Raw genomic sequence first — 140,596 nt, forward strand, 5'->3', positions numbered from 1 at the left:
AATAAAATAGAGCGAGGTGGGGCTTCCCGGGCCATCCAGTGGTTAAGACTCTGTGCTTTCAGTGCCGCGCGCGGGGGTGGGGGGGGGTGGGGGGGGTGGGGGGGTGGGCACTGGTTCCATTCCTGGTCAGGGAACTAAGATCCTACATAGGGGCCAGAAAATAATAAAAACAGCAAGGTCGGGGGCCCTGGGAGGAGGGTTGCTGAGAATGTAGATACTCCTATCAATGGTTTTGAGCTACCTGGTGGAGTCACAGAGCAGAAAACTGGAAGGAGGTGGGCAGGTTCACATGACTGCGTGGTGCTTCTGCCATGGAGATTCAGAGGCATAAGTCACCTTGAAAGACAGACAACAGTAATACTTAGTGAACAAGTAGGAGGTGATGAGTTTTTGAGTGTCACCTTTGTTTTTTATTGGGCTTCCCTTGTGGCTCAGCTGGTAAAGAATCCACCTGCAACTCGGCAGACCTGGGTTCAGTCCCTGGGTTTGGAAGATCCCCTGGAGAAGGGAAAGGCTACCCACTCCAGTATTCTGGCCTGGGGTTGCAAAGAGTTGGACACGACTGAGCAACTTTCACTTCTGTTTTTGTATGATTTGTTAAGTGTTAAACCTCTGTGTTTTAATGTTCTAAACTGGCTGGGTTTAATCTCTGGTTGTCAAAAATCTTGACAATTTAACAGTTAGCTCTTTTTTTTCCCTTTATTTGGCTGTACCAGGTCTTAGTTGGGGTATGCAGGATCTTTGTTGCTGTATGTGGGATCTAGTTTCCTGAGCAGGGATCAAACTTGGGCACCCTGTATTGGGAGTGCAGAGTCTTAGCCACTGGGTCACCAGAAAAGTCCCCGGTGCACTTAGAAAGGGATACAGGGACTAGAGCTCTCTTTCTTTCTCTCTCCTCTACATGAGGACACTGTGAGAAGGTGTCTACAAGCCAGGAAGAGAGTCTTTACCAGAAACCTAATCAGGCAGGCATCCTAACCTTCAACTTCTAGCCGCCAAAACTGTAAGAAATACATGTTCGTTGTTTAAGCCACTGTGTTGGTTAATTGTATGTGTCGATTGTTTGTGTGTGTGGCTTTTTTTTTTTTATTTTTTGGCAGCACTACACAGCATTCAGAACTTCCCCAGCCAGGGACTGAACCCATGACCCACTGCAGTGGAAGTTAACCACTGGACCACCAGGGAAGTCTGTACATGTCAACTTGACTAGCCTAAGAGATGCCTAGGAAGCAGGTAAAATATTATTTCTGGGTGTGTTTGTGAGGGTGTTTCTGGAAGAGATTAGTTAGCATTTGATTCATCCAATCCAAGGAGGGCAGGAATAGAACAAGGAAGTTGAGGAAGGGTTAATTCTCTTTCTTCTTGAGCTGGGACATCCATATTTCCTGCCCTCGGACATCAGAGCTCCTGGGTTTCAGGGCTTCGGACTCAGTCTGAGATACACCAACAGCTTTGCTTGTTCTCCAGCTTACAGATGGAAGATCACAGAACTTCTCAGACTCCACAGCCACACAAGTTCAGGGGCTATATTAGTCATGAATCTCCAGAGAAACTGGAGAAGGAAAGTTCCCAGGGGCCCTGCAGGGCCCTCCCCAAATACAAAGCCCCTTTATGTCCCCTGCCTCTTGTCTGTAGAAAAGCTGAAGTCTCCTGGGCCTCCCTGAGTCACAAAAGAGCAGGCTCAGGCAGTCACAGAGTAGGACACTAGAGGCACAGTCTCAGTGTCCAATGAAAGAATGAGATTAACACTATTGCTCATAATAATCTATATCTTTGTGGGTATTAGAATAATTATAGCTTGCTCTGCCCACATATGTAAGCAGGCAACTAAAACTGTCAGCAAATATATGCTACAGATCCATGTCAACATATTCCTCTCGGAAAACAGCGCTCTACGTCAGCACAGAGAAATTACAGGAGATGGACCTCTGCCCCTAATCTCACAGAAGTGGAATGATGTCTGACAAGTGGGGATTTGTAAGCATCTTATTTGCCTCTTTCCTGTTTATCTATTTCTGTTCCCCTTAAACCTTAATCATAAAAATGAGATCACTGGGTAGCATTCCTGACTTTTCCTTTACAGAATGTATACAATGCCCTTGCCTAACCTGTTGATTCCTTTCCTGGATTAAAAGGTGTTAAGAATGAAGGATTGGGATTCCCTAGTGGTCCAGTGGTTAAGACTCTTAGCCCAAAATGGAGGAAGCATGGGTTCGATCCCTGGTTGGGGAACTAAAATCTCACATGCTGTGTGTCCAATAAATAAAACAATTTAAAAAAAAAGAATGAAGGATTAAAGAATGACTGGCTCTCTACTCCCAGCTTCCCCATAGCAAATCTGCAGGCGGACCACGCAGTCAAGACAGCATCCAAAGAAATATCAAGAGGGACTTCCCTGGTGGTGCAGTGGTTAAGACTCCACACTGCCAATACAAAAGGTGCTGGTTCAATCCCCAGCCTGGAAACTAAGATCTCAGACCCAGGCAGTGGGGCCAAAGGGTTTCGAAAAAAAAGACTAGATTTTTTTTTAATTAAAAAAAAAGGAAGATCAGGAGAAGTCAGTGGTCTGTACACAGTGGAAAAAGGCTGCAGAATCTTAGCTCCTTCCATAATGATTAACTGAGACTCCCCTCTTTTTCTCTTTAAAAATTGTCACGGCTGAGCAGAATCTGCAGAGTTAGGCTCTAGACATAAGTTAACCTTCTTCCCAAACTGCTGGCTTTTCTCAATAAACCATCTTTCCTTTCTACTGACACTTGCCACTAGATTATTGGCTTTTGAGCGGTCAGCAGCCAAATCCTGAGTTTGGTAATGTAATGTGTGTGTGTGTGTTTAGATATGAATATGGATATCATATATACATAGCCTACTGGGTTCTGTTTCTCTGGAAAAGTGAAAGTCACTCAGTCGTGTCCAACTCTCTACAACTGGTAGACTGCAGCCCACCAGGCCCCTCTGTCCATGGAATTCTCCAGGCAAGAATACTGGAGTGGGCTGCCATTTCCTTCTCCAGTTTCTCTGGAGATGACTAACTAATATAGCTCCCCAGCCTGTGGTATTTATTACAACACCCTGAATTGATCAAAACATAGTATTTCACTAAGATTCAGGGATCAGAATGCCAATGGTGCCAGGGAGGACACCCACGAAGCCTTAGGTCAAGGAATCATCCAGGAAGACCTGAAGTCTCAGCTGAGACCTGAAGAAGGCCCACGGGATAGCCAAGTGAAGAAGGTACGGAACAGAAGCAGAGGGAACAGCACACACAAAAGTCGGGAGGTGCTGAGAACAGCATGCATTTCTTGAACATTCCTGGACATGGCAACTTCCTTTTTCCCATTATCCTCAATAATCCTGGGGCAGGCAGCAGCAAAATGGAAGTCAGACAGTGCTGGAGGTAAGGGTCTGTCTCTGAGTGTAGGGTTCGGTCTTCACAGGGGTGTCCAAGTGCGCAGTCATCCGGGACCCCTCACTCAGAAGGGCCTGACGCTTTATTTAATGCCCTGCTGTCTTTGTTGGGGAAAATTTTAATCACTTTTGGACAAGGGGCTCTATATTTTCCATTTGCATTGGGCCTTGCAAATTATCACCGAGTCAATGCACATGAGTTTGAGCAAACTCCAGGAGACAGTGAGGGACAGAGAAGCTGCTGGCGTGCTGCAGTCCATGGGGTCTCAAAGAGTTGGACACGATTGAGCGACTCAACAACAACAACACTGAGGATGCTGAGGGGTGAATGAAGGAAAACTAAATTTTTAATAGGGTATTAATGAGTAAGTAAATAAATATATACGTGTGTGAATGAACGAACAAATGAATGAGAACTGAACAAGCGCGCAGGACACGGACCCTTAGGGCCACCTGTACTTTCCGCTCTCCAAATGTTCCCACTCCGAATCACTTTCTTGCCTTTCCTGAGCGCCCCCTGCCAGTGAGAGGTTTAGCCCCGCGAAGCCCAAATCGGACCACTCGCCTGGCTTCGCCTTCGTTCTCTCTTCTGGTTGGCTCCAAGTCGCTCGCCCTGCCTTTTATGGAATGCAGTCCTCTGTCTGGCATCAGCGTTTCCTGTCCGCTCAAGCACTGACAGCCACAGGAAGTACGTAGCCAAACTTCCCTGGGTCCCACAAGCCATTGCGATAGCATTGGATGACGGGAGTCGTAGTCCTCGAGCAGCCAATTTCCGTCACAATTGGCTGGGATTAGAACTGCTATTCCCACCATGCATCGTGCTCCCACTTCGCCGAGGCTAGCCCGCGGCATTCTGGGAGTTGTAGTTTTACCACCTTACAGTTCTTCTTCTGTCCTACGGACTGTGCCCGCTCAGAGAACTACATTTCCCTGCACATTTCCATACTCCAACGGAAACAGGCCGGAGCAGCCATTTTGTTCCGCCCCAGAAGCACCTAAAATGGCGGTGGGGGAGACGGTGAAGGTTGCCGCCTGCCCCTCGGGGCGCTAGTCCGCCGTCCCCCGGCCCCCTCGTCCCCCGGCGGCCGGTCCATGGCCAGGCGGAGGCCCAGATCATGGACCTCCACACCGCCGTGTACAATGCTGCCCGCGACGGCAAGCTGCAGCTCCTTCAGAAGCTGCTCAGCGGCCGGAGCCGGGAGGAGCTGGAAGAGCTGACGGGCGAGGTGGCCAGCGGGGGTACGCCGCTGCTCATCGCCGCCCGTTACGGCCACCTGGACGTAGTCGAGTACCTGGTGGACCGGTGCGGCGCGAGTGTGGAGGCGGGCGGCTCGGTGCACTTCGATGGCGAGATCATCGAGGGCGCGCCGCCGCTGTGGGCCGCCTCGGCCGCCGGCCACCTGGACGTGGTGCGGAGCCTGCTGCGCCGCGGGGCCTCGGTGAACCGCACCACGCGTACCAACTCGACGCCCCTGCGCGCCGCCTGCTTCGACGGGCACCTGGAGGTGGTTCGCTATTTGGTGGGCGAGCACCAGGCGGACCTGGAGGTGGCCAACCGGCACGGCCACACGTGCCTCATGATCTCCTGTTACAAGGGCCACCGCGAGATCGCCCGCTACCTGCTGGAGCAGGGCGCCCAGGTGAACCGGCGCAGCGCCAAGGGCAACACAGCCCTGCACGACTGCGCCGAGTCTGGCAGCCTGGAGATTCTGCAGCTGCTGCTCGGCTGCAACGCCCGCATGGAGCGTGATGGCTACGGCATGACACCGTTGCTGGCGGCCAGCGTGACGGGCCACACCAACATCGTGGAGTACCTCATCCAGGAGCAGCCTGCTGGGGACGAGCAGGTGCAGCCCGGCCTGGCCAGGGCGCAGCCCCAGGGCGCCCGCTCGTCCCCCGAGGAACCCCCGAGCGGTGAATCGTACGAGAGCTGTTGCCCCACCAGCAGGGAAGCCGCCGTGGAAGCCTTGGAGCTGCTGGGAGCCACCTACGTGGATAAGAAGAGGGATCTGCTCGGGGCCCTGAAACACTGGAGACGGGCCATGGAGCTGCGGCACCAGGGGGGCGAGTATTTGCCCAAACCGGAGCCCCCGCAACTGGTCCTGGCCTATGACTACTCGAGGGAGGTGAACACCACCGAGGAACTGGAGGCGCTCATCACAGACCCGGATGAGATGCGGATGCAGGCCCTGCTGATCCGAGAGCGCATCCTGGGTCCTTCCCACCCGGACACATCCTATTACATCCGCTACCGGGGCGCAGTGTACGCCGACTCCGGCAACTTCGAGCGCTGCATCCGCCTATGGAAGTACGCCCTGGACATGCAGCAAAACAACCTGGAGCCTCTGAGTCCCATGACGGCCAGCAGTTTCCTGTCCTTCGCTGAACTCTTCTCCTATGTGCTCCAGGACCGCTCAGCCAAGGGCAGCCTAGGCACGCCCATCGGCTTCGCAGACCTCATGGGGGTGCTGTGCAAAGGGGTGCGGGAAGTGGAGCGAGCCCTGCAGCTGCCCAAGGAGCCCGGGGACTCAGCGCAGTTTACCAAGGCCCTGGCCATCATCCTCCACCTTCTCTACCTGCTGGAGAAGGTGGAGTGCACGCCCGACCAGGAGCACCTGAAACACCAGACAGTCTACCGGCTGCTCAAGTGCGCCCCCCGCGGCAAGAACGGCTTCACCCCTCTGCACATGGCCGTGGACGCAGAGACCACCAACGTGGGCCGCTACCCGGTGGGCAGGTTCCCCTCCTTGCAGGTGGTCAAGGTGCTGCTGGACTGCGGGGCCGACCCAGACAGCCGGGACTTCGACAACAACACCCCACTGCATATCGCAGCGCAGAACAACTGCCCGGGCATCATGAACGCCCTGATTGAGGCGGGGGCCCACATGGACGCCACCAACGCCTTCAAGAAGACGGCCTATGAGCTGCTGGACGAGAAGCTGCTGGCCAAGAGCACCATCCAGCCCTTCAACTACGTGACCCTGCAGTGCCTTGCTGCCCGCGCCCTGGACAAGAACAAGATCCCTTACAAGGGCTTCATCCCTGAGGAGCTGGAGGCCTTCATCGAGCTGCACTGACTGCATAGACCACAGTGGGAGAGGCGAACCCTAGGAGGGCGGGGCCTGCGCCGGTCCCGCCCCCTCCCTGGGAGCACTTCGGGTGGCTAGAAACCTGGGAGAGCGACAAAGGGGAGGGGCTCTCCCGCCTCCATGGCCCCCTCCCCTTCGCAGGGAGTGGGATAGGAGTGAGCAAGCTGTCGGTGCTAGAAGCCTTCAGGGTGACGCGCTCGGAGAATGGACTTTATTGCAGGAGCATGCGCACCCATCCTTGGCCGGGAGAAAACGTTCAACCTCCCACACGCCCCGTTTGCCTGGGTTAAGGAGAGTCTTGCCTTCTGACTCAGAGGCAGATGAGTTGAAACCATTGCCTTCCTCCCCCACCTAGAAACGCAAGAAGAAGCTGAGAGTTGGTCCGGCCTCCAGATAGACCTAGACCCCCCCCTCCAGTGCAGGGTTAGGATGGCGGGCCCCGAGGGGAAACTGGGAGACCTGCCTTTTCTAGCACATTCTCACCTACTCCCTCCACCCTGCGGTGGGTAAGGGTCTCCACCCGGGGAGGGGCGGCCTGCCCTTTGCGTAGTTTTCGTGGTTTGGTGTTCTGTTTATTTACTAAGCGGGCAGGTTACAGGTGTGATGCAGGAGTCCTGAAGTTTTGCTGCCATGTACTTTTTTTTTCTTTTTCTAAAATTTTTGGTTTGTCAGACTCGCTAAGTTAATTTCATGCAGCAAGGGTTTTGTCGTGCCCGAGGCGGCCGGGCCGGCAGAGGTGAGCTTTATTATGTTAAAGAAGGGAGGTGCCAGCCCCACGTTTCCGTCCCCAAGGTGACAGTATCTTTTTGATAGTTCACTCTTAGCCTTTTTGGGGGGCCAGGCTGCTTCTCGCCCAGCAAAACCTAGCATGGTTGGTTTGGGCTTTGGTTTTCACAATTTATGAGTTAAAACCGCAGGCCGCCTCCACGTCACAAGTCACGCCCGAGGGCACAGGTGCGTGGCCAGCATCCTGAGTGGCTGTGTCCAGTTTTTAGCTGCTCGGAGACCTGGATGCAGGTGACCCTGAGGCAACGCCAGGTACACTGTTGACCCATTGTGTCAGCTAGATAGTGGGTGTCGAGATGGGTTGCCGATTAAGGTGGAAGGAAATCTCGACCTCCCATAACTGGGGGCTCCTGGGAAGGGGAATTGTTAGTCCTCCTGCCAGAGAACCCTCCCCAGTGGGATTCTCAGGGCCTATCCGCCATGGCCCTTGCCGCCAACAGGAGAGTGTTCTTGGCCTGTTGGGAGAGCGGAAGGGGAGTGGAGCCGGTGCCCCTCCTGCAGCCTTGTGACGGGGCAGCTACACTGATGGAAGCCTTCCGCAGGCACAGTGGGTCCCCGGATGCCCCGCCCCCACCGAGGGAACCAGGTCTCTTTGGATTTGCAGTGTTAGTTAGGACGTTCTTTATTTCCAAGACCAGGTTTTGCCTTCCATCAAGGCGGGAACCGCCCTCACTGTCCCTCCTAAAGCCCGGAATAAAGAGAGGAGGCAGTGTCAACTGCAAGTGCGGTGCTGTTATTCAACCTTGTGTTAAATGGACGACTCGGGGGGCGGCTGGGAGGGAGTGCTGAGTGGGTGGGGGAGGAGGCTCTGCCGGCTGTGGAAGGCCCAGGTAAGGGAGCTCGGCTCCCATCCCAGTTTATATCCTGGCACTTAGTGTCAGAGTAAGTCAGGAAAATGTATTACTGCAGAAAAACATAAAACCACTGACTTAGTCATCAGCTCTGCTGTGCAGCAAGGTTGCCTCAGAGGACAGCATGGCATGATTTGACCTTCGGAAGGTCTAAGGGAACAGGAACGCCCCCAACTCAGCCCTGCTTTCCTGAGACACTGTGATGAAGCCTATGAACCCTCTGGCCCAAGAGGTCTGTGCATGAACTTGGGTTTCCCAGAGGAAAGTCCCACCCTTTTGTCCTGCCATGTTGTTAAATTCTGATTTTCTCTGCACTGACACGGTCGGTCAACTCCTCACCCACAGCACTGTCCTGGGAGTCTGAGACGTTGACTGTTTCCCCAGGGCCTGCCTTGCACCAGGCCGGGTTCAAGCCCCCGTAAGGAGAGGATTGACCCGGCCATACCTGAGGCAGGCATCTCCCCACACCCTGACCTCCCGAGACAATAGGGAGACTGTGCCTTGGGGCTGTCTCACTTCCAGTGGCGAATTGGGTTGGAGGGTTCTCCAACTCCTGGTTTCACGGAGACCCAATGACCCTTACCAGCCCACACCCACTCAGCAGCCATGTGAATATATGGTGGTCGCCCTGGAGGAGTGGGTTTCGAGTCAGCAGGTGCTCTCAGCAGCCTCCCAGGAGACACATGCACTGGCAGCATTTACTGAACCCCAACTGGATGGGAGGCCCCATCCTGTGTGTGACAGGACTCACCAAAAAGGGAACCCCATGTGGGCCAAATGATTGCTTGCTTTAAAAGCTCACACCTGAGAATTGTGACTTAAGCCCAAGACTCCAGAGAAAGCCATAGTAAAACTCATGCAGATTTCCAGTGCAGGTTGACCCAGCAGCTCAGAACTTAGGAATGACGCGGTTCCTCCAGGTCCTAACATGGCAGCCAGCAGAAGGCCACGTGACAGCCAACACTGATGTTCACTGGGACTGGACAAGTCACAGCAGCCCAGGAATGGGTCATGCTGACAGTCAATTATTGTTTAGCCACCAAGTCGTGTCCAACTCTTTTCCGATCCCCTGGACTGTAGTCCACCAGGCTCCTCAGGAACATATGAGTGGGTTGCCATTTCCTTCTCCAGGGGATCTTCCAGATCCAGCAATCAAATCTGCATTTCCTGCATTGGCAGGTGGTTTTTTACCACTGAGGCACCTGGGAAGCCTGGGTAATTTATGTGCAAGTTATCAGTGACGAGACAAGCTCAGAGAGGCCAAGTGGTCTGCCCCAGGTCACACAGTCAGGATGGTGACCCACCTTGCTGGTAGATGCAGCAGACCAAGGCTCGGAGGGAGGAGGGTTTGCCTGAGCTCACTGGGGGCAAGGCTGAGACCCAAGGTTGAGGGCATCAGAAAGTGTGCAGCCCACCCCAGCAGGGGGAGCCTCTGCCCCTCTCAGTGTCACCCCTACCCCACTTCTGGCCTCCACACAACAGGAGTCAGCCTGAAGTTCTGCTCGCTGCTGACTCGTCTGTTTAGTTAATGCCTGCCTCAGATCTTAGGGAACCCTGGGAGTGTCTGTGCTGGTCCCCACTGAGTGACCCCTGTGGTGAGTGAAAGAACCAATGCCTCTTGCCTCTGGAAATTCCAGTTCCCCTCTAACAACTGGGGAGCAGCCCCTGATGGCTCTGCCACACACGGAACCCGCCGCCCCCACGGGATTCCAGGACTGTCATCTGAGCAGTGTTTACAGGGAGCAGAGCGTCCCAGCCCGAGGTTAAAGATAGCACAGCTCAGGGGCTCACATCACAGGCCCAAAAGGAGATGACGGGCCAGCCCCCAGGACGGTGGCACTGGGCTGGCACTGCAGGGTGCTGACCCTGTGTCTCTGCAGAAAGGCTGGGGGGTGCGGAGTCCTTCGGGAGATTGAGTTAGGACTGGGTAAAGGCGGGGGTGGGGGGATCCACCCAGTGGTTGCCACAACAAGTGTTAAGCAAGACCCAGCCCAGATGCAGGCAGCACCATCTGTCCTGGGGGCAGGGGGTATCGGGAAGGGAATGTTCCCTCCTCTGGCCTGAGCATCTGTGTTTCTAGTAGGTTGCAAAAGAGACGGTGACCCTCCACAGTGGACAGGACATTTGAGATCCTCCAGTGCAGCCATCTCCCCCTGACCCGAGTCCTGATGTCTTCTGTTAAAAGCCTGCCAAGCAATGTTCTTGATCGAATGTCACCTCCTCCATGAAGCCCTCCCAGATCATTAATAATGTGGCCCCAGACAACCTCTACCCCATCCTCCTGTGTACTTGCCTCTTAATCCTTAAAACATTAACCCTGTCACCTTTTTCTTTGTTTCCTTGTTTATTCATCATATCCCTTCCTTAGAATGTCACCTACTCAAGTTCATCCCATGCTGGTGTCCATAGCAGCCAGAAGAGGGCCTAACTTAGTAGTACATTAAGCATTTGTTGAATGAATAAATGAGCTCTCACAGAGCTCTGTGTGGCTGGATCAGAGTGAGTGAGGAGATTGGACTTCCTTGGTGGTCCAGTGTTTAATACTCTGAGCTTCCACTGCAAGGGATGCGGATCCAATCTCTTATTGGGGAACTAAGATCCCACAAGCTGTGCGGTGTGGCCAAGAAAAAAAGGTGGGCGGTGCAGGAGGAGCTGCTGGACACAGGCAGATGATGTAGAGCCTTAAGGCCCTAAAGAACAGGGTAATATTTACCCTCAGGGCTGTGGGGAACCAAAGCAGAATTTCACACCAAGAAGAGACATGGCCAGATTTAAGCCTTGCGATCACTGGCTGCAGCTGGAAGAAGAGAATGGAGGGAGGCAGCGGGATGGACAGAAATGAACATATCTCAGATCTCTGGAGGAGGGCTGGCAGGACTCGATGAACTGGTTTGGGGAAGGAGAAGAGTCTGAAGTGACTCCTGAGTTTGTTGGCCAGAACCAATAGGTGGATGGATGGTGGGCCTCTTTAATGGGTCAGGGACAGATGGAGCAGAGTTGCTGACTCAGGGTGACTCCAGGGCCCAGTGGGAGCTCCACTGTAGCTGCCTTGTTCACTACTGTTGAGTCAGTACCTAGGAAAACACCTGGCAGGTACTGCGAGCTCAGTCACTATGTGTTGACTGATGAAAGGCTTTTAGCCCCGGGGAAGGCATGTGAATGAGCTGGCCGGTCGGCAACTGACCCGGCTTCAGTCAAAGAAGAAATCACCAAGAAAACTAGAGAATTCTTTGAGCATTTTGTTGTCGTTGTTGAGTTGCTCAGTCGTGTCTGACTCTCTTGTGACCCCATGGACTATAGCCTGCTAGACTCCTCATACAGCACAACATATGCTAATATGTGCAGCGCAGCTAAAGCAGTGCTTAGAGGGCAATGTGTAGCTTTAAGTGCTTGCGCTAGAAGACATGAAAAACAGAATCTGCAAACTATGACTGTGGGCCAAATCCAGCCTCATTTTCACAAATCAAGTGTTACTGGCACAGCCACATTCCTGTGCTCACACCTTCCCTGTGGCCACTCTCATGCTGCAGTGGCAGAACTGAGAAGTTATGCCAGAGACCCATCTGGCCCCAAAAGCCTAAAATATTTACTTAATATTGATAATATTAATAGAATGTTTAGCCCTTTATAGACAAAGCATGCCAATGCCTGATCTAAAATCTCACCTTACAAAGCTAGAAAATTCAGTGCCAACCAAATCCAAAAAATAAAGAGTGGAAATCAACAAAATAGAAATGGGCAAATGATAGAGTGAAAACCAATGAAAGCAAAGCTGATTCTATAGAAAGTTTAATAAAATGGAATGAAACACAGACACTTCCCTGGTGGTCCAGTGGTTAAGACCCTGCTTGTAATGCAGGGGATGTGGGTTCAATCCCTGGTCAGGGAGCTAAGATCTTACATACCTTGAGGTCAAAAACACAAAACATAAAGCAGAAACAATATTGTAACAAATAAAGACTTTAAAAAGTGGCCCACATCAAAAAATATTGAATGAAACAGATGGGCTGGTGGAGTGGGGTTCTAGATTCTGCCCTGGGGTTACCACCTTGCAATCAATCCTCCGATATAGTCCAGCTTCCTCACTCAGAATGAACATGTTCACTGGGCAGTGTGGTGTGGTGCTTTAGGACACAGGCCGCATTACCTTGGGAAAGGCATTTCCTTTCCCTGAGCCTCAGTTTCCTCATCTGTGAAATGGGGTTGGGGGTAGCAGCTGCCTACCAGTATTGCAGTGCAGTGGGTTCAGTCACCCAGCTGTGTCCAACTCTTTGCAACACCGTGGATTGTAGCCCACCAGTCTCTTCTGTCCATGGAAATATCCAGGCAACAATACTGGAGTGGGCATGAATTAAATGAGTTTATCCAAGAAACCCTGGCACACAGTCAGTGCTCAGCAAAGCTGTCATAGTGATAGGTACCTACTGTCTGCACACTCATTTATACGTAACAATACACAGATGACCTGTAAAAAAGTTTAAGTAGTTATACATTTATTTGAATGTGTTTTGGGGAACAAAGTATGGCTAGGCCCTCTATTTCCAATATGTGAATTCATAGATGTTAATACTGAAAAGTTCAAAGTAAAGACGAGTTCATATTTTTTTACAATCTTTTTCTGAGACAAAACCTTACCATTTAATTAATTTACTTAAAAAGTCTTAAGATGACTCTTTTAAGGGTTTTGGATGGTGTTTTTTTTGCTTTTTTTAAATGTATATATATATATTTTTATTTTTGGCTGCACCACGAGGCATGTGGGATCTTAGTTTCCCCACCAAGGATCAATCCCACCTCCCCTGCATTGGAAGTATGGAGGCTTAACCACTGGACCAACAGGGAAGTCCCAAGTTTTATTACGGTAAATGTACAGTTAGTGGCTTTAGTATAATCTTAAGGATGCCACCATCACCCCTATCTAATTGCAGGAAGAAAAAAAAGTTGCTTTTTAAATCTGTTTAAAGAAAAATATTAAACGACTCAAGGAATAGAAATTCAGTAAGAGGGCAGATGGCCAGCAGCAATGCTGGGGACCGTAGACAGGTAAGCAAAGTCTCCGAATCCCCAGGAGGCTTTCAGAGGGCATGACGGCCCAGACTGACAGGAGGGGCCTCTAAGAACCACCAGGGATGGGAATGTGTACAGCACCCGCTGAGGGGTCTGGGGGAACCCCAGGGAGCCTCGGGGAAAAATAAGAGATGGGGCCAGGGCCCTCTGAGAGGTCAGGCCATTCCTTTTCTCAAGAAGAGGACCATTAAAAAAAAAAAAAAATTCCTTTGGAAACTGGAAACCCTGGGCGCCTTCCAGGGCTATAAAAAGGCGGTGTGTCCACTGACCAGGTTAAAAATAAAAGATCCCCACCCAGGGGCATTTGGGGTTGGGAGGAGACACTGTGCAGGCAAGGCAGGGTAGGTCTTGCTGTGTGGCCTAAGGCAGGTGTCTGCCCTCTCTGGCCTCTGGCCCCCAGGAGCATTAGACTGAATGATTTCCAAACGTCCAGTGAATGGGCATATTTATACAGCTGCTGATCTTATTTACAGAGGTTGTTAACAGGGAGAGAGGCCTTTGGCATGGCCTGGAAGCTGGCACTCTCTGGCGGTTCTGACTCCCTCCCTACCTGGTTTCTCTTAGGAAGAAGCCCTTTCTCAGCCCCAAGGGAGGAGGAGAGGCAGAAGCTGTTGTTCAAGGGTGCCCCCTAGTGTCAGTGAATGGTCATCGCAGCATCTTGTTAATCACTAAGTCCTGTCTGACTCTTTGCGACCCCATGGACTGCAGCGTGCCAGGGTTCCCTATCCTTCCCTACCTCCTGGAGCTTGCTCAAACTCATGTCCATTGAGTCAGTGACTCTGGATCCCCACAAATAAGGGAAGCATCCTGTTCTCCCCTCTGCCCCCACACCGCTGGACACGTTCTGTACCAGGTTGGACCACACTGGCTCTGCCCTACCCTTCCCAAGCCCTATGCTCCTTCCTACCACATGGCCTTATGCTGGGCTGTGCCCCTAGAACACCCTTCCTCCCTGGAATGAGCCCCTTCAGGAAGCCTCCCACAGCTACTCATCCCTGTTTCCCCCTCCACCATGTCCCATCACACCCAGGACCATCTGGGTTGTAACCACTTAGTCTAATATCTATCTCCCCCACAGATGTGTGAGCAGAAACAGGGTCTGCTTTAATCAACAGTGTGTCTGAAACAGTCCCTGGCATGCAGTAGGTGCCAATACACACTGTTCAGTAAATGAATGAATGGAACACTCACTGGCAGGCAAGAAGGGAACATGGTATCAAGAGTTTCTTTTGCACAGCAAGGAAAACCATAAACAAAAGGTAAAGAAGATTTGCAGATGATGCAACTGACAAGGGCTTAATTTCCAAAACATAAAAACAGTTATACAACTCAGTAAAAAAAAACAGACAACCCAATCCAAAAATGGGCAGAAGACCTAAACAGACCTTTCTCCAAGGAAGACATACAGATGGACAATAGGTATGTTAAAAGATGGTCAGCATCGTTGATCATAAGAGAAATGAAGATCAAAAACTAACATAAGGTACCACCTCACGCTGGTCAGAATGGCCATCATTAAAAATGCTCTCCAAATGCTGGAGAGGAGATGAAGAGAAGAGAACCCTCTTATGCCTTTGGTGGGGATGTAAATTGGTGCAGCCACTATGGAGAACAATATGGAGGTTCCTTAAAAAAAAAAAAAAGAACCACCTGCAGATCCATTAGTGGGTGTATATATGAAGAAAGCTCTAATTTGAAAAGACACATGCACCCATATGTTCATATCAGCACTATTTACAATAGCCATGACACAGAAGCAATCTGAGTAGCCATCAACAGATAAATCGAAAAAGAAGAAGTAGTACATGTATACAATGGGGTTCTGCTCAGCCATAAAAAAGAATGAAATAGTGCCATTTGCAGCAACATGGATGGGCCTAGAGAGGATCCTATTAAGTGAAATAAACCAAAGATAAATGTTGTATCATTTCTGTATGGATTCTAAAATATAAGTGAACTTACCTACAAAACAGAAACAGACACACAGACATAGAAAACAAATGTTGATTACCAAACGGGAAAGGGGATGGGGAGGAATGAAGCAGGAGTTGGGATTAGCAGGTTCCAACTACTGTATATAAAATAGATAAACAACAAAGATCTACCGCAGAGCACGGGGGACTATACTCAGTATTCTGTATTAAACCATAGCAGAAAACAATATGAAATGCATACATATGAATAACTGACTCACCTTGCTGGAGACCAGAAAAAGAGATTGTTTTAAAGATAAAAACAGACTTAAGCAGTAATTCAAATTCAGGCAGACCTCAGAGGCACTGTTAAGTTTGGGTCCAGACCATGGCAATAAATTGAATATCATAATAAACCAAGTCACACAATTTTTGAGGTCTCCCAGTGCGTGTGTGTGTGTGTGTGTGTGTGTGCATGAGCATGCTCAGTCATCCAGTCGTGTCCGACTCTGCAACCCCATGGACTGTAGCCATGGACTGCTCTGTCCACGGTATTTCCCAGGCAAGAATACTGGAGTGGGTTGCCATTCCCTTCTCCAGTTCCCAGTGTATATAAGTTATATTTACAGTAAGACTGTATTCTATTAAATGTGCAGGACTTCCCTGGTGATCCATAGTGGTGAAGAATCTCCCTGCCAATGGAGACACAAGTTCTATCCCTGGTCTGGGAAGATCCCACAGATACCTCAGAAGCAACTAAGCCCGTGCGCCACAACTATTGAACTTGTGCTCTAGAGCCCGGGATCTGCAACTACTGAGCTCACCGGCTGCAATTACTGAAGCCCGAGTGCCCTAGAGCCTGTGCTCTGCAACAAGAGAAGACACCGCCATGAGACCTGCGTGCTGCAACAAAGAGTAATCCCTGCTCACCACAGTGAAGACCCAGCACAGCCAAAAAGAAACATAAATAAATAAAAATAAAGGTGTGCAGCAGTTCTCTCATTTAGCATAGCTGCCTTCCTGAATGATCTGAACCAGATTTTCTGGAGGACTTGCCGCAGCTACTATGCCAGCACTCACTCCTTCCCCTTGCGCTGTTCTGTTACGAAGACTGCCTCTTTCCTTCAACCTCATGAACCCACGTCTGCCGGCCTCACGCTTTTCTCCTGTAGTCTCCTCACCTCTCTCGGCAGTCACAGAACTGAAGAGGGCTAGGGCCGGGGTCTGGAGGAGGCTTTGGCTTACAGGAATGAATGCTGTGGCTGGTTTGATCTCCTATCCCGACCACAAAAACTTTCTCCCTATCAGCAGCGAGGCTATTTCATTCTGTTTATCATTCGTGCACTCACTGGAGTAGCACTTGATTTCCTTCAAAGCCTTTTCCTTTCTTTGCATTCACAACTTGGCTAATTGTTTGCAGCAAGAGGCCCAGTGGTCGGCCGCTCTCTGCTTCTGACATGCCTTCCTTATGAAGCTTCATCATTTCTAGCTTCTGATTTACAGAGATGTGTGATTCTTCCTTTCCCGAGAACATGTAGAGGCCATTGTGGGGTTGTTAACTGACCTAATTTCAATATTCTTGTGTCTCAGGGGATAAGGGGGCCCAAGGAGATGGGGAGAGAGGGGGACACAGCTAGCGGGTGGGGCAATCAGAACACACACACACAGTGGGGACATCCCTGGCAGTCCAGTGATTAAGACTTTGCCTTCCAATGCAGGGACTGTAGGTTTGATCCTTGGTCAGGCAGTCTAAAAAATAAAACATAAGACAGAAGTGATATTGTAATAAATTCAATAAAGACTTAAAAAATGATCCACATCAAAAAAATATTTTTTTAAAAAACACATATATATATTAAGTTCACAGTCTTATATGGCATCCCCAAACAGTTACAATAGTCAAAGAGCACTGATCACAGCTCATTGTGACAAATACAATCAAGATGAAAAAGTCTGAAATTTTGTGTGAATTACCAAAACGTGACACCGAGACATAAAGGGAGCAGAGGCTGTTGGGAAAATGGTGCTGATAGACTTGCTTGTGGCAGAGTTACCAAAGACCTTCAATTTGCTAAAAAAAAAAAAAAAATGCAATATTTGTGGAGGGCAATAAAGTGAAACAGGATACAACAAGGTATGTGTGTTCACTTATTGACAGCCTACTGTGTGCCAGGGACAGTGAAGTCAGACAAGCGTGTCCTCCGAAAGAAGACCAATAACAATGTGTGTGATGACTTCTATTTGTCCCAAAGTGCTAAGAGTTATGGAACAAGAAGGCAGAGTCAGGGGGGTTGGTGGGTGCCACTGAAAATGAATTTTAAATGGGGGGACCTCATAGAAGCCTCTATTGAGAGAGTGACATTTGAGCAAAGATCTGGAGGAGGTGAGAGAAGGAGCTACGGCAGAGTGTGAAGGCAGGACACTGGGCAGTGAGCAGAGCATATGCAAAGGCCCTGGGGCAGGACTGTGCCTAGTGTGTTAGAGGAACCGCAAGGATGTCTGTACGGCTGGAGTCAAGTGGGTGAGGGGGAGAGAGGGAGGAGCGGAGGGCATGGAGGAAATGCACAGATCGTGTGGGTAGGACTTGGATGTTTACCCCCAGGGAGGTGAGACCCTGGAAGGCCAAGGGCAGAGGAGGGGCAGGGCCTGCCCTCTTGTGGATGCTGCAGGGAGGACAGACTGTGGCAGTGAGCCTGGGAGTCTAGGGACCAGGATGCAGGTGACGGCGCTGGTCCAAGTGGGAGCAGAAGCGGGAGAGAAGTGGGTGGGCTCTGGACAGTTTTTTGAAAGCAGAAGCAGAAACCTTGGCTGACAGGTCAGTTGAGGGTGCCTGCCATCTTCTAGCTAAGCAACTCCCAGGACAGAGCTTCCATCCACAAAGAAGGGACATGGGGGGAACAGGTTAGGGAGGCTGGTCAGACACAGCGTGGCCATGCTGAGTGTGAGACGCCCCCACCATGAACCCCCAGTGCCTGGAGACGTCGAGGCGCCTGGAGCCTGGAGCTCAGGGGAGGTCCGAGCTGGAGACGGGCTGAGTGTATAGATGAGGCCATTGAGGAGGGGAGAGAGCCCAGGGGGTCCAGGAGAGTGGGGAGGGATGGCGTGGGGCGTGAAGTGGTGAGAGAATACGGGCCCTGAAGCCATGTGAGGACGGAGGTCTTGGAGGCCAACAGGCACGTCGACACTTCAGACAAGGGGAGGACAGCAGAGAAGTGATCCCTGGACTCAGCATCTCAGTACAAATGACCTAGACCAGGGCGGTTTCTGCAGCCTTGGGAGGAAGGAGGGGTGATTCTGGAGCAAGCACTTCAGGAAAGACCCCACCCTGGCCCCTCTCAGGGCTGAGCCCCCTTTCTAGAAGGCACTCTATTTGTATGGTCAGAAGAGTGGGGGAGGAAGTGGCTACACAGCCTCCAGAAACTTCCTCCTTCTGACTCCACTAGACTTTCATTTTCCCGAGGAAGGGCCTGTCTGGCCCGGTTATGGGTCAGGGTAACCAGCATCACGACCTCTGGCAAAGGCCCAGGACAGAGCCAGACCTGAGCAGGAAGTAGATGCTTCTAGAAGAAACAAGACACCAGTTGCCTCATCACGGGCCATCTGCAGACCTCCATACCAGCACCCTGGTGAACAATGCTGCCCAGGCATGTGTTTGTTCATTACCTCACCTGAAGCGAGAGCCTGGACACTCCATGGCCATCACTGGGTAGCGATGGTGCAACCAGAAAATAAAAAATAAAAGCATGATTTCTCATGTTTTTGTTCCACCCTGCAATGAATTGCCTGATCAACCCCTAGGCACCCCACTGCTCTAGCAATCTAGCTTCCAAGAGTGTTTCTCATACTGGTTATGAAGGGGCTTTGAGGGGAAGAATACTATGCAGCCATGAAAAAGAAAGAGACCATTCAAACAGTGCTAGCCCGTGCTCCTGATAATAGGGGTGGCCTAAGAATGCATGTTTGTGCTCTGCTGAGTGAAAGAAGTCAGACGCCAAAGACCACATACTGTGTGATACGACAGACAGAAAGCAGATTCATGGTTGCCAGGGGCTAAGGCAGGGGCTGCCAAGTGACTGCTATTGGGGATGTGGCTTCTTTAAGGAGTGATGAGAACATTCTGGAACTGGTGATGACTTTGCAATATTATTGATTATACTAAAAACCACTGAAGTGTACACTAAAAAATAACATAATTCTCATAGGAAAACAATTCAAGCTTTAGATTTTTGAAAAGGGAAAAAAAATTCAAAACACTTCCCCCTTTGTTTTTTTTTGGGGGGGGGTTTGCTGTATTGGGTCTTTGCTCCTGCAAAAGAGCTTTTTCTAGTTATGGCTAGCAGAGCCTACTCTCTAGTCACAGCGCTCAGGTTTCTGAGTGCAGTGACCTCTTGTTTCCAAGCACAGGCTCTAGAGCACTTGGGCTCAGTAGGTGTGGTTCTACAGCATATGGAATCTTCCCGAAGCAGAGATCAAACCAGTGTCTTCTGCATTGCAAGGCAGATTCTTAACTACTGGACCACCAGGGAAGCCCCTCCTCTGTTTTTCCTTCAAGGCTGTTTGGTCTAGAGGAAGCACCGGCTGTCTCTAGCAAACACCCCCAGGTCCATGGACCCATGTGAGGCAGGCTGGTCTCTGAGCTGGAGGTGGCCACCAGGGGGTGCTGGGGCAGCAGGAATTGTGGCCTCCTGTGAAGTTGACCTTCCCTACAGGGTCTCCCCTCCAGGCCTTTGCCAGTGCTGTGCCCACCCCCAGGGACACTTTTGCCCACCAATGGTTCATTCTGACGTAAGCCTCTAGTGTCAGCTGACTTCCTCCTTCCAGAAGGTCCTCTTAATTCCCCCAGGCTGGTCAAGGATCCCCTTTGAGTCCCCTACATTTTATCACAGTCCTGACCACCCTGTAACTCTGTCTCTGAAACTGCTCCATGACCCCTGGAAGGACAGAACAGAGATGTCTCCAGTCATCTAAGGGAGTGACCACTCAGTCATCCCTATGTCCAAGGGCCTGCACATTGTAGGAGCTCAAAAAATGTTGACTGGCTAAATGGATGGAAGAATCCACATCTTCTCCACTTACTGCCCAGTAAGCTCCATGGGGGCAGGGACCAGGTCTGTGACCACAGCGCTCAGCAGGGTCTGCCCACAGTAGGGGCTCACTAACTGTCTAAAGGATTCACTTTACTGAACAGTTATTGTGTGCCACGGTCTGTGCTGGGTTCTGAAAATGCTGTAGTGACCAAGACAGATCAGTCCCAAGCTCCCCCAGGGTAGACAGGCTGTAGTGGAGAAGGCAGAAATTAGCAAGTAATGAAGTGAACGGGAATATTTCAAAGAATTTTTAAAAATCAAGGCCATAAATTCACAAACTGCTAAAATCCAGTAGAGAGATACCCGGCTCCTTATCCTGCCCCAAAAGACTGCTTGTGAGCCGTATGATCTTAGATAAATGACACCACCCCTCCTGACCTCAGTTTCCTCATCTGTAAACTGGGAACACTGTTTCTAGCTCCCATGGCCATTGAGAGAATGAAGTGAGTCCAGGCATGCAAGCTTGGTCACTCAATCGTGTCCAATTCTTTGCCACCCCATGGACCTAGCCTGCCAGGTTCCTCTGTCCATGGAATTTTCCAGGTAAGAATGCTGGAGCAGGTTGCCATTTCCTCCTCTAGGGGATCTTCCCGACCCAGATATCAAACTCACGTCTCTTGAATTGGCAGGCGGGTTCTATACCACTGGGCCACCTGGGATGCCATCCACTACCTGAAGCCCTCAGCTCAGGGCTTTCAAAATGATCATCTTTTAAATACATTGGATTGATGCAGTGATGTGCCTATCAGAGTTCCAGACCGAAGCTTGCCCCGTCCATGGCACAGGTGAGAAAGATGCGGCCCAGAAAAGGGCTGTGACTTGTGACTCACAACCTTTCAGGGACGAAATAAAAGCTCACGTTCTGAATGTGCCCACTTCTCCTCCCTCTTCTGCCTCCACCGGGGTCTAGGCCCCAGCCTCACTGGCCTGGGCTCAGCTTCTGCCTCGCTCCCCAGCCTGCCCTCCCTGAAGCAGCCATCAGAGGGCGCATGTGAGCACCTGAGTCAGACTCCGCCCCTCTTTTGCTCATAGCCCTCCAGGGCTCGCAACTCCCTGAGAGCAAAAACCTAAGTCCTCCTGCAGCCCACAAAGCCCCGCACGACCTGCCTGTCCCCTCTCTCCCGGACCTCCTCCGTCTCTCCCCCTCACCGACTCTGTCTGTCTGCTGTTCCTGTAACAGTATGTGCGGTCCTGCCCCAGGGTCTTTGCACAGCCTGTTTCCTCTGCCCAGAAGATCACTTTCCTTTCCAAGTTCTTTCCATGATGACCAGCTCCTTTTCTCCCTCTAGATATTGGCTGTAATGCAGCCTCCTCAGAGAAGCCCTTCCTGGCTATCTGGGCCAAAGTCCTTCCTCATGAGGAACTACCATTAGGGGCCCTGTTTAGTTCCCCTGAAGTCTCCTCACTTTGTGAAACTACCTCACTTCCTCATTAGAAGACTCATTCACTGCTCCCTCCCCTCCACCTCCGCCTGCAATTGAAAATAGAGTAGGGGACAGTTCACATCTGTCTTTGCCCCGGCTGCACCCCAATATCTGGGACGATTCTGGCACACAGCAGGAGCTCAATAAATATTGGTCAACTGAAAAAATGACAAGTGTCTGATGAATTGTGGCAGATCCTAGCCTCAGTCATCAGAAGCTTTCTGTTTGGAACTTCCCTGGCAGCCCAGTGGTTGAGACTGGAGGGCCCAGGTTCGGTCATTGGTCAGGGATCTAAGATCCTGTAAGACATGCTGCAGGGTCAAAGAGAAGAGGAAAAAAAAGGAAACCATCTGTTCCCTTGACCCCACCCCAACCAAGAATCTAATCTTTCCAGATTTTACTTCCCTGGGGGAAGGCCAGTCCAGGAGCAGATCCTCAACAAAATCTGAGTCAGTTACTAAAATAGCAAATGGTGCGTGACAGCCTGGATGACTCACACCAGGCCCACCCTTTGGGGTGGCTGGTGGAAGACAAGACATGCTAAGTCAGTGTTCAAATCATGCTGCTGAGCCAGAGAAGTCCTACACACCTGACCCACATACACCCTTCCTGGGCTGGTCTTCATTTCCTCCCTTAGAAATCCGACTATGGCATTGCAGTCTCCCCATTTACAATCGGTGTGGCTTTGGGGCCAGAATTCACCTCTCTCAGCCTCGGTTTTCCCCATCTGCAAAATGGGACCAGTAAAAGAATCTTTTACCCTGGAGGGGGGTCAATTTTTTTTTTTTTTCTGCACTGCAGAGCATGTGGGATCTTATTTCCCTGACCAGGGATGGAAACCACATCCCCTGCAGTGGACATCAGAGTCTTAACTACTGGACCACCAGGAAAGTCCCAGGGAGGTCATTTTTGAGGATTAAAATGTTTATATATGTAAAGCCTCCAGAATGGATAAATGATAAGTACTCAACAAATGTTAATTCTATTCTTATTCTCAAAAGAGAATGCTGCTGCTGCTGCTAAGTCACTTCAGTCGTGTCCGACTCTGCGTGACCCCATAGACGGAAGCCCACCAGGCCTCTCCATCCCTGGGATTCTCCAGGCAAGAACACTGGAGTGGGTTGCCATTTCCTTCTCCAATGTGTGAAAGTGAAAAGTGAAAGTGAAGTCGCTCAGTCGTGTCCAACCCTTAGCGACCCCACGGACTGCAGCCTACCAGGCTCCTCCATCCATGGGATTTTCTAGGCAATAGTACTGGAGTGGCTTGCCATTGCCTTCTCCGCAAAAGAGAATAAGAGACCCTTAAAAAGATTAATCCCCTTCATACCAGACAAGAAGTTAACGAGCACTTACACTGTCCCTGGTATTCCAGTGCAATCACCCGCGATCTGCTGATGACCTTGGAACAATGGCCTCATAAACCCATTTCACAGATGAGAAAACAGAGACTCAAGAGAGGTGAAGGCACTTGTTCAAGAATACACAGTGTGATCTGAGCCCAGCCTTCAAGGTGAGAGCATCAATGCAGACCCCCTCTTCCCCTAAAAAGGGCTGCAATAGAAACAGCTAAATGTACTCTCAATGTGTTTTCTCTCCACCTTCTCTAGAATTAGAACCAACAATTTTGGCAAAGCACATGGCCCATGAGAAGGTTATATTTCCCAGCTTCCCTTGCAGGTGGGGATGGTCCACACAACTATATCCTGACCAATGAAGTGAAACCAAATTTTCAGCTCCAGTGCCTTTTATGGTAATAGTAGCCACGTATTCTTTGTTTTGCTTTTGGCCACACAGCATGGCATGTGGGATCTCAGTTTGCTAACAAGGTATGGAACCCGTGCCCCCTGCATTGGAAGCAGAGAGTCTTAACCACTGGACCACCAGGGAAGTCCCACTAACCACGTTTTTATCTTGACAAATGGCAAGGGGAAGGCCTTCCTGAGTACAATGGTGCTATCAAAGCATTCAATAAATATTTATTACAATTGAAACACCATACCCATACCCCCAGCTCATTCCCCATCACCACCATCTAGAGAGAGGGGAAGAGAGAGAATTGTAAACTCACATCCAGTTCTGGCCACCTCCAGGGCCAGAAAGTCACGGGGCCCATTTTGCCCTATTTCCTGAGATGGGAGTTCTCCCCAGCAGTGTCCTGAAAGTAGCAAACAGCCCCGTGTTCCACTGCCCCCTAGAGATGGGGGTGGGTGGGTGGTCAAAGCCGAGGTCATCAGGTCCAGTCACTAGGTCATTCCGTTTCCCGCGACTTGTCCTCGGGTGCCTGGGTCCCTCTCTGATTCCACATGTGGTTGTTGACCCCCAGCTGCACCATCTGTGCATGGTGTATGATGAGGGGCTGGAGCCCAGGGCTCTGAGGGTGCGCAGGTGGTGCCTGTGGGAAGTCCGGGGGCTGTGGGAAGTCCGGCGGGGGTTGCGGGAAGGCCGGCGGGGGTTGCTGGAAGGCCGGTGGGGGATGCGGAAAGGTTGGCGGGGGTTGCGGGAAGGTCAGCGGGGGTTGCGGGAAGATCGGTGGGGGCGTGCCCCCCAGCCAAGGAGGTAGGGGTGGCGGCTGATGACCCGGCAGGGTGGGAAAGGGTGATGGTGGGGTTCCCAGGGACCCCTGTCCCCCAAAGGGCAGCTGAGTCCCAAATGGCATGTAGTTCGCCAAAGCGACCTGGAGCTTCTCCACCTGCGTCTGGTAGGCCAGGTAGCTATGGACGTAAGCCGAGTACGCCACGCCCCACGCTGCTGCGTGCTGCCGCTCACTTTCCAGCTGTTGGCTCTGCTCCCGTAGTGCCCTGGCATCCTGTTCCTTCCTCCACTTGGCCTTGCGGGCCCGCAGCGTCTGAGGCTTGAAGGTGTTGGTCACCTTCCTGGCGAAGATCTTGGAGTGCTCGTCCAGCCACACCAGACCGGTAAGCAGGCTAGACGTGCTGGGGCTAAGCTGGGCCAGGGAACTCTCCCGGGGCAGAAAGGGGATCACGCAGTCCTGCCATCCGTGGCGTGTGAGGCTGCTCATCAGAGACTGGTTCGTCTGATGCTGGCTCAGGCGGCAGTCGAAGTTGGAGGTGAGCAGCAGGATGATGAAGGCCGAGTGGTCCAGGGCGTCCTGCAGGCAGTGCAGCTCACCACGCCCGGGCACCTGGAAATCCTCGCAGAACGTGGCCCCGTCGCTCACGCCCAGCGCCTCCAGCCTCTCACGCACGCGGAGTGCGATGTGCTCGTCTGCACTCGCGTGGAGCACCACAAAATTATAGAATTTCTGCTCGGACGACTCCAGCTCCGGAGGAGGGGGCTCTGGGTTCCAGACGGTCGGGTGAGCCTTAGGAGGGGTCGGGTGAGTCTTAGGAGGGGTCGGGTGAGCCTTAGGAGGGGTCGGGTGAGCCTTAGGAGGGGTCGACGGAGAAGGAAAGGGAGAGGTCGATGGGGAATGAAAGGACGGGGATGTTTGGGGCACGGAAGGAGTCGGTGGGCGTGGCTGAGCCGACAGGTAAGCGGTGTCTTCCACTGAAAGTTGGACTGGCGTCTGATCTGTGTCCAGGCAGGCGTTTTCGGAAGGCGAGGGGAGGGATTTCGGGGCTGCTGGCACATCCGTACACTCCACCGGATAGTGGGCGCTGACTTCCGGAACTTCCGGTGGGTCGTGCGGGCTGGCTGGGCAGGCATCGGTGGTCACCTCGGGAAGCCCGAGGCCTGGGCTGCTCGGCCGCAACGGGGAGCCGGCAGCCTCCACCGATGAGGGCCAGCTCATCTCCTCGGGTTCCTGGCAACCCAAAGGGGCAGGCTCGGGCACCACGCTGGCTTGGGGATGGTCACACAACTTGCTGGCCCTGTAGGAGCTATGGTGCCTGCTGAGGAGGGCCATGGTGGGCGATTGACTGATTTCCAAGTTGCTGGCCAGGGAGGCCGGGCTACCAGTGGATCTCAGGGAACACGCTCTGCTCCAGCCCGAAAGATGCTCTATGGGCCGCGGGTCGCTGCACGTCCGGGAAGGTGACGCCGAGGACGGTGGAAGGCAGCCCAGATCGGAACGCAGTGTTTGGACTCCTCCCAGATCCCCAAGGACGTCCCACCCGCACCGGTTCCGGGCCTCTTCCTGGAGCTCCCCCAGCTGGAGGTCGTCCCTGGAGCTGAAAGCGCAGAGGGCTGCCCGGTAGGCCTCTTCCCGCATAGGCGCAGGACACAGTTTCTCCTCGGCGAGAAGGTGGTACACCCTGGCAACGGCCCAGGACACATCTGGAGGCTCCTCTGGAGCCTCGGTGCTGTCCACACCAAACCACTGGCGGGCCACCAGTTGGGCCACTGCATCCGCCTTCAGCGCCTCCAGGGAGATCCTGGCCTCGGTCTCCTGGCCCAACTTCAGGAGCACCATGGCGTGCAGGAGGTACGCCCCACGGCAGCCGGGCCTCAGGGTCTTCAGTTTGTGCTTAAGATACAAGAGCTTGTCGTGACCTGCCGCGCCTAGAATGTCAAAGGCGCCAGAGAGCGAAGGGCCGGAGCAGGCCATGGGCTCAGGTGGGCGTGGCCTCCAGCGGCTGCGGGAGAAACACTGGATGATGAAGTCATGTTCCGCACGCCGCCCCGCTGCGCTGCTGGCCCGGTGTCTCCACCCTGCTCACCAGTACCTGGACCCCTGGGGGCTGTAGAGCAGACCTGTGAAGCAGAAAGACAGGCTTATCACCAGAAAGGGGGCTCTGAGAGGCAGTCCAGATGTCACCCCCCCAATGCCGCCAAAACCCAGCAGACCCGGACTGCCCTGGTGGTCCAGTGGTTCAGAATCTGCCCTGCAATGCAGGGGATGTGGATTTGATCCCTGATCGGGGAACTAAGATTCCACGTGCAGCCGAATTACTGAGCCCAGGCTCTGAAGCCCAAGTGCCACAATTGGAAAGTCAGCAGGCAAGAATACTGGAGTGGGTAGCCATTCCCAGGAAGATCCTCTGGAGAAGGAAATGGCTACCCACTCCAGTATCTTTGCCTGGAGAATCCCACAGACAGAGGAGCCTGGTGGGCTACAGTCCATGAGGTCGAAAAGGGTCAGACATGACTGAGCAACTAATATATTTTCCATTCACAGAGGAAAAAGGTAAGCCAGAGAAGTGAAGTCATTTGCCCCAAGTCACAGCCAGTGAGAGATCTGGGGTTTGTTTGTTTAGTTGCTTGTTTGATTTATTGCCACATGGCATAGGAGATTTTAGTTCCCCAGCCAGGGATGGAATCTGCACCCCCTAGAGTGAAAGCACGGAGTCTTAACCATTGGACTGCCAGGGAAATCCCAGAGCTGGGATTTGAACCCCAGCTGTCTGGTTCCAGAGGCTGGGGCTAATGTGCTTATTAGGGTGCTAATAAGCCCACTTATGGGAGTGTTTCAGGGAGCTGAGTAGCGTTAACATATGGAAAGTTCTGAGTCCCATGAATGGAAGCCAGCAGGCACTCAATACGTGTCACTCAGGAAGTCAGTCTCCTAGGTGACCCCAGTGACCCCACACCCTGGTATTCAGTCATGGGTGGTCCTTCCAATGTGGTCCTAGAGTTCTGTGAGTTTGATAGAATACGGCAGAAGTGATGAGGCCTTACTTGTGACATCAGGTTATGAAAGACACTGGCTTTGGATTTCCCTGGCAGCCCGGTGGTTAAGATTCTGCGTTTCCATTGCAGGGGGTATGAGTTTGATCCCTAGTTGGGGAACTAAGATCGCACATGCCATGTGGTACAGCCAAAATAAATAAAATTTTAAAAGATAAAAGACACTGGCTTCCTTCTTAGTCATTCTCTCTGTCATTCTGTCAGGGGTGATATAAAAAAACCACGATATAAAGGGCCCACCTGGGGAGGAACTGAGGCTTCTCACCACCAGCCACTAAACCACCACCACCACCAAACAGTGGTACAGAGAGAAAAGTAAATTGTGACTAAACCACCGCCACCACCAGCCACATGGGGGTGCCAATCTCAGAATCCAGCCCCATTGAGTCTTCAGATGATGCAGCCAGGAAGACAGCCTGACTGCAAGTTCATCAGAGACCTAAAGACAGAACCATCCAGCTCATCTGACCCCCAGATTCCTAATATTCAGAAACTGTGAGATAATAAATGTTTGTGTTTTGAGGCCACGAAGTTCTGGGGTAATTTGTTATGTAGCAATAGCTAACTGATACATGTTTCATTATTACTATGAAGTTAATCATGACCAAGGGACAGGTCTATGGCTAACACTGCTGCCAAGCCTTTGGAGGCTCTTTCCTCTTCTCTCCATTTCTTGAAAAATGCCAAGTTGGTTCCCACCACAGGCTCTTTGCACACACCATTCCCTCTGCTTGGAGCACTGAGACCTTTGCCTGGGTGACCCAAATCTCATCCTCAGCCCCCAGGTACAATGACACCACCTCAGGGAGCCCTCCGTGACCACCCTGGCTCTCTATCCCAGTCTGTCTTCTCCATGTCCCCCCACAACAGAACTGGCCACTGGGTGACCTTTTCCCATGTGTTAAACCTTTTACATTTTCTGCCTGCCTCCCAACCACCAGCTTTCCTGATAACTCAGTTGGTAAAGAATCTGCCTGCAATGCAGGAGACCCCAGTTCAATTCCTGGATCGGGAATATCCGCTGCAGAAGGGATAGGCTACCCACTCCAGTATTCTTGGGCTTCCCTATGGCTCAGCTGGTAAAGAATCTACCTGCAATGCAGGAGACCTGGGTTCGATCCCTGGGTTGGGAAGCTCTCTGGGAGAAAGGCACGGCAACCCACTCCAGTATTCTTGTCTGTAGAATCCCCATGGATAGAGAAGCCTGATGGGCTACAGTCCATGGGGTCGCAAAATGTCAGACACGACTGAGTGACTAAGAACAGCATAGCACAGCACAGCCAGTGCAGGAGACACATGTTCAATCTTTGGTCCGGGAAGATCCCACGTGCCTCAGAGCAGTTAAGCCCTTGGGCTGCAACTGCTGAAGCCTGAGTGCCTAGAGCCTGTGCTCCGCAACAAGAGAAGCCACCTCAGTGAATAACCCTGGCACTGCAACTGCAGAGTAGCCCCCGCTTGGCACAACTAGAGGATGCCCCCGTACAGCAACAAAGACCCAGTGCAGCCAAAAATAAATTAAAAAAGAAAACAGGCAAAGAGGGGCTTTCCTCACGGTCCAATGGTTAGGACTCAGTGCTTCCACTTGCAGGGGGGCCTGAGTTTGATCCCTGGTCAGGGAACTAAGGGCTTCCCAGCTGGCACTAGTGATAGAGAACCCGCCTGCAATGCAGGAGACGCAGGAGACTTGGGTTTGATCCCTGAGTCAGGAAGATCCCCTGGAGGAGGGCATAGCAACCCACTCCAGTATTCTTGCCTGGAGAATCCCATGGACAGAGGAGCCTGGCGGGCTACAGTCCATGGGGGTCACAAAGGGTCAGACACAATGGAAGCAACTTAGCACAGCACAGCACAGCAGCCCAGGGAACTAAGATCCCGTAAGCCATGTGGTGTGGCCAAAAAAAAAAAAAAAAAAAGGCAGGCACAGAGAGAAGGTTTCTCCCAAGTGCACAGAACAAGACAGCATGAAATGGGTCCCAACCCCCCAAATTTAAGTCCTCAGGTGCTCAAGGTGTATCACGTTCAGACCTGTAAAAATGCGCAGCCTCACTCCCAGTCCAGGGGGCTAAGAACACTTTCTTTGCCCCTCAACTATGCCTACTGCCTGTTCCATCCTCGTGCCCATGGTGAGACGCCCCCAAGAGCCAAAACCAGTGTATCTCCACCATGGACAACTCTATCCCCCTAGGGGACACTTGGCAACATCAAGGGGACAGTTCTGGTTGTCACAACTGCATCGAAGGAGGCTCCTGGCATTGGGTGGGTGGGTGCCAGGGACGCAGCTCAATATTCCACAGTGCCCAGGGTGACCCCGCTGTCCCCGAGAGAATGACATGGCCCTAGATGCTGCTAAGCCCTGACGTGGAGGAACCCTGGTCTGGATCAAGAGCTGATTCATCCACCAACCCCCTTGACTGACAAATCACACACGTCACTGTATAAATGACTCAGGATTTTTTTTGTTTTTTTGCAAATTCATTTTGAGCAAATGTCACAGGGCCCAGGACAAAGGTCAATGATTCCAGGAAAGCCAGGCACAGAGCAGAGAGAGCCAGAGGGTGGAGGGCTGAGGGAGACATGACTGAGCAGAGTGGGCAGAGAGGAGCAGTGGCCAAGAAGGGGCAGAGGGTGAGGCAGTGCTGGGGAAACCCTCGAGGAGGTGAGCAGCTGTCTGGTTGTTTTAGAAAATTAAAGTGGCCTGACATGTTGAAATGCTTATGGGGATGGAGAAATAACAGAGACCCCCAAAAATGGAGCTGAATTCTTAGTGGGGGGATAAGTGGTCAACAGAGACATGAGTGAAATTCACAGCACATCACATTTACACTGTATAAATGCCACAGAGAAACAAGGAGGGGAGGAGGGCCATGGACTCCAAGAATTAAGGGGTGGGTGTGCAGTCTGTTCTAATATTTATTTGGCTGCACCAGGTCTTAGCTGTGGTACACAGGGTCTTTAGCTGTGGCAGGTGGGATCTACTTCCCCGACCTGGGACCCCTGCCCTGGGAACACAGAGTCTTAGAGACTGGAGCGCAAGGGAAGTCCCACGGGCAGTTTTAAACAACATGGTTTAGGAAGGTCTTGATGAGAAGAGAGATTTCAGCAGGACACAGACATTGGGAGAAAGTCACCCATTGAACATCTGAGGGAAGAGAGATTCAGGCAGAGGGAATAACCTGTGCAAAGGCCCTGGGGCTGGACTGTGTCTGGGGTGTTGGAGGAGCATCGAGGAGGCCTGTGGAGCTGGAGCAGAGTGAGCGAGGAGATAGGGAGGAGGGGAGGGCAGGGAGGGGATGGGCAGGTCCTGCAGGGTCTTGTGGGCCTGGGGGTGTTGGGGAGAGGGCACTTGGGCTTTAACTCGAAAACCTAGAACCACCTCAACCTGTCTAAATGCGGTGGCCTTGCCTCATGCGTATTGCCAAGAAGGCAAATGGGCTTAGCAGGACCACATTCGCTAACATTTCAAGACAAGCCAGAAATGCAGATTTTCAGGAATCTGCTCAGTTGTGCCAAGTTAGCAATCGATTCAGATATTTTTAAGAGACCTGGTGAGCTTAAAAAAAAAAAGCAAGCCACTGTGCCATCCACAGAGTAAAAACTTTAAACATATTTATTGCAAGTAATAAAGGAAGTCTGTAATGAGGAGGAAAGTATACATACATCCGTTCCGTTCTGTCGCTCAGTCGTGTCCGACTCTATGCGACCCCATGGACTGTAGCCTACCAGGCTTCTCCGTCCATGGGATTCTCCAGGCAAGAATACTGGAGTGGGTTACCGTTTCCTTCTCCAGGGGATCTTCCCGACCCAGGGGTCGAACCCGGGTCTCCCGCATTGGAGGCAGACGCTTTAACCTCTGAGCCACCAGGGAAGCCCACATACATAACATTCATTTATTCATTCAAGAGGTAATTTTCCAGCATTTTCCATGTATTGGACACAACTGATCATATCAGGACAGAAAGAATAAAAAAGGAATACTCTTCCCTCTTGGAGCTGACAATCCAGTCCAATTTATAAATTACATATAAAATACTATTATTATATATAATATATGACAAAACCAAAGCAACAAAACCACTTCTGTCCACTAGACTGAAGGGCAACATTTCAGTGCTTTGTTTGTCAATAGTAAAGGGATTTCCCTGGTGCTCCAGTGGCTAAGACTCCAAGCTCTCAATACAGGGGCCCAGGTTCAATCCCTGGTCAGGGAACTAGATCCCACATGCAGCAACTAAGACCCAGCACAACCAAATAAATAATATATAAAGAAATATGTTTTTAAAAAGTAAAAGTCATAACTGTAAAAAGGAGAACAAGTATTGCTTATGTGTTTCCTTGTTTTCTGAATTATTTTTCCATGAAGACTAAATATGAGCCATATATTACTGCAAAGAGTTCCTTTTTTCTTTTCATAAATGTTTTTACTTCTGCCAAAAGCAAATATATGGCAACAAAGTAGGTATATGTATATAAAAAAATGCATGCTCAGTTGTGTCCAAATCTTTGTGACCCCATGGACTGTAGCCCGCCAGGCTCCTCTGTCCATGGGATTTTCCAGGCAAGAATACTGGAGTGGGTTGCCATTTCCTTCTTCAGGGGATCTTCCCGATCCAAGGATCAAACCTGGGCCTTCTGCATTGGCAGACAGATTCTTTACGACTGAGCTACCTGGGAAGTCATATATACAAATAATATACAAACAAGTGTATTTATGTTTTTGGCCACACTGCACCACATGTGGGATCTTAGTTTCCCCAGGCATCAAACCTGCACCCCTGCAGTGGAAGCACAGAGTCTTAACCATTGGACCGCAAGGGAAGTCCAAACCTAGTATATTATATTTCTTAATTGCCACACTGTCCTTCCTGCTGTCCTTCAAACTTGCCAGACACGGTCCTATCTCAGGGCCTTTGCACTGGCTGCCCCTCTGCTTGGAACACTGCTTCCCCTGTGTATCCCCACAGCTCACTGCCTCTCCTCCGTCAGATTTTTGGTCAAGCCTGCCCCGATGACACTGTGTACAACTGCCCAGGACAGGAGTCCGAAAGCCCAGCCCACAGGCTGTTTTAGTGGCGCTGTCCTGGAACACAAGCTGGCTCACTCATTGACTGGGGGCCCAGGGCTGCTTTCAGCTGAGTAGCTGCCATAGAGACCATGTAGCCCCTACAGACGACAACAGATACTCTCGTCCCTTCCAGAAAAAGTGTGCCAACACCTGGGCTGCAAAAGAAGTATAAGAATTTTCTTTTTCCATTCCATGGAGGGGCAAACGTAGATTGTACAGTTAGGGATGGGCAGAACAGTGCTATGACATTAGTGTTTCTAATCCTAAAGCCAAAATGCCTGTCACTGGAGCCCATATGAGCTTCCCAGGTGGTGCTACTGATAAAGAACCTGCCTGTCAACACAGGAGGCATAAGAGACGCGGGTTCATTCCCTGGGTCAGAAAGATCTCCTGCAGAAGGAAATGACAACCCACTCTAGTATTCTCGCCTGGAGAATCCTATGGACAGAGGGGCCTGGTGGGCTACAGTCCATAGGATCGAAAAGAGCTGAATATGACTGAAACACACACCAGCCCATATGATTATTATGGAGCATAACTGGTTGCTTTTTGTTTGTTTGTTTTAGCCTTGCCATGCAGCATTCAGAATCTTAGTTCCCTGACCAAGTACTGAATCCTTGCTCCCTGCACTGGAAGCACAGCGTCTTAACCACCGGACAGCCAGGGTTGTCATTAGCTGAATTGGGTCCCCCTCCCCAAGTTCAGTGCTCTTGCCTGGAGAATCCCAGGGACAGGGGAGCCTGGTGGGCTGCCGTCTATGGGGTCACACACAGTCGGACACGACTGAAGTGACTTAGCAGCAGCAGCAGCAGCAGCCCCAAGTTTAGATGTTAAAACTCTATCCCCTAGGACCTCAGGATGTTAGGACAGTGGAGACGGGATCTTTACAGAGGTAATCAAGTTAAAATGAGGTCACTAGGGTGGGGCCCTAATCCATTAAGTGTGTGTGTGTGTGTGTGTGCGCTCAGTCGCTAAGTCGTGTCCTACTCTTCGCAACCCCATGGACTGTAGCCTACCAGGCTCCTCTGTCCATGGGATTCTCCAGGCAAGAGTACTGGAGAGGGTTGCTGTTTCCTTCCCACTCAGGAATCAAACCTAGGTCTCCTGCATCTCTTGCATTGCAGGTAGATTCTTTACCACTGAGCCACTTGGGAAGCCCAATCCGATAAGACTGGTGTCCTTATAAAACAGGATTAGGACACAGACACCCCAGACAGAGGATCTCTTGAGGACATGGAGAGAGAAGACAGCCATTTGCAAGCCAAGGAGAGAGGCCTCAGAGGGAACCAGCCCTGCCTACACCTTCATCTTGGATTTCCAGCTTCCAGACCATGAGAGTATAAAGTTCTGGTGTTTAAGCCCCACAACTGAGGGGCTTTGTTATGGCAGTCCCAGCTCTGTGTGACTATTGCGCATTGGAAATGTGGCTACAAGTTTCTGGGGAGAAAGTAAATATTACATTTTATTCAATTTTAACAGGCAAATTTGGCCTTGGAGTACAAAATGAAGCAGGGCGAAGGCTAATAGAGTTCTGCCAAGAAAACGCACTGGTCATAGCAAACACCCTCTTCCAACAACACAAGAGAAGACTCTACACATGGACATCACCAGATGGTCAACACCGACATCAGATTGATTATATTCTTTGCAGCCAAAGATGGAGAAGCTCTATACAGTCAGCAAAAACAAGACCAGGAGCTGACTGTGGCTCAGATCATGAACTCCTTATTGCCAAATTCAGACTGAAATTGAAGAAAGTGGAGAAAACAACTAGACCATTCAGGTATGACATAAATCAAATTCCTTATGACTATATAGTGGAAGTGAGAAATAGATTTAAGGGACTAGATCTGATAGACAGAGTGCCTGATGAACTACGGATGGAGGTTTGTCACATTGTACAGGAGACAGGGATCAAGACCATCCCCAAGAAAAAGAAATGCAAAAAAGCAAAATGGCTGTCTGGGGAGGCCTTACAAATAGCTGTGAAAAGGGGAGAAGCGAAAAGCAAAGGAGAAAAGGAAAGATATAAGCATCTGAATGCAGAGTTCCAAAGAATAGCAAAGAGAGATAAGAAAGCCTTCCTCAGCGATCAATGCAAAGAAATAGAGGAAAACAACAGAATGGGAAAGACTAGAGATCTCTTCAAGAAAATTAGAGATACCAAGGGAACATTTCATGCAAAGATGGGCTCAATAAAGGACAGAAATAGTAGGGACCTAACAGAAGCAGAAGATATTAAGAAGAGGTGGCAAGGATACACAGAAGAACTGTACAAAAAAGATCTTCACGACCCAGATAATCACGATGGTATGATCACTCACCTAGAGCTAGACATCCTGGAATGTGAAGTCGAGTGGGACTTAGGAAGCATCACTATGAACAAAGCTAGTGGAGGTGATGGAATTCCAGTTGAGCTATTTCAAACACCGAAAGATGACGCTGTAAAAGTGCTGCACTCAATATGCCAGTAAATTTGGAAAACTCAGCAGTGTCCACAGGACTGGAAAAGGTCAGTTTTCATTCCAATCCCAAAGAAAGGCAATGCCAAAGAATGCTCAAACTACCACACAATTGCACTCATCTCACACACCAGTAAAGTAATGCTTAAAATTCTCCAAGCCAGGCTTCAGCAATACATGAACCGTGAACTTCCAGATGTTCAAGCTGGTTTTAGAAAAGGCAGAGGAACCAGAGATCAAATTGCCAACATCTGCTGGATCATCAAAAAAGCAAGAGAGTTCCAGAAAAACATCTATGTCTGCTTTATTGACTATGCCAAAGCCTTTGACTGTGTGGATCACAAGAAACTGTGGAACATTCTGAAAGAGATGGGAATACCAGACCACCTGACCTGCCTCTTGAGAAACCTGTATGCAGGTCAGGAAGCAACAGTTAGAACTGGACATGGAACAACAGACTGGTTCCAAATAGGAAAAGGAGTACATCAAGGCTGTATATTGTCACTCTGTTTATTTAACTTATATGCAGAGTACATCATGAGAAACGCTGGACTGGAAGAAGCACAGGCTGGAATCAAGATTGCCAGGAGAAATATCAATAACCTCAGATATGCAGATGACACCACCCTTATGGCAGAAAGTGAAGAGGAACTCAAAAGCCTCTTGATGAAAGTGAAAGAGGAGAGTGAAAAAGTTGGCTTAAAGCTCAACATTCAGAAAACTAAGATCATGGCATTCGGTCCCATCACTTCATTGCAAATAGATGGGGAAACAGTGGAAACAATGGCTGACTTTATTTTTCTGGGCTCCAAAATCACTGCAGATGGTGATTGCAGCCATGAAATTAAAAGACGCCTACTCCTTGGAAAGAAAGTTATGACCAACCTAGACAGCATATTAAAAAGCAGAGACATTACTTTGCCAACCAAGACCTGTCTAGTCAAGGCTATGGTTTTTCCAGTGGTCATGTATGGATGTGAGAGTTGGACTATAAAGAAAGCTGAGCATGGAAGAATTGATGCTTTTGAACTGTGGTGTTAGAGAAGACTGCTGAGAGTCCCTTGGACTGCAAGGAGATACAACCAGTACATCCTAAAGGATATCAGTCCTTGGAAGGACTGATGTTGAAGCTGAAACTCATCCAACCAGTACATCCTAAAGGATATCAGTCCTTGGAAGGACTGATGTTGAAGCTGAAACTCCAATACTTTGGCCACCTGATGCAAAGAGCTGACTCATTAGAAAAGACCCTGATTCTGGGAAGGATTGAGGGCAGGAGGAGAAGGGGATGACAGAGGATAAGATGGTTGGATGGCATCACCGACTTGATGGACATGAGTTTGGGTGGACTCCGGGAGTTGGTGATGGACAGGGAGGCCTGGCATGCTGTGGTTCACGGGGTCGCAAAGAGTCAGACACGACTGAGCAACTGAACTGAACTCAAAATAGAAAAGTTGGTTGAGAAGGAAATGGCAACCCACTCCAGTGCTCTTGCCTGGAAAATCCCATGGACAGGGGAGCCTGGTAGACTACAGCCCACGGGGTTGCAAAGAGTCGGACACGACTGAGCTACTTTACTTTACTTTATATTTCCTCTTTCTACATGTAACTATTTTCTTTCTCTCAATCTAAAATAATGTATTTTATTATTCCACTAAATAATGGATGGTATTTATAATCCTCACTGATTTCTGAAGTAAAATATATTGCTACAAAAAAACAAAAAAGAAAAGTTGGGCAGTGTGAAAAAAGAAAAAATTTCACCCCACTAAACCCAACTTTGTTTCAGTAGGCTCGGATTTCACTTAAACTGCATACATATATATATAAAATAGAGTTTGACTCGAGATCTGAAAAAATACATACCAGATCTTGAAGAGTGAGTTCAAGAATGGGATTTCCCTGGTGGTCCAGTGGTCAAGACTCTGTGCTCCCAATGCAGGGGGCCCGGGTTTGATCCCTGGTGAGGGAACTACTGTCCTAAGACCCAGTGCAGCCAAATAAATAAATAATAAATATTGGCGGGGGGGGAAGAATTAGTATGAGAAAAGGGATGTAAGGAGCACAGGTGGACTGGAACCCAGGCTGCCTGAATCTAAACCCATTAACCCTGTGGTCTCCAAAGTATATCACCAGAGATTGCAGCGTCCATGGACTTGGTTACATGGCCTGAGAAACAGATTTATCTAGTTATAATTAAAATAGTCTGTGACATGAGCTCATGGCCAGAGTAGTTCTGGAGGAAAGTGGAAGACAGACAACTTGCTATAATGCAGGCACGAGTTAGCAGTAAGAAAAGGGCAAAATGTATACTTTCTCCTACCTCTGATGTGAGCTCACCATCATCAACAAAATGGGATCCAAAAGGACAACAAGCTTACTTTCAGATGGGACCACAAGTCAGCCAAAACTTATGGAAATATCAAAATTACTTGAAGTTCTGACCCTTGGATCAACTTTCTTTCCACCTCTCAGTGGCTCCTAGAAACAGCTGTGTATGTAGTAACTTAAAAAGAAAAAAATCACAGGGGACTCTACTCTGTCATGACATATACGGGGACAGAAACTTGAAAAAAAAAGAGTGGCTATATGTATATGCAGAATTGAATCACTTTCCGGGACACCTGAAACTAACACAACATTGTAAATCAACTATACTCCAATAGAAATTAATTTTAAAAAAGATAAAAAAAATCAGACAGATGTTGACACGCACCCTCCAATTTTTAACTGATAAAGGGCAACAGCTGAGAGAGTGTGAAGGATGGGACACGAGAGGGGCTGGACATTAAGTTCTATTTCATGCAGTGTTCACTCCGAAAATTCAAGTTCAATACTTAGGATCTGTGTCCTATTCTGAATTCAGGTTCTACGTCTATCAAATGTCAAAAGGAGGGACTTCCCTGGTGGTCCACTGGTTAAGACTTCACCTTCCAATGACGGGTGTGCAGGTTCGATCCTCGGCTGGGGAGCTAAGATCTCACATAACCTCATGGCCAAAGACCAAGATGTGAAACAGAAGCCATGTTGTAACACATTCAATAGACTTTTAAAATGGTCCACATTAAAAAAAAAACTCAAAACATGCTAAAAAGGAAAAATGAAACTTACCAACTCCCAACTACACCAGCAACAGTGTGAGAAGTCACTCTGAAACAGCCAACACTCTGCCAACATTAAACAGAGGAGATTGTGTGTGAAACTCAGATGTTTTGGTTTCTCTTGGAATTCGGACGGTCAGCGAGAACCTGCCAGCTGCGCTGGTCTGGGAGCCAAAGGCTGTCCCCTTTTACAGATCACCCATCTGAAGTGAGTCACCTCCAGGGCAACAGAGAGCAGTCAGAGAAAGCACGCCCTTGGGGTTCAGATCTCAGCTGTACTGCCTCCAGGCTATGGCCTTGGACTGGCCATTTACACGCCGGTGCCTCAGTCTCCTCCTCTGCGGATTGGGTACAAAGATAAAGCCCTTCCTACGAGGGCTGCCGTAGGTCTAATGAGTTAATCCATGTAGAGATGGTATAGACCAATGCCTGGCACATCCTGACGGCTCCACGAGCCTTCAAGTGCATGACGACTGCCCCACCCTGGCCCCCCGCCCCAGCTGAGGCACCGAGCTAGAGGCTCAGGGCTGGGTTTGTGCAAAAGCACACAGCACAGCCAGACTGAGAACCAGCCAGGCACGACCACTTCTGCTTGCCCTCCTGGCAAATTGCCTAAAATCACACCCTCTTTCTTCTCCATCTCCCTGTCTGCCAGCCTAAGCCCAGACTCAGTGCCCCCTCCCTAGACACTGTCTCCCCCAGCATGTTCCCCATCCATTCAATATGCCCTGCCCAGTGGTCACCCCAGCCTTCAGGAAACCTGGCTTTAATTCTGCCCTACTTTCCACGGCCTCCAGAGTAAAGTCCACTTCATACCTGATAGTGGGCACCTGGGCGGTGGGAGAGCCGCCACAAGAGTGGGGAACCTGGCTCTGCCACCTGCCAGCTTTTAGGAGCCTGTTTTTCAGCCTCAGTTTCCTTGTGTGTAAAACCAGCAGGAAAGGTGCCCTTGTCATGTGTGAGATTTTAGAGTAACAATATAATAAAGCATTCCTTGGTGGTCCAGTGGTTGGGGCTATGCACTCCCAATGCAGGGAGCCCAGCTTCAATCCCTAGTCAGGGAACTAGGTTCCACACACTGCAACTAAGATGTTTGCTTGCTGCAACTAAAGATCCTGCGTGCTGCAACCAAGACCCAAGATCCCAGCTGCCTCAACTAAGACCTGGTACAGTCAAATAAATAAATATTTTTTTAAAGAAAGAAAGTTTTCAAAAAAAGTTCCAAAGAGATATGGAAGTTAAAACATAACCAGACTATCTCTGGAAAACGTGTAGGAGACTCAAGGGGCATTTATTCAGTAAGTGTTTCTTCAGCACCTGCTATATGCTGGGCATTCTGCAAAGCAAAAGCCAACCCTGTGAGTTAAGACTACTTCAAAAACTGCCTGTTTGCCAGGGGTAAAGGGAGGCACAGAGGCTGAGTGACTTGCCCAGGATCACACAGGTAGAAAGTAAAGAGGCAGGAATTTAAACCAGACAGCCTGGCTACAGGGTCCTTGCCTTTATTCATTGCAGGCGATAGTTGCTAAGTCCTATCCAACTCTCTGCGACCCCATGGACTAGGTAGCTCACCAGACTCCTCTGTCCATGGGATTCTCCAGGCAAGAATACTGGAGTGGGTTGCCATTCCCTTCTCCAGGGGAACTTCCAGATCCAGGGATCAAACCCGTGTCTCCTGCACTGCAGGCAGATGCTTTACCATCTGAGCCATCAGAATAAAGCCCCCTTTATTGACTAAGCACCTGTTATGTACAGTCTCCTTCCCACGCCTGGATCTGAGGAATTATCAAGGCTGTCCACTAAAGAAGGAATCAGATACCTGTCCTCCGCACTTTGCACACAACGGGTCACAGTTTCTGCCCACTGTGGTTCCATGAGGACATTATTTGGCCCTTACTGTGTGCCCAACGTACTGAACAATGTCTACTGGCACACAGCAGGTGCTCCATAAATGTTTGTTGGAGGATGAATGAATGGCCCTAATTCGGAGGAGGACACAGAAGCCCGGGCAGACTCTGGAGCCTGGGGCTTCCACCAATCTTCCCCCAAACTCTAGAACCCACACCTCAGCCTGCCCAGGTCACAGGGGGTGCCCCTCCCGCAAACCGCTGCTCAGCCACAAGGAGAGGGAAGGAGTGCAGGTGCCAAGAAGAAGGTCTGGGGCCAGCCAGGCCCTGAGTGGTGCCAGCAGACACAACTGAGCCGACCTGGCTCCAATCCTGGGCCAGTACCAACGAACCCCGTACCCCACAGGAAGGTCTAGGGAATGAGGAGCTGATCATTCCCGGAGACCCATCTGAATGGGATGGAACCCATCTGATGGATGAGACCCACTGAAAGAAGTGCGCTGCGCCGTGGGAAGGGGTCCCCGAAGCCCCTGGAAAAAGTGGGGATTCAGTGCCCTGGAGGAGAGGGCAGTGGGAGTGGCGATCACGGGGCAGGAGGAACCCGGGCTGGAGAAGATAAAACGAGGAGAAGGAAAGGGGTATTGGGAAGGAAACGGAGCCTGCTGGGGAGGACTCCGGGTGTTGAGGAAGAGTAGGGGGGATAAGGACTTGGGCCAGGGAGGGGACCTGCAGCTTTGCGGCGGGGGACCTGAACGTGCATCGCAAGGACGTCCAAAGCTCCCAGGGAGGGCAGGTGGCCTTGACCCGTGGCGAGGGTTGCGGGGTGCCAGGCCCCCTGCCCCTGCAGGCTTGCGGGGGTCTCGGGTGACCCCAGGCCCTCGCCCCTTCCTCACCTACCTGGGGTCGCGGGGGCGACCGGCCGCACGGCTCGCGTCCTCGGGGCGGAGGTTGGTGGCCGGACGGCCTGGTGGCGGTGCCCGCGGATGGCAGAGAGCGGAGGGCGCGCCTGTAGCCCCGGGCGCGCGGCCTCCGCCCGCCCCTTCCGCGTCCGGCAAGGAGGGAGGAACCGGGTGAGATCACGCTTTCCCAGCGGGACCGGGAAAGTCCCCGAGGCGCCCCAGCGACGTCCTCGCTGCCTCCCCGGCTGCCACGCAGACCGTGTTTGGGGACCTCTGGGGGGCCCGGGCGCGGGAGGCCACCACGGGGCTCCACAGGGACAAAAACCCTGTCCACGGGGACCCATAGTCTAGTGAGAAAGAACCACAATTTAGTGCATCTCAATGGGTAATTAATGTTTTCCAGGAAATGAACAAAAGGGATGGGATAATTGGGGGCAGGGGTGAGGGTGGGAATCATGGCCACCCTGGAGGGGTTTGGGGACGCTTTTGTGGTTGGAAGAGGGGCAGACAGCGTGATGGCATATATATATATATATTTTTGGCCAAGTCACCCAGCAGGATCTTGGTACCCTCAGCAGGGCTTGAACCTGGGCCCTCCTCAATGAAAGGGCAGAGTCGGAACCAGAGGACCGCCAGAGAATTTGCAAGAGGGCATATCTTGAAGCCGCAAACGTGATGTTTTAAAATTCACCGGGAGCAGAACTAACTAAAGCCTGTAACCAAAAACAAACAAACAAAAGTAATAATTATATATATATATATATATATATAATTAAATTCACAGGGGTCCTAAACTTTTGGAAGGTCCTAGACCCCACTCCAGTACGCTTGCCTGGAAAATCCCATGGACGGAGGAGACTGGTAGGCTGCAGTCCATGGGGTCGCACAGAGTCGGACACGACTGAAGTAACTTAGCAGCAGCAGCAGCAGACCCAGGGCTTACATATGTATCTGGCACAGTTAAACCACAGTGCTCAGAGCCCATAGTGCTCAGAGACACCCGTGAAAATGTTTTAATTTCTTCTAAAATCAGAAAGAAAAAGCAAAGAATATAATCTACCTTAGATTACATGTGTCTTTAAACCAACATAGTTGTAAAATGTAATTTTATTTTTAATGAAGAAAGTGCCTACAAAAGCCATAAATAATACCTTCTACTGGGCCCCTTTGTCACCTGTAATCTCTTATCAAAATACCATTTGTTAGAAAAAACAAACTTCTGGTTACCCAGAGGAAAAGCAGTGTGGGTGAGGTTAATCAGGAATTTAGGATTAATAGGTTCATGAGTGCTAAGTCGCTTCAGTTGTGTCGGATTGTGCGACCCTGTGGACTGTAGCCTGCCAACTATAGCCTACCAGGTTCTTCTGTCCATGGGATTCTCCAGGCAGAAATACTGGAGTGGGTTGCTGTGCCCTCCTCGAGGGGATCTTCCCAACCAGCTAATATGGTTTTACTGTAGAGCACAGGGAATTATGTTCAATATCCTGTAATAACCTATAATGGAAGAGAATCTGAAAAATATATGTATTTTTTTCAATTTGCCATACACCTGAAGCTAACACAGCATTGTAAATCAACTATACTTCAATTTGAGTCCCTTGGACAGCAAGGAGATCAAACCAGTCAATCCTAAAGGAAATCAACCCTGAATACTCATTGGAGGGACTGATGCTAAAGCTGAAGCTCCAATACTTTGGCCACCTGATGCAAAGAGTCGACTCATTGGAAAAGACCCTGATGCTGGGAAAGACTGAGGGCAGGAGGAGAAGGGGGCAGCAGAGGATGGGATGGTTAAATAGCATCACTAACTCAATGGACATAAGTCTGAGCAAACTCCAGGAGATAGTGAAGGACAGGGAAGCCTGGTGTGCCGCAATCCATGGGGTCTCAAAGAGTCAAACACAACTTAGTGACTGAGCAGTAACACTTTGATTTTAAAAGTACCATTTGTTAGATTCATCAAACCCAATACAGGAGGTTACAACAAAGTCCATTATGTTGAAATATATTTTTTTATTTTTTCTATTTTCTATTTTTTTATTTTTTCTATTTTATATGAAGTATAAAAGTATACAGTGAAAGCAGTGTCAGACTTTATTCTTTTTGGGCTCCAAAATCACTGCAGATGCTGATTGCAGCCATGAAATTAAAAGACGCTTACTCCTTGGAAGGAAAGTTATGACCAACCTAGATAGCATATTAAAAAGCAGAGACATTGCTTTGCCAACCAAGGTCCGTCTAGTCAAGGCTATGGTTTTTCCCATGGTCATGTATGGATGTGAGAGTTGGACTGTGAAGAAAGCTGATCACCGAAGAATTGATACTTTTGAACTGTGGTGCTGGAGAAGACTCTTGAGAGTCCCTTGGACTGCAAGGAGAACCAACCAGTCCATTCTAAAGGAGATCAATCCTGGGTGTTCATTGGAAGGACTGACGCTAAAACTGAAACTACAATACTTTGGCCACCTCATGCGACAAGTTGACTCACTTGAAAAGACTCTGATGCTGGAAGGGATTGGGGGCGGGAGGAGATGGGGACGACAGAGAATGAGATGGCTGGATGGCATCGCCAACTCGATGAACATGAGTTTGAGTGAACTCTGGGAGCTGGTGATGGACAGGGAGACCTGGCATGCTGTGATTCATGGGGTTGCAAAGAGTCGGACACGACTGAGCGACTGAACTGAACTGAACTAAACTGAATAGTCAATTAACAATGTTATGATAATTTCAGGTGGACAGCAAAGGGACTCAGCCATATATATGAAATATATTTATTAAAATACTTTTAAAAAATACAGCTTAGTGATTCATCCTTGAATGAATGGATAAACAAAATGGAGTCTACCCACACAATGAGGTATTATTCAACCTTAAAAAGGAAGGAAATTCTGACACAGGCTGCAATGATGTGAATGAACCTTGAGATATTGTGCTCAGTGAGATCAACTAGAGAGGGAAGGATGAATATTGTGTGATTCCACTCAGGGTCCCTAGGGGGGTCAGATTCATAGAAACAGAAAGTAGGTGGTAGGTGCCACCCGCTGGGAGATGGGGAGTCGGTGTTTCGTGGGGACAGAGTTTCAGTTTGGGAAGATGAGAAAGTCCAGAAGATAGATGGTGGGGATGGTTTCACAACAAAGTGAAAGTACTTAATGTCACTGAGCTCTGCACCTTACAATGGTTAAAAGGTGGTACTTCCCTGGTGGTCCAGTGGTTAAGACTCCTCACTTCCACTGGAGGAGGTGTGGCTTTGATCCGTGGTCTAGGAACTAAGATCCCACATGTCACATGGTGCCGCCAAGACAAAAAAAAACCAAAGGGAAAAGAAAAAATGCTAAAAGGTAAGTTTCACCACAATAAAAACTTGCTTTCAAACACTTGCAAGACAAAAACTTCAAAAAGACTTCAAAATAGAGCTACACCCAAGCAAACAAACAGAACTTGGGGTTCCACTTCTGTGTGTATCACTACATTAACAAGATCTCATCCCTCCAGTGATTTCTCAATAGTAACAAGGGTCAACCGTATTTTGAGCCACCTGGGCCAATGCGACCTGATACGAAAATGTCTGTGGTTTTCTACTTGAGACAAAGCCACAAGAACTTCATTCATAATTGAGGAAATGGTAAATACCAGTTAGAGTCAGTGAGAATAAAGATATGAGGGTTTCCCCGCTCATTGGTACATTGGACACCCTGAATTTTATCATTAGTTCTCCCAAGCAGTGCATGGATTCCAGGCCAAAGTTGACTGAAAGGTTCTTGGGAGAGAGATGAAATGTAAATTATCTAGATACTAAGTCCCATTCCGTCGGCCTGCCCCACCCCCCCCACCACAATGCCTCACTCATTCCTAGTCTCCTGAGAGGGAGAAATGTTTTGAACCCATACTGTGATAGGCATGTCTAGTCTCTGGGGACATCTTGGGGTGGGGGTGGCGGAAGAAGTGGTCCATGCCCTTGGGGCCTCCCGAGCTGGACGGGGAGAAGGCATCCAAGCCGTCTTCCCACACCTCTCCCCACACCCGCACACCCACTTCTTGGAGCATCCCTTATGTGGCTGCTCCAAAACCAAACACACCTTGGTGGTCGTCTGATCCGGGTCTTAAAACAACCGTTCCTGGTTGGCTTATTGTTGTCGTTCAGCCACTCAGTCGTCTTCAGCTCACTTTGGTCTGGCTTTGCTGTTTATCCAAATTGGCCAGAAGTCAGCAAAGTTTTTCCTGTGAAGGACCAGAGAGTAAAATACTGTGCGTCTTATGGACCACAGTGTCTTTATTACAACTATCTGATGCTGCCCTTCCTTGTTACCCCAAAGCAATCACAGATGATATGTCAATAAATGAGTGTGGCTGTGTGCCAATAAAACTTTATAAAACCAGGCAGTGGGTTGGACAGTGATAGTAGTTTGCTGACCCTGGACATCAATGGTGTCAATGTTTAGCTTTATTCTGGGTGACTATGGGCTTCCCAGGTGGAGCTAGTTTAAAGAACCCACCTACCAAAGTGGGAGAGGCAGGAGACTTGGATTCGATTCCCAGGTCGGGAAGATACCCTGGAGTAGGAAATGACAACCCACTCCAGTATTCTTGCCTGGAGAATCTACTGGACAGAGGAGCCCGGCAGATTATGGTCCATAGAGTTGCAAAGAGTCGGACACAACTGAAGCTACTTAGCACACAGGCACTGGTGACTATGTCTCCAACATTTTTCTAAGCCAGTATATGTAACCTAAACTTTTTTATTTTCACCAAACCATGCAGCTTGGGGAAACCTAGCTCCCTGATCAGGGATCAAAACCATTCCCCCTCCAGTAGAAGCACGGAGACCTAACCACTGGACCACAAGGGAAGTCTCCAAACTTGGTTCTTTTAAAGTGTGCTGTGGTCTCATTAAGCATTGCTATATCACAGTTTGTTGAGTTCCCTGTCGTTTTTCAGGGGCTTCCCAGGTGGCTCCGTGGTAAAGATTCTGCCTGCCAATGCAGGAAATGCGGGTTTCATCCTTGGGTAGGGAAGTTCCCGGGAGAAGGAAATGGCAACCCAGTATCTAGTCTAGTATCCTTGCCTGGAGAATCTCATGGACAGAGGAGCCTGGGGGGCTCCAGTCCATGGCGGTCGCAAAGACTCAGACACGACTGAGCACAGCAGCAGCAGCTGTTATTGGACAAACTGGTTGCTGCCAATATCCCCCCCAAACAGGCATGGACACCTTATACGTTAGTGGTTATGAACACAGAGCGGGGAGGTGGAGGGGGAGTCTGAGTGAGTGCTGGGTTCAAATCCTTATTCTGATACTTACCAGCTATGAGATGGGACCACGGGCAAGTCCTCTGAGCCATGCCTCAGTTTCCTTCCCTTGTAATATAGCCACGGTAACAGCACCTGCTTCATGGGATTGATGAAAGGACTAGGTGATGGGGCTTCCCGGAGGGTCCAATGGTTCCATGCTTCCACCACAAGGGGGCATAGGTTTGATCTCTGGTCAGGGCCAAAAGAGTTGAGCCATTTCAAATGCTAAAAGATGATGCTGTGAAAGTGCTGCACTCAATATGCCAGCAAATTTGGAAAACTCAGCAGTGGCCACAGGACTGGAAAAGGTCTGTTTTCATTCCAATCCCAAAGAAAGGCAATGCCAAAGAATGCTCAAACTACCGCACAATTGCACTCATCTCACACACTAGTAAAGTAATGCTTAAAATTCTCCAAGGCTTCAACAATACGTGAACTTCCAGATGGTCAAGCTGGTTTTAGAAAAGGCAGAGGAACCAGAGATCAAATTGCCAACATCGCTGGATCATCTAAAAAGCAAGAGAGTTCCAGAAAAACATCTATTTCTGCTTTATTGACTATGCCAAAGTGTTCAGCTGTGCGGATCACAACAAACTGTGGAAAATTCTGAAAGAGATGGGAATACCAGACCACCTGACCTGCCTCTTGAGAAATCTGTACGCAGGTCAGGAAGCAACAGTTAGAACTGGACATGGAACAACAGATTTATTCCAAATTGGAAAAGGAGTACATCACCCTGCTTATTTAACTTATATGCAAAGTACATCTTGAGAAACGCTGGGCTGGATGAAGCACAAACTGGAATAAAGATTGCCAGGAGAAATATCAATAATCTGAGATATGCAGATGATACCACCCTTATGGCAGAAAGTGAAGAGGAACTAAAAAGCCTCTTGGTGAAAGTGAAAGAGGAGAGTGAAAAAGTTGGCTTAAAGCTCAACATTCAGAAAACTAAGATCATGGCATCCAGTCCCATCACTTCATGGCAAGTAGATGGGGAAACAGTGGAAACAGTGGCTGATTTTATTTTGGGGGGCTCCAAAATCACTGCAGATGGTGACTGCAGCCATGAAATTAAAAGACGCTTGCTCCCTGGAAGAAAAGCTATGACCGACCTAGACAGCATATTAAAAAGCAGAGACATTACTTTGCCAACAAAGGTCTGTCTAGTCAAGGCTATGGTTTTTCCAGTAGTCATGTATGGATGTGAGAGTTGGACTATAAAACTGAGCGCCAAAGAATTGATGCTTTTGAACTCTTGGAGAAGACTTATCTTATCCCTTGGACTGCAAGGAGATACAACCAGTCAGTCCTGAAGGAAATTAACCCTGAATATTCATTGGAAGGACTGATGTTGAAGCTGAAACTCCAATACTTTGGCCACCTAATGCGGAAACCTGACTCATTTGAAAAGACCCTGAAGGCGGAAGGAGAAGGGGACGACAAAGGATGAGAGTTTTGGATGGCATCACTGACTCAATGGACATGGGTTTGGGTAAACTCTGGGAGTTGGTGATGGACAGGGAAGCCTGGCAGTGCTGCAGTCCATGGGGTCGCAAAGAGTCAGACACAACTGAACTGGAGCCAAAAAAAAAAAAAAAAGGACTAGGTGACTTCATTGAAAGAGTTTCTAAGAGTTTCTAGGGTAAGTACAAAGAACAGGAACTTCTGGATCTTTTCAGACATGGAGAAGAAACACTCTCACTCTTACTAAACACTGCCAGAGATATTTTTTGTCCAAAAGAGTATCCCCGTTTGCACTCCCCCCGGAAGTGAACTGAAGGGCTTACTTCCCACATCTCCACCACCATGCCACTTTCTCTTTCTTAATTTGTACTGACGTGTAATTCACAAGCACTGAAGTCTATAAAGCTTAAAGGGACAGCTCAGTGGGTTTTTGGGCATGTACACACTTTCTGCAAAGAAGGCGATGGATGGCACCCCACTCCAGTACTCTTGCCTGGAAAATCCCATGGATGGAGGAGCCTGGTAGGCTGCAGTCCATGGGGTCGCTAAGAGTCGGACACGACTGAGCAACTTCACTTTCACTTTTCACTTTCATGCATTGGAGAAGGAAATGGCAACCCACTCCAGTGTTCTTGCCTGGAGACTCCCAGGGACGGAGGAGTCTGGTGGGCTTCCGTCTATGGGGTCACACAGAGTTGGACACGACTGCGGTGATTTAGCAGCAGCAGCAGTAGTACACACTTTCTGACCCAGAGATCAAATCTTCATTTGCAGTCAGATTCTTTACCATCTGAGCCACCAGGGAAGCCCTTCATATTTCACACACTCCCTGTAACCAACTTCCTTACCGAGAGGTGATTCCAACTGCTACAAGTCTCTGAGGGCCCCTTCTTTTTCCCTACCCACAGGACAACCACCAGGCTTGTTTCTCTCATCATAGCTTCAGTTTTGATCTTGGAACTTCATCAAAAGAGAACCCATGTGTGGGTGTGTTTGCATCTGCCTTCTTTCTCTCAGCAGCATGCCTGTGAGTTTCAACCACGTCCTTGTGAATATCAGTAATTCATCCTTGTTCCCATCTTTACGTAATGGGAGAAACAGTAAGATGGAACAGGAAGAGGGCCAGTATGGTGGTCTCAAGCAAGTTGGCAAGCTATTCCTGTAAAGGGTTAGATGGTAAGTCTTTTCAGCCTTGCAGGATACAGGTCTCCGCTGTGTAATTTTGCTTTAAAAATGTACAGATTCTTAGCTTGTGAGTCATGGGAACAGACAAATTCTTTGGATAGTATTGGCCCTCAGGCTGGTTTGCAGACTTTTACTCGGAATCATTTTACCACAGTGCCTGACACACAGCAAGTATTCATTTCTAAGAGTCGACAGGCCAATTTTCCATGGCATCTAATTTTGAATTTTTTCTGTGTTCTTTTTCTTACTACTACTCCAAAATGTTTAATCTTTTTTTTATTTTTGAAAAATAATTAACATACAATATGGCATTAAACTTAGGCGTACAACATCATGACTTGATGTATGTGTATACTGGGCTTCCCTGGTGGCTCAGATGGTAGAGAATCTGCCTGCAATGCCAGAGACCCAGGTTTGATCCCTGGGTCAGGAAGATCCCCTGGAGAAGAAAATGGCTACCCACTTCATTATTCTTGCCTGGAGAATTCCATGGACAGAGGAGCCTGGTGGGCTACAGTTCACGGGGTCACAAAGAGTTGGACAAGACTGAGTGGCTAACACACACAATATATTAACAATATATTGTGAAAGGACCACAATATGTCTAGGTAACATCTATCACCTCACATAGTTAAACATTTTTCTTTTCTTATGATGAGAACTTTAAGACCTACTCTCAGCAACTTTCAAATACACAATGCAATACTGTTTTGTTAATGTAACTTTACTTATTTTGGGCTGCACTGGGTCTCTGTTGCTGCTCAGGCTTTTCTCTATTTGTGGTGAGCAGGGGCTACCCTCTAGTTGCAGAGTGCGGGCTTCTCATTGCAGTAGCTTCTCTTGTTGCAGAGCATGGGCTCTAGGGTGTCTGGGCTTCAGCAGTTGCAGCACGTGGGCCTAGAGCTCAAGGGCTCCAGAGCACAGGCTCAGTAGTTGTGGCACATGGGCTTAGTTGCTCCCCGGCACGTGGGATCTTCCTGGATCAGGGATCAAACCCATGTCTCCTGTATTGGCAGGCAGATTCTTTACCACTGAGCCACCAGGGAAGCCCCTGATATAGATCATTTTTAAAAGTCTTCATTGAATTTGTTACAACATTGCTTCTGTTTTATGTTTTGGGTTTTTTTGGCCACAAGGCACGTGGGATCTTAGCTCCTTAACCAGGGATCGAACCTGCACCTCCTGCATTGCAAGATGAAGGTCTTAAACACTGGACCACCAGGGAGGTCCTGACCTTAGGATCTTTAAGTACACCACTCCACAGAATCTTTGCACGAAACTGCACTGAGCTGGTTATCAATGAAACTGAGGGCTAGAGAGGCAAAAGACCCTACCCATGGTCACACAGCAGGGACCAAGGAGCTGGCCAGTGGACCCCCATCCCATAACCAAGCTGCAGTCCAGCACAGCCAGGCCAGCACAGGACACTGAGCCCTTGAGAGCATGTCATAAATAGAATGAGCACAAAGTCCTGCCGTCACCAACATGGTTGACGGGAGGCGGACCCTTCCCCACTGTGCGCTCCATCTGTAAAGCTCAATTCCAGGGACTTCCCTGGCAGTCCAGTAGTCAAGACTTCCCAATGCACTTCCTCCCAATGCAGGGTGCCTGAGTTCAACCCCCGGCAGGGGAACTAAGATCCCACATGCCACTTGGCACAGCCTAAAAAAATAATTTAAATGAAATAAAGCATAAGACCAAAAAGGTTTGTATGTGAAGTGTACGGAATGGCCCTGGGCCAAAGTGGGTGGAGAATTTGGTTGCTGTTTTCTGGTAAGCAAACATTAGCACAGCAGTGGGAACACGGCCAGTCCCAGAAATGGACAGAAATTTTGGAAACCCCAAACTGGCAACCTTGAATTCCTCAAAGCCAGGATAAGTTCCCCGAGTTTGCTGTAATAAATGGCCACAAACACTGAGGCTGGAAACCGCCCACGTTATCATCTGACAGTTGTAGAGGTCAGAAATCTGGAGTCTTTTTTATAATTTATATGTATATATATGTATGTGTGTGTTAGTTGCTCAGTCATGTCTGACTCTTTATGACCCCAGGGACTGTAGTCTGCCAGGCTCCTCTGTCCATGAGATTCTCCAGGCAAGAACACTGGAGTGGGTTGCCATTCCATTCTCCGGGGGATCTTCCAGACCTAGGGATCAAACCCGTGTCCCCTGCATTGGCAGGTGGATTCTTTACCACCTGAGCCACCAGGGAAGCCTGCTAATAATGGTGTCATTCTCTAAAAACATACTGATACGTCTCCAGTCAATAACGTTCAGGTGAACATTATTAATATGTCTGGTCAGTAATGTCTTAATTGAATCCCATTTGTAAAGTCTCCTTTGCCATGTGAGAAATCAGGTCATCAGCATCTTTCGGGGGTCACACAGTTCCCCTACACGCCTGGGAAGGCCCAGTACAGGAAAAGTGGTAGGCTTCTCCCTTCCGCTGGCTGCCTGGGACATGACCATGGGGGCAAGACTCTGGCAGGTGAGTAGCGGGGAGATGAAAGACCCCCACAGCCCAAGAAGGCCATACAGAGACTCCAGAGTTGTTCAGCTGCTGAAAAATAAAACACACACACACATACACATATATACGAGGCCTATACTTTGCAGGTAAAATTTATTAAGGCAACACTGAAGCCTCCCGCACCCAGGGCTTGCTGGGAAGGCCTGAGCCCCCTCCTGCTCCAGACTGAGTGTCAGCTGCCCTGCCCCCACCTCACCTCTAAGAGGCCCACCTCCCAGAAGTCCAAGTCCACTAGCTTAAGGCTGATATCCAGGGGCCTCAATGTAGAAAAAGGGTGTGGGATGTAGAACTATATTCCTGGTTTTTAAGGAAGAAAAAAAAATTGGAACCTTCTAGAAAAAAACATTTTTTTTTTCCTGGAAATCTTGTCCTAATGACGGATGTGACGCTCAGGACACGCTTCCTCCAAGCATGGAGAGGATGAGTGATGGGTCAGATTTGAGGACCTCGGCTTCCTGAGGTGCGTTCCCAGTGAGGGTTCCCCTGTCACTCACCGGCCCCTCGGAGAAGGCCGGGGCCCTCTGAGCCCTCCTCCAGCCTCTCCTATTTCTTCTTTTCTGGGGCTTTCTCGACAATTCCAGGAGCGAAGGGGCCCACCAGCCATGTGATGGGTGTGTTCTGGGCCACATACTCCACCAAGTGGTCCAGGGCCTCTCGGGCCCTGGTCACCTGCTCACGGCTCCGTGTCAGGACGCTGCTGGACAGATCCTGGAAGGAGTGGATGCCAGAGAAGGTGGCTTGGAGGTCCTCTACCTGCTGGCGAGCCTGTAGCGCCTGGTCCTTGATGTTGGCAGGCAGACCCTGGAGGCTGGAGCCCAGCGAGGCACAGGTGGTCTGGAGCTGCTGGGTGATGTCACGGAACATGGAGAGTGTCTGGGACTCGACCTGCTGAGAAGGGGCAGGGTGGGGGCGTGACATCAAGACCCTTTGTTTGGGGGGTAACAGGACTCAAGGGGCTTCCCAGGTGGCTCAGCGGTAAACAATCCACCTGCCAATGCAGGAGATGTGGGTTCGATCCCTGGTTCAGGAAGATCCCCTGGAGAAGGAAATGTCAACCCACTCCAGTATTCTTGCTTGAGAGAATCCCATGGACAGAGGAGCCTGGAAGGCTACAGTCCGAGGGTGGCAAAGAGACACGACTTTTGACACGACTGAACAACAGCAACAGGACCCAAAGGCCAGGAGAGAGGAAATGGGGGTACTCCAGCCACCTTGGGGAAAGCCTCTCCCCAGGGCACGGTGGCTCAGAATGCCAGCGCTGTGAGTTTCAAACCGAGCCAGATAATGGCCGGTCAAATTGAAAAACAGGCACAGATATATTTTCAAAGAAGATATGCGAACCGATAAGCACATGAAAAGGTGCTCAACCTCATTAGACAACAGGGAAGTGTGGCTCAAACCCACGATGAGACACCTCACCCACACTAAGATGATTTGGGTCAAAAAAGACGGATATGGGGGCTTCCCTGGTGGTCCAGTGGTTAAGAATCTGCCTGCCAAAGCAGGGGACACCAGTTCGATCCCCGGTCTGGGAAGGTTCCCACATGCCTCGGGGCAACCAAGCCTGTGCACCCCAGAGCCTGTGCTCTCCAACAAAAGAAGCCACCGCAGAAAGAAGCCCATGAACCAAAACAAAGAGTAGCTCCCACTTGCTGCAACTAGGGAAAGTCCGTGCAACAACAAACACCTAGCACAGCCAAAACCAAAAAAAAGTTTAAAAAAGAGACATATATGGGACTTCCCTGGTGGTCCAGTGGTTAAAACTCCATGCTCCCAATGCATGGGGTCCGTGTTCCATTCCTGCTCAGGGAACTAGATCCTCAGTGTTGCAACTCAAGATCCTGAGTGGCACAATTAAGGCCTGGAACAGCCAAATAAATTTGAAAAAAAAAAAGACTGAACAGGCACTGGCAAGGATGGGAAGAAACTGGAGCACTCAGATATTGGAGCGCGGCAGTCACTTTGGGAGATGGTCTGACAGTTCCTCAAAATGGCAAACTGTAAGCCTAAGTAAGCACTTGACTCAGCAATTCCACCCCCTAGACTTCCGCCCAAGAGAAGAGAAAACGCACGTCTGTGCCAAGACTGGTACACAAATGCTCAAAGGGGTGTTATCCACAGCCGCCGAAAGCGGAAACAACCCAAATGCCCATCTGCTGGCAAACGGGGACACAAAATGTGATTCATTCACACACCGTGACGTTATTCTGCCACATAAAGGGGTGAAGCCCTGACACTTGCTGCCACGTGGATGGACCTTAAGGACATGATGCTCAGTGAGAGAAGCCAGACACAGATGGCCACATGCTGTATGATTCCATTGATATGAAATATCCATAGAGACAAAGTACATCTGCGGTTTCTAGGGCATGGAGGAACATAGAAACGGGCTGTTATGATACTGGGGAGGCAGTCTCCTTTTGGGGTGATGGGAGTGCTCTGAATTATTAACACAGTTGATAGTCACACAACCCATGAATATACTAAAAACCACTAAATTGTATACTTTAAATGGGTCAGTTGTACAGTAGGCAAATTATATCTCAAAACTTCTTTATTTAATTTTGGTCTCACCGTACAGCATGTGGGATCTTAGTTCCCTGAATCAGGGATTGAACCAGGGCCACGGTAGTGAAAGTCCTGAGTCCTTAACACACTGGACCACCAGAGAATTCCCTCAAAACTTTTTTAAATTACAAGATACTGAATTTTATACCTCAATAAATTTGTTTTTGAAAAAGTGTTTTTCTTTTTTAAATGAGAAGGTCTGGAAGAACTTTTGAGGCAGAAGTTGTAAGCAGTGGGGGAGACCATGGTTGAGATAAGAGTCCTTGAAAATTCCTGAGTCTGGGGAGGAAATCAAAGCAGGCAGGGTCCCTAGACTGCCCTGAGCCCAGTCAGCTGAGAACTCTGGCTTTGAACCTGGCCAGCAGGTGCTGCCAGGATCAATATCTATTTTCTGTTCAGCAGTTGAGGTGTTGGGAGAGATGGTTTTAAGTGGTTAGGGTCTGAATGCGCAAGAGTTTTACAGAAATACTCACAATATCTTTAGAAATATCATTTTTTTTAACACTATGTGCCTTATGTGTCAACGTGTGTGTGTATGTAAAATAACTCACATACCAGGAAACTCATGCTTTGAAGTGAAAGATTCAGTGATTTTTATATATATACTACATTCACAAGGTAGTGCAATCAGCCCTTCTATCTAATTTCAGAACATTCCATCACCCCAAAAGAAACTCCAAAAAATAAAAGGGGAATTCCTTGGCGGTCCAATGGTTACGACTCTGAGCTCTCACTGCCAGGGGCACAGGTTTGATCCCTAGTCAGGGAACTAAGATCTCATAAGCCTCCTGGCTTAACCAAAAAAAAAAAAAAAAACACACAGAAAGAAAAAGAAACTCCCTCCCCACTTACCCCTCTCCCAGCTTCCAACAACCACGCATCCGCTCTCTGTGTCAAGAGATCGGCCTGCTCTGGACGTTTCCCGTCAATGAAATCCCACTCCATGTGTGCTTCTCTCACTGAGCATCGTGTTCTCAGGGTCCACCCACATGGTAGCGAGTGTCAGGCTTCCCTCCTTTTCACAGCTGAGCGATGCGCCCATGTGTGGAAGGACCACATTTTGTGATGCGTCATCTGCTGATGGACACCTGGGCTGTTCCCGGTTGTGGCTGTTGTGACTCAAATACTGCAGTAAACAAGTATGTTCATGTCACCTTCATAACCCTGCACATGGTCCTGCACCCCATTCACAGATGGGGAAATTGAGGCCCAACGAGGTTAGGCTGAGAACCTACAGTTCTAGGATATTAAGAGTCCCTAATGCAGCGAGGCTATGGTTCAGAATGAGGCACAAGAATTGTTTAGGCAGCAACTCAGTGAAAGCTGGGATGAGTGACAAGCACGGGTGACAAAAGTCAGGGCTTGTTCAAGAGACCAGCGCTTGCAATGGACTGGAGGGGCCAGAGCACGTTAGTGAGACGCTGTCATGAGGAGCCTGGCCGGTGAATATGAAGGATGTGATGGGACACTGTGATGGGGGAGAGGAGTCAGTCACTCGGTCGTGTCTGACTCTGTGACCCTATGGACTGTAGTTGGCCAAGCTCCTCTGTTCATGGGATTTTCCAGGCAAAAACACTGGAGTGGATTGCCATTTCCTCCTCCTCGGGATATTCCAGACCCAGGGATTGAACTGGCGTCTCCTGTATCTCCTGCATTGGCAGGCAGATTCTTTTATCACTGAGTCACCTGGGAAGCCCGAGGAGTCAGGACTCAAGAAAATGGAGCATGGCTTAGAATCAAGTGCCCTGTGGTTCAGAAGCAATACGCGCACCCAAGAGTAGAAATCCAGGCAGGCATCCTGGAGGAGTTGTCATCAGGTCCTGAAGGCAGTTAATGGGAGGAGAGGCTGGGGAAAGCGTGTGGAGAGGGGAGCCAGGGCCCCAAGCACCCAGTGCCACCCCTGGTAGGTACCTCTGGCTTGGCCGCGTCCTCCTCTGGGCCCTGCAGCCGCTTCTGGTTCCAGCCAAGCCACATCTGGTGTAGTTTCTCCTGACCCTCCATCAGTTTCTGATCGACGCCCTGCTTGACGGTTTCCATCTGGGACAGAGAGAGAGAGATGGTGACTGCCTCAGGGTTTGAATGAAGCTGGGAGAGCCCCTGGGGATCCACAGGAATGCTGGAAGAGTCAGGAATCCACAGGGAGCCCAGGGGGTTGGAGCCCTGAACCCTAGGATCTTAAGCTGTGATTGCATTTGAAGACAGGTCTTCAAAGAAGTGATTAAGCTAAAATGAGATCATTAGGGTGGACCTAAAAGTTGCTTGCTCCTTGAAAGAAAGGCTATGACAAACCTAAACAGCATATTAAAAAAGCAGAGACATCACTTTGCCAACAAAGGTCTATATAGTCAAAGTGAGAGTTGGACCATAAAAAAGGCTGAGTGCTGAAGAACTGATGCCTTCGAAATGTGTTGCAGAAGACTCTTGAGAGTCCCTTGGACTGCAAGGAGATCAAACCAGTCAATCTTAAATCAACCGTGAATATTCATTGGAAGGACTGATGCTGAAACTCCAATACTCTGGCCACCTGATGTGAAGAGCCAACTCAATGGAAAAGACCTTGACGCTGGGAAAGGTTGAGGTCACAGAGGATGAGATGGTTGCATGGCATCACCGACTCAATGGACATGAATCTGAGCAAACTCCAGGAGATACTGAAGGACAGGGAAGCCTGGTGTGCTATAGTCCATGGGGTTACAAAGAGTCGGACATGATTCAGCAACTGAACAACAACGTTTTTTTATGACTGGTGTCCTTAATTAAAAAGGGACTATTAGGTGGACTTCCCTGGTGGCCCAGTGATTAAGACTGTGAGGTTCCATTGCAGCAGGCACAGGTTCCATTCCTGGCTGCGGAGGGAACTAAGATTCTGCATGACACACAGCATGGCCAAAAAGAAAATAAATGAATGAATGAATGTTTTTTTAAAGGGGGATGTTAGGACACAGTCGCATGGAGGGATGACCAGGTGAGGACACAGAGAGAGGACAGCATCTACACACCAAAGAAAGACGCCTCTGAAAGAACCAACCCTACTGACATCTTGATCTTGAACTCTCAGCCCCTAGAACTGCGAAGCAATAAATGTCTGTTGTTTAAGCTGCCCAGTTCAGGGTACTTGGTTACAGCAGCCCCAGCAAACTCAACCAGGACTGCAACCACATGAGCAAGCCCAAGCAGATATGCAGAATGGGAAGGAATAAGCCACCAGGCTTGGGGCGGGCTCACTGTGCATATGCTGCTTGCCACTGCCCTCACCACTGAACCCTCACCATGGACCTCACCAGGATAAGCGTCTGTGACAGCTGGTGCAGGGCCTCCTGCGCCCTCTGCCTGGTGTTTTGCAGTTTGCCCAGAGAGTGTTCGTAGGCCCGCTGGCGCAGCCTCTCCGACAGGGAGCCCAGACGCACGAAGTAGCTCTGCTCCTGGCGCTGCTGGGCCACCGAGGCGATATCGAAGCCCTCAAGGGACGTGGCGAGGTGGGCTGCGGTGGGGAGGCAGGAGAAGCATAGTGAAGGCAGAGTTTATGTCCTGGTCTGCAAGTGTAAAAGGATCTCCCTGCCTTGACTTTTTCCTCATCTGTGAAATGGGTAGGATGGGGGGCCAAATATCCTGGGATTAAGAGGCCTTAGACTAATGTGAGAGTCTGAAAACTATGACCCTTGGACCGTACCTGCCTTGCCTCCAGTTTTATATGATCCAACCCGTGAATACAATTGTGCGTGTTCTTTACACACTGTCTACAGCGGCTTTCAAACTATAGTGACAGAGTATGTGGCCTCTTAGCCTGCAGAGATTAAAATATTGTCTGGGAATTCCTGGTTGGTCCAGTGGCTAAGACTCTGCGCCCAGTACAGGGGGCCTGGATTCGATCCCTGGTCAGGGAACTAGATCCCACATGTTGCAACCAAGAGTTTGCATGCCTCAACTAAAGATTTCATGTGCTACAACTAAGACCCCGTACAACCAAATAAATAAATAAACATTTTAAAAATATATATTCATTATCTGATCCTTTGCAAAAAAAGTTGGCCAATCCTGCCTGTGTAGGTCCTAGCATAGATTAATAGTGGTCAATCTTTCGCCGTGTTCTAGCTGCTCTGCATGCATTCCGTTTTGTCTTTTTTTTTCTGGCCACGCTGTGTGGCAACAGGGAATCTTGGTTCCCCGACCAGGAATCAAACCTGTGCCCCCTACATTGGGAGCCCGAATTATTAACTCCTGGACCACCAGGCAAGTCCCTCACATGGATTCTTGTTAAATCTTAACAGCTCTAATAGGGAAGCGCTGTCATCCCATTTTTACAGATGGGGAAACTGGGGCTCAGAGAGTCACTGACTTGCCGAAAGTCACACAGCTGGGGCCCCACAAGTCAAGATCTGATGCCAGGCCCCATGTTCTTAACCATGATACTTGACTCTCCACGAGGAGAAGTCTGAGCCTCTGATACTCTCCATGAGGAGAAATCTGAGCCACAAGAGAACCATCTTCACAGTAGTGAAGAAGTTAGGACTGTGTAGTCCAGAACATACTCGTAAGGTTACAAGGTAACAGGATGGAAACCCACCTGTCTTGATAGTCTGAGCCTATCTTATTCTGCTCCCTGTAGACTTTAATATAGTAGCTCTTAAAGTTTGAGTTTTGTTAAGTAACCCTATCTGGATTTGAAATGCCCTATAGCAGGGTCTGCAAATACAGCCCCTGGGCTGAATGCCACCTACTTCTGTCAACAAAATTTTATTGACATGCAGTCATACCCATTCATTTACTTACTGACTACGCTTCTGTGCTACAATGGCAGAGTTGCACAGTTGGAACAGAGGCTATATGGCCCCAAAAAGCCCAAATTATTTACCACCTGGCCTGTCAAGAAAATATGGTCCCCTGAAAAAATGTTATATTTAAAAAAACAAAAAAAGGAACCCCCCCTGGTGGTCCAGTGGTTAAGACTCCAAGCTCCCAATGCAGGGAGCCCAGGTTCAATCCCTGGTCAGGGAACTAGATCCCACATGCCATACTGAGAGTTCACCTGCCACAAATAAAGATGCTGCCTGCCACGACAAAAACTGAAGATTTGTTCTGCATTCTGCAACTAAGGCCCAGAGCAGCCAAATAAAACAAATAAACAATTTTTTAAAAATAAATAAAAGGAGAAACTAAATGAGAAAGGTAACTAACAAGGACCTACTCTACAGCAAAGGGAGCGAGACTCAATATCCTGTAATATATTCTTTTCCTCTAATGGAAAAGACTCTAAAAAAGAATATATTCATATATGCATGCAAAATGGAATCACTTTGCTATATCCCTGAAACTACCACAACATTGTAAATCAACTATATGTCAATAAAATTTTTTTAGACTTCAAAAAAAGGATTGGACAACGTATAAAACAAACAAATAACTGAACAAAAATACTAAACACCCGGGATATTTAAAAGCAACAAAAACAAAAGTTGGCATCTTGGGAAAAACAAACCTGCCCCATGCTCCTGACCAAAGGCGAGTCTGCAAAGACTAAATCCAAACCAACAACATTCTGAACCCAGGCTACTGGTCAGAACTTCTCCATGGCCCTCTGGGAACCCTGGAGCTCTGCCCTCGGGAGTGAGAGTAGCTTTGTTATTTAGGCCAAGGTTGTCTGGCAACTGACTCATCGGAAAAGACCAATAAGAAATGACTCATTGGAAAAGACCCGATGTGGGGAAAGACTGAGAGCAGGCGAAGGGGACGACAGAGGATGAGATGGTTGGATGGCATCACCGACTTGATGGACATGAGTTTGGGCAAACTCTGGGAGTTGGTGACAGACAGGGAAGCCTGGCGTGCTGCAGGCCACGGGGTCATAGAGGGTCAGACACGACTGAGCAACTGAGCTGAACTGTCTGGCAGAGTCCAGGCATGTGGGAGCAAGCTGGCAGGGCCCCTGGAGGGAGCACGTGCCCTTGGCAAAGCGGAGACCCAGGAGATGGGGGGAGCAGGGCTGTTCTGGCAGAAGCCCATGAGTAGTATCCAGCTATAACATGGCACCTTAACTCACAGACTCCCCAGCACCTTAAGCACCGCTCTGCACAGTGATTTCATCCTTAGCTGCTGTTGTTTATTCACTAAGTCCTGTCTGACTCCTTGTGATCCCCTGGACTGTAGCCCGCCAGGTTCCTTTGTCCATGGGATTTCCCAGGCCAGATTAGTGGAGCTGGTTGCCATTCCGTCCTCCAAGGGATCTTCCCCACCCACAGATCCAATCCACGTCTCCTGAATTGGCAGGCGAATTCTTTACCACTGAGCCACCAGGGAAGCTGTTCATCCTTAGCGGATGGACACAAAAGAAAGCACAGAAAATCAAAGCTGGTCAGATAGATCTGTTCTCTGAAGTGGCTCCCAGGCCTGGCTCACAACCTGCCTCCCTGCAAACTCTGCATCTTCTCCTGCCTTCTGCTGACCAAGACTCACAGCTGCATCTTACTGCGTCTGAGCACTAGGAGGGGCCGGCAGGCACTGAACTTGGTGTGCAAGATGGAAGACATCAGCCAGATCCCTTCCTTCAAGAGATGCAGAGTAAAGTTTTGAAAACTCAAAGGCCAAGTGACATGCGACCCTCAACCCAGGAGCTGCATGGCCTGAGATCATTGGTCCTGCCCGCCCTGGATGGAGCGTGGTGTCTGGGTACACGTGGCCCTCGGGGACCCTTGTTGCCATGGGCACTGGTGTGCGCAACACTGGAATGGCTGGAAGTTCCCGGCATGGTGTGCAAAGGATGGCTGTGCCTTGAACGCAGGGCCAAGGCCAACTCCACGAGCGATAGGTGTATGAAACCATGAGTAGGACTGGCCACTTTGTCTCAACTCTTTCACCCCTGGTTTATTCCTGCCACCATCTGGCCCAGCCCCATTACAGCTCACCTAGACCAGCAGGGTCACCTGAACCTGTCTCCGCTGCTTCCCACCCACCCCAGTGTCTTTCCCAGAGAAGCCACCAGAGGACGCCTGTGAACACTGAGTCAGGCCCCGCCCACTCCGCTCACAGTCGTCCAGGGTTCCCATCTCCCTAGGGGTAAAAGACCAAGTCCTCCCTTGGCTCACAAGGCCCTTCACAATCTGCTCCCATACCCCCGCTGCCCTTCCCTCTTCCCTCTCTCTCCCAGGCTCACTCTGCTCCAGCCACACACGCCTCCTCCCTGCTCCTCCCACACACATCAGGCACCACCCTGTCCCCTGGTCTCTCTGCTCAGACATCAGCACAGCTTCATATACCTCAGGGCAAGGTCACCTCCTCAGAAACATCTCCTTTACTCTAATTTCTGTACCCTTTAGGTTCCATGAGGGCAGAACTTTGTTCACTGACATATCCCTAGAACCTGGAAGCAAGCAGGTTTGGCATATACCGGTGCGCACGGTTTGAACAAACAAATAGATGCCTGGGTATGGGTGGAATGATAGAGAAGAGTTTCAGTCATTTTATTCATGGACTTGAGCACCTGCTGGGCACCAGACAAGGGATACAGCTTCTGCTTTGAGGGACTGATGACTACAGAAAAATCAGAGTCAAGTCGGGGGAGGTTTCAGGACACAATATGAACAAAGAATGGTGTGATTTTAGAGGTCTTGTGGGGGGGGTGTGGCATGTGAGCACAAAGCTGGAGGTGGAAGGGAACGAGCCATCTAGATGTCATGTAAGGGTTCCTGGTAGAAGAAAAGGCCAGTCCAAAGGCCCCAGTGTGGGAACATGGTCAAGGATGGGCGAGGGGGCCAGTGAGGCTGGAGCAGAATGAATGAGGGCAGGTGGGTAAGTACAAGGGAGCTTCCAGGAGGACTGAGGCTGTCACCCACAGGGACATGGGAGCCCTGGAGGGCTGCAGGGAGAGGAGGGGCCTGATTTGAGTGCTCACGGGCGCCCTCTGGAGGCTGCTTCAGGGAGGACAGATACCAGGCACCAGGGCAGAGGAACCAAGCTGACTGAGGTGGGCTAAGACAGATGGGGAGAGGTGGCAGGGACCAGATGACAGCCTGTGAGGGACAGACTCCAGGTGGCTAAGAGGGACCCATATCAGATGGTCTGGGGAGGGGTCCCAGAGTCAAGGCCTGCACTCACCGAGCTCAGCGTCCGTCATGGGCAGGTGGTTGTCCACCCACTCCTCCGACTTGCCCAGCACGGTGTCCACCCCGCTCAGCACCATCTGGCCCACACGGGAGCCCACAACTGAGTGGACACCACTGGTCACCATGGACTTGGTCAAGTCTACGCCGCTCTGCACAGCACCCCGGGTGACGTCCACTGCCTCGGTGACTCGGGAGGCCACAGTGTCCTTGGCACTGGACACTGTGCTGGACACAGCCTGTCGGGCCCCTGACACCTTGGACGACACAAGCTCCTTGGTGTCTGCCAGGACCTACAAGAAGGGCCAGCATCAGCATCTCCATTCTCCCTTCGTACCTGGGTGCCCCCACCCTTGCACCCCAGCTTCTAGAAGGGGTGGGCTGAAGGGAGAAGCTTCAGCTCCCGGGTGACCCTGAGGGTGAAAGCAGTTAAGATCACATGTTCTGGGGCTGGATGGCCCAGTTAGAGTCCTTGGCTTGATATATCCTAGCTGTGTATCCTCAAGCAAATCACTTGACCTCTCTGGACCTCCACTTCATCCCATGGTGTTATGGGCTGAAGGGTACTGAAGCCCCCAGGACTTCAGAATGGGACTGTATTTAATGATGAGAACTTTAAAGCAGTAATTAAGGTAAAATGAGGCCATTATAGCGGATCCTAATCTACATGCCTTGGGGCCAGAAAATCAAAATATTAAACAGAAGTAAGACTAACAAATTCAATAAAAACTTTAAAGACAGTTCACATCAAAAAATCCAAAGAAAGTAAATTAAAAAATAAAATTTAAAATAATTAAAATTAGTAACTGAGTTCCTCAGTCATACTGGCCACCTTCTAAGGGCCCAACACCCACATATGATTGTTGGTTTCCATACTGGATGGTGCAGAGAAAGAACATGTGCAGAGAAAGTTCAGAGACTGGGGAGCCTGGTCCACAGAGAAGGAAAGGCATGTGCAAAGGTCCTGAGGCAGCTCTGAGATGGGTGTGTTCACTGTCTCTGCTTTCTCCTGCCTTCCCAAGATGAAAGTTCCATGAAGGCAAGGACTCTGTATCCATCACCCTGTCCTGTACATGTGGGCACTGATGTGACTGAGTTGGAGGATGGACGCCAGCGCCGACAGAATGGAGCAAGTGAGGTGGGCATAGAGGGTTGGCAGGCAGTGGAGCCAGATCAGGTGGGACCACCAGAAACACTCTGGCTTTTGCTCCGGGCAAGGTGGAAGACCCGAGGGGGCTTTGGGCATACCTGGCTGGTGTTCAGAATGTTCCTCCAGCTGCCCAGTGGGGATGGGGTGGGAGAATAAATGCAGTCACATTTGTCTGCTACGGTTAGGCTGAGACCACAGACCCCCCTACCCAGGTAGGCCCCAATCTTAGCGGAGCATCCTTCCCACCCCGCCCCTCACGGAGGGGGTTAGTCACCTTCTCCGGCGGCTGCTGCAGGATGGGCAGATTCTCCTCCAGTTTGTCCAGCCCCCTGTGGGCGTATTCAGTGGCCGAGGTGACTGCAGGGTGGGGGTGGGGACGACAGCCAGCTGATGGTTACTGCGCATGTGCATCCCTCAGGGGCTCTGGGAGGGTCCAGACACCGCCCCGCCTCCCCCACCCAGAAGTAGGCCGCAGTGGACGGTCCACCGGCTCCCGTGCTTCACTCACGTTGGGGTTCCAGCTTGGACAGGATGGGCTGGGCCCCGCTGACCGCGGCAGCCGTGAGGGTCTTCACCCCCTTCTCGGCCGCGTCGCAGACAGTCTTGACGTGGGGGTGGCTCTCCTTGGTGGACGTGTAGGCGGCGGACACCATGTTGCAGGTAGAGCTGATGAGGGGCATGCCGGCCACGCGGCCCACCACGCTGGGCTACGGGCAGGGAGGCTCAGGCCCTGGACGTGGCTCGCCTCCCCCTCCCTCTGCACTCACTCTGTTGGTTGCACAAGCCAGAAACTCCCTGGTTCCGCCAGGCGCTTCCTCTGTCTTGGCACGGCAGCCCACTTGTTTGAACATGACCTCGACACCCACAGTGTGCCAGGCAGTGACAAGACATGAGAACCCCACTGTCCTGGAGCACGGGTCTAAAACTGACCTCAGTAAACTATGCCCCCCACCCCACACCCAGGGCCAGCCCACTACCTGCTTTTTCTCTGTTTTTTTTTTTTCCTAACAGCATTATTGAAATCTAGTTCATACTTCATAGAATTCCACCATTCTGAAATGCAGGATTCAGAGGGTTTTAGTGTGTTCACAAGGTTGTGTAACCTGTCTAATTTCAGAACTTATTGATCGCTCTCAAAAGAAACCTGTTGTCATTGATGGTCACATCCTTGCCTACCGGCCCCTGGTAACCGTGAATCCACTTCCTGTCCCTGTGGATTTTTGCCTGTTCAGGACACCTCACACAAAAATAGAATCACACGTGGTCTTTTTTGTCTGGGCTCTTCTACTCAGTGACCTTTTCAAGGTTCATCCATGTAGTAGCGTGTGCCAGTGCATCACTCCTTTTTTAAAAAATTACGGTAAGACACGCACGAACTTTACCATTTAAACAATTACGTGCACAGCTCAGTGGCATTAAGTATACTTACACTGTTGTGCTACCGTTGCCTGCATCTGCCTCCAGATTCTCAACTTCTTAAACTGAAACTCTGTCCACTTTAAACACTGACTCCCCTCTCCTAGTCCCTGGCCCCACCATCGACTTGTCGCTATGGACTCAACTCCTCTGAGGGCCTCTGGGGAGTGGGGTCAGACAGCATCTGTCCCTCCGTGCCTGGCTTCCCTCTGAACATACCTTCAGGTTTCCACCACACTGCACTGCGTGTCAGTACCTCATTCTTTCACAGTATGATATTCCATGCCACCTGGGTTTTGTAAATAAAGTTTTATTGGCACATGGCTATTCCCATTCATTTACGTATTGAATATAGCCATTCTTAACCTACAGGAGCAGAACTGAGTAGTCAGATAGGCCTTGTGAGCCTCAGTTTCCTGACCCATAAAATGAGAAGTCATTTCTGTCCTGCTGCTGCTAAGTCACTTCAGTCATGTCCGACTCTGTGTGACCCCATAGACGGAAGCCCACCGGGCTCCGCCGTCCCCGGGATTCTCCAGGCAAGAACACTGGAGTGGGTTGCCATTTCCTTCTCCAATGTGTGAAAGTGAAAAGAGAAAGTAAAGTCGCTCAGTCGTGTCCGACCCCTAGCGACCCCATGGACTGCAGCCTACCAGGCTCCTCCATCCATGGGATTTTCTAGGCAAGAGTACTGGAGTGGCTTGCCATTGCCTTCTCCGATTTCTGTCCTAAAGGAGTTGCAAAGGTGACCCATGTAAAGACGCATACAGAAAACTTAAGTCTCATAGGTGCTACCTGTAGAATTTGTGCAGTTGCCAGTCCCAGGAGGTTGGGAGTATTATTCCAGTTTTACAGACAGGTAAAACTGGGGCAAGAAGAAGCTAAGTAAAGTCATCCAAGGTCACAACATTAGCCAATGGCAAAGCTGGACCCTGGGCTCAGGCAGTCCTCCTTCAGCGTGTGCCCAGGAGGTCTCTTCAGAAGTTAATCACAAATTTACCACAAAATCCAGCAATGCTGCTCCTATGATTCTACCCTAGAGACAGGAAAACACATGTCCACATAAGACTTGTACATGAATGTTTTCACCAGCACCATTCACAATGGCCAAGAAATGGAAAAAATCCAAATGTCCATGAATTCGTGAATGGATAAAGAAAATGTGGTATTAAGCATGTTTTTAAAAATTCATAGCCTCCAAGGACTTCCCTGGTGGCTCAGTGGTAAAGAATTCACCTGCCAATGCAAGAGGTACAGGTTCCAACCCTGGTCCGGGCAGATCCCACATGCCACAGAGCAACTGAGCCTGTGCGCCACAACCAATAGCCTGCGCTCTAGAGCCCGAGAGCTGAAACTGTTGAGCCCTGTGTCCTAGAGCCCGTGCTCCACAAGAGAAGCCACCACGATGAGAAGCCCCCACACTGCAATGAGCAGTAGCCCCCGCTTGCCACAGCTAGAGAAAAGCCTGCACACAGACACACAGACACACACACACATATAGCCTTCGAAGGGCTAACAGGTACAAGAAAAGACTCTCCACATCACAATTCGTTAGGAAAATTCAAGTCAAAACTACAATGAGATACCACCTCACACCCCACACTCCCTGTGATGGCTACTATCAAATGAACAGATATTAATAAGTGATGGTGGGAATGTGGAGAAATTGAAGCCCTTGGTGCTATTAGTGGGAAAGCAAAATGATGCCGCCACTATGGACAACACTATCAGTTCAGTTCAGTTCAGTCGCTCAGTCGTGTCGAACTCTTTGCGACCCCATGAATCGCAGCACGCCAGGCCTCCCTGTCCAACACCAACTCTCGGAGTTCACTCAACCTCATGTCCATTGAGCTGGTGATGCCATCCAGCCATCTCATTCTCTGTCGTCCCCTTCTCCTCCTGCCCCCAATCCTTCCCAGCATCAGAGTCTTTTCCAGTGAGACAACTCGTCGCATGAGGTGGCCAAAGTATTGGAGTTTTAGCTTTAGCATCAGTCCTTCCAATGAAGGACAGCACTGTGGCGATCCTCAAAAAACTAAAAATGGAATTTCCATATGATCCAGCAGTTCCACTTCTGGGTATATAGACAAAAGCACTGAAAACAGAATCTCAAAGAGATATCTGTATACCCATGGACAAAGAAGCTTTATTCACAGTAGCTAAAATGTGGAAGCAAGCCAAGTGTCCTGTGGTCCATGCACAGTGGGATGGGATTCAGCCTTAAAAAGGAAGTTCTGGTACAATGCGGGTGAACCTTGAGGACATCATACTCGGTGAAATGAGCGAGACACGGAAGGACAAACACGGTATGACCCCACTTATGTGGCACCTAACGCAGAAGATTCTCCTTTTATTTCGGCTGTGCCTTGTGGCTCGTGAGACCTCAACTTCGGGACCGGGAATCGAACCCTCACCCTCTGCAGTGGAAGCACAAAGTCCTGAGACCGCCAGGGAAGTCCCAGAAGGTTCTACTTTTATAAACACGATTCTGCTTATTTTACTTATACAAGATGTCCAGTAGGGAAATCCATCGGCAGGAAGCAGGTTAGTGGTTGTCAGGGGCAGGGGGAAAGGGGAACGGGCGTGACTACTAGGGAGTATGGGGTTTCGATCTGGGGTGAGGAAAGAGCTCTGGAATAAGACAGTGATGGTTGTACACTGTGAATGTACTTAATGCCACTGACCTGCACACTTCAAAACAGTTAAAATAGTATATTTTTATGTTATGTGTATTTTACCATAAGTTTTAAAAAGGAATGAGAAAATTAATAAGGGCCTACTATATAGCACAGAGAACTCTACTCAATATTCTGTAATGACCTATGAAAATAGAATCTAAAAAACAGGAGATATACGTATAACTGACTCACCTTGCTGTATAGCAGAAATGACAACATTGCATTAATAAACTGTATTAATTGTATGAATAAATAAGAGTCAGCTGTTGCTGCTGTTGTTTAGTTGCTAAGTCATGTCTGATTCTTTTGTGATCCCAAGGACTGTAGCCCACCAGGCTCCTCTATCCATAGGATTCTCCAGGCAAGCATACTGGAGTGGGTTGTCATTTCCTCCTCCAGGGGATCTTCCCAACCTAGAGATCGCACCCTCGTCTCTTGCATCCTGCGTTGGCAGGAGGGTTCTTTACACAGAGCCACCAGGGAAGTCAAAATACTCCAATAAAAATTAATTTAAAAAAAAAAAGGAAGGGAACAGAGCAGCAACGGATGCTATCAGTGCAACACAGAGGGACCTCACAAAGACAACGCTCAGTGAGAGAAGCTCGACACAAAAGGGCATCGAGGTGGATGCCTCCACTTATATGAAATGTCCAAAACAGGCAAATCAGTAGTCAGAGCCTAGAAAGGAGTTCCCAGGAGAAAGAGAAATGAGGAGTGACTGCAAGTGGGTTTAGGGTCTCTTTTGGGGGGAGATGAAAAATGTCCAGTGTGGTGGTGATGGCTGCATGTAGGGGGTTGACTAAAAATCACTGAGTAGTACTCTTCATAAGGGTAAACTTTTTTAAAATGCTTCATCATCTTTTTTTTTTTTGCCTTGTTATGGGGCATGTGGGATCTTAGTTCCCCCACCAGGGATTGAACCTATGCCCCCTGCAGTGGGCATGCAGGGTCTTAACCACTGGACTTTCAGGGAGGTCCTCATAAGGATGAATTTTATGGTATGTGTGTACGCATGTGTTAGTCGCTTAGTCGTGTCAGACTCTTTGAGACCCACGGACTGTAGCCCATCAGGCTCCTCTCTCCATGGAATTCTCCAGGCAAGAACTGGAGTGGGCTGCCATTTCCTTCTCCAATTATGGTATATGAATGATACCTTATTTTTAAAGTATCATTTGGGTATTTTTAAAAAGCTGTTTATTAAAAGGGGCTTTGGGGAACTCCCTGGAAGTTCAGTGGTTAGTACACCTAGCATTCACTGCTGAGGGCTCGGGTTCGATCCCTGGTTGGGGAGCTAAGATCCCAAGTGTCCTGGCATGGCCAAAAAAAAAATGTATCAGGGGAATTTTATTTAAACTGGGAAGAAGAAGTGGAAATAGAAACTGCCTTTCTTAGAAGGAGGACTCTAAGAGAACCTGCAGAGATAGGAAAGATCTGCCTGGGGGAGCTAGGCAGTTTCAAACAGAGCTGCACCCCTGTTCTCCCAATAGCCCTTGGAACCCCAAGTTCTCCCACCTTCACCTGTTAATGGGGTGCCTGCTAGGGTCGAGAACTTGACCCACTTGGAAAGGTGTCTCTCGGCCCCCCTGTGCTGCCAGCAGCCTCCTGCCAAGGCTCCTGTGTGGGAAGGCTCCTCCCACAGATCCCAGGCCTTCCTCACCTGCTGTACCGGTTCCTCTGCCATCACCTGGGGGCTGGCGGTGGCTTCAGTCTCGTCAGCAGACATTTCTCAGAAGCACGCACTGTGAACAGAAGGACTAGTCAGGGTTCATCCTGCTTTTCGCTTCCCTCCATGGGGAGGTCCTGGTTCATACCTGCCCTCAGGGTTCCCCCCACCCCCCAGTTTCCTAGAACTCTGCCTCTAGAGCAATTACATGCACCTGTGAGCCTGTTCAAAATGGTGCTGATTCATCAGGTCAGAAGCCTGCATTTCCAACAAGTTCCCAGCTGCTGCTCAAGCAGCTGGTCTTGGGGCCACAGCTTAAAGGGCAAGGTCTGTGCACAGCCCTCCAAGGGCTCACCTGAATCAGTTGTTGGTGTCATTTAGTCACTCAGTCGTGTCCGACTCTTTGTGACCCCATGGACTGTAGCCCACCAGCCTCCTCCGTCCATGGGATTTCCCAGGCAAGAACATAGGAGTGGGTTGCCATTTCCTTCTCCAGGGGATCTTCCCCACCCAGGGATCAAGTCTCCTGCATTGACATGTGGATTCCTTCCTGCTGAGTCACCTGGGAAGCCCCACCTGTATTAGTATGACGGTGCAAAACCCCTGGAGCTGGCAAGTTGTTAGTTACTACTGGGTTTCAAGACATCTTCCCTTTGACCCAGAAACCTCACCGCGGGGACAGTCCCACACTGGTACTGCCACGTGGACAGAGATGTGTGTGCCTGCATTGCTAAAAAGAAGGGCAATAAAGATAGATAACAGAGGTAGCCCAGGGCAGTGGCTGAAGACTGTAAAACTTAGACATAATTGACACAACCCATGTCTGGGAAGGTGCCGTGGAAAAGAGAATGGCAACCCACTCTAGTATTCTTGCCTGGAGAATCCATGGACAGAGGAGCCTGGTGGGCTACAGTCCTTGGGGTCGCAAAAGAGTCTGACACTACTGAGCAACTAACACAACAAGATATTAAGAGACCAAAGGTGTGAGTGGGGCTAAAGTTTTTGCTTATAAGTCTTTAAAGAGACACAGGAAGAAAGATCGTGTAGCTGGGGCAAGCCTCTGACTTGTGAGCCAAGTAGATAACATTACCTGTTCAAAAAAACAAATTAACGTTAAAAAAAAAAGCTAGAGAGACCATGCCTGGCCCCAGTGCAGGTCCATCATGTCAGTCTCAGGGATGTGGGGAAATCAAAAGAGAGGTTCCCTGGGTGAATCTAATGCACACATCTGCAGGCAAGACAGCAGCCACAGGTGTGCTCCATTTTTCTGGCCAGGTGAAAAAACTAGAACCTTGTCAGATTAGATTTCAGGAGTCCCAGACCCACCTATGCTGGGCAAGTGGGCAAGGAGCTGATAACCTCATAACCTGATAACCTCAGTTCTCTTATCTGTAAAATGGGGCTAAACCTTCCTTAAGGCTGGTTCCCCAAGTGCTTCTTTATTTTTTTGGTCATACCACACTGCATGTTCCCTGACCAGGGATCAAACCTGTGCCCTCTGCAGTGGAAGCTCAGAGTCTTAACCACTGGACCGCCAGAGAAGTCCCCCCACAATGAATGACCCCCAAGGTCATTCTAGAAGCCTCTGGTGAACCCCTGACCTCAAGTCTGAGCCTTTTCTTCCAGACATTGTGTTTGCCATTCCCTAAGTGGAACTCAGGCGTCCCAGAACCTGGAAAGTGGTAAAGACCCTGCCTGCCAAGGCAGGAGACATAAGAGAGGAGGGTTTGGACCCTGGGTTGGGAAGATACCCTGGAGGAGGAAATGGCAACCCACTCCAGTATTGCTGCCTGGAGAATCCCATGGACAGAGGAGCCTGGCAGGCTACAGCCCATGGGGTCGCAAAGAGTTGGACATGACTGAAGTGACTTAGCACGCACAGGCACACACACGAGTGGAACCCAGCAAACCGATGTTTTGAGAGCACCAGTTCTGGCGTCCAAACTGGGTTCTAATCCTGGCTCTGCAACTTGCTAGCTGTGGGAGCTGAGGAAGGCAACGCGCCTTCTTGGAGCCTTACTTCCCACATCTGTGAAATGGGGGTAAGCATTCCTAGCACAGAGTCCCTGCGGACTGGAGGAGAGACTGCACATGCGCACTTAGCTTGGGACCTGGCACATAGTCGGTGCTCAGTGAACGGATCCATTTCACACCACTCTGTCTGCCACACGTAAACTAGTGAGACCAGCCAGGACTGAGCCTCTGCTTGGTACAAAGGTCCCCCACCTGTGAAGTGGGGCGAGGAGGCACATCCACCCCTGGTGATCATCGCCTGACTCCTGTTCTTCCCCTCACCTTCCCCAGAGTCTGAGTTCACCTGGACAGCACACAGGTCCTCCCTCCCATCCGTTTTGTCCATCCAATCCCTCTGGAACCGGTTTAACCAAGGATGGCCATTGCAGATATCACACCCCCTCCCCCATAAAAGTCCTTGGGGGTCACAACCTGCCTGCAGCGGGCCTCAGCTGTGAGAGTGAGACCTGGCTGAAACTGGAGTCACGCAGCCGTCCAAATGCAGCCAGGATATGCTAAGATCCAACTTCCAGAGTTCTCCCGAGAAGGAACCCAAGCCTCGGCTCTGGTTTTACAAACGTCCCAAGGACTCAGATAAGGGGTAGACCTTCCCACCGCCACTTTGTGCAATCCACTGGCCACACCCACCCAGGAAAAGGGGGCGGGATTGGCCCCAGACCCTCCCAGGGTCAGCTGGGGTGCCAGAAGGAGGGCAAGGGAGGGGCCAAGTCCCCAGGCGCCAAAACCATTTGGAGAGGAAAGGGCTTTGCTAGGCAGAGGGATTGCTCCCCTGACGGGGATTGGGGGGTAATTCCTACGCGGAACGGGCTGAGGCTTGTCTCCAAAGTGCGTCAGCAATGCAGGAGGAAGTGGTTTGGGACGGGGGACTTAGCCCCCCGCCCCATGCTGCCACTTCTAGGGTGTTCCTTCGTGCGCCTCCCCCCCCCGCGCCAAAGTCCTAGATATTGAGATAAGAAAGTCTGAAAGTCTAAGCCTGTTCCAGAAGTTGAATTTTTCTGGGGAGGGAAAAGTGCGCAGGCCAGGCTGGAGACCCCTCCCCAGGCCGCGGAGACGAGCAGAGTCCCCAGGAAGGCCCTCCCTGTCCCCACCTCCGTTAGGGCACCCCAGGACTCAGCGGACCCCGCCCCCACCTCAATCGGGGCCCCTCGCCTCTCACCGCGGTCAGCAGGACGTCCAGGGCTCAGCGGCCACTGCTTCAAAGCCAGCTCCAAAACCGTCCTGGGTCGGACCAAGACCTGCCTTTATATTTGGGGGCGGGCGCCCGGGAGTGACGGGTCGGAGGACCAATCTGGTTGGGGGCCGCCTGCCTCCAGGCCACGCCCCTCGCCCGGCTTGGGACGTTGGAGCCACAAGTGAAGTCCAGGAAAAGCTGGACTGACTGGGGCGCCCTCCCAACTGTGCAACCAGTTGGCGACACCCGTACGATCCCGGAGCCAGCCCAGGAGAGCCCCGTCCCCGTCTGGGACCCTGGGAGCTCGGCGATGGGAGGTGATCCTAGGGTCCCCTGTCCTTACCCAATCGAGGCTGTGAGAACTCAGAGATCATTGCGTGAGGCCTCCGTCTGTCAGGCGCCACCCTCCATCCCGACCCCTCCGAAAGAGAGTGATGGAGCCGGCCCCGTCTAGCATTATGAGCAACTTGCCCTGACCTATATCGAGCCACTCAATCCTCACAACACTATGTGCCCTCCCTTTATCACCTCATTTTACAGCGGAGTAAGCCGAGGCCCAGAAAGCAGGAACCAGGGACAGCGCAGGGGCCAACCCTCTCTGACTCCTGGATCAATTCCCTCCTGAAGGTGCGTCATTTGGATTCCCCCTCCCCACCACCAGTCCCCCATAACCTTTATTTTCTTTGTCTATAAACCAGGGTCTCAAACTCAGATGGCCCCAGGGACCAGGCAGAAGGTAAGTGCTTCTGCTTAAAAAAAAAAATAAAAGTGACAGCATGCCTTTTCTCCTGGAGCAGAGTTTTAACCCTGAGGGAGACACTCCAAGGTATTGACAGATCCACGGGGATTCCAGACTTAGACAAAGTGTCCTTCTTCTTAAAAAATTTGACCAAATGAAAATCAATGGAGCTATGTGATAGAGTTTTCAGAGATTTTGGGAATGTTCTCGAACTCTGTGCCATGTAGCATAGTGGCCACCAACACCACATGGCTATTGCACACCAAGAAACTGAACATACATGTTTCAGCAACTACATGCGACTTGTCAGATTTCTGAGTCTGAATCCCCAGAATGATTAAATCAGGTATATAAAATTATCAAAGAAAAAAATTTCATATTTGTGTCATGCTCCCCCCCCATCCATTCATTTTCCTACTCATTCATTCAACAGTTCTTACTGAGCTGCTGTGCTGGACGTGGGGAGCCCGGGAGCAAAAGGCAGGTCCCAGCCTTGTGATGCTCACCAACCCAGTGGGGAATGGGCCATAAACAAGATAAGTGAGGGCAATGCACAATGGGTCAGGTGGTGGTAAATGCTACCAAGAAGAGCAAAGGACTGGGATTGAGAATGTCCGCACTTTTTAATAAGGTAGACAGGGGTGGCCTTTTAGAGTGCCATTTGAGTGCAGAAAGGAGGGAGGAAAGGAGGGAGCCACAGAGAAATCTGGGGCGATGTCTGATGACAGAAACAGCCCATGCAAAGGCCCTGAGGCTGGGCCATGCTTGGTCAATTGGTTGTTGTTGTTCAGTCGCTCAGTCGTGTCCGAGTCTTTGTGACCCCGTGGACTGCAGCACCCCAGGCTTCCCTGTCCTTCACCATCTCCCGGAGCTAGCTCAAATTCGTGTCCATTGAGTCAGTGATGCCATCCAACCATCTCATCCTCTGTCATCCCCTTCTCCTCCAGCCCTCAATCTTTCCCAGCATCAGGGTCTTTTCCAATGAGTCAGCTCTTCGCATCAAGTGGCCAAAGTATTGGAGTTTCAGCTTCAGCATCAGTCCTTCCAATGAGTACTTGGGGTTGATTTCTTTTAGGATGGACTGGTTTGATCTTCATACTGTCCAAGTGACTCTCAAGAGTCTTCTCCAGCACCACAGTTCGAAAACATGAATTCTTCTGCACTCAGCCCGTCTTCTTTATGGTCCAACTCTGACATCTGTGGTGAATACTGGAAAAACCATAGCTTTGACTAGATGAACCTTTGAATTGGAGATGCAGTTAAAACCTGATGGAGGGACTTCCCTGGTGGTCCAGTGGCTACAACTTTGTGCTCCCAAAGCAGAGGGCCTGGGTTTGATCCCTGGTCAGGGAACTAGATCCTACATGCTACAGCTAAGACCCAGCACAGCCAAATAAATTAATTTTTAAAATATTTTTAAAAATGATTTGACTGAGGCAAAATGAGGAGAGGGAGAGAGCTGGAGGAGAATGGGTCTGGGATGGGCAGAGCTCAGACACGTGAAGTGATTTGTCCAAGGTCACAAAGCTGGGAAGTCACCAGGAGATATGTATGACTGGTAGCCTTCAGCTTCTGAGTGGCCTTCAGTGCTGGGATGTGGCCAAAATACCCCTGCTCAAGGGGATGTAACTCAATTCTGATTTGGAAAAGAAGGTCTTGATGATTTTGAACCACACCTTCCACCCTGGTATGGGGGTTGTCTCCACCGCCAATCCCTTGTGAGCACAGCCAAGAGTGCACGCCTGGGTGGGGGAGGGGGAGGGAAGGTGGCCACACCCTGGGCTCTCAGCACCACTGCCTCTTCCTCCTGGAAGCCTTCCTGCCTGCCTCCCCAGGCTCGTCCAGGCTAAGGTTGCCACATAAAACACAGAATGGCCAGTTAAATTTGAATTTCAGGTCAACAAAAATATACCTTTTGGGGGTTTAAGTGTATTCTGTGAAGTACTGGATGTATTTATACTAAAAAATTATTCAGTGTTGGTCTAAAATTCAAATTGAGCAGGGCATCCTATTTATTTTATTGTTTTGACTGAACCTGACAACCCTACCCCCAAACTCATGTCCATTTCTCTGCTCCAGCCTTGCCCTCCTGAAAACTCTGTCACTTCCCAGCCTTGAGTGGGGAGCTCCTTGAGGACAGCACCTGTTTCCAGGAGCCCTAGGGTGGCAGGTAAGAAATTGCTGCTGTTTTTCTGAGCAATTTTGTTACATTATTCAGCGGCCTGATTTTGATTGTTCCCATTTTCTGGATGAGGAAACTGAAGATTCAAGAGGTGTTGTAATCAGCCCTGGGACACACAGCCACAAATGGATGGCTGCTGGGTTTGTATCTAAGGTCTTTGTTTCTGAGATCACTGCCTGCTTCCTCCTCCTTCTCTTTCTCCTTCTCCTCCTCTCAATTCCCTTCCAGTGGAAGGGTTCTGAAAACTCTTAGGACTTTTCCACCGAACAGGGAAAGGCAGGCAAGCATCATGCCACAAGGTGGCGCTGCTGCTCCCAGATTGGTACCGCGCTCAGTCTGCCCTCTGACCCTTCCTCCAGCCACCCATTTATCAAGCATCTCCTATGATGCACCAGGCAGGTCAGGACCCAGCGACTCACTGGATATTCAATCGTTCAACAAACAATTATTAAGTGCTTGCTGTGTGCCAGCACTGCCAGGCAGCCGTGGGGACCCAGTCTCGATCTCTGCCTTCATGGCACTCAGAGTCGAGTGGGGAGACCCACATGGGCGAGCAGGGCCCCCATTTAGACCTTGACAGGTTTGAGACCCTTGTTCTGTATCTGATGCCTCCCTTCAGGAAAAATGATCTCTTACAATTGCGTTGGTATTATTTTATTCATTTTTTCTTTTGATTTTAAGAGAAATTAAAATGAAATCATTCTGTATGTCCCTGAAAGTGCTGTGGGCCCTGGGTCTCCTGTGTCTGATGGATGACAAGTTGCCCCTGGTGACCAGGTGGGTGAAATAGAGTTGGTTGGGGCTGTGATGGGGGTGCATGGGGATGGTGGGGCCCAGAGAAGGCACTGGACTTAGATGTGGGGGGTGGTCCCGCAAGCCTTCTAGGAGGAGGTGATATCTAATCTGAGGCCTGAGAGATGGAAGGCAGAGATGAGTCAGGCAGATGAAGGTATTAGAGAGCTGTTCCAGGCAGAGAGAATAGAGAGGGTGAAGGTGCAGACCTAGAGGGTAGACCATGGCCATGGGCTGGGGAGTGTCAGGGAGGGGAGATGGAGCTAGACAGGTCAGCAACAAGGGCCAGGATGGCAGAATCCTGAGGGTACTGGGGAGCCACAGAAGTTTCTGGAGCAGGGGCAGCAGGGGCATGCTGGAGCATTTGAAAGATTTCTTAGGTCATCCTGTGGATAAAGGAAACCTGGAAGAGGAAAATGAGCCCACCTGCTTCAGGTAAGTCTTGTAAGGTGGAAGAGGGAGTACAGGAGGATATTCCAGAAACAGTGATGATTATTCATTCCAGACGTATTTATTAAGCACCTCTTGTGTACCCTCCTCAGGATACAGCTGTGAGCCAGACAGAATCTCCTTGCCCTCATGGAGCTGACATCCTAAAGGGGGAGACAGAGCTCACATAACTCTCAACACTTAGTGTATTAGAACATGGTAGGAGGTACAGAGAAAAATATAGCAGAAAAAGGAGATGGGAAATTGGGGTGGTTTACAATTTTAAATAAGGTAGACCTGGGAAGCTTTCCCATGGAGGTGACAGTTGAGCTGAGACCTGGAGGAAGGGAGGCTTTTGAAGGGACAATGTGGCTTTCAGGAGGATGTGTGCTCCAGTTGGTAGTAACAGGTGAGCAAAGGCCCTGGCGCAGGACAGTGCCTAGTGTGTTGGAGGAACAGCGAGGAAGCCGGCGTGGCTGGAGCATAGTGAGCAAGGGGGAGAGATGGAGGAGGAGAGGGCAGGGAGGGGACGGGCAGGTCGTGCAGGACCTTGTGAGCTGAGGGGGAGGGCTTGGGCTTTTGCTCTCAAGAAGGTGGGAGCCATGGAGGGCTGTGGGCAGAGGACGGATGGGACCTGACTCAGGTTGGGGTGATGGGCCCTACCTGGGGACCTGAGAGAACAGGAGGCTTTTGGGAAACCACGGCTCCTTTGAGGAGGGAGGGACTGGGAGGTGGTAGTAGGGGTTGGTTGGAGCCCTGATGGGGAAGGGGCTTCCAGTATGCAGCAGAGGTTTGGGGCCTTAATTGTGGGAACAGTGGGTGCAACTTTGGATTCAGAGGAGAGGAGGGGCCCCATTCAGATCTCTGGGGACACAAGGGTGGAAGCAATTCAGGAAAGGACAAATGGATATCTGAGGGGCAGGCAGGAACCCATGGCTCTGTCTGTTGGGGTGGTGGGAAGTTGGGAGAGATACTTCAGGCCGAGGTTTGGAAAGTGAGGTTGATATGGACGTCTGGCTGGGAATTTGGTGGTGGGGCATACAGTGGGGTGACCCTGAGGCCAGGACCAGCAGAGGAGCAAGTCTGGGGGACACTGGTAAGCAGTTTTGACTCTCCTAGAACTCCTGGCCTAGCATTGTGGATTTAGCATATAAAAATCTAGGACTCCTGGTTAAATGTGAATTTCAGGTACACGGTTAATATTTCTTTCGTATAAATATGTCCCAAAGATTGCAAGGGATGCACTTACGTTGAGAAATAACTCGTTTACCTGCGGGACCTGTACTATTTTCTGGTAACCCTACCCCGGCCAGGACAGACCTGCCCACCTTGTCTCCCCCACCCACGGCCAGTGGGTGGACAGCCTGATCGACTGTGGTCTGATGGCGGAAAGCAAGGTTTTGTCTCCACGTCTGCTCACTGCAGGAAGCTGGGGGTCTTTTAACATGCAGGCCCTGGCCTGTCCCCGCCCCCCCGCCCGGGTGGCGCCAGCTGCCCGATGCCCCTGCGAAGCTTGGGGGAGGGGAGATGTTTCCTTGGCCAGCCTCTCCCAGGCCAGCACAGGGTGGGTGGGGGTCCACACTGGGCACCCCCAGGCCCAGAATGCAGGGCCAGGGGTCTGGGCAGCAGGAGGACCTCTACGGGGCCTTTGTCCCCTCCAACCTGGTGGCCCATCTAGCTCGGAGCCAGACATCGGAAGCCCCCTGGCCTTTCTGTGAAGTTCTGCAGCTCAGACTTCCTTGTCAGAAAGTACCGGAAGGACAGAGGCCTAGGGGCTGCTAACCAGGAACCAGATCCCTCAGGTCTGCAGCCACGTGCCCCCCACGGCCCCCACACTGAGTGGCCTTGTGTGGGGTGGCCAGGCCTGGAGGCTCTGGCCGGGCCCTGCGAGCGCCAGCTGCCAGGATGTGCCAGTCACGTTGGCGGCGAGAGAACGGGCAGTCCTTGGCTCTCTCGGCTGCCCCTTTGTTCCCCGGTGGAGGTGGGGTGCTGTTGTCCTGGCAACCGGCCCCTTCCCCCTCAAACAGTCCCTGGAGGTGAAGATTGGAGGCACCTTGGGTCCAGGGGCTCTGTCCAGAGAGGGTCCCTTGTCACCCAGGGTAGCAGAGAAGTCCCCTTCCCCCAGCCAGCCCTGCCTGCTTGGAGCTCTGTGTCCGGACCTTGGGGGAGGCCAGGTCACCCCCTTGGGATTGGAATGCCGGAGGTGGCAGCAGAGAGGGGGGTGGGGGGGCATTTCCAGCGAGACAGGCGCTGTGCTGGCAGCTGCTGGCCTCCCCCACCCCTGCGCCGCCCGTCATATGTCCCCTAAGTTGAAGGCTGCAGCTGGTGTGGGTGGCTTCAGTTCCGGGGGGGATGTTATTTTGGGGGTGGGGGCAAAGGAGCATGATAGGTGCCCCCACCCAGGGCAGGAAGTGAGGCGGCCCCAGCTGCTTCTCCGGTTGGCACACCTGGTCCAGTAGGCACTGGCGGCCACCGCACAGGAAGTGTTCCCAACGCCCGCCTGTGTGGTCCCCTGAATCTGAGGCCCCGGCTGGGAGGCGGCCAGCAGGGAGGGTGCAACCCACCCCCCACCCCAGTGTGGGCCACAGTTTTCCAGAAGACCCTCAGCTGGGGTCGCAATGGTGGCGCCACCGCCACCTGAGTGAGTGCTTCCTCAGGCTGATACTGTTTATAGATGTTAATCGCGAGACATCTGGAGGGAGAGGTGGCGGATGAATCTGAATTCTCTAGATGGGGAAACTGAGGCTCAGAAATGGAAGCCACTCTGGCGAGGTCACGCAGCATAGGAACCACGGAGCTGGGAATCTCAGGAGCTTTTAGGATTTTTTGGCCACATAGCATGGCTTGCAGGATCTGCTCCCCGACTAGGGACTGAACCCAGGCCATGGCAGTGAAAGTTGGGAACGTTAACCACTCGGCAACCAGGCAACTCCCTAATCTTGATTTTAAAGATGAAACTGAAGCCCAGAGAGCCTGTATTTTGGACTCCTGGGCTCCAGGTACCCATTTCTCTTGACTGGTTCCTTAGCGTCCTTTCAAGCTTTGCAGTAAGAAAAGCTGAAGTCCAGAGAGGAGATAAAAGTCGAAACTCGAACACACAGTCCAGTGCAGGCCCCTCTGCTCTTTTTCACAAAGAAAGCCTGCAATGGCTGTGTGCACTCAGACCCTCCAGGGTCTCTATTCCAGTTCAGCCCCTCATTGACGCCCAGGGACCCTGGCTGGGAATGTCAGCTGCCTCAGCTCTGTGCCTCTGTGAACCATGTCCTTAACTTTCAGCTGAAACAGTAATAATAACTGCCGAGGGCAGTATGCAGAGGGGTTAGGGCATCTAATCTTGGCTGCAAGCACTTGGGCAAATCACTGCTCCTCTCTGATTGATCCTCAGTAGTCTCAACTGTAAAATGGGTTGAGGATTGTTATCCCTAACTCACAGATGATGGAGAGGATTAAATGAGGTAACGGGGAACTTAGCAGGGTGCCTGGGACACGGGAAGCACCATAGAAGGGTTGAGTACTTTTTACAAATTTTAAACTGTGGTAAAATACACATAACATAAAATTCACCATTTAAGCCATGTTAAAGTGCACAGCTAAGTGGCATTAAGTACATTCACATTGTTGTGCAGCCACCCCCACCATCCGTCTACAGAACTTTCTCATTTTCCCAAACTGAAACTCTGTGCCCATGAAACCCTGACTCCCCATGCCCCAGCCTCTGACCCCCATCATCCTACTTTCTGTCCCATGGTTCTGACTACTATAGGGACCTCCTATGAGTGGAATCAGACAGTGTTTGTCCATCTGTGTCTGGCTTATTTCGCTGAGCATGATATTCTCAAGGATTATCCTTTTTGTAGCAGGTGTCAGAATCTCCTTCCTTTTTAAAGCTGAATTATATTCCCATATAGGTGGAACACATTTGTGTATTTATTCATCCTTTGATGGACCCTTGGGTTGCTGAACCAGGATAGTGATAAGGGAAAGGGTAATTATCTAGAAGGATTTTTGAAAGTGGATTCAACAGAATATGCCAAGGAATTGGCTGGGAAATGTGATTTTTAAAAACTATGTCCACATATTTTGGACATTGCTTTAAAAAGGTGAAACCTGGGACTCCCCTGGTGGTCCAGTGGTTAGGACCCATTTCCACTGCAGGGGAGATGAGTTTGAACCCTGGTGGGGGAACGAAGATCCTGCATGCCTTGTAAAGTGGCCAAAATAAAAAATAGAATAATAATGCCACATCAATTAAAAAAAAAAAACTAAAATAAAAGATGGAGCTTAATTCTCTTCCCTATGACTATGGGCCGAATTTAGTGACTTATTTCTAACAAAATATGGCAGAACTGTGTGTCTGATACCTACAAGGCTTCTGAAACCAGATCATAGAAGGCACCGTAGCCTTCCCCATCCCCACTCTTGTGTCTTGCTGCAGGGGAAGCCAGGTGCCATCTTGTGAGGAGACCCAAGAAGCCCACTTAGCAAGGAACTGACGCCTCCCACCAATAGTCATGTGAGGAAGTTTTCCTGGGAGCAGCTGCCCTAGCCCCAGCCGAGCCTATAATCACAACTACATTTTGCTTTGTTTGTTTTGTCCACCCGGCGTGCGTGATCTTAATTCCCCCACCATGGATCAAACCTGTGCCCCTTGCAGTGGAAGTGCAATCATAACCACTGGACCACTGGAAAAGTCGACAACTGCATTGTGAAAAGCGGTCTCACGGACTGCTGTGTAGCGAATGGACTGTAGAGGGCAGGAGTGAGAGCAGGGCCCCCTGGGAAGTGGCTACGGCATCAGTCCAGGCAACCAGGCGTGGATGGAGATGGAAAGAATTAGATGGACGGATTTAATAGGTATTCAAGAAGTGAGACAAACAGGACTTGGGAGAAGAAAATGTCAGTGATGACCCTTAGGTGGGCTCTTCACTGAAATGGAAAGCTGAGGGAGGAGTAGGTGAAGGTGGGGGAGGGGGAGGGGGGAGGATGACTCGGTGAGTTTAGTTGTGGCAACATTGAGTCCCTGTTCCCAAAATGTTCAACGGTCTCCCTAAATGTATCTACTTGTATAATAAGAATAGACTGTATGGATGTGAGAGTTGGACCATAAAGAAGCCTGAGTGCTGAAGAATTGATGCTTTTTAACTGTGGTGTTGGAGAAGACTCTTGAGAGTCCCTTGAACTGCAAGGAGATCAAACCAGTCCATCCTAAAGGAAATCAGCCCTGAATATTCACTGGAAGGACTGATGCTGAAGCTCCAATCCTTTGGCCACCTGATGCGAAGAGCCGACTCATTAGAAAAGACCCTGATGCTGGGGAAGACTAAAGGCAGGAGGAGAAGGGGACGACAGAGCATGAAACGGTTGGATGGCATCACCGACTCAATGGACATCAGTTTGAGCAAGCTCCAGGAGATGGTGAAGGACATGGAAGCCTGGCAGTGTTGCAGTCCATGGGGTCGCAAAGAGTTAGAGATGACTGAACCAAAACAAAAAGAGGGGCTCTTCATTGGGGGTGATTCAGCCCACCCAGGGACATTTGACGATGTTTGGGGAAATTTCTGTTGTCACAACTGTGGTGGGAGGGGCGCACAGGGACGGGGGAGTGGGGTGCTCTCAGCATCTAGTGGGTAAAAGCTGGAGATGCTGCTTCAGTTCAGTTCAGTTCAGTCGCTCAGTCGTGTCCGACTCTCCGCGACCCCATGAATCACAGCACGCCAGGCCTCCCTGTCCATCACCAACTCCCGGAGTTCACTCAAACTCATGTCCACAGAATCGGTGATGCCATCCAGCCATCTCATTCTCTGTCATCCCCTTCTCCTCCCGCCCCCAACATCTCCCAGCATCAGAGTCTTTTCCAGTGAGTCAACTAGTCGCATGAGGTGGCCAAAGTATTGCAGTTTCAGCTTTAGCATCAGTCCTTCCAATGAACACCCAGGATTGATCTCCTTTAGAATGGACTGGTTGGATCTCCTTGCAGTCCAAGGGACTCTCAAGAGTCTTCTCCAGCACCACAGTTCAAAAGCATCAATTCTTCGGCGATCAGCTTTCTTCACAGTCCAACTCTCACATCCATACATGACCACAGGAAAAACCATAGCCTTAACTAGACGGACCTTTGTTGGCAAAGTAATGTCTCTGCTTTTTAATATACTATCAAGGTTGGTCATAACTTTCCTTCCAAGGAGTAAGCGTCTTTTAATTTCATGGCTGCAATCAGCATCTGCAGTGATTTTGGAGCCCCCAAAAATAAAGTCTGACACTGTTTCCACTGTTTTTCCATCTATTTCCCATGAAGTGATGGGACCAGATGCCATGATCTTTGTTTTCTGAATGTGAGCTTCAAGCCAACCTTTTCACTCTCCTCTTTCGCTTTCATCAAGAGGCTTTTTAGTTCCTCTTCACTTTCTGCCATAAGGGTAGTGTCATCTGCATATCTGAGGTTATTGATATTTCTCCCAGATCCTACAATTCACAGGACCATCGCCTATAAAAAGATTTCAGTTCAGTTCAGTTCAGTCGCTCAGTCGTGTCTGACTCTCCGCGACCCCATGAATCACAGCACGCCAGGCCTCCCTGTCCATCACCAACTCCCGGAGTTCACTCAAACTCATGTCCACAGAGTCGGTGATGCCATCCAGCCATCTCATTCTCCGTCGTCCCCTTCTCCTCCCGCCCCCAACCTTTCCCAGCATCAGAGTCTTTTCCAGTGAGTCAACTCGTCGCATGAGGTGGCCAAAGTATTGCAGTTTCAGCTTTAGCATCAGTCCTTCCAATGAACACCCAGGACTGATCTCCTTTAGAATGGACTGGTTGGATCTCCTTGCGGTACAAGGGACTCTCAAGAGTCTTCTCCAACACCACAGTTCAAAAGCATCAATTCTTCGGCGATCAGCTTTCTTCACAGTCCAACTCTCACATCCATACATGACCACGGGAAAAACCATAGCCTTGACTAGACTTACCTGACCCCAAATTTCAATGGTACCGAATTGGAGAAATTCTCGGGTAAACAAATGGCCAGAATAAGAAAATCCCAACTTCAGTGGAGGTCGGTTATTCAGTAACGTTTTATTTCATTTTTTTTTAAGTTTTACTTTTTGAATATGCAACAGTAAAGTACAGATCAAGTTTCCTGAGCAGCTCTCCTCCAAATAACTATCCCCAAACAGCTAGCAAAAGGTGAAAGCCTGAACAAGCCACAGGTGGGAAGTTTTTAATGAATCAGGATGCAAGAGACTTAAGCCACCTCCTCTTATACCCTATTGGCCAGGTCAGTCACATGGTCTTGTCTAAATACAAGGGATGCTGGGAAATGTAGTCCAGCCATGTGCCTAGGTGGAAGAAGGAAAGTCGGATGGAAAAGGAACCACTTTGTGCCACAGTATTATTATTGTCCTCATTATTTTTGTTATTATTCAGACCTAGCAGCTTCCTGAATGTGTTGCTACTCTTGCATTCTTTTTCAACTCTAGTCCATCCACAGTGTCAGTGGAGTGATTTTTCAGATCTCCTCTCTCAAATCCTGGCTCTCTAGCCCCGTCTAAAGAAAAGCGCTCCAATCAGTTCTGCCTCAGCCAGAGGATCAAGTCCAGTGCCCTTGGCCTAGTGTTCCAAAGTACAAAATGTTGACCAAGCAGTAGGGTGTAGATGCCTGCAGAAATGAACCCTAAAAGTCATCCATGTTTCAGGACCTGGTAGAGGAGGGTTGAGAGGCACTGGAAGGCTTCCTGGAAGAGGAGAAATGGATGCTATGACTTTGAAGAAAGCAGAAGCCCCAAATCCAAAATCCGAGAAGCTGGGGGAGGATGAAAAGGGTGTAGAATCAGGGAAGTCAAGGGGAGAGGATATATGAGTAAAGAGGAAATGGTCAGCTACAAGAAATGCTGGCGAGAGATTAGAGAGATATCCGGGGTGAGCAAGTGAAGTAGGGAGAGTCCCTCTTTGCTACAGTTCAGGTAGCAAATACAGGAGTCTTTTAAAATAAATTTTTATTTTTGGTTGCATTGGATCTTCATTGCTGCGCACAGGCTTTCTCTAGTTGGGGCAAGAGGGGGCTACTCTCTAGTTGACATTCACCAGCTCCTCATTGCGGTGGCTTCTCCTGTTGCAGAGCACAGGCTCTAGAGCGCAGGCTCAGAAGTTCTGGCTCATGGGTTTGGTTGTTCCAAGACACGTGGAATCCTCCCAGACCAAGGATCGAACCCATGTTCCCTACATTGGTAGGTGGATTCTCAACCACTGGACCATCAGGGAAATCCTATAGGAGTCCTCAGGATTAGAAAAATTACTGTTTTGCAACCACAAGTGTAGTAACTGATTCAAGCTGGGAGCATCCCCGGATATAAAAAACAGTGGGTGAAAACTTATAAGAGGCAAGGTGGTTGCATAATATAGGATTATCTTTCACATAGAATGCTTGTCAGTTCAGTTCAGTTCAGTCGCTCAGTCATGTCCGACTCTCCGCGACCCCATGAATCACAGCACGCCAGGCCTCCCTGTCCATCACCAACTCCCGGAGTTCACTCAAACTCATGTCCACAGAGTCGGTGATGCCATCCAGCCATCTCATTTTCTGTCGTCCCCTTCTCCTCCCGCCCCCAAACTTTCCCAGCATCAGAGTCTTTTCCAGTGAGTCAACTTGTCACATGAGGTGACCAAAGTATTACAGTTTCAGCTTTAGCATCAGTCCTTCCAATGAACACCCAGGACTGATCTCCTTTAGAATGGACTGGTTGGATCTCCTTGCAGTACAAAGGGGAAAAGGCACCTGTCATGAGTATCACCAGAAGGAAGTGATCAATGTTTACATCACCCGTAAGGGGACAGACTGACATTACATGCTGCTCGATACCTTCTCTGCAATCTCTCTGCTCAAATTGCACAACCTGAATAGTTCTTTTTTGCTGTTGCTATTGCTTTGGCTGCGATGGGTCTCAGTCGCAGCACATGGGATCTTTGTTGCAGAGTACAGGATATTTATCATGGCATGAGGGCTCTTAGTTGTCCCATATGGGATCTAGTTCCCTGACCAGGGATCAAACCTGAACCACCTGCATTGGAAGCACAGAGCCTTAGCCACTGGACCACCAAGGAAGTCACAGCATTTTTCATAGTAGCCCAAAGATGGAAACAAATGCCCACCAATGGATGAATGGAGAAAAAAAAAGTGAACTACATGGGCGATGGAATATTATCCAGCCTTTTAAAAAAAGAGGGCGATGGGGATGAAAGGAATGGGGAATTGATGGTTAATGGGGACAGACAGAGTTTCAGTTTGGGAAGGTGGCAAAGCTCTGGATGGTGGGGATGGTTCTGCAATAAAGTGAATGTGCTTAGTGCCACTGAGCTGTACATGTGAAAATGATGAGGGGACTTCCCTGGTGGTCCAGCAGCTAAAACGCCATGCTCCCAATTAAGGGACCCAGGTTCCATACCTGGTCTGGGAACTAGATCCCACATGCCACAACTAAGCTTGAATACAGAAACAGAAGATCCCTCATGCCACAGTGAAGACTCAGAACAACCAAATAAATAAATAAATTTTTAAAAAAGTAAAATAAAAATGGTGAAGATTGGTAAAACTACAGGATGAAACGCAAAGTACAGTGACCCAGCGCCGTGATGCTACAGTTTACTGCGAAACAGCCTGGGAAAGAGGAAACGAGCAAATATGGCCCAAATCAACACCTGGAGCCTCGAGGTGGATGATTCATTGTATCATTCTTTCAAGCCTTTTCCATAGGAATTGGAATTTTTCCAAGTAAAAAGCCTAAGACAGTAAAAGGAGGACCAGGAAGTGAGGTGGCCATTAGTCCAATGACTTGGAGGTCACTTAGACCTGATTGGTGAGCTATTGGAGAAGCCCATGGAAGGGAAATAAATCCTAAAACTCATAACTGACATCCAGCCGGCACTTGCTGTGGTCTAGAAGTTCTCCTAAAAGGGTGCATGTACCCTTTTAATCTTCTCCAAACTCTAGGGGTGAACACTATTGTTCCTCCCATTTTACAGATGGGGAAACTGAGGCCCAGAGAGGAGAAGTCCCTTGTCCCAAATAGAATGAAGTAAGCGTAGTGTGGGCTTCCCAGTTGGCACTAGTGTAAGTAACCTGACTGCCAGTGCAAGAGACATAAGAGATATGGATTTGATCCTTGGGTTGGGAAGATCCCCTGGAGCAGGGAATGGCAACCGACTACAGTATTCTTGCCTGGAGAATCCACATGGACAACGGAGCCTGGTGGGCTACAGTCCATGGGGTTGCAAAAAATTGGACACAACTGAAGTGACTTAGCACACACGCATGCAAGGATAATACAGTGAGATGGGAAAGAATCTGAGCCCTTGTCCCCCAATTCACCAGCACCCTCCTCTAGTCTGATGAAACCTCAGCTGTGAAGAGCACTCACCAGCTATGTTATGATCCATCTCTGGCATTCTTAAAACTCTTCATCCCACCATCCAGGATGAGTGGAGTCCCGAAAAACTGTTATTATGTATTAACAACTACTTGTTATATATTTAACTACCACTTGGGGACTCGATGGACATGAGTTTGAGCAAACTCCGGGAGTTGGTGATGGACAGGGAGGCCTGGCATACTGTGATTCATGGGGTCACAAAGAGTCGGACACGACTGAGTGACTGAACTGATTGACTGGGGATTAGCACAGTGCAGGGGGCCCTGAGGAGGACTCTGCTGTGGTTCAGTTCAGTTCAGTTCAGTTCAGTCGCTCAGTCGTGTCTGACTCTCCGCGACCCCATGAACCACAGCACGCCAGGCCTCCCTGTCCATCACCAACTTCCGGAGTTCACTCAAACTCATGTCCACAGAGTCGGTGATGCCATCCAGCCATCTCATTCTCCGTCGTCCCCTTCTCCTCCCGCCCCCAACCTTTCCCAGCATCAGAGTCTTTTCCAGTGAGTCAACTTGTCGCATGAGGTGGCCAAAGTATTGCAGCTTCAGCTTCAGCATCAGTCTTTCCAATGAACATCCAGGATTGATCTCCTTTAGAATGGACTGGTTGGATCTCCTTGCAGTATAAGGGACTCTCAAGAGTCTTCTCCAACACCACAGTTCAAAAGCATCGATTCTTCGGCGATCAGCTTTCTTCACAGTCCAACTCTCACATCCATACATGACCACGGGAAAAACCATTGCCTTGACTAGACGGACCTTGGTTGGCAAAGTAATGTCTCTGCTTTTTAATATACTATCAAGGTTGGTCATAACTTTCCTTCCCCTTCCTTAATTTACCCCACACATGGGATGAAGCTGGGCAAAGGCCTTTGCAGTGGTCAGGACCAGATGGAGGAAGAGACTGCAATGGGGGAACCCAGTGGAGGGCAAGAGGCATGACTGGAAGGCTTCCGGGAGGAGGCATTGGCTCTGCAGCTTTGAAGAACACATCTTTCTGGACCTAGTTCTGGGGATGTGGGGATGGCCCAGACCTGGCCTTCAGAGTCTTAAGGATGCTCAGGCCAGGGCCAAGGACACGAAGGCAAGCAAGATCATCCCACTCATCCCTAAAATAAGCCTTTTTGAATTTGGGGGAAGCCAGCAACTGGAGGATGTCACCCCAGACTTGGATCCCATTATCCAATGCAAAGGGTAGATCACATACCCAGATCAGCAGGGTCGATCAGTAGATCACATCCCCATCCTGACCCAGCAGTGACCCCCGTCCAGGGAGCCAGGAACGCCACTCAGGCTCTTTTGGAGACTGCTTATAAAAGTGCCTCAAGGGACTTCCCTGGTAGTCCAGCGGTTAAGACTCTATGCTCCCAATGCAGGGGTCCTGGGTTCAATCCCTAGTGGGGGAACTAGATCCCACACGCTGTAACTAAGAGTTCACATGCTGCAACTGGGACCTGGAGCAGCCAAATGAGTAAATTTTTTTTTTAAGTGTATGAAAGTGAGAGCTCTCTCCCATGAAAAAAATTTGCAAAGACAAAATCAGAAAAGAACGAAATCTGTGCATTCTATCTGCACTGCCGCTCCTCAAAAGAGTTAGATCTAAAACAGCATCTCCGAAAGAGTTGCCGCAGGCCAGCCATTCAAGTGTCTATGCCTCCTGTCTGCTGACCGAGGGCCTGCGGCAAGGGTGGGGCAGGTGTGGGTATTTCCTAGCCTGTGGGCGCTCCGGGAGAAATATTTCAGAGTCCTTAGCCCAGAAGAAGCAGTCTGGCCCATTCCTTCATTCCTGACTGCGCTCTGCGCAGGACCTGGCCTGTGCTTTGGGGACCTGACAGAACTGTGCTTGTGCTCAGTTGCTAAATCACCTCTGAATCTTTGGGAGCCCATGGACTGCAGCCCGGCAGGCTCCTCTGTCCATGGGATTTCCCAGGCAAGAATACTGGAGTGGGTTACCATTTCCTCCTCCAAGGGGATCTTCCTGACCCAGAGATCGAACCTGACTCTTATGTCTCTGGAGGGTTCTTTACCACTAGTGCCATCAGACGTTTAAAGATTTTCATGGCCTGATTTGTGTGCGGTGTCTTTTAGTTGCTTGGGGAATCCCATCCCAGATGAAATTCGGGATGCTCAATTAAACTGGCATATCAGATACACGATGAGTGATTCACAAATGATTTTTTAAAAGCATCAGGAGACCCCAAATATGGTGGGGAACATACTTATGCTAAAACAATTATTCTTCTGAAATTCAAGTTCAATTAACCCGGGTGTCCTGGATTTTTATTCCCAGGAAGGACAGAATGTGAGGGACCAGGTTGGGAGTCGCGATACCCGGGTGCAGGTGGCCCAGGTGAGGGATGGGAGCTAGTTGGAGGCAGAGGAGGGGAGAAAAATAGGGGGTCCCAGGGGCAGGTTGGAGAAGTGTCTCTGTGGTTTGGTGATCGATGAGATGTGGGTGGATGAACCTAGAAGACTTGGGCTTTTACCCTGAGTGATGTGGGGGAGCCCCAGGGGAGCAGCTGCAAGGAGAGGAGGGATGTGACATGGGTAAGAGGCTCACAGACCCAACCTGTGGCCTCAACAGCCATCTGTCCCTAGGCATGGCCACAGCCTGGGTCTCTCCCGTGGCACTGCTGATGTTTGGAGCTGGGTCATCCGATATGGGTTTCCGTGGTGGCTCAGATAGTAAAGAATCTGCCTGCAAACCCAGGTTTGATCCCTGGGTTAGGAAGATCCTCTGGAGAAGGGAAAGGCAATCCACTCCAGTATTCTTGCCTGGAGGATTCCATGGGCACAGGAACCTGGCGGACTACAGCTAATGGGACTGTAAAGAGTTGGACACGACTGAGTAACTACAGACATCCTCCATGGGAGGCTGTCCTGGGCACTGTGGAGCAGCATCCCTGGCCCGCACCCAATGGATGCCAGGAGCACACCCTGCTCCTTTAAGTCAGGACAACCAACACAACCAGACTTTGCCAATATCCTGTGGAGGGCAGGGTCACTCCCAGTGGGGGATCCCTCATCTAGGTAGTGTAAGAGTAAGCAAGGAGATGGGTCTGGAGTGCTAACCGGGGCAAGTCCTGGTTGTCAGGCTTGAAGGCTTTGGCCTCTCCTGTCATTTACAGATCTTTCTTGGGATGGGAGAAGTGGATGCCTGCACGGCTGGAGCTTGGTGAGGTTTGGGTCACACGCTGCCCATAGGCAGACTCATCCAAAGGCCATTTGTGCAAGGTGAAGGAAAGATCTACCTTCGAGTCTGATAAAACTTTTAATATTTAGACGTTTGGGCATTTAATTCTGTCGATCCGGGCTCATGGGTAACACCGCCTTGGTCTGGCAGCCCGCAACGGTCTGGTTTGAGTCCATAGGGTTGCTGGTGATAATGATGGGCACCTTGGCCTTGACGCTGGTCAGGGACCAGGGCAGGTGGACAGTGCTGACCAGCTCGTACTGGGTGTTCATGATCTCGCTGTCCTGTGAGCCGCTACCGCTCACGGACAGCACAGGCGGGAGGTGGAAAGTGCTGACGATCTTGGTGGCGTTGAAGGCCGTGATGTGGGTGTTCGCCTCCTGCCTGAGCAGCTCACTGCTGTCCACCCTGGAGCGGCGCTCTGCATTGGGCGTGAAGCCCTCGTAGTGCACGCGGGAGTATAGGGCGAAGATGACCGTCTTAATGCACTTGCTGGTCTGGTTGTTGATTTCCGTGGTGAACATGACCCTCTCCCCCGGGGTGAAGGTGTTCTTTTCCATCTGGATCTGCAGGCAGATGGTTCCCTGGCTGCAGCAGTTATAAGACACCTTCTTCTCGGCCTCCACACACAGAGGGTTCTAGAAGAAATGGGGGTGGGGAGGGACAACTGTGAGGGATTGAGGCCACAAGGTCTGTTTGCTCACTTAACAGTCCACCTGGTCTTGAGCCTTTGGGACACTCCAAAGCCCTCTGAACCCTCCTACATTATTGGTGGAAATGTTAACTGGTGCAGCCACTATGGGAAAACAGTATGGAGGTTCCTCAGAAAACTAAAAATAGAAGATGAACTAGCAATCCCACTCCTGGGACTATACAAGGACAAAACTCTAATTCAGAAGGATACATGCAGCTCTACGTTCATAGCAACACTGTTTACAACAGCCAAGACATGGAAACAACCTAAATGTCCACGGATCGATGAATGGACAAAGAAGATGTGGAACATATATACAGTGGAATATTACTCAGCCTTGAAAAAGGATGAAATAAAGGCCATTTGCAGCAATAAGCATGCAATTAGAGATTATCATACTAAGTAAAGCAAGTCAGAAAGAGGAAGGCAAATACCAAGTGATATCACTTATATGTGGAATCTAAAATACAGCACAAATGAACCTATCCACAAAACAAAAACAGACTCACAGATATGTAGAACAGACTTGTGGTTGCCAAGGGGGAGGGGGAGGAATGGGTTGGAAGTTTGAGGTTGGTAGATAAAAGCTATCAAATTTAGAATGGATAAACAACAAGGTCTTAATGTATAGAACAGGGAATATATTCAATATCCTGTGATAAACCATAATGGAAAAGAATATTTAAAGAAAGAATGTGTGTATGTGTATGGACTTCCCTGGCGGCTCAGTGGTAAAGAATTCACCTGCCAATGGAGGATATGGGGGTTTGATCCCTGGGTCAGGAAGGTCCCCTGGAGAAGGAAATGTCAACCCACTCCAGTATTGTTGCCAGGGCAATCCCATGGGCAGAGGGGCCTGGAAGGCTACAGTCCATGGGGTAGCAAAGAGACGGACACAACTTAATGACTAAACGACAACAATATATGTGTATAACTGAGTCATTTTGCTGTACAGCGGAAATTGGCATACAATTGTGAATCAACTATACTCTACTTCAATTTAGAAAAATAAACAATCAAAGCCCTTTTCCATTCTGAGTGTCAATTTCCTTGTCTGTAATATAAACCTAGGAGAAGGCAATGGCAACCCACTCCAGTACTCTTGCCTGGAGAATCCCATGGATGGAGGAGCCTGGTAGGCTATAGTCCATGGGGTCGCTAAGAGTCAGACACGACTGAGCGACTTCACTTTCACTTTTCACTTTCATGCATTGGAGAAGGAAATGGCAACCCACTCCAGTATTCTAGCCTGGAGAATTCCAGGGATGGAGGAGCCTGTTAGGCTGCTGTCTATGGGGTCGCACAGAGTCGGACATGACTGACATGACTTAGCAGCAGCAGCAGCAACATAAATCTAAGAAATTCACCTTGGTTTTATCTCTACATCCATAACTCACTTGCTGTGTGACCTTGAACCAGTGCCTTGACTTCTCTGAACCCTAGTTTTCTGGAAGACAGGGAACGTCTTATAGTCAATAGCCCAAGACCTAGGGCTTACCCAAGTAGCTCAGACTTAAGGAGAAAATATTATGGGCTCTGTATCATGAAAACTGTAGAACTGAAATTATGTAACATGTTTAAATAAAAACTTCAAAAGGCAGTCTTTATATCAACTGGTTAGCTGCTGGATTGCAAATAAAGTAATATATACATTATATTTAATGTGTGGCTTGGGTAACGTTTTACTCTTTCTTAGGGCTTCCCTGGTGGCTCAGATGGTAAAGAATTCACCTACAAGAGACCCAGGTTCAATCCTTGGTTTGGGAAGATCCCGTGGAGGAGGAAACAGCAACTCACTCCAGTACTCTTGCCTGGAGAATTCTACAGAGGAGCCTGGTGGGCTACAGTTCATGGGGTTGCAAAGAGTGGAACATGACTGAGCGACGAACACTTTGGGTAACGCTTTAACTTTTTGTTAGTGGATACTACTTTAAAAGATTTGAGGGAATTCCCTGGCAGTCCAATGGCTAGGACTCAGCACTTCCACTGCCAGGGCCCAGGTTCCAGCCCTCGTCAGGGAACTAAGATCTTGCAAGCCTTGCAGGGTGACAGAAATTTTTTTTAATTAAAAATAAATAAAATTAAGAAGATTTGATGTGATGTGGGGTGTGCTTACAATGAGTTACTCTTCAGTTTTGCTGGCTTGCTGTGTCATCTTCTAGACGAACTCGATAGTTTTACAAATACGTGTGTATGCATGTGTGTTTGTGTGTCTGTGTGGCGTTTGTTATTCTCACGCAGATGTTTGCATTGTTTAGAAATACATTCATTTGTGGTTGAATTGTACAGTATTGTTTTACATATTTGAATGCTTTGTACAATCAATCCTCATGTATTTTCCAGCAACTTGCCTTCCTAGCTTAACATCCTGTGTTTTGAAAGGCATTCACGTTGGTGGCTGTCATTCTGATTCATTAATTTTTCACAACGGCAATGAAGTGTGTTGCAAAATAGCTTATTTATATTTATAAATAAATATTTATATTGTTGTTATGTCTTTGATATCATAAAAGAGCTAGAAGGAGCATGGTGAAGACGCTTCGTGGGCTTACATGCCAGAAAGACTTGCTCTGTGCTGTGCTTAGTTGCTCACTCGTGTCTGACTCTTGGCAACCCCTTGGACTGCAGCCCGCCAGACTCCTCTGTCCATGGGATTCTCCAGGCAGGAATACTGGAGTGGGTTGCCATGCCCTCCTCCAGGGGATCTTCCAAAATCAGGGATCGAACTCAGATCTTCCACATTGCAGGTGGATTCTTTACCGTCTGAGCCACCGGGGAAGCCCAAGAATACTTGAGAAGGTAGCCTATCCCTTCTCCAGGGAATCTCCCTGACCCAGGAGTTGAGATGATATACAGATGGCCAATAGGCACAGGAAGAAATGCGCAATGTTGCTGATCATCAGAGAAATGCAAATCACAGTCACAGTCAGATAGCACTTCATACCCATCAGAATAGCCATCATCAAAAAGTCTACAAATAACAAACATTGATGGGGATGTGGAGAAAAGGAACCCTTGTACATTGTTGGTGGGAGTGTAAATTGGTGCAGCCACTATGGAGAACAGTATGGAGGTTCCTCAAAAAACTAACAACAGAGCTACCATATGATCCAATCATTTCACTCCTGGGTATATAACCAGAGAAAACAACAACTCCCCTGGTGGTGCAATGGTTGAGATTCTATGCTTTCACTGCAGGGGATGTGGGTTTGATCCCTGGCCAGGGAATTAAGGTCCCACACAGCGCATGGTGCAGCTGAAAAAAATGTTGATTGGACCCTCTGAACTGATTTTTTTTGTTATTTCTAGTCTACTTATGGTATGATATCATTTTGTTTTATATGAAACAAAAATGTTGTAAGCCATCAAATTAACTTTTTTCTAGTATATTCTATACTATTTTACTTATTTAATACTATTATTTTCAGTCCTACACATTGATTTTATAAAAACAAAGTTTGTTGCAACCCAGCAAATTTTATATATTCCTACTATTCTGTAGGAATAATAAAATATAAAAATAAAATTTTATATTTTGCTTCTATTCTGTTCTTTCATTTTAAAAAATAAATGGCAGCCCAACAAATGGATTTTTTTTCCGATATTTTCTATTCTACTTATTTTATTTTCTGCATTGTTTTCTCTTTTAATATTTTTTTTTAATTAGAGGACAACTGCTTTACAATATTGTGATGGTTTTTACCATGCATCAACATGAATCAGCATTGGCTGTACATATGTCCCCTACCTCTTGAACTCTGCTCCCACCTCCCTCCCCCTCTCACTCCTCTGGGTTGTCACAGACTTTGGGTTCCCTGCCTCATGTATTAAACCTCACAATGGCTATCTATTTTCCATATGGTAATGTATTTTGTGGATTGCAAACATTGTTGTTTAAATATAAAAAAGGAAAACAGTATCCTTTAGTACTATTTTAAGAAAACAACATTTGCAACCTACAAAGTTGATATTTTTTAAAAAACATTTTTTTATTTTGGGCTTGCCTGCTTTTTCATTTTGTAGAAATATGCCTTGCAACTTGCTAAATGGATTTCATACCTCACTAATGGATCATGAACGAAAGTTTGCACGACTGTGTTCTAGATCCAATACCCTTTGTCTCAGAGACCTCAGGCTGACCCCTGACCCCTTTAGCCTCACCTCCTGCCCTCTGCCTCTGGCCCCTGCCTATCTTCAGACTTCCCATGCTTTCTCTCCTCTTGGAAGGCTAATTGCAGGCCATTTCATTCTAAGCTCCTCCAGTCTTATTCGAAAATTCATTGCATGCGTTAGGACCCTACAGGCGTGAAAGGACTGGCTGCCCTAACTCAACACCAAGCCAGCAGTTCTGTCCTGGTCCTGAAGGAGGTACCAAGAGACATCAGTGGTGGCCAAGGGGAGATTCCAATGCCAGGCAGGTGGGGTGGCCCAAGAGCCTAGAATTCCAAGAACGTTAGGGTACAAACTCAACATTGATCTTCTGTACCTGGGAGTTTTTTCAGATCTCCCTCTTTCTTTGGCATATGTGAAACTTTGGGGGGATTCATTCATTCAAGCAGTATCATTTTATCAACTTGGTGCCAAGTTCAAGGAAAACCCACAGCAGTGAAGACCAGTCCAGTCCTTGCTCTGATTGGAAAGATGGATATAAACATGGCACACTTTTTTTTTTAATGGTACATTTTTAAGTTCTTTTTTTAAAAAATGTGGACCATTTTTAAAGATTTATTGAATTTGTTACAGTACTGCTTCTGTTTTATGTTTTGTGTTTTTTTCCCTGCTGCAAGAGACTTGGGATCTTAGCTTCCCGACCAGGAATCGAACCTGCACCCCCTGCTTTGGAAGGCGAAGTCACAACCACCAGACCGCCATTGAAGTCCTTTAATGATAGGTTTCTGATAAAGAGAAGTTATGAGGCTATGGCAAGGGGCTAAGGTAAAGGGAGACTCCCTCAGACTTGATGGTTAGGAGAGAGATGTCTTGGGGACAAGTGCTGTACCCAACGGGACTGCTTGTTCCAAGAGACAATGGGTCATGTCTTTCAAAATTCTCAAGGTACACAGAGAGGGGGTAGAAAAATCGAAACCCTTGTACATGGCTGGTGGGAATGTAAAATGGAGCGGCCACTGTGGAAAAGAGTCTGATTGCTCCTCAAAAGGTAAGATGCAGAATTACCATCTGCTCCACCAATTCCACTCCTAGATGGCTACCTGAGAGGAATGAAAACACATCGACGTAAAGACGTGGACACCCATGTTAGCAGCAGCATGGGCCCCAATAGCCAAGACATGGAAACAACCCGACGTCCATCAAAGGATGAAGAGATATACAAAAGGTGGTCCGTCCATGCCACAGAAAGACGATTCACCCTTAAAAAGGAAGAAAGCACTGACACACACACTACAATGTGGATGAACTTTAAAAAGAAATTCTTCAGCTGTACCCCATGGCAGGTGGGACTTTAGTTCCCTGACCAGGGATTGAACCCATACCCCCTGCATTGGAAGGTGGAATCGTAATCACTGGACCCCCAGGGAAGTCCCTGGATGAACCTTGAAAACACTATGTTCAAATAAGCCAGACACAAAAAGGCCACATACTGTCTGATTCCATTTATTAAAACAGGAAGTGTCCAGAACAGACAAATCCCCGGAGACAGAGAGTGAATGTAGCAGTGGCTTGCGGAGGGGAAAGGGAGGTTTGAGGGAAACAGGTAAGGGATGCAAGACTTCTTTGGTTGTCGTTCAGTCCCTCAGTCGTGTCTGACCCTTTGCAACGCCATAGACTGCTGCATGCCAGGCTTCCCTGTCCTTCACTATCTTCCGGACCTTGCTCAAACTCATGTCCATTGAGTTGGTGATGCCATCCAACCATCTCATCCTCTATCAACCCCTTCTCCTCCTGCCTTCAATCTTACCCAGCATCAGGGTCTTTTCTAAAGAGTCATCTGTTCGCATCAGGTGGCCCCAGTATTGGAGCTTCAGCTTCAACATCAGTCCTTCCAATGAATATTCAGGATTGGTTTCCTTTAGGATTGACTGGTTTGATCTCCTTGCTGTCCAAGAGACTCTCGAGTCTTCTCCAGCACCACAGTTTGAAAGCATCAGTTCTTCAGTGCTCAGCCTTCTTTATGGTGAGGGAGGGGAGGCATTAAAGTGTTCTAACACTGACAGTGGTGATGGCTGTACAATTCTGTGAATGCATGAAGAGCCATGGATTTGGACACTTTAAAGGGAAGAATAATAAGGTATGTGAATTTTATCTCAATCAAGATGTTAAAAAAAAAGTGGAAGGAGAAAAATTTTGCTTCTCCCCTCAGCTCCCCTCCCAGGAGGCAGTGGGCAGCCGTCTGTTGCCAGTTTCTCTGGTCTCTGGAAAGAGGCAGTTTGTTACACCTGCAAGGAAGTTCTGTGCATTTCTTATTTTTACCACCAACGGTGCAGGCTAGACACACTGTTCTGAACTTTGCTTTATGCGTCCAACCCAGTAACGAGGAGGTGCTGAGGAGGTGCTGATCCCGAGAGCTGCCTTGTTCCTTTGTCTCTGGCTGTGTCCTGCTCTCTCTCTCTGCTCTATCTATAGAGTTGACCTTTGACTGTGAACTGTTACTTTAATTCCCTTTGCAACAAACATTTAAGTGGTTACCAGTTTCTGGCCTCGCAGGCAATGCATGGAAAGGTCTTATCACACAAATGAAATGACAGTGGTAGGAGAATTTTCTAGAAGGGAAATGAAATGGCTAGGGCAAAGTGCGTGCTCCTTTTCCTTTGGATAGATACGGCTAAATTGCCTTCTGTGGGGGTTGTGGCAGTTCGTCTGGCCATCATCGAAGCAGGTGACTGAAGATGTAGTTTCCGAGCAAAGATCTAAAGGAGGAAGGGGAGGGGTTGGAAGATCCTGTCGCGGGGTTTTGGGCCGCAGGCACACAACATGCAAAGGACCTGGGGCAGGACGGTGTTGGAGGAACAGCGAGGAGGCCCGTGTGGCTGGAGCAGAGTGAGAGGGGGAGAGAGGGAGGAGGGGGAAGGCAGGAAGGGGATGGGGCAGGTCGTGCAGGGCCTTGTGGGCCAGGGGGAGGTCATGCGCTTTTACTCGGAGGGAGGTGGGAGCCCTGGAAGACAGAGGAGGGTCATCGCCTGACTCCTTTCAGCTGGTCTGAGAAGGACAGACTGTTGGGGTCAGGTCTCTGCCCTGGTCCACCAGCTCCTGCCCTCACCCTGCCCTCTCCAATCCGATTAAAACAGTACTGAGTAGTTGAAAAAACACAACATCTTCATACTCTCAAAATGTATCTGCAATAACTCCCTTTGCTGCTGGAGTAGCGATTTGAGCCCTTCCCATGCACCAGGAGTCCTCCATGTGTACCCATCATGCTGGGTGCTTCATGACCCTCACAATCGAGAAAAGTGTTGTTCATCGAGGAAAGTGTTGTTTTCATTATACCCATCATACAGATCAGGATAATCGAGGTTCTAGGAGGTGCTGTAATTGCCCAAGGCCATTAGCTAATGAAGCATCTGGCAGCAGAGACCTCAATCCAGGTCTGGCCCCACACCAGCATTTTGCTCCAATTTCTGTTTTGTGCACCCTGCACTCTAGATTAGTTCTCAAGGGAGGACCAGAGTCTGCTCAAGGTCACCAGAAAGCAGGTGGCCAAACTGGCGTTGAGCTCAGATCTGCTCACCTCTGATCCACCCCTCTAAGCATCTACCCGCCCTGGAATCCTCCTCCTCTGAGGTTGGCCAGGCTAGAGATGATTCCCTATTACACAGATAAGACTACACCTGGGACTTCTCTGGTGGACCAGTGGTTAAGAATCCGTGCTTCCAATGCAGGGGGCTGGAGTTCAATCCCTGGTTGGGGAACTAAGATCCCACCAAGATGCCTCAAGATCAGAACAAAACATAAAACAGAAGCAATAGTATAACAAGTTCAATAAAGAATTTTTAAATGGTCTACATAAAAAACAATCTTAAAAAAAAAGGACTGATGGGGCATAAATATTTTGAGGCTTCCCTGGACACCATGCCGAGCACCATTCCAGGCCCTGAACCTGCAGGAAGTCCACTGACTGCTCCTCCTGAGACCTAGGGGACAGACGCCCTCTCTGTGTCCAAGTGACAGATGAGGAAATAGCACAGAGAGGCCACAGCACTTGCAGAGGGTTACACAGAAGGCAGGTGGGGACGCTGGGATTTTAACTTGGACCTTGAGAACTAAAATGCCAGCACTCTCAGCCATCATGCTCTGATGACAAAGGAGCCCCCAGGGAGGTGAAGTGACTTTGGCCAACGGAACTCCACCCTCCTTCACTTCCACCTCTGCACCTGGCCTCCGGAAGCCATACAGAAACCGCCTCTGCTCAGGTGACCAACGCTACCAGGCCCTTTCTTCCCTGGTTGGAGGCCACCCCTTGCTGTGCTTCTTGGTGGGGAGAGGGTACCATCTCCATTATCCATTCCCAGAGAGTCACTGAGCACCTGGGACACTCAGTCAGGGGTCAGAGTGGGGCATCTGCTCACTGTTGACCTACCTACCCTGGGGTCAAGGACATTCGGGGGCCAGGTCATTCTCTGTGAGGGGCACTGTGGGGTGTTGAGCAGCTTCTCTGGCCCACCCCCTCGATGGCACTCATCCCCCTCCCCAGTTGCATAACCATACATATCATCAGACATCATTGCTCAGTGTCCCCTGCAGCGATAGAATCACCTCGGTTGAGAGCCACAGGCTTAGTTCCTGCCCTGGTTTCTGATTCCCCTTTTTGCAAAACTCCTGAGCTGGAGGAGCGGCCAACACCTTCCCTTCTTTTTCCAGGTTGGGGCCTTCCCTGTCTCCTGGCCGCTCCTGCCCCATCCCTTACCTCTGGGGAACTTTGAGGCCAACCCCTGCTCCCCCTTGCTCCCCACTACCTGCAATGATTTTTCAGTGTGGAAAATCGAGGAAGTGCCTTGAACCATCAAGTATATTCTCTTCTTGGCTAGAATGTGCTCCCGACCCATGCAGGAGGCCTGCACGAAGTAAAAGACGTTGCCGATTTTGCTGGTGAAGGTGGAAGGGAGCCTGGGAGGTAAGTTGAAATGGAAGTCAAAGGTGTGGCTGCCTGCACTTAACCAATTATCTGAAAGCAAAACACACCAATGCCATCAGAAGGTTCTAGAATCTTCCCCCCAACCCCGCTTCTCTTTATTGTTTTGGCAGTTAGCTTTTTCTGGATCTGGCCTCTCTGTCCCTGAGCTAGCTCTGAGCTTCAGGGATCGAAAAAGCGAAGGCTCATAGATATTAGACCTCAGTTGGGCTGGAGATGGAAACTCTGGGCGGGTGGTAGTCACCCCAAACTACCCTCCGGGACCTGCTCACCCCTGCTCTGGGCCTGGGGAACTGGAGGTCTGGCCTGCAGGTTCGATCACACACTTATTCCACAAACACATCTTGGGGCCCGAGGCAGGCAAATCTCCCTGCCCTGGCAGAGGTTGGCCTTCACTGCACAGCACACAGCAGACTGACCGACTGAGTGATGATGGTGGACCAGGGAGGGACTCACACCGCCCTCTCATCTCTGTGACCTCCCTGTTGTACTTTTTCTTACATTTCCCCCAAACCCTCTTACGAGTGCGTCTTCCCAGTCTGACGGCAACCCCAGGGATGCCAGGGACCTTTTCTGTTTTCTTTGCTGCTGCCTCCCTGGTACCTGGCATGGCTGTTGTGCACAGTAGGTGCTTAATACGTGGTAGTTTGTGGAGTAAATGAATTGAGGCTGATGCTCCTGAGGGGAAACGATGCTGCCCTTGGAAATGGAGAAGGGTGGTACCTAATGCTGTGGGGGTTGAGGGGCTGAAGAATTGTTTTGGTTGAAAGAACTAACACCTATTCAGCGCTTACTATATAACCCCTGCTATTCTGAGCCTGAGACACGCTATTAAATCATCAAGTCCTCAAGACAATCTCAGGAGGCAGGACTTCTTTCTGTTCCCATTTTCCAGGTGGGTTAACTGGGACAGAGAGAGGCATCCTGATTGTTGAGTATTAAGGTCCAGCAGTATGTGGATGGGTTTCCCTGGTGGCTCAGATGGTAAAGAATCTGCCTGTAATGCAGGAGACCCGGGTTCGATCCCTGGGTCAGGAAGATCCCCTGGAGAAGGGAATGGCTACCCACTCCAGTATTCTTGCCTGGGAAATCCCATGGACAGAGGAGCCTAGTGGGCTAAAGTCCATGGGATCACAAAGAGCTGGACAAGACTGAGCAACTAATGCACAAACAATATCCATCACTAGATCTGAGCTCCATAGTCTTTTGGTGACCTTCCCCGGCTACCCTAAAATTTTTTTTAAAAAATCTGAAATGAAACTTTGTTCAACCAAGCATTGGCCAAGCGTTCTGATTGACTGTGGCCTGCCTGGAAGCGCTCATTTTGGAAAGGACCTATAGTTCCCTGGCAGCCCAGGCTCCCTGAAGCCTGTCCAGACTTCAGATCTGAATCTGGCAGAGCTGGGGGCTCGTCAGTGCTTCCCTCGAGGGTCTCTCCTAGTCCTCTCCCTCCTTTCTCTTTCCCTGTGACCACAGGAACCAGGCCTCTGCCCATTTCTCAAATCCCTGGGGGTTTGTTGATTGGCTGACAGATGTGTTTGTCTTCCAGGCCCTGGTTCCCTATTCTGGCTAACGTTGGCAGTCATACTGGTCCTTACCCTCCACTGGGAATGTCTTGGTCTTGTGCACGTAGTCAGCCTTGTTGTTGCAAATAACATCCCGGCTATAATCGCGGGATGCCCCAGTTTCTTCATTCCATTCCACGTAACCTCTTCCCACAAGCTCCACCTTCACGACGGGGTCCACCAGGGTGCTGTTCAGAGTTAGGACCACCTGTCCTTCGATGATGCAGCCGGCCAGGTAGACTGCATCCTTGGGAAGCACTAATTCAATCGACTTCACCACAGACATGGGGGGTTGGGGTGACGGAGAAACATCCTTCCCCCTTCCCCATGTCATGGAGATCCTTGGCCGCAGTGAGGTCATCTGTCTGTGACATCAACCAGTCAAGGTTCCAGGAAGGGGTTCCCAATGGCCAGGATTGGTGGGGCAAGGTTGTTGGGAGTGGGTGGCAGTTTGGGAATCCCAAAGTCCTCACTGGTTGATGAAATGGTAGCCTGACCTCTTTTTTCTAGGAAATAACAAACAAATAAGAAAACCACAAGATAGCAATATTCCTGGCAGACAGGGAACACCTGTCATCCTGCCTGATGTCTGGGGCCTGTGTGGGAAGAATTCTCCCAGGCTCTCTGGTGAGTCGTGTTTCATAAGCTTCATTTACAGATGGAGAGAGGATGAGCCCAGGGGTATCTTCTGCTCCATCGGATGGCCCCCAGATGTGGCATGTGCACCCTCCTCAGGGTTAACACATGGATGCTGGGTTCTATGCAGATAATCATTTTCACTTTTTTTTTCGGCTACATGGTGCAGCTTGTGGGATCTTAATTCCCTGACCAGGGATTGAACCTGTGACCTCAGCAGTGACAGTGTGGAGTCTTAACCACTGGACTGCCAGGGAAGTTCCAATCATTTTCTCTTTAATAGCTCTCTATTTCTATTAATGTGTATTAGAAGGAAAATGATAGCGACAGCTAGGACATGGGATTTGCTGTGTCTTGGAGACGCTCAGAGCACTTTGGGCTCCACGTGATCATGGACACCATCATAAAGCACCATCTCCCTGATGGCTGTCTTTCCTCCTGCTTCTCCACTGCACAAGAAGTCCCTGTAGGGTGGGACTTGGTTTGCTGGACCCAGGGCCTGGTGCAGACAAGGGAGGGCAATTAAAGTCTGTTCAATGACTTAATGATTGTCAAGTGCATATCATTTGCAAAAGGGAAACTGAAGCTGTTTGCACCCTCAGGGTGCCTGATCTGCACGTGGGCCGGTGCCTAAGTAGGAGGGACAGCAAAACAGAAGAAGCTTTAGGAAGTGTCTATTCTCCAGGCTCTGGCAGGCCTCAAGACTATGTCATATCTTGCTGTATTTGATGTGATGTCTTTTGCGGACATCAACATTTTGATTTTCCAACTGGTTGGTAAGGTTCTTTTAAAGATGCTTGGCATAGTTTCTTGTTCATGGTTGTTAATTAACCCAAGCAACCCCTCTGACTTTCTTGAAATGAGTAGAGAGATTGGGTGGGGCCCCTCATCACCACTGCTTAAGGTGTTTTCTGCAGGGAAAACCAGACACCTCTTTCTGTGTTGCTTAACTTCAGATATCCAAGGAGGCTGGACTGTGTGCCCTGCACCAAATGTACACAAGGAATATAGGGTCTATTTCTTTTTCAGCCATGCTGAGTTTTGACAACAGCAGGCAAAGAGAGAGGCTATGCTCTTGCCAGGAATGGGCTGGGTTCCTGTCAAGAGATGTTGTCAGTATGGAAGACCTCATCTGCCTCACAAGGTTGGGGAGGTCTGGCCACCTGCTCACATCTGCAACATGGTTGCCATGTAGCTGATGGCTTAGTTTCGATAAACCCGATCAGTTGTGTTGGCGAAAAGGTAGGGGAAAATTAATAGGATCATCTAGACTTTGTGACTGGAGTGTATTCATTCCTATGGCTGCTGTAACAAATATCCACAAATTCCATGCTTTCAAACAAGACAACTGAGTTCTCTTACGTTTCTGGAGGTCTGAAGTGTGAAATGGAGCTAAAGTCAAGGTGTTGGCAGGATTACGTTCTAGAATTCTAGGAAAGAATTTGTCCCTTGTCTTTTCCAGTTTCTAGAGGTTTCCCATCGGAGAAGGCATTGGCGACCCACTCCAGTACTCTTGCCTGGAAACTCCCATGGACAGAGGAGCCTGGTGGGCTGCAGTCCATGGGGTCGCAAAGAGTCGGACACGACTGAGCGACTTCACTTCACTTCATGATGACACTGGGCCAGCCCAGATAATCTAGGATAATCTCCCCATCTGACAATCTTTAGTTTAATCCTATCTGCCAAGTCTCTTTTGCCATGGAAGGTATGATAGTCACAGACCCCAGGAATTAAGATGTGGACATCTTTGAGGGGCGTTCATCTGTCTACCGCTGGAAGAAATAAAAGTAGAAATACCAGAGCCAAGATAGAAGGAACTCTATGTGTGACCAGAGAAACCTTGTGACAACACACATTGGAACTCATCGGTTTTCAGATCACAGCCCTCCCACCCTGTCTACTGCTCTCCAGAGAAAGACCAAAGTCCTCCTGGTGGCCTGTGAGGTCTTACATGACACCCCTCTGACCTCATCCGCTTGCATCTGCACGGCTCTCTGTCCATCTCTAAGCCTTTTCCGGCCTCTGCATTTGCTCTTGCCGCCTCGATCCGTCTGTCCTTGGTTTCTCATCTCAGATCTCAGCTCAAATGTCATCTGCCCGGAGAGGCCCACCTCTCCACCTCAGCCAGAGCGCCTCCTCTCCCTGCCCTCCCACATGGCTGCTGGTCACTCTCCAGCTCTTGTCCTGTCTTCATGGCACGTGTGGTATCTGAAATGATTTGCTTTATTGATTCATTTCTTGCTGGTCTCCCCAGATAAGAATTTAACCTCTCGGGAGACCACCAACAGGGTGGGCCTTGCCCACTTTTGGGCCCCCAGCTCTGAACACCCTGTTCAGGCATTTTGTAGGTGCCCAAAATGGATCACTGTGTGCCCGCCAGTACTGGTCAGAGCAGAGCAGGCAGGGCGGAGGGGGGAGGGCAGCCCTGCCCGCCTGGACAGCCAGGAGAAGGCGGGAAAACGAGGCGGGAAAAACCAGCAAACAAGCCCTGCGGGTGGGTTGGGTGGGGAGCGCTGGAGGGCCCTGGCGCAAGGAAACCGAGCTGGGGCGATCAGGCCCGTCATCGCGGTGCAGGAGGTCTCCTGGGGGGGTATACCCCCAAATTCTCCTGCATAATTTAGACACTGATTACGGTCTTCCTGCCCAACTGGTCAGTGCATGCCTGGTAAGAGGGGCTGAAGAAACAGACTTAGGAGGTCAGGGTGTCTACCCTGGGGGTCTCTGTCCTGGGGGTGACCCTTAGGGCTAACGGAGAGCACCCATGATGAGGGGGCCCAGGTCCCGCCACCCGCCCCGTTGCACGCTGGGCGCGCCCAGCAGAGCGCGCAGGGCTGGGCGGGGCCGTGGCCCGCCGGGCGGAGGGGGGGTGGACAGAGGCGGGGGCGCCCCCCACCCCCTTTCTCTCTTCCCGCCACTGAGGCGGCCAATCACCAGGCAGGCGCCCGCCCCCGGCGCGGCCTCCTGTGGCCCCGCAACTCCCAAACGCCAAGTTTTCGCGGGAAAAAAATCAGAGCAGCTGGCAGCGCAGCGGGCAGTGGTGGCCGTCCGGGCGCTCGGGATCGCACGCACGTCTGCGCAGGGTCCTGGCCACACACACGGCTCCTCTGCCATCCTCAGAAGGGCCAGCGCGCAAGCAGGCGAGTGGATCGTGAGCGGTCAGGCCGTTTGGGGTGCCAGCCCGGGCCAGGGCGCGGACAGTGGGAGGCGGGCAGGACTCGGCGCACCGGGCGCCTTGACTTTGCAAAACTTTCCGGGACGCTCTGCCAGCACGGGAGTACATTTTCCCCGCGCCAGGGCTACCCTACACTTGGTCTCCGGCTTTGTCCCCCAACCCTGCCGGCCCTTAGAAGTCGCCTCGGAAGCCCAGGCTCTGGCAGGAGCGAGCGGAACATCCCAGGCGCCCCGCGGGGGTCGCGCCGGCTCGGTGGGGGAGGGCCGGGCGAGCCGCGGGGGAGGATGTCAGGCTCCGCGCCTGCGCGCGGGGCGCCCCGCGATTCAATTGTCGCGCCCGAGCCCGATTTCGCGCGCCCTTAGTTCCCCGGGCGAGTCTGGGCCAATGAGGAGCGAGAGGGGCGGGGCGGCCGACCGCGGCGGAGCCAATCAATGAGGCGGCTCAAGTGAAGGGGGCGGGACCTGGCGCGCGGGCCCCTTGGCAGTCCCGGCGGTGGGGGTGGGCGTGGGCTCGCTGGCGTGGCCCGCGCGGGCGAGCGAGAGAACAAGAGGGGCTACGGGGCCGTGCGTCGGGGTCCGGGAAACGTGGGCTGGAGCTCCGGGCAGCCGTGGGGCAGAAGTGAGTAGCACTGCCCGCGCGGGGGTGGCCGGGACGGGGCGGCCTGTTGCCATGGCCACAGCGGGGCCCGCCGCGTCGCGGAAGCGCGCGCGCGCGGTGGTGGGGTGCGGTGGGGGTCCGCGGACACCTGGGGTCCCGAGCTCCCGGGTCTCGAGTGGGTTCCTTCCCCTTCGGTCCTACTTAGTTGAGTTCCCTGGGACTTCATAAGTTCCAACCCAAGCGGGACTTTTCGGTTTCCCTCTCGCGTCAGTGTTGTTCATCCAGGGAATGAATGAATGAATGAACAAACAAACTCGGCCCCCCGCCGTTTGACTGTGTGCCCCTTTTCATCGGAATCCTGGGGTGTTTTTTTTACCCCCTGTGAAAGGCAGGGTTCGTTGACTGAGTAGCCCAAGGTGCCTTTTACTCTCCCCTAATTTCCCATCTCTCCTCAATCCTCCGCCAGTGCTACTCATTAATGCATTATCTCTTAGTTCAGGGCCTGGGGCCTGGGCCAGCTGTGGCAGGCTATAGGGAATAAGGGGCTGGGAGGGCATTCCAAGAGTTACCTGGTGTCCACAGTCTGGACAATAGCAAGGATGACCCGAATATGGCACAGTCATGGTGGTGGTATTGACGGCAGAACTGACCAGGGGTCTGGCTCCCTCATCCTCGCAGCACCAGCAGGCACCATGTGGATCCAGGTTCGCACCATGGACGGGAAGGTGACCCACACCGTGGACTCCTTGTCCAGGCTGACCAAGGTGGAGGAGCTGAGAAAGAAGATCCAGGAGCTATTCCACGTGGAGCCAGGCCTGCAGAGGCTTTTCTACCGGGGCAAGCAGGTAAACCTGCCCTGCAGGCTGCCCGCCTGCCTGCCCAGCACCTTTGTTCTTGCCTCATCCAAGCAGGGCGCACACACTGTTCCCCCCCTACCTCGTCCGGTCTGCTTCTCCACAGAAACCTCCAGTGCCTGAGCGAGGAACAAAGGCTCGACTCCTAGACTGACACTCCAGGCGGGCAGCCGGGCACTCGATCTGTTGCATTTGGAGGTCTTTTAAACTCCCAGCCCTCCCCTTTGTGGACGCTCCCCTCAAAATAATTTCTAGAAAAAAGAGGTTGGAGGTGGCCATTGGAGGGCTGATGAATTTCAAGGAAAAGCCTAGAATCAGTACTCAGACACCAGGACGGAAGAGACCAGATTTTTCTTTGAAACACACACTAAAGGTCGGTCAGCATCTTACTCTTTTCCGACCCCCATGGGGTTTTCTAGAAATTGGGATCAGCTTATTCAGAGTCAGAGATGGTGCTTGTTAATCAGGAATTTCCGCCACTCCTGGGCCTCCTCTCCGGCGGAGGTGGCGGGGCTGCCCCTGAACGGGGGGGTTTGTGCTTTGCGTGGGCTCAGCTGGCCCTGTTTCCTTTCTTCGAGATTCCGCACCACAGCCCCTGTAGCCCTTGAAAATGCCCCCCACCCCTTGGCTTTATCAGCTGCCTACTTTGGAGACGCTTTTTCCGGTGACACCCCTGGGAGTTTTCATTCTTGTTGGTATCTTCACAGGGGATGGTAGGCCAGGCTGTGTTGGGGTGTCGCTGAGTGGGAGAAGATGGTCCCACAGAAAGTGTCTTTCCTGTCTGCTGGGGCCACCCTGGAAGGCGAGTGGCCTGTAGGGACCTCGGCGACCTCGGTATAGAGACTACCGAGGATTAAAAGTGTTCCTTTGGGCGCTGACTTTGTTGTTGTCAGGTCTTAAACTGGGTGCTGCCGCCATCTGGTGTCTAAATTGAAAAATAGATGCTGTCCGCCTGGCCAGGAGTTCTTTTTTTTTTTAGGGGCTGGGAGGATCCTGCCTGCCTCCTGGAAATCAGACCTGATGATTAATTTCTTGGGCTCAGGGCGCCCTCCGAGACCTCTCGCCTCCTTCCTGTGGGAGATATGAGGACTTGAATGTCTTAAGAATCTGAGTTAACTCGCCCCGCCTGGGGAAGGGAAGCTGGGGAACGAACTCACTGTGGTCACGTGCGCTGTGCGGCTGGAGAAAAGGCAGGGCTGGGAGTGGCGCTCCCCTGGGATGTGTTCTCTGGGGAGCAGAGCCTCTTTCCTGCCACCTCCAACAGAAGCTCATTTTTGGGAACGTCCATACTGATTCCAGTTTGCCCCCCCAGTCTTTGTGTTCAGCAAAGGTCCTTCTGCTGAATTTCCGAAGACCTCCCATGGGCACAGGCTAAACAGTTCGTGGCATCATGCAAAGGCAGATTGGATCGAATCCTTACATTCAAGGCAGTGACTATTTCTGAATGCCTGCTGTGGGCTTGGGTGCCATGCACTTTAATTTTTACATTCAAAAACATGCAGAGAAGTCGAAAGAGCCATGAACGCCTAAACACCTACCCGTGGCTTTTATCACTGACATCATGCAGCTGTCTGCCTCTCTCCGTCCACCAGCCCATCTTATTTTGGGAGATGCATTGCAGAGAAAGTTCCAGTTCACGTCACCAGTAGACCCTCCAGCGAGCCAGTCCTTAACTAGGGTACAATGTTTGTTTGTAGCTCTTGTTTCTTCTGAGGAAATTTGCATACAGTGAGAAACACATCCTAAGCAGATGGTTTGGCATGTTGACAAATGCGTACATTCGTGTAACCAAACCCCTCTCTTCCTGCATGGGCAACATGGCAGCTGATCCACACCAAAGTCTTGGTATTGCCTGTGTGAGTTGTAAAGCCTGATGATAAGCAGCGTGTCGTTAATCCTTAGGTTTGTCTATCTGTCTTCTCGCAGCGCAGCTTCTGAAGATCTCAGAAGGTTCCTTGTTCCTGATTAACTCCTCTAACCGCTGTTCAACTGGGCCAATGCGTAGTTGGTTCTGTCTTCCGGGTGAGGAAGCCAGGCCTCAGCGTGATGCAATTTCCCCAAGGGTGCGCGACCAGGAAGTGGCCCAGCCTCAGGGAGGTGTGGACAGTGCCAGGCGAATGGGGCACAAAGGCACCTTGAAGCAAGTTGGGTCTGCAAACAGACCGGGCTAATCACTGTAGGAGGCCGTGCAGCCTCCAGCTGGTGTGAGAGAGCTGTTGTTTTTACAGAACGTTCTAGAGAGTGTTCGAGATTCCTTCCCGCCCCCCCCTTTTAAAGAAACAGGGCATCACATGCAGTCCCAGGTCTGCGGTAAGGTCACTCAAGCCAATAAAGCAGAACCAAGCAGAGTCTGTCTTCAGGATATGGGAGGGTCCCGCGGCGAGCTAGCTTAGGCTGAATAGGTTGGCGGTTATGTCGTTTGATTGGCGGAAATGCAGGGAGCTGGATGGGGGAAGGGACCCCGGGCGGCTGGCCCAGCCTGGGCAAGGGTGAGAGGCGTCTGGTGCTTCTTTCTTTGTCTTTTTTTTTTGGCTGCCCAGAAAAATCACAATAGCTGTCACTGGTGGGGCTGGTAACTGGTGCTCAGGTGCAATGCTTGGGCCTAATCGTCCCAAGTGCCCCGCCGAGTGTTTCTGGCCGGGGACAGTCTGTGCTTTGCAGTCAGATGGGGCTAATTGTGGGCCCACCACGTGTACTTGGTGGGATTCAATGAGGTCATGGATTCGGGGTGGGGGCTGAGCTTCCCTCCTGGTTCACAGTAAAGGGGTGATAAATCATTCAGTGCAGGGCCTCCCCTTGGACACTGCTGATGTCAGGACCTGATTGTCCTCCATGGGGGGTTCATCCTCCAGCACTGTGGGGTGTGGAGCAGCATCTCGGTCCCACTCACTTGATGCCAGGAGCACCCCCTTACCCCCCAGTCTAGGTCCACAGGGTCCCCAGACATTACCAAGTGCCCCCTGGGGGCAAAGTTGCTCCCAGCTGAGAAGAGAACTAATTATTTAGTTGGTGATTTACTATAGGAGAACTGTCCAAAGGGTCAGGTGAAATGGCATCCTGGGAGTGGCCTTCCGAGGGTCACTTATGTCACAGTGCCCCACCAGATGGCCCTGCCCTGCTGGGCCTTCTTTGAAGGTCTGCCCCTTTACCCAAAGGACAGAGTCATGTGGTAAATTGGACAGCCCCTTGCTGAGACCTGTCCTTCTGGCTGCAGGAGGGAGAGTCCCTTCCTTCCTTCTCCCCCAAACACCCTCCCCCCAGCTGGAGACACGCCCTTTAGGTCGGGGGTTAGCAAACTCTTTCTGTTAAGGACCCAGTGGAAACCGTTTGCGGCTAGGCAGTCTGTCCTCTCACCTCTGCCATTGAAAGCCAGGAATAGATCCAGAGCCCAAAGGAATGGGCATGTCCTGAATTGAATCCTGGTAGAACTTTATTTACCAAATGGTTTTTCCCACTGGCTGAGGTGTGGCAGTTACACGCAGGCTTCCTCCTGGAGTGGCAGATCCGGGTTGTACTATGGGATGTGCTGGACCGAGTACCTAGGGTGTGGTGGGTGTTGCAGGTGTCCCGCTAGGGCATGGGTGTCACACTGTTTGGACTCAGCACTGCTTCCACCCCTCAAAGTGATGGAGGACCCCAGAGAGCATTGTGGACGTGGATCACTTCTATCATTTTTTGTCTTATTAGCATTCAGAAGTGGAGAAAAATATGTTGTTATTCAGTTGCTCAGTCGTGTCCAACTCTTCGCGACCCCATGGAGCAAGAGAAAACACACTTGTACGTTTCTTTAGGCATTGGATTGGTGGCATCAGCCCACGCCACACAGGGTCCATGCCCCTGCAAGGTCATGAGGCTGGCCAGTGACATCACAGTGTCATGACAGGGTAGGTAGCCTGGGCCTCACAGACCCCGGAAATGGAAATGCCACTGCAGGACATGACTTGGGCTGTGGTCTGGCGGGGGGGGTCATAGGGCAGAGTTCACTTGTCAGGACTTGATTGGTGGACAGGCTGGCTTGTGCCTGTACACCCACCTCTCCCCCAATAGTGGGAAGCATGTCCCTCTGCCACGGCCTGAATCATACCTTTTCTTCCTTCCCCAATCTCTGTCTGTCCATCTGTCTGTCTGGCCTGAACCCTATGTTGCTGGGGAGGCCTGGAGTCTTAGATGGGACTGTGGGGACTGGGACTACAGCCACAGGAAGGGTCTTTATAGAGGCCCCTGGCCTCTTCCTGCTGGAGGTCCTTCTTGACCAGAGGTTCACACGCCCTGGTCTGGTTTATGACCTCTCCACCTCTCCCCAGTCCAGGAGAACCACCCCTTGCCATACCCAGGGTCATTTATTTCCTGTGCTCTGAGCAGCACTCACACCTCAAAAGTGTCCCCCCAGTGCCCCAAGGAGACAGAGGGTGGGCGGCTCTGAATCTAGGCTTCTGGGAGGAAGCTCCGTTGTCGGATGGTCTCTGTGTTTATTTCATTTACGGCCATGTACATGCCCAGAATTCCCCAAGTCCAGGAAGCTTCTGGTTTAAAAGAGGGATGTGATCTAAACGCCGCTGGCATTTTGGCCTTTACACCTGAATGTGCCCCAAACCACGTGTCTTGTGTTTTACTACAGGCAGTTTAAATCCCTGGTGGCTCAGTGATAAAGAACCTGCCTACAATGCAGGAGACTTGGGTTTGAACCCTTGGTCAGGAAGATCCCCTGGAGAAGGAAATAGCAACCCATTCCACTGTTCTTGCCTCGGAAATCCCATGGACAGAGGAGCCTGGCGGGCTGCAGTCCATGGGGTTGCACACAGTTGGACACAGCTGAGCGACTACACTACCACCCCAGGCAGCTTAAGGGATTTTCACCTGCAATTCTGGTTGTACAGGATTCTAACTGCACGTTTAATTTTTAACATGAGAATCTGCAACCTAAGATCCAGCTTGCCATTCAGTTTGAATAGCTTTCATTTTTTGAATTTTCTAAAAAATTATTTTACTCCAGTATAGTTGATTTTCAATGTTGTTACTATGTAGTGTTGAAATGTCAGTCATTCAGTCCTGTCCAACTCTTTGCAACCCCACGAACTGCTGCCCACCAGACTCCTCTGTCTGTGGAATTTTCCAGGAAAGAATAATTGGAGTGGGTGGCCATTTCTTTCTTCAGGGGATTTTCCTAACCCAGGGATTAAACCTGAGTCTCCTGCATTGCAGGCAGTCTTTACAGTCTGAGCCACCAGGGATTTAAACTGCATGTATTAATTTCGCCTTTTTTTTTTTTTTTCCCAGTTATTGCAGCGTGGCATATGGGATCTTAGTTCTCCCACCAGGAACTGAACCCATGCTTTCTGCATTGGAAGCTTGACATCTTAACCACAGGACAGGCAGGGAAGTCCCTTGTATAGCTTTTATCAATGCTGTTAGCCTCAGTTAGAGTTTTAGGAGCTTAGAAGAAACCCGGGCTTGGCATGTCCATATCCTCACTGGGTCCAGCCCCCCCTCCCTACTGTGTGCAGCTTGAGGCTAGCAGGGTCGGGGAGGGGGGCATCCGACACACACACCCTTTCGTCATAGCAAGTGGTTGTGCAAGCTCCTTCCTGCCCACTGCGGGGGCCCTTCTGGAACCTTCCAGAAGTGGTCCTCTGAAGCCCGTCAGACCAGTCTGCATTCCATCCTGGAGGTGGAGCCCCAGGCTAGCCAGGCCCAGCATGCGGCCTCCTCAGTGCCCAACCCGCCTGATTGCACCTCTGCCTGCTGCACTCTTGCACCAGGAGGGGAGTGTGTGTGTGTGTGTCTGCGTCTGTGTGTGTGGACCCCTCCGGTCTATCTAGCTTCCTGACCCATCACAGATAGCCCCATCAGTATTCCTCCTGCCGCCTTTAGCTACAGCCCTCAGCCAGGCCCTGATCTTCCCCCTCACCCCCCTTGCCCTGCGCACCCCCAGCTGCCTTTCTGCTCCCGCCCCCAGCTCTGCCACCCTGGCTCCTGCTGGGCCTCCATCCTGGCGCTCCTTGTAAAACAGAAGTCCAACCACATGCCCCCTATTGGCCCCAAGTCTTTCCACTGCCTCTCCCCTGTCCTGGTGCTTCGGTTTATTATTTCTCATCCTCTGAAACCATCTTTGCTTCCCCTGATGAGTGTGGGAAACGCCTCTATTCTCCTGCATTTAGCTGTCATGCACAGCTGTGTCATATGTCTTTGTAGGAATGAGCCACTGCTTGGCTGGCAAATGATGCTGCCCTGAGCTTGGTAAGCACCAGGCTACCTGTCTCTAGCTCAGTGGTTCTCCCTGGGGACTGTTTGGCCCTGCTGTGGCTCTGGGCAGTGTCTGGAGACATCAGTTGTCACAACTAGAGGGGGTTCCTGACATCAAGTTGGGGGAGCAGGGATTCTGCTCCACCTCCCCACAAAGAGAATGATCAGGGTGGGGGTGCTTACTGTCTGCAGTGCTGAGGGGTGTCTGCCTAACCCTGCGGGTGCTGGACACCAGGTGCCTGCCTCTTGTCATCATACTTTTTAATGACGTTCTGCTAGTTTCCTTGTCATAATGATGCTGGGGACACTTGTTTCTCCACCATTTTTTTTTTAAACTAATAAGCTTTAGTTTTTAGAGCAGTTTTAGGTTCACAGATTTAAGGGGAAGGTCCAGAAATTTCTCATATACCCCGTGCCCCCCTCACCTGTCTCCTGCCAGATAGTGCATTTGGTATAACTGAGAAACCTATGTTGACTTTTCATTTTGGCCTTGCCATGTGGCTTGGAGATCTTAGTTCACCGACCAGGAATTGAACCTGTGCCCCCTGCAGTGAAAATGCAGAGTCTTACCCACTGGACTGCCAGGGATGTCCCTTTCCTTTTTAGGGATGAGTAGCGTCCCAGCATGAGGATGACCTCAGTGTGTTGATCTGTCCATCAGTGTTTGGACCCTGGGCTGTGACCACACGTGTGTGTCCCCTCTCCCTGCTGTCACCACTGTCCTGTGTCGGCCCCGTGTAGGAGGGCTGGCCCTGTTTCACTCTCTGATCCCTTGTGGCAGCCAGGCAGGGCAGGGTGTATCAGAGGCTCTTGCTGGGCTTTGTGTGAGCAGGCAGCATGGGCCCGGCTGTGCAGGGGGGCTCCGGGGGGGGCCCTGGTGGCCTCTGCAGCAAGTGTGTTCACATGTGCCTTTCTAGGGGAGAGGGATTCTCAGCCATTCTGTTCTCAGGTTTGTGATGAATAAGGATAAACAACCACTACCTGGAACGTGCCCTCCCCATGACCCCAGGTGCTGTTTGCATATTAATGGCAATCAGCCCTTTGAACCAGCAGCTTCCGGGTAAAAATTGGGAAGGAGGGAAAGTTGACTTTTGTGTGATCCTCCTTTTCTTTTTGTTTTTTAATTTGTTTTGGCTGTGCTGGGTCTTCATTGCTGCACCGCCTTTTCTCTAGTTGGGGTGAGCAGGAGCTACTCTCTAGTTGCGGTGTTCTGGCTTCTCATTGCTGTGGCTTCTCTTGAGGAGCAGGGCTCTAGGAACGAGGGCTCAGGAGTTGTGGCGCACAGGCTTAGTTGCTCCGAGGCACATGGGATCTTCCCAGACCAGGGATTGAACCCTGCATTGGCAGGTGGATTCTTTACCACTGAGCCACCAGGGAGGTCCTGTCCTTCCTTCCTTGAGGGCACTGCTTTTGAACCAGGGGACACTGGGTGACGTTGGAGGCCCTCTGTGGTTGTCACAGCTGGGGTGTTCCCAGCATCCAGAGGGTGGGGGGCAGGGCTGCTGCTTCTGTGGTGTTCTGTGAGCCTGCCTCAGGGTGTTCTAGATCCCGAGGGCTGAGAGTCCTTGTTGGGTGTTGGTAGGGTATCCTGGGGCAGTTGCTTATGGAAAGGTAACTCCCAGCACAAAGACTCTTGTGCCTTAGATGTGCTCCAAAGCCAAACCCCTTCACGAACCTGGTGAATTACCCGGTACCAATGGATCATAGAGTCCTGCTGGCTCCTAGCCTCCCCATCAGTGAGTGCCTAGTGTGGGTGGAAATAACAGGTGTTCTCTCTGGGGGCTGTCCCGGGCATTGGCAGCACCCCCCACCTTGTCAAGACAACCAGAAAGGTCCCTACAGCATCGTCCTGGGGGCAGGTCACTTTCCCTGAGAGCCAGGGGTACAGCATCGCCTCAGGGGCAGAGCACTCTGTCTGACAGCCAGGGGTACAGGCAATGTTTGTTTATTGTAACAAAAGTTCCAAAGCACATACAGTATTAAAACTTCCCCTGACACCTGATGTGTGGCCATGGCTCAGTGGGGTTAGGTCACATGCTTCCGGGGACGCCCCACGTGTGGCAGCAGGCATCCTCGTTGGAGAGAGCTTCGGTTGACCTTGTCCCCAGGAGCTGGCAGGCCTCTGCCAGGGTGGGTGTGGTCCATCAACCCCCTCACCCCCGCAGTGAACTCCCTTGCCTGCTGACCTTGGCCTGCGTCCCTGCAGATGGAGGACGGCCACACGCTGTTTGACTATGATGTCCGCCTGAACGACACCATCCAGCTCCTGGTCCGGCAGAGCCTTGTGCTGCCCGTCCCTGTTCTCAGCGGCAGTGGCGGCAGCAAGGAGAGGGACTCTGAGCTCTCGGACACAGACTCGGGCTGCGGCCTGGCCCAGAGTGAGTCGGACAAGTCCTCCAACAGCGGTGAGGCCGCCAATGAGCCAGAAGGGAAGGCAGACGAGGATGAGTGTGACGAGACGGAGCTGGGCCTCTACAAGGTGGGGCTCCTGCATCTCTGTCCCCACGCAGCCCCCGATCCCCGTGGCTGGACAGCCCCCTGTCCTGCCCTATGTCATCACAGTCCACTGGTGGAAACATCAGTGCTCGGGGTTCCTTCTCCACCCCTAAAGCAGAACCCTGTAACTGGACCTTCGGGTGTTTTCCCTGTGGTCCTCGCAGGGGCCGTCTTAAGTTCTGATCCACTTCCCTCCTCCCCTTAAGACCATGATCCTTCTCAGATTACCCCGGGGCCGAATGAGAGCTTCCTTCCCCGGCAGGTCGGCGAGTACGTGGATGCGAGGGACACGAATATGGGTGCATGGTTCGAGGCCAAGGTCATCAGGGTGACAAGGAAGGCTCAGGCTCACGACCAGCCCAGCAGCTCCAGCTCAAAGCCAGAGGATGACATCATCTATCATGTGAAATACGATGAGTGAGTATTCTCGGGGTGGGCCCGGGACAGCAGCGGCTCCGAGGACCTGGAGTTGCTTGGGTAGTGATGTCCCCTCCCTCCGTCGTAGGAATTCAGAGTGTTTATGGAGCACTTAGCACGTGGCAAGCCCTGTGATGGGCCCGGGGAATTCCCGTGTGAACACAGAGGGACTCTGAGTTGGCTTGGCGGCCATAACCACATGCTGCAGGCTGGGCAACTTCAGCATCAGGCATGTATCTTCTCATGGTCCTGGAGGCTGGAAGTCCGAGCTCAGTGTGCTGCCAGGGTCAGCTCCTGGTGAGGGCTCTCTTCCTGGCTTGGACACAGCCATCTTCTCACTGCGTCTTCATGTGGCTTTTCTCTGAGTTTGGAGGGAGAGCTCTAGTGTCTTCTTTAATAAGGACACCAGTCCTATTAGATTAGAGCCCTGTCTTTATGAGCTCATTTAACTCTGATTACAGCCTGGGCTTCCCTTGTGGCTCAGATGGTAAAGAATCTGCCTGCAATGCGGAGACCTGGGTTTGATCCCCTGGAGAAGGGAATGGCAACCCACTCCAGTATGCTTGCCTGGAGAATCTTGTGGACAGAGGAGCCTGGCGGGCTACAGTCCATGGGTCACAAAGAATTGGCCACGACTTAGTGACTAAACAATAACAACCTCTAAGGGCCCTATCTGCAGATATAGTCACAGTGGATGTTAGGGCTTCAGAATGTGTGGGGGATACAGTTCGTAACAGAGGGCAATCCTACCTGCCTATAGGGAGCTCATGTGGTATGAGGGTACTATTTTCATCTGTTCCCCTGCAGAGTCTCTTATTGCCCATGCCAGTTTCTGGCACATTCTAAGCTTAGCTCTAAAAATTACTGGAGTAATTGGATGAGTGAAAGGCAGTAGGTGCCAAATTCCCATCCTCTTGGTCAGGGTTCACAAACTTCCAGCCTCAGGCCGGATCTGGCCCACATCCTGTTTTTGACGAAAAAGCTTTATTGAAACACACCAGCATCCATTTGTTTACATCTTGTCTGTGACTGCTCTTGTGGTAATAGCCGAGTTGAGTGTCCACAGCAGATACCTGGCAGCTCACAAAGCTGTAAGTATGGACTATCTGGTCCTTGGCAACCCTTGTTGTGCATGCTAAGTTGCTTCAGTTGTGTCCAGCTCTTTGCAACCCTGTGGACTGCAGCTCTCCAGGCTCCTCTGTCCATGGGATTTCCCCAGACAAAAGTACTAGAGTGGGTTGCCATTTCCTTCTCCAGGGGATTTTCCCCACCATGGGGTTGAACCCAATGTCACTTATGTCTCTTGCATTGGCAGGCAGGTTCTTTACCACTAACACCACTTGGACAACCCTTGTTCTTGGCGCTTTATTAGCAAAAATAATGAACACCAGGCTAACCAGCTCATCATAGTAGAATTGAGGTCGTCCCTTCTCTAGGCTGAGGCTAGACTTTGTTGCTAATAGGATATGCTTTTATTTTATTTTTTAAAATTTGATTTATTTTTAAGTAGCTTTTACTAGAGTATAGCTGCTTTACAATGTTAGGTTTTTAAAAAATTTTTACTTATCTTTTGTTAATTTTAATTAGTGTTTGGTTGCTTTACAATGTTGTGTTACTTAGAATATGCTGCTGCTGCTGCTGCTAAGTCGCTTCAGTCGTGTCCGACTCTGTGCAACCTCTTGTCTTATGCCTTTTTTGAGGCCACTTGGAATTGCTGCATATCCAGAATAATGAGTTTCTATCTTTTTTTAATATAATGCCTATACCTCTACAAAAGTCACCATCAATACACATGTATGGAAAAAAGTCCCCCCCTACCACGTTTCCTTCTGTCTTAGCTTCCTATGGCTGCTCTACGAAGTATTGCTGCTGTCGCTGGAATAGTCTGTCCTATCACGGTCCTGGAGGCCGTAAGTCCAAGACCAAGGTGATGACATGGCTGAGGCCCTCCTGGAACCTGGAGGGGAGAATCCTTTCTGGCTCTTCCGGCAGGACTGGCTGTCCTGGCTCGTGGCTGTGTTCCTTCTGCCTGCCTCCGCCTCCTCTTCCTGCATTGCTCTCCTCTGTCTGCCTCTCATCCGTCCGTCACGAGGTTTAAGACCAGTCTTCTCTATCAGGACCTGATCTTAACTTCTCCTATCTGCAGCAATCCTATTTCCAGATTGAACAGTGTCCCTAAATGAGCAGGGTGTGTGGCATGCTAAGCCACTTCAGTCGCGTCCGACTCTCTACGACCCCATGGACTGTAGCCCAGCAGGCTCCTCTGTCCATGGGATTCTCCAGGCAAGAATACTAGAGTGGGTTGCCAGTTTCTCCTCCAGGGGATCTTCCCGACCCAGGGATCGAACCCTCGTCTGTCTCCTGCATTGGCAGGCGGGGTCTTTACTGCCAGTGTCACCACCTTGGAAGCCCCTATTTCCATATTCAGTGCCAATAAGCACTGCTTGTCAGGGTGCCGGGGTTAGGATCCCAACGTAGCTTTTTAGAGCCAGGGTCCTCAACCCCCTGGCTCTAATGCCTGATGAGCTGAGGTGGAGCTGCTTTAATAAGACTAGAAATAAAGTGCATAGTAAATGTAATGCACTTGAATCATCCCCAAACCACCCCTGCCTTCCTGGTCCGTGAAAAAACTGTCTTCCACGAAACCAGTCCCTGGGGCTGCAAAGGCTGGGGCCCGCTGTGACACATTGGAATGTGTCACTGTGGCTGTGTGCTATTAACACCAACAGATGAGCTCTCGGGGAGGGGCCTTTCTGGACTGCCGTGACAAGCGCAACTCAAACCCGCATACCAGGTGACCCTCTCCGCCTGGCTTCTCTCCTGGGGATGGAGTGAGGCTGGCTGGCGCCTGAGGTCTGAGCTCAGGGCTCTCCCCTCCAGCTACCCGGAGAACGGAGTGGTCCAGATGACCTCACAGAATGTCCGGGCTCGAGCCCGACACACCATCAAGTGGGAAGACCTGCAGGTGGGCCAGGTGGTCATGGTCAACTACAACCCAGACCTCCCCAAGGACCGTGGCTTCTGGTACGATGCCGAGATCCTGCGGAAACGCGAGACCAGGACAGCGCGGGAGCTGCATGCCAACGTCAGGATTGGGTGAGCCTGCCCGGCCTCTGCCTTCTCCCCAGGCCCTCTCCGCCCCACCTGCGGAACTGTCTCTGGGGCCCTGGCGGAGATTTCAAGCTTCCTTGTTCTTTTACGCTTGTCGTTTTGAATTTGGCAAACAGGTGAAAAAATGTGGCCAAGTCCGGAAAGTACTGAAGGCCATACTTAATATTCTCCCTTCTCCTGTTCCCTGGTCACACAGTTCTGTTTGGAGACGTGGCTGGTCCCAGCACCTTCCCGGGTCACGTGTACACAGACAGGCAAGAACGTAGCCAGAACCACACACTCCTACCCAGGGTGCCCTTCACATCAGGGGTCAACAGGCTGTTGGCCACAGGCCAGAGCTGGCCCGCAGCTCTGACAGGCAAATAAAGTTTTATTGGCACTGAGCCACGCCCATCTGTTCACTGCTTCACTGTGGGTGCTCCATGTTAGGAGGGCGCCCAGAAGAGAGCTAGGTGGCTGCCCACAAAGCTGAAAATATTTACTGCCAGGCCCTTTGCAGAACATATTTGCTGAACCCTGTCTACCAGGCTTCTTTGTGTGTGTGTGTGTGTGTGTAGAAAGCTTAACATCTTTACCATTTTGATATGTTTTTCTTTTTTTAAAAATATGTTTGCGTATTTGGCCTCACTGGGTCTTTGTTGCTGTGTGGGGACTTTCTCTGGTTGTGGCGAGTGGTGGCGGGTGCGGGGGAGTTGCACTGTGTGGGCTTCTCATTGCAGTGGCTTCTCTTGTTGCGGAGCACAGGCTCGAGAGTGTGCACGCTTCCAGGAGTTGTGGTGCACAGACTTCATTGTCCCGCAGCATGTGGGATCTTTCCAGACCGGGGATCAGACCCATGTCCCCTACATTGACAGGTGTGTTCTTGGCCACTGGACCACCAGGGAAGTACTTACTACCTTAACCATTTTAAAGTGCACAACTCAGTGGCATTAAGCATATTCATATTGTTGGGGCACCCACCCCCACCAACATCCATCTCCAGAACTTTCTCATCTTCCCAAACTGAAACTCTGTCCCCTTGAAACGCTGAACTCCCCAGCCCCTCCCCTCCCCGGGCCCCCACCGCCTACTTTCAGTGCCTGGGAGTCTGACTCAGGGACCTCACGTAAGTGGAATCATACACTGTGTCTTTCTGTGTCTGGCTTTTTTTGCAAGGTCCGTACATGTTGCACGATGAACCTTTTTTGGTGGCTGGATAATACTCCGCTGTATATGTTGTATACAAGACATGAGTGTCTGGGCAGGTGTCTTGAGCACAGGCACAGCGAGTGCAGAGGCCCTGGGGCAGGGCCATTCTTGGTGTCTTGAGGAGGCCAGTGGGCTCGAGGGGAGAGAGGGAGGAGGCGGCGTTTAGGGCATGGCTGGGAGGGTGCAGAGCTGGTGTGTGTATTTCTGTTGCTGGTAGCCCTTGGAGCCTGAGAGCGCAGAGTAAGTGTTAAGTGTCAGTGGCTCAGTTGTGTCCGACTCCATGGACCATAACCCGCCAGGCTCTTCTGTCATGAAATTATGCAGGCAGAAATACTGGAGTGGCTTGCCATTCCCTTGTCCAGGGGATTTTCCCAACCCAGCAGTCGAACGCAGGTCTCCTTCATTGCAGGCAAACTCTTTACTATCTGAGCCACCACAGAAGAGCATAGATGCCACCTGTAATTAGAATCATCGCTCAGGCAACCGAGCTGGGAATTGACTGCAGGAGGCAGCGTGGCGGCAGGGAGACCAGGGAGGAGGCTGATGGGGGCAAGGTCCAGGCATCAGCCCTGGTGCAGTGATGTGATTGTTAAAAAAAAAAAATAACCTGCCTTTTGTTTCCTTACTTAGAATGTTGTTTTCTTGTTTTTTTATTTCTTTGATTTCTGCTCTCATCTTTAAAAAAAAGTGTCAGTTCAGTTCAGTCGCTCAGTTGGGTCCGACTCTCCGCGACCCTATGTATCACAGCACACCAGGCCTCCCTGTCCATTACCAACTCCCGGAGTTCACTCAAACTCATGTCCACAGAGTCGGTGATGCCATCCAGCCATCTCATTCTCGGTCGTCCCCTTCTCCTCCCGCCCCCAACCTTTTCCAGCATCAGAGTCTTTTCCAGTGAGTCAACTCGTCGCATGAGGTGGCCAAAGTATTGCAGTTTCAGCTTTAGCATCAGTCCTTCCAATGAACACCCAGGATTGATCTCCTTTAGAATGGACTGGTTGGATCTCCTTGCAGTCCAAGGGACTCTCAAGAGTCTTCTCCAGCACCACAGTTCAAAAGCATCAATTCTTCGGCGATCAGCTTTCTTCACAGTCCAACTCTCACATCCATACATGACCACGAGAAAAACCATAGCCTTGACTAGACAGACCTTTGTTGGCAAAGTAATGTCTCTGCTTTTTACTATACTATCAAGGTTGGTCATAACTTTCCTTCCAAGGAGTAAGCGTCTTTTAATTTCATGGCTGCAATCAGCATCTGCAGTGATTTAGTTAATTACGGCTGAGATAGGTGACATATTAGTTCCCTGACCAGGGATTGAACTTATGCCCCCTGCAGTGGAAGCTTGAAGTCTTAACCCCTCTCAGGGAATTTCCTGCTGTCATCTTTATCATTTTCTCCTTTTTTTGAATTGATTTTGCTCTTCTTTTTCTAGTCTTTTTGAGGTAGCAACTTAGATGATTATAAGTCTAAGCATTTTAGTGCTATAAATTTCCCTCTCAGTGCTGCCTTACCTGGTTTCCACATATTTTGCTATGTTGTTTTTCTTTTCATTCAGTTATCTCTGTTTTTACAATTTCCTTTGACACTTCCTCTTTGGCTCCTGGCTTATTGAGAAATATGGAGTTTAACTCTCAAGTTTTTAGAGATTTTTTGCATTGTCTTTCTGTTGTTGATTTCGAGTTTGACTTTGTTATGGTCAAGGAACATACACTATATGATTCCAGTCCTTGTCGAGGTTTGTTTTATGGTTCAGAGTGGGGTCTGTCTTGGTGAATATTGCACAGTTCTTTTAAAAAAAAAAAGTATATTCTGTTGTTGGGGCAAATGTTCTGTTTATATCAGTTAGACTGTGTTGGCTGATTGTGTTGTTCACATCTTCTAATTCCTGCTGATGTTCAGTCTAGTACTTCTGTCATGTGCTGAGGGGGGTGTCCTGGTGTTCACCTGTAACTGGATTTGGCTGTTTCTCCTGTCAGCTTCAGAATCATCAAGATTTGTTGTTTGATGTGGACACACTCGAGTGTTACGTCTTTCTGTGCCTTATATAATGTCTCTTTTTGTCTCCACTAATTTCCTTTGCTCTGAAGTCTACTTTATCTGAGATATGTATATGTGAATTGACACACTTAAAAAAAAAAAGTAAATGAGTTCCTTGGTGGTCCAGTGGTTAAGACTCTTGTTTCTACTGCAGGGGGCCTGGGTTTGATCCCTGGTCAGGGAACTAAAATCCTACAAACCACACAGAATGGCCATAAGTGAATGAATGAATATGTATGGTATATCTCTACCACTATGGTTGAATTTGGAGTTTCTCATAAACAGTATATCGGAGAAGGCAATGGCACCCCTCTCCAGTACTCTTGCCTGGAAAATCCCATGGGCGGAGGAGCCTGGTAGGCTGCAGTCCATGGGGTTGCTAAGAGTCGGACATGACTGAGCGACTTCACTTTCACGCACTGGAGAAGGAAATGACAACCCACTCCAGTGTTCTTGCCTGGAGAATCCCAGGGATGGGGGAGCCTGGTGGGCTGCCGTCTATGGGGTCGCACAGAGTCGGACACAACTGAAGCAACTTAGCAGCAGCAGCAGCAGCATAAACAGTATATAGTTGGGTCATTTTTTTTTTTTTTAATCCACTTCATCAAGTCTGCATTTTCCTTGGCATGTGTTATGTTTTCTGGCCATTATTTAAGTATATTTTTGGCTGCAACATACAGCATGTGGGATCTTAGTTCCCCAACTAGGGACTGAACTCATGCCCCCTGCAGTGGAAGTTTGGACTCTTAACCACTGCACCCCCAGGGAAGTCCACCACTTGGCATACATTATTGAACCTTGAACAAGTAGGGGGTTAGAGGCACCAACCTCTGTGCAGTTGAGAATCCAAGCATAACTTACAGTCCATCCTCCCATCTCTGGTTCCACTGTATTTGTGGTTCCTCATCTGAGGATTCAGCCAACTGGGGATTGTATGGTACTGTAGCATTTATTATTGGAAAAAATCTACCAATAACTGGATTCATGAAATTCAAATTCATGTTGGCCAAGGATCAACAGTATCGTGACCATTGCACATTTAAGGTGATTATTGGTACGTTAGGGCTTGTGTGCTGCTCAGTTGTGTCCGACTCCATGGACTGTAGTCCGCCAGGCTCCTCTGTCCATGGGATTTCCTAGGCAAGAACACTGAAATGGGTTGCCACTTCTTTCTCCAGGGGATCTTCCCAACCCAGGGATTTCAGTGTGTCCTGCACTGCAGGCGGATTCTTTACTACTGAGTCATCAGAGCTTGAGCCTGCCATTTTGTTGCTTGTTTTCTGTTTGTTCCATTTTCTTTTTCCTGTTTCTCTTATCCTGTCCTTCCTATGGGTTATGTAAGCGTTTTTTTAGGATTCTGTCTTGATTTATTGATGATCTTTTGGAATGTATTGCTTTGCGTGGTTTTCTTAGTGGTGTCTCTGGATTCTGTCATATAAGCCTGTGACATGCCAGTATCTCTTTTACCACTTTGAGGGAAGTGTGGAAATAGCTCACGCATTTACATTCCTTTACGCTCACTGTCTTGAGTGTCAAGCGGTGTCTTGATTCGTGGCGTCATGTCTGACCTAGAAAATGCAGAAGGAACGTGGTCTATTGTACACACCATGTTTCTGCCCTTTCTGTCGCCTGTCTTCCTTTCTCCTCCCAGACGCCTTCCTTTGTAATTTTCTATCTACTTGAAGAACTTTCCTCCATTATTCTATAAAGGAGGATCAGCTAGCAACATTCTTTTAATTTTCCTTCATCTGAGAATGTAATCACCCTGTTAAATTGAAGTCATTCCCAAGCATCGAATCATTGTATCTGTTAATACTTTTGAGTATATTTCTTTAAAATGACTCTTTTACAGAAACAGTTTTAATGCTGTTATTACAACAGAAAATTTAATTTCTTAACATTTATCTGGTCATTGTTCTGTCTGCCAGTTGGCTCACACTTAGAAAAAAATAATTTGTTTGTTTAAGATCTAAGTAATGTCCACAGATTTCAATTAAGTTGGTAGATCTGTTTCTTTTAAAAATACTTGTCTTTACTTATTTCTTTGGCTGTGCCAGGCCATAGTTGTGGCAGGTGAGCTCTTAGTGGCAGCATGCAGGATCTGTAATTGTGGCATGTGGAATCTAGTTCCCTGACCAGGGATGGAACCTGGCCCCCCTGCACTGGGAGCTTGGAGTCTTAGCCACTGGACCACCAGGGAAATCCACAGTAGATCTTTCAGTCTCCTTTATCTTAGGTTTCCTGTCCTTCTGTTTTTCTCTCCTTTTCCTTGTTTGTTGGGGAGGCTGGGTTGTTTGTCCCATAAAATCTGCACAGTCTGGATTCCCCACCAGCGTCCTCCTGGTGTCATTTCCTCTGTTCCTCTTTCCCCACGTTCCCCGTGAACTGGTGGGTAGATCTGGACATGCGCCATCTAGGCTGTAGTCACATGCTGCCAAGAGCTTGAAATGTGGCCAGGACTCATTGAGATATGCTGTGGGTGTAAAGTACACCCTGAATTTAAAAAACTTAGTGCTGAAAAAGAGTGTAAACTGCTGCTGCTGCTAAGTCACTTCAGTCGTGTCCGACTCTGTGTGACCCCATAGACGGAAGCCCACTAGGCTCCCCCATCCCTGGGATTCTCCAGGCAAGAACACTGGAGTGGGTTGCCATTTCCTTCTCCAATGTGTGAAAGTGAAGTCGCTCAGTCGTGTCCGACCCTTAGCGACCCCACGGACTGCAGCCCACCAGGCTCCTCCATCCATGGGATTTTCCAGGCAACAGTACTGGAGTGGCTTGCCATTGCAGTGATTGTTAATCATTCCTTAACATTCATTACACGTTACACTTTGAAATGTTATTTTGTATACATTGGGTTACATTTGTTGTTGTTCAGTTGCTAAGTCATGTCTGCCACTGTAGCACACTAGGCTCCTCTGTCCTTCACTATCTCCTGGAGTTTGCTCAAACTCATGGCCATTGAGTCAGTGATGCTATCTTACCATCTCATCTTCTGCTGCCCTCTTCTCCTTTTGCCTTTAGTCTTTCCCAGCATCAGGCTCTTTTCCAATGAGTTGAGTCTTTGCATCAGGTGTTCAAAGTATTGGCGCTTCAGCATCAGTCTTTCCAATGAATATTCAGGGTTGATTTCCTTTAGGATTGACTGGTTTGATCTCCTTGCAGTTCAAGGGACTCTCAAGAGTCTTCTCCAGCACAATTCAAAAGCATCAATTCTTCAGTGCTCAGCCTTCATTGTGGTCCAGCTCTCACATTTGTACATGACTACTGGAAAAACCATCGCTTTGACTATATGGACCTCTGTCGGCAAAGTGATATCTCTGCTTTTAAATACGATGTCTTGGTTTCTCATAACTTTCCTTCCAAGGAACACATTCAGACTGATGTCATCTACTTTTTGCTATTTAAATGTGGTTCTCGGAAAGTGTGAAATTATACACGACTCACATTGGCTTTCCCTAGAAGGTTGTCGATGTAGTGGTGGGGTGATGTGATGGAGGCTATCAGATGGTCTGATGGAAGCAGTGAGGTGATCCCTGGGGTTGTTTTAACCTGGAGGAGTTTTTGTAATTTTTTTTAAATTTTCATATTTTGATCAGAAGTTGCTTTATAGTTTTTTCCTATTGAGCCTTATTTAGTGGGCCTCGCCTCTTAGTGGGCCCCACCTCCCAAAAGTTAAAAATTATTTTCTCAAATGCATCACATAATGAAATTCTGGCTTGCTTGTTTTCACCTTGTTCCTGATTTGGTAGGACTTGAATTTGTGAGGTTAGCAGCTAGGCAGGTTCACAGGGCCCTGCGAAAGCCTCTTCTCCGATATAACTAGGATCAGAGCTGTTCATGGGCTCTGAGAACTTGTCCAAGTGACCAGGTCTTTTGGGTCTTTTGGGGTCTTCGGTGGGACCGGCCCACTGGTCATCCTAACAGGCCCGTTCTCTTGTAGGGGTGATTCTCTCAACGATTGTCGGATTGTCTTCGTGGACGAAGTTTTCAAGATTGAGCGTCCGGGCGAGGGGAACCCTATGGTGGAAAACCCGATGAGAAGTGAGTTCTGATCCAACCCCTCTGTGCTGGGTTGAGGGTGGGTGCGGGGTGGGGGTCGTGCCTGAGCTGACACCCCACCCCACCCCACATCCAGGGAAGAGCGGGCCCTCCTGCAAACACTGTAAAGCCACTCTGCTGTGTGTGTGATGGGGTGTAGGGTGAGGGAGTGGGCCCTGCCAGAGCTGATCCCATCCCCTGCTTCCCGGGATGCAGGGAAGAGTGGGCCCTCCTGCAAACACTGTAAGGACGATGAGAGGAAGCTGTGCCGCATGTGTGCCTGCCACATGTGCGGGGGCAAGCAGGACCCCGACAAGCAGCTGATGTGCGACGAGTGTGACATGGCCTTCCACATCTACTGCCTGCGCCCACCACTCAGCAGCGTGCCCCCTGAGGAGGAGTGGTGAGTGCCCAGCGTGGCAGAGGCGACGGGGATGTGGGATCTTTCCTGTGTGGCCTGGCCCTGGCTCACTGGGGGAGAGGGAGGCGCTGTGGGCCAGAAGCAGGAGCGGGTGTCTCAGGCCTGGAGTTCCCACTCCTGGTCGTGATGCTCAGCTCTGGTTTGAGAACCTGGAAGTGCTAACAGAGGTGGCTGTTGTTTGCCCCGCCCCTGCCCTCCTGGTGGAGACAGGGAGCTGAGTCCTTGGCAGTGAGTAGGCGCCATTGGACCCCCCTTCGTGTTGGCTGCGTTGGGGCTGGTCTTGGCTTCACCATGGGGGGCACTGCTGTTCCCAGTGGGAGGGGTCAGCGTCTGCTGCTCACCAAGGGCGCCACTCGCCCCATGTGGCAACCGAGCTCTTCCGATGTGGCCCGTGGGACCAAGGGAGGGCGTTTCTTATCTTGAGTTCGTGAATTTAAGTTGAAGCCGTTCCCCGCCTCCCCACTTCTGTGCAGTCTTGGCTCTGCAGGAAGGCAGGGGGCCGGGCATGCGGCCTCGGGCAGGGGGTGACGTCCCTATGGTCACAGGTACTGCCCTGACTGCCGGATCGACTCCAGTGAGGTGGTGCAGGCGGGCGAGAAGCTGAAGGAGAGTAAGAAAAAAGCGAAGATGGCATCGGCCACGTCGTCCTCACAGCGGGACTGGGGCAAGGTGAGGGGCCCTGGGCTCCTGGAAGGCCCCACTGCCCTCCGCCCTCCCGCGGCCACTCACGCTGCTCTCCCCTCTGTTTCGCAATGGACAGGGCATGGCATGCGTGGGCCGCACCAAGGAGTGCACCATCGTGCCATCCAACCACTTTGGCCCCATCCCGGGCATCCCTGTGGGCACCATGTGGAGGTTCCGAGTCCAGGTATGTGCGGATGTCGGGCGCTGCGGCTCAGCCAGCGGGCGCTGGAAGGCCAGCAGCCCCTCTGCCCGGGAGGGCCACCCCAAGGGCAGGAGGCTAGGCTGGGATTCACACCAGGTCCTTCCCTGGTATGGCTTGGACTTTGGCCTTCAGGGGCTGAGGGTTCTCTTAGCAGGATTGATGCCTTTGGATCGAAGGGTCTGACTCTGGCTCTGCAGGCGGGAGTGAGGGCAGTTGAACTTGTCTGTAGTGTCTAGGCCACGGGGTGCCACTTACCTCTCGGTTTGTTCACAGGTCAGCGAGTCGGGGGTCCATCGACCTCACGTGGCAGGTATCCACGGTCGGAGCAACCACGGGGCCTACTCCTTGGTCCTGGCTGGAGGGTATGAGGATGATGTGGTGAGTGTGGGGAGCTGGTTTCCTTTGTGTGTGACTGTGGCAAATACACGTAACAGAAAACCATCGTAACTAGTTTGAGTGCACCATTCAGTGGCGTGAAGCATATTCACACTGTCGTGCGACCATCACCACCATCCATCCACAGAAACTTCTCCGTCTTTCGAAACCAAGACTCTGTCCCCACGAAACACTTGAGTCCCCATCCCCTTCCCCAGCTTCGGACCTCTGCCATCTGCTTTCTGTGTCTATGGAGCTTATCTCCATAAATAGAATCCTGTATTTATGCTTCTGTGTCTGGCTTATCTCCCTGAGCATCTTGTCCTTAAGAGTTCATCCACGCTGTAACAGGTGTCAGTCTCCTTCCTTTTTTTAAGACTGGGTAATAGTCCAGTGTGTGGCTGGACCACATTTTGTTTATCCAGTCATTCATCCGTGAATGCCTGGGTTGTCTCCACATTCTAGCCACTATGAATAATGCTGCTATGAACCTGGGTCTGTACAGATCTCTTCACGTCCTTGTTTTCAGTTCTTTCGGGTATAAACTGGGTACATTTGGGTGGAAATGGGATTGCTAGCCTACGGTGATTCTGTTTTTAATTTGTGAGGAACGTCCATTCCGGTTTCCACAGCAGCCATTCTGGTTTCCACCCTCACCAGCCACACACCGGGTTTCAGTCTCCACATCCTCACCGGCACTTGGTGTTCTCTGTTTCTTTGGTCGCTGGTCCTCACACCTTGGTTCTTTGACAGTTGGCATCCTCATGGGCATGTGTGGGTTCATTTTGAGGGTGTCTCTCCTCTCCTGTCCATGCAGGGTTTAGCCTGCCCTCTGTATCATTTTCAGGACCATGGGAACTCATTCACGTACACAGGTAGCGGCGGACGAGACCTTTCCGGAAACAAGCGGACTGCAGAACAGTCTTGTGATCAGAAACTCACCAACACCAACAGGTTTGCAGAGTAGAGTGCTACTGTTTCTCAAGCCACGTCTGCCTCGTCCTTGGGTGGCTACACAGGGGAGGGGCTGTGTTCTGTTTTAGAGGCGTTACATGTAGGAAGTTAGATTCCCATTAACAGTGTGGTGGTGGGATCTTCCTATCAGTCCAGCGTTAAGACTCTGCCCTCCCGCTGCCATGCACTCGAGTTCCATCCCTGGTCGGGGAACTGTGACCCCACATGCCACGTATCATGGCCAAAAAACAATGTGGTGGTACTTGGGGTCCGTCTCTTCCCTGCTCTGTCCACTTGTGAGTCATTTAGTCAGTGAAGCAAACTTTCCCACAGAAGGCCGGATAATAAACATATTTGACTTTGCATGCTTCACGGTCTGTGGCAGCCACTCAGCTCTGCTTTTATAGCACATAAGCAGCCACAGAGCCCATGGAAGAGGGTATGCATGGCTCTGTTCCAATAAAACTTTATTTGCAACACCAGTGGGTGGGCAGGAGTTTCCTGAGCCCCAGTTACAGGATGGGATAAAGCATAAACATAGAGCACAAAGGAGAAGATAGAGATCTGATGACCTTTAAATATTATAAATCACACAAAAGCCACAAGTGTGCAGAAAAGGCAGGTGGCTCCTGGGGGAAAAGTCTGCCATAAACAGGATACCTGACGGTTATGCCTTTCTATGTAAAGAGCTGTTGCAAATCAACAAGAAAAACTAACAGAATAAAGCAAAGGATGTGCAAATCATTCCACGATGTAATGAGATCCCCAGTGACCATGAAAATTTATTCATCTGTAGTGAGCAAAGAGGGAGAAGGCAATGGCACTCCACTCCAGTACTCTTGCCTGGAGAATCCCATGGACGGAGGAGCCTGGTGGGCTGCAGTCCATGGGGTCGCTAAGAATCGGACACGACTGAGCGACTTCACTTTCACTTTTCACTTTCATGTATTGGAGAAGGAAATGGCAACCCACTCTAGTGTTCTTGCCTGGAGAATCCCAGGGATGGTGGAGCCTGTTGGGCTGCCGTCTATGGGGTTACACAGAGTCGGACATGACTGATGCGACTTAGCAGCAGCAGCAGCAGTGAGCAAAGAAATACACGTTGAAGCAATGATGAGTTCCTATTTATTTATCCTGTAAAGCTGCCCAGATGCTCCAGTGTAGAGAAAGGCCAAGACATAGGCTAGCATTCCATTTTTAGTAGAAATCTAAATAGATATTTCTTGCTTTCCAGAAAACTCTTTGCCTAAATATCTTTCTTTAAAAAAAGAGGGCAGCTGAGCTGACCTCTGATCCCCCTGCTCCCAGGCCTCTGTGCCCTCCATTGGGATAGGCCTGTTGGCCTGGCCCACATTTATGGTTTTTTTTTTTCCAGTTTGGCTGTGCTGGGTCTTTTGTTGTGGCATGGGAAATGCATGTTTTATTGTCTGTTTGTTTTTAATCTGAGGCATGTGAACTTTTAGTTATGGCATGTGGGATCTAGTTCCCTGAACAGTGAGAGTGTGGAGTCCTAACCACTGGACCACCAGGGAAGTCCCTCAGTTTCCCTTTCCTTACAAGGTCATTGGATTCAGGGCCTACCCTAGTCCTTTCTGACCGCTGCCAAACTTGACTCCATCCGCAAGCACCCTCTTTCAAAAGAAGGTCACACATTCATACGATTGGGGGCTTGGGACACAATCCGCCCCCTCTCTCAGGGGGACACTGTCCAGAGCACGGGCCTGCCTCGCCCCACAGGGCCCTGGCTCTCAACTGCTTTGCTCCCATCAACGACCTCAAAGGAGCTGAGGCCAAGGACTGGCGGTCGGGGAAGCCAGTCCGCGTGGTGCGGAACGTCAAGGGCCGCAAGCACAGCAAGTACGCGCCCATTGAGGGCAACCGGTACGACGGCATCTATAAGGTGAGCGGGGCCCCTGTGGCTGCACCCTTCTGCCCCGCCCATGCTAGCATGATCACCTCTGACCCCCGCTCCACTCTCTCTGTAGGTTGTCAGGTACTGGCCTGAGAAGGGCAAGTCCGGCTTCCTGGTGTGGCGCTTCCTCCTACGTCGAGACGACGTGGAGCCGGGGCCCTGGACCAAGGAGGGCAAGGACCGGATCAAGAAGCTGGGGCTGACCATGCAGGTGCGTCCAGGCCAGCACTTGTGGCCAGACCAGAGCCAGCCAGGGGCCTGGGCAGGGAGTGTCTGGCCGACCGGGCCATGCTCTCCAGGGTTTCTCTCATCCTGGATGATTTCCAGGTTGCGAACAGGTGGTACCTCCCTGACTTTCCCAACCTTGTCCTTCACCCAGAGGATGTTGAGGAGGTAGTGGCTCAGGTGTGCACGCGGCTTTGCCTTTTTTTTAAAAAAATAATAATGTTTTTAAAGATTTATTTATCTTTTGGCTGTGCTGGGTCTTCGTTGCTGCACTCAGGCTTTCTCTAGTTGCAGCAAGTGGGGGCTACTCTTCTCTGTGATGCCTGGGCTTCTCATTGCAGTGGCTTCTCTTGTTGCAGAGCATGGGCTTTAGGGTGTTCGGACTTCAGTAGCTGCGGCTCCCAGACTCGAGAGCACAGGCTCAATAGCTGTCGTGCATGGACTATTGCTCTGCAGCACATGGGATCTTCCTGGACCAGGGATTAAACTGGTGTCCCCTGCGTTGGCATGCGAATTTTTAACCACTGCACCAGTGGGGAAGCCCCAAGGCTTTGCTTTTGTGGTTAGAGCTGAGAGCTGGGCTTCCTTATCGGAGCTGTGTTAGAGGCGCTTATCCGAAATCAATCTGGAGTCTGATCTCTTTTCTTGGCCAGTCCCCTCCCCCTTCTCCTCTCCTCTCCTCTTCCATCTCTCTCTCTCTCTCTCTATTTTTTTTTGACCGCACCATGTGGCATGTAGGATCTCTTAGTTCCCTGACCAGGTATGGAACCCTGCAGTGGAAGCAGAGTCCTAACCACTGGACCACCAGGGAAGTCCCCATCTCTCTTCTTCCTCTCTGTCCATCACTCCTTCCTAACCCCAAAGCTGACAAACCAACACAATTTGTCTAAATATATTAATATTAATAGGTAGTGCATGTGTGCTAAGTCACTTTAGTCATGTCCGACTTCCAACCCCATGGACTGTAGTCCCCCAGGCTCCTCTGTCCATGGGATTCTCCAGGCAAGAATACTGGAGTGAGTTGCCATGCCCTCCTCCAGGGGAAACTTCCAACCCAGAGTCGAACCCAGGTCTCTTATGTCTCCTGTGTTGGCAGGTGGGTTCTTAACCACTAGCACCACCTGGGAAGCCCATGATAGATGGAGAGAAGTCTAAACGTAAAGCTGAGGTGGATCGCTCCCCTGGACCAATTGCTCACCTCTATGGCTGCGGAATCTTCCTTTTCCAAGAGTTCACCCAGTGCCTGGGGAACACTGCCTTTTTGAACTATAATTATGGTGTTTTCTGTTCCTCACGGTGAGCGGCTCTGCAGCTGATATGTTGTGGTGGGACTATTTCAGGAATCTTAATTGCTGTTGAGAGTCTGATAGCGCCTGCTCCCTGGGGGGCCACAGAGAGTTGTCTTTTGAAGCAGTGTTTATACCGCAGGGAATTCAGAGCGGAGGAACTGAGGAGGCAGACAGCTGAGGGTCAGGAACTGTTTCGTGGGAGGGAGATTTTTATTTAGGACTTAAGTCTTCACTGTACGGTCACATTGCAAGAAAAGCTTAAGGGTTTGTTGATGGAACACTGGAGAATTGGACATGATTGTAGGTGCCTTAGAGATGAGGTTCTAGGGACTTCCCTGGCGATCCAGAGGTTACGACTCCAAGCTTCCACTGCAAGGGGCGTGGGTTCAATCCTTGGTCAGGGAACTTAGATCCCACATGCCTCTCAGGCCAAACTGAAACAAACAGAAGAGAAATGGGGTTCTAATAAAGCCTTCTGGGGCTTGGAGGAATGCAAGACCCATCAGGATAGGGTCCTGGAGCTAAGGCCTGGGGCTGGCGGTTAGTAAATGAGGTCATCTTGGGGGCCAGCCATACCCATCATCCCCACGGGGGTTGGGCTGGCTCTTGGCAGCACAGAGCCTGGAATTCACTGCCTGGCCCCTGACTGGAAAAAGTTTGCCTACTTCTTCTCTTAGAAATGGAAAGGTGTTAAGACCGTCTTGGGGGAGTTCCCTGGTGGTCCAATGGTTAACATTCCGAGCTCTCACTGCCGAGGGCCCTAGTTTAATCCCTGGTCAGGGAACTAAGATCCCACAAGCCTTGGGGTATGTGGCAAAATAAATAAATTAGTAAAGGCTGTCTTCGGAATTCCCCAGCAGTTCAGTGGTTAGGACTCAGGGCTTTCACTGCTGAGGCCTCGGGTTCAGTCCATGGTTGGGAAACTTAAGATCCCCCGTGCCGTGTGAGTTCACAGCCTAAATGACAACAGCAGCAACACAGGACTGTCCTTTTTGCTGCCTCTGACATGCGGGATCTCACTCTGCTTCCTCCCCCGCCACCCCCACCCCGAGACACAGGCTGCATGTCTGTGTGTTGCCCCCGTGAGTCTCTGTGCTCAGTCACTGCTCCAGAGTTGAGGCTGAGTGAGCACAGAATCTGTCTCTGGGGCCAGACCGAGGAGGGGTGACCGGCCTGTCTTCTTCCACTCGCAGTACCCGGAGGGCTACCTGGAGGCCCTGGCCAGAAAGGAGAAGGAGAACAGCAAGCAGGCAGCCCTGGACAAGGAGGAGGAGGAGGACGGGGAGGAGGGCTTCACATCCCCCAGGAAGGGCAAGCGGAAGAGCAAGTCGGCTGGTGGGTGTCTCTGCGGTCACCCTTGCGCCCAGGGGCGGGGCCCCCTCCACTCTGCATCCTCAGCCTGCCTCCCGCTCTGCCCCAGGAGGTGACGGGTCTTCGCGAGGGACGCCCAAGAAGACCAAGGTGGAGCCCTACAGCCTCACCACCCAGCAGAGCAGCCTCATCAAGGAGGACAAGAGCAACATGAAGCTGTGGACCGAGATCCTGAAGTCGCTCAAGGACGGGCCGGTGAGCTTTCCCGCCTGGCCGGGGCTGCCTCCTTTCCATTGTCGTAAGATGCAGATGATGTGAAATTGACCATCTTCACTCTTGAAACTGCGCCGCTCAGTGGCGTTGAGCACATGCACATCGTGGTGTAACTGTTGCCACCATCATCTCCAGAGCTTTCTCATCTCCCTAAACCAAAACCGTCCCTGTGAAACGCCGACTCCCCATCCTCTCCCCCAGCCCCTGGCCCCACCATCTGCTTCTTGTCTGTGGATCTGACTCCTCCAGGGACCTCCTGTGAGTGGGATCGGACAGTGTGTGTCCTTCTGGGTCTGGCTTCTCTCTCCGAGCATCACGTTCTCAAGTCCATCCATGTTGGAACCTCCTTCCTTTCTAAGGCTGAGTAATATTCCATCACATGAATGGAATTCGCTTACCCATCGTCTCTCACTGAACACTTGGGGTGCTTCCGGCTTTGGCTGTTGTTAAGGAGCTGCTGTGGATGTGGGTGGGTGGGTGACTCTAGGACCCTGCCTTCAGATTCTGTCGGGTATAAACCTGGAAGTGGGATTGCTGGATCTGAGGGTCATTCTGTCTTCAAATTTCCCAGAAACCGCCAAACCAGGTCTGTCTATTTTTTTTTTTTTTTGGATCCTCCTGCCTTAGTGGGTAGAGTGACATTGATGGGTCACTGCAGCGAGTGTCTTGGCCTTGGCCTCCTCTGTCCTTGCCTGGTGGGGACCACCTCTCCTTGGCTCACGGTCAGGATCAAACCCAAACCCTCCTGAGCCCTGGGCCAGCTGCCTGTTATTGCTGACGTCCTCTGCTTCTGGTCTCCTCCTCCCTGTCATCCTGTCTCACAGCCTTCTCTCTCATGGGTTTCTCTGCCCAGAGTACCTTCCCCCACAGCCTTCCCGGCTCAACCTCTCTCCTGTGTGAAATCACTGTGGCTGCCCTAACAAATGAGCCTTCAGGGGTAAAACCCAGGCCTGGGCAAGTCTGGTCCCTCTGGAGGCTCCTGGGAAGTTTTGACTCCTGACTCTTCCAGCATCTAGAGGCACTGCATCCTCAAGCCAGCAGCTCAGCATCTTCTGTCTCTCTGCCTCTGACCCTCCCCTTCCCTCTTATAAGGACCCTGTGATGACTGGGACCCCTGGGAATCCAGGGTCATCCCCATTTCAGGGTCCTTAACTTAATCCCTCTTGCCAAGTCCCTTCTGCTGTGTGTGGTGGGTGACAGGTCCGCAGGTCCCAGGGTTCAGACATGAGCTCTCAGGAGGCTGAGGTTCAGTCCTTCAGGTCTCTCTGGTGACAGGTCAGTTTCTGCGTGGAGGGCTCTCAGTACCCCCCCTGCCCTGTCCTTCCGGGGCAGCCCCTCCTTGCTCCCTGCTGTCCCCCAGCACTGCTGTGTTTCTGTCTTCCACCTGCCTATCTTCGGTCTTCCCCGCTGGGCCCCAGGCTCCAAGAAAGCAGGTGTTTCTCCATTTTGCCCCCTGTTGGACCGGGGTGTCTGAGCGGCGGGCAGGTGGCGCTGTGTGTCGCAGGACTGGGCTCTGCACCCAGACAAGCACTGACGGAGCATGGTTGACCTCGAGCCTACATGCGCTCCGCCTGGCTCCAGGCCCTCTGTCTTCTGGTCCTCAGACAGGGTCACAGTGGCTCATGTCCTCCCAGGGCAGGGGCAGAAAGATGAGATTCAGGACCCGGGGGCGAGGGCTGAGCAGGGCATCTGGAGACCTGTCGTGCTCCTTCATTCTGGGGAACCGAGCCTTTGCCGGACTCACACACCTGCTCTTCCACTTTCAGAAATTCCTGAGCAAGGTGGAGGAGACGTTCCAGTGCATTTGCTGCCAGGAGCTGGTGTTCCGCCCGATCACCACCGTGTGCCAGCACAATGTGTGCAAGGTGAGGGGGCGGCTCCGGGAGCCGGCGGGGGGTCCCACAGGTGCTCTGACCCCTGCCATCACCCTGCGGTTGTTGGCTTCACTCGTACCTCCTGCCCCTCGCCCTTCCAGGGCCTCAGGGTCTGTTTCCCGGGCTGCCTGGGTTACAGTTGCTCTCCCCTGCCCCACCAGCCTTCACCACAGGTGCCCATTGCCCTGCCACCACCCTGAGCCTCCAGCCACACTGGCCCTCTGCTGTGCCCTCAGCAGGCTGGTGCGTGCCTACCTTCCTTGGGGGTCACACACTGGTCTTCTCCAGCATCTTACTGCTTGGGGGTCCAGGGTGGGAGAGGATGGGCTGTTGTCCTGTGCCTGCCATCTGGTCATACTAAGTGATGTAAGTGGGCCTCAGGCAGGGCTGGAGAGGTGTGAGGCCACTTATCACCTGGAGGAGCCAGGAGGAAGGCTTCCTGGAGGATGAGGTGGCACTAACCTGCCCCCTCAGAGTGGGCCTCGGGGCAGCATCCCTGGTAGGCAGGATCAGGCAGGCACATGGGAGTAGCCAAGGCCTGTGGGGGATGAGGGTTGGTGAGTGGGGCTGGAGCCTCCAGCTAGCGGTCAGTCCTAGGAGGGAATGGGTCTCCAGCCTGATGCTTTTGAAAGAGAGTTTGGGAGAGGCTGAGATGGGTCCCAGACCAGGTCTCCCGCTTTGGGGCTAGATTGTTTTCTATCGTGGGGGTGTCCTGGGAGCTGAGCAGCATCCTTGACCCACCTACTTGGTCCCAGGGGTCCCCTGAGTTGGGAAGCACTGGGCTGCATGCACAGCATCTTTGCCATGCCTTCTGGCCAGAGTCAGTCTGTAGGCGTTTGCAGGTAGTGCAGGCAGGCAGGCAGCCCAGAAGGGACTGTCTCTGCTACCTGCTCACTCTGGGTTGCCGAGCTGCGTCCAGGGCATTGGGTCAGTTGTCAGACCAGGAGAGGGACCCTGAGAACGGGGAGCACTCAGGCAGTACTCACATCCCGTGTGGACTGATGGAGGCTGGGAAAGATACCCCCCTGGTGCCATCTTCTCAAACTGAAACCCTATCCCCGTTAAACACTTACTGCCTCTGTGGATCTGACTCCTCCACGGAACTCCTGTGAGTGGCATCAGACAGTGTGTGTCCTTCTGGGTGTGGCTTCTCTCCTGAAGCATCAGGTTCAGGGCTCACCCATGGTGTCCCGTGGGTGAGAATCTCCTTCCGTGTGAAGGCTGAGTCACACTGCAGCATGCAGATGGACCACATTGTGTTGATCCATCATCTGTGAGTGAGCTCTTGCTGTTTCCACCTCTTGGCCACCGTGAAGCTTGAAGCGGTCCAGCACCTGATTTTGAACCTGTGTCAGCGCATTGAGCACAAAGTACTGTCTCTCGTGTCTGTGATCAGCTATAGACTTTATACTGGAAAAGAATGCAGGGATTTTTAAATATAGGAAGCAAAAGCCATTGCCCTCCTCCAGTGGCAGCAGGTTTTCACCTGCTTGGCATTGCCCTTCACGCAGCCGCCTGGTGCCATCCTTCAGGTGTGCATACCTGTGCAGGTGTCTGTGCCCCTGTGGGCATCATCTCCGGCCTGTTCCTATCAAGGGGAGGTTAGCTCTCCAGGGCCCCTCAGGCTTGCAGCTCAGTTTCCACCTGACTCTTCCTCCACACACTGCCCCCCGCATTGTTTGGTTGACAACTGGGTTCGAACCCAGAAGTCTGGCTCAGAACCCAGACTCCATCCTCCCCCCCTTTCCTCCTGTCTTCTCACCAACACATCTTTATTGAGCCTGTGCTCTATGCTGGGTCCTGTGCTTGGTGTGGGGAACTTCAGGGAGACACAAGCCCTGATCGTGTGGAGTGTCTGCTCCGTTAATACACGAGCACATCAGTCCATCAGACAGTTCCAGGAGGAAGGTGCTGTTTTGACAGCAGACAGGGTGTGGGGAGGCCAGGCCATCCTGATGTTCCAGGGCACCTTGGGGAAGGGTCCTCTGACCAGGGGACTCCAGCACCAGTGACGAGAGAGCCGGGGTAGACCTGTCAGGTGGTGTGACCTCCAGGTGCAGGAGCCTGGCAGCCAGGATGACCTGGGAGTCTTTTTTTTTTTTGGCCACACTGATTGATCAACTTGTAGGATCTTAGCTCCCTGACCAGAGATTGAACGTGGGCCCTTGGCAGTGAGAGCGCAGTCATGACCGCTGGATTGCCGGGAAGTTCTGACCTTGGTGTCTTTGATGAGCCTGGGGCATCCGGGCTGGTCATGGGCTGCCAGGAATGGAAAATGAGACTGAGGCTCAGGAGGGGCCTCCAGGTGCCTGGTGGTGCCCCAGGGGATCATGGGTGGCCAGGATTACCTCTTACCCACCCCACTCTCCCACAGGACTGCCTGGACAGGTCTTTCAAGGCCCAGGTGTTCAGCTGCCCAGCCTGTCGCTATGACCTGGGCCGGAGCTACACCATGACCGTGAACCAGCCGCTGCAGGCCGTCCTCAGCCAGCTCTTCCCCGGCTATGGCAGCGGGCGGTGATCCTCAAGCACTTCTCGCCGAGTATTTTTTAAAAAAAAAACGTTATCAGAGGGGTCCGTGGCCCCCATTTCGTTTTTAGTGGGCTTAACTTAAACATGTAGTTTTTTCCTCCACTCCCTAAAACTGCCTCGTCTTCCCGTTTTTGTTTTTTTTTTAATCTATGAATTTTTTCAGGAATTTGTATTATGGCTCAAAGGAAGGAACAAAGTTGGACTTCTCAGTGTTTTTATTTTGGTTTTTAACAAAAAGCCTGCAATTTTATCAGCAAAAAAAAAAAAACAAACCCAAAACAAAGTTTTTAAAAAAATGGTTTTTTTTCTGAGGATGGGATTAGAAACGAGTTGGTGAGAAGGCTGCTTAAGTTCCTAGGGTTGAGTTCTCAGCCACCCCCGCCGCCGACTCGCAAGAAGGCACCGGGCTGCCTAGAACAATCTTTTCAAGGTTGGTAGGTCGGGCCCCCAGAGGTGAAGTTCCACTGCCTAAGACCCAGCGAGGCTGTGGTCCTGGGTGTCACCACACGCGGGTATTGGCCCCGCATCTCCAGCAGGAAACTGTTCCAAGGAAAAGCTGCGAAGTCCCACTGGGGCCAGTTGAAACCCTCACCTCCAAGCCATCCCCGACCGGGCTGCCTCCGCGTCCCCACTGCATACAGAGGCCACCGGCCACCCGAGCAGAAACCTGGGGCCACACCGAAGCTACCTCCACCGGACCCTCCCCTCCGTGGGGGCCGACGCTCGGCCCAGCGCCGTCCCAACCTGACACCACGGAAGCCACGCCCGGGGCCACGTTCAAGTGCCTTTGGTCCCTCCTTCCTTTTCAACCCGGGGCTCTTTCTCAGCACTGAATTATTGACAATGCCAACCGGATTCTCAAACTGGGGTCCTCCAATGCCTCCCTGGGGACCCCAGGTGAGCGAGTGGGGACGATCAGGGTTTTGTGGATCCTCGAAATTGAATTTTCAACTCACCAATTGGGAATTACAAGAGGGAAACCTTTTAAAATGAATAAACACCTTTTCCAAATGAAATCTTTTTTTTGTAGTTACTGTATATGTACCAAGGAAGCTAATAACTTTAGGGTTTGGTTGTGTTGTTTTTTTTTTTTTTTTTGTCGGGGGAGTTTTGTATTTGGGGAATGATTTGTTAATGTTTCTAACTTTACCAAAGTTTGCAGCTTATACCTCAACAGAACAGGGATATTTTTAAGTCACATAACTGCAGACAAACTGGAGCAATACTGTTTTAAAAGTTTCTCTTTTTTTCTTCATTATTAGGTGGTTTAATGTATTAGGAATAAACACCGAAATCCTGTGTAGGCTTTTTTTTTTTTTTACAAAGTTCAATATTCTCTGTCCAGGTTTTAGATTCTCAGAATAAATGCCTTTTACAGATGTGTTTGGTTGTGTCTTTTGTTTGCAAATTGCTTTGTAGCCTACTAGGCACCTCTGTAACTTGTAACATGTTTTTTCTATCCAGAAAAACCCAGGATGCTAGACAAGTAGCATCATTTCCACTTTGCAGGTGAGAAAATTGAGGCCCAGAAGATCCACGTGATGGGTAGTGGTCCAGAGGGGCCAAACTGCGCCTTCCAGCTTGGAACCAGAGGTCACTTAGTGTCACTAAGGGGGTGGCACTGTCCCCATTTACACTTGAAACAGGCTGTCATGGGACCCCCACGAGGAGACTGGCCCTGCCTTAAGTGGGCGTCAGCAGCCTGGACCATCAGCTAGGGAACTGCTTTACCCTGGGGGGCCCTCTGCATGCCTGGGGGGATGGTGCACGTGGAGTGTGGAGACATGGCCTGAAATGCTATTGCCAGTGGGAGTCAAGAGTCCAAGGATGAAGCACCTTTTGCAGGTTTTCTCCTGTTGTTGGCTGTGTCTTCGTGGCTTGGCTTGCAGGATCTTACTTCCCCAACCACGGATCGAATCCATGCACCCTGCAATAGAAGGCCGGAATCTTAACCACTGGACCAGGGAATTCCCCAACAATGAGGCAAGTTTAACAGTTCCAGGGAAGTTAACAGTGGCGAGTTCTGCAGACGCCAGCCTACCCCTGGTACCTTGTACTGATGGTTCTATAATGCTGTGGGTGGATGTAAGAAATAATAAAGCTCTGCCTCTTAAGGACCTTCAAGTGTGTCCTTGAAAACCTCATGCTAAGTAAAAGTAGTGCTAGTGGTGCTCAGCAATGTCCAACTCTTGGTGACCCCGTGGACTATAGTCCCCCAGGCTTTTCTGTCCACGGACTTCTCCAAGCAAGAATACTGGAGTCAGTTGCCATGTCCTTCTCCAGGGGATCTAGTTACAAAAGATCATATATTTTCTCATTCATATGAAATGCCAAACACAGGGATCTATAGAGACAGAAGGCAGATTCGTGTAGTGATGACAGGGCATGGCGCGGGATGGAGGAGGTGCGGAGCTAAAGGATGCAGGGTTCTGCAGGTGATAAAAGTGTCCTCAATCTGGTGATGATTGCAATACCTCTGAATGCGTTAGAATCCTTTGAATTGTGCAGCGTGTGAGTTATATTGCAGGTCAAAGTGTGAACATGAAATAAAAATAAAGAGGCCCTCCTATGAGGTGCCAAGAAATAATGTCCACAAGTGGGCTTATGTGTCTGCAGGGGGGCCACACATGGGAGCAGGACACACCGAGGTACGTTGTCGAGATTGTAGAATATTTTTTGTTTCTCTAAAGTTAGGAAAGCTCTCATTGTTAGAAGTGAGCAAACCCCATGGACTTCCCTGGTCGACCAGTGGCTAAGAATCCTTCCAGTGCAAGGGAGCTAGATCTCATGTGCTGCAACTAAGACCTAATGTAGCCAAATAAATCTTAAA

General features: G+C 50.4%; 5 protein-coding genes across 12 annotated transcripts; 2 read left to right on the top strand and 3 right to left on the bottom strand.

The window, feature by feature from the left end:
* The first annotated feature begins 4,390 nt into the window (after positions 1–4,390).
* FEM1A (fem-1 homolog A) lies at positions 4,391–7,999 on the top strand. The gene has a single exon (XM_055428759.2). The coding sequence runs from the start codon at positions 4,524–4,526 to the stop codon at positions 6,483–6,485; it is 1,962 nt and encodes a 653-aa protein (XP_055284734.1). The 5' UTR covers positions 4,391–4,523; the 3' UTR covers positions 6,486–7,999.
* A 3,908-nt stretch (positions 8,000–11,907) lies between these two features.
* Positions 11,908–40,921, bottom strand: TICAM1 (TIR domain containing adaptor molecule 1). Of its 3 annotated transcripts, XR_008686446.2 has the most exons (4): positions 40,581–40,921; positions 37,847–37,902; positions 23,694–26,278; positions 11,908–16,863 (listed from the first exon to the last, which is right to left on the bottom strand). XR_008686446.2 is itself a non-coding variant. In XM_088838902.1 (3 exons), the coding sequence occupies exon 3, from the start codon at positions 26,130–26,132 to the stop codon at positions 23,874–23,876; it is 2,259 nt and encodes a 752-aa protein (XP_088695028.1). In that variant the 5' UTR covers positions 26,133–26,278; positions 37,847–37,902; positions 40,581–40,921; the 3' UTR covers positions 17,706–23,873. The 3 variants fall into 3 exon arrangements, 2 of the variants coding, with proteins under 2 accessions (XP_088695028.1, XP_055286102.2); XM_088838902.1 differs by lacking the exon at positions 11,908–16,863 and having other exon boundaries at positions 17,706–26,278; XM_055430127.2 differs by lacking the exons at positions 11,908–16,863; positions 37,847–37,902 and having other exon boundaries at positions 17,706–26,278.
* Positions 40,922–51,108: 10,187 nt separating this feature from the next.
* PLIN3 (perilipin 3) lies at positions 51,109–71,933 on the bottom strand. 4 transcript variants are annotated; one of them, XM_055431391.2, is made up of 8 exons: positions 71,815–71,933; positions 68,619–68,700; positions 63,376–63,574; positions 63,142–63,224; positions 61,713–62,010; positions 56,906–57,105; positions 55,536–55,661; positions 51,109–51,941 (listed from the first exon to the last, which is right to left on the bottom strand). In XM_055431391.2, exons 2-8 carry the CDS (start codon positions 68,682–68,684, stop codon positions 51,600–51,602), a joined length of 1,314 nt encoding a protein of 437 aa, XP_055287366.1. In that variant the 5' UTR covers positions 68,685–68,700; positions 71,815–71,933; the 3' UTR covers positions 51,109–51,599. The 4 variants fall into 4 exon arrangements, with proteins under 4 accessions (XP_055287366.1, XP_055287364.1, XP_055287368.1 ...); XM_055431389.2 differs by having other exon boundaries at positions 51,111–51,944; positions 71,815–71,931; XM_055431393.2 differs by having other exon boundaries at positions 51,111–51,944; positions 63,376–64,572; positions 71,815–71,831.
* Positions 71,934–89,643: 17,710 nt separating this feature from the next.
* On the bottom strand, positions 89,644–104,566 carry ARRDC5 (arrestin domain containing 5). Its single transcript, XM_055431395.2, has 3 exons — positions 100,956–104,566; positions 99,182–99,390; positions 89,644–90,216 (listed from the first exon to the last, which is right to left on the bottom strand). The coding sequence occupies exons 1-3, from the start codon at positions 101,281–101,283 to the stop codon at positions 89,680–89,682; spliced, it is 1,074 nt and encodes a 357-aa protein (XP_055287370.1). The 5' UTR covers positions 101,284–104,566; the 3' UTR covers positions 89,644–89,679.
* Positions 104,563–139,267, top strand: UHRF1 (ubiquitin like with PHD and ring finger domains 1). Of its 3 annotated transcripts, none has more exons than XM_055431387.2 (17): positions 104,563–104,695; positions 106,006–106,172; positions 114,631–114,903; positions 115,183–115,337; positions 118,218–118,433; positions 125,617–125,717; positions 125,931–126,117; positions 126,681–126,804; positions 126,896–127,003; positions 127,295–127,399; positions 128,244–128,350; positions 130,088–130,250; positions 130,336–130,473; positions 132,970–133,111; positions 133,197–133,342; positions 135,127–135,225; positions 137,609–139,266. In XM_055431387.2, the coding sequence occupies exons 2-17, from the start codon at positions 106,020–106,022 to the stop codon at positions 137,753–137,755; spliced, it is 2,364 nt and encodes a 787-aa protein (XP_055287362.1). In that variant the 5' UTR covers positions 104,563–104,695; positions 106,006–106,019; the 3' UTR covers positions 137,756–139,266. The 3 variants fall into 3 exon arrangements, with proteins under 3 accessions (XP_055287362.1, XP_055287363.1, XP_055287361.1); XM_055431388.2 differs by lacking the exon at positions 104,563–104,695 and adding an exon at positions 105,227–105,348; XM_055431386.2 differs by lacking the exon at positions 104,563–104,695 and having other exon boundaries at positions 105,927–106,172; positions 137,609–139,267.
* The last annotated feature ends 1,329 nt before the right edge of the window (positions 139,268–140,596 follow it).

This window comes from Moschus berezovskii, chromosome 8 (assembly GCF_049115385.1).
Source record: "Moschus berezovskii isolate FMDL1 chromosome 8, NW_MosBer_1.0, whole genome shotgun sequence".
Taxonomy (NCBI): domain Eukaryota; kingdom Metazoa; phylum Chordata; class Mammalia; order Artiodactyla; family Moschidae; genus Moschus; species Moschus berezovskii.

Coding starts and splice junctions, on each gene's coding strand:
- UHRF1 (XM_055431386.2), top strand. CDS start 105,927: ATGACCCGAATATGGCACAGTCATGGTGGTGGTATTGACGGCAGAACT. Junction 115,338..118,217: donor TATCATGTGAAATACGATGA/GTGAGTATTCTC, acceptor TCTCCCCTCCAG/CTACCCGGAGAACGGAGTGG. Junction 130,251..130,335: donor GGTACGACGGCATCTATAAG/GTGAGCGGGGCC, acceptor CTCTCTCTGTAG/GTTGTCAGGTACTGGCCTGA.
- PLIN3 (XM_055431389.2), bottom strand. CDS start 68,684: ATGTCTGCTGACGAGACTGAAGCCACCGCCAGCCCCCAGGTGATGGCA. Junction 57,106..61,712: donor CATGACGGACGCTGAGCTCG/GTGAGTGCAGGC, acceptor TCCCCACCGCAG/CCCACCTCGCCACGTCCCTT. Junction 55,662..56,905: donor TGTCACAGACGCTTATCCTG/GTGAGGTCCATG, acceptor TCTCTGTCCCAG/ATGGAAACCGTCAAGCAGGG.
- TICAM1 (XM_055430127.2), bottom strand. CDS start 26,132: ATGGCCTGCTCCGGCCCTTCGCTCTCTGGCGCCTTTGACATTCTAGGC.
- ARRDC5 (XM_055431395.2), bottom strand. CDS start 101,283: ATGACCTCACTGCGGCCAAGGATCTCCATGACATGGGGAAGGGGGAAG. Junction 99,391..100,955: donor CAAGACATTCCCAGTGGAGG/GTAAGGACCAGT, acceptor TTTTGCTTTCAG/ATAATTGGTTAAGTGCAGGC. Junction 90,217..99,181: donor ACACTGAAAAATCATTGCAG/GTAGTGGGGAGC, acceptor CATTTCTTCTAG/AACCCTCTGTGTGTGGAGGC.
- FEM1A (XM_055428759.2), top strand. CDS start 4,524: ATGGACCTCCACACCGCCGTGTACAATGCTGCCCGCGACGGCAAGCTG.